The following is a 120,646-nucleotide window of genomic DNA, read 5'->3' as shown; positions in this document are numbered from 1 at the left end:
GTAAAACTTGAACAATAATTCAAATAATTGAAATAATTCAAAAACTATACACATAAAATAAAAGCAGAATAAAGAGTTGCTAAGAATTGAACATCCAAAAAGTTAACTTCAAGGTTTATTATGCATGCTAAGGTAAGGCAGAAGTGCAGCTGGCCATGCCAGTATATGCCTTTGGCAAAGAACTGAAAGGGCAGAGACAGGCCATTTTATAAATGGACAAAGTAAAGACACAGCACATCAACTTCTTATCAAATTAACTTTATTTAAAAATACAAATTTAGTTAAGGCATTAGTACAATGAAATGTGTCTCTAACAAACAAGGGGGTCACAGGCAGTAACAGCACCCCAAATAGGCTCGTCTGCCAAACAGAACTTTTCCTGATATCAATCGGCTGTGCAGCCCCTGTCACTGCTATGAGTACTGGGTCATAGCAGAACTGGAATGTGAAGTCCACTGGCAGCCAAACAGGGTTAAGGGCAATAAGCAACTGTACTAGAACAAGCCACAGGAGGAGACTTAGTGGTCATTAACCCATTATTCTCATTTGTGCTGGGGGACATTATAATACATTTCATGTATATCAGTGTCTACCAAAATGAATTTGTAGGGCATTTGTCAGAAACAGGACCAAGTGTTTCTATGAAGTCGGCCCATATTCCCCCATACAATATCTTTATGGACTGGACTGCAGTAGGGCTTCTCCAAATCAAAGAAATTTGTACAAGGCTGAACAAAGTTATACAAGCAGGTCAGTAAACCCCCCTGAGTAGCCAAAGCAACCCATAGCATCCCTCAACATTGGGATCAGTCCAACTGCTAAAGGGCTACATTGTGATGCTGCTTGACCTATGAAAACTAAACTTAAAAACTAATATTAGAGGGTTGTGAACCAGAGGTGATGCCATTCTGCCCAGCGGGCTCAGTGCAGGTATTGATAGTAACACACACAGCACGTATTGCCCTGTAGTACAATGAAAAGTCATACCACTCCAGAGTCAAAAGAATTTCCCAGCCTCTGCCCCTCACATCAGAGTCTGGGGGAAAAGGAAAATATTCCCTAAATATACTATTAAGGTATCATATAAAGAGTCAGGACATTATTTAATGTTGACTCAGAATATCCCTGCTCTGCATATTTGCTTTCACATAAGTAAGGGCAGTGGCACATGGGGAGATTAGTTGCCCGTGGTTAAATCTTGGCTACCGTGGCCGCCTCATCTCCACAAAATGACTTCATTTCCCGAATCACACAAAATTTCCTGCCCAGGAGACTTTGTGCAACTTTGCAAAACAAAGTGCCACATATGCCTTCCCACAAGCGATTCACTTTATTGCCAATGGGAAGGCATTTCGCCCATGGTAGCCAAGACTTACCTTTAATGTTCCAGCAGGGGGACCTGGGGTCCTCTAACTCCCATATGCAATAAAAAGACACCAAGTTTGCCCTGGTGTAGTAACCCATAGCAACCAATATCATATGCTTTACTTTTAAATAGGTGAACAGTAAATGCTGCCTGCTGATTGGTTGCTATGGGTTACTGCTCCTGGGCAAATGTACAGCCTTTTTTATTACATAACTCCCCTTTAAACAAGAACATGCAGCATTACAGTATCGGTGGGATTCTGGTAGCTGTAGTTGAATGACACCTGGAGGGACAAAGATTTCCATTTAATTGGAAGATGGTCCTTATATTTTCTATAGACGTAGTGAGGCTTCTTGTTAACCTGTAACTGCCATTTATTTCTGCCGAGGGCCAGGGTGGCAGATTCACAGCTGACCGACAAGGTGACAGGTTAACAGCAGAGAAATATCCGAGAAACACTTTACGCAGATTTCTTTCTTTTACATAAAAAATACATGGAAAGGTCGCTTTAGAGTCAGTGGTTTTTCTCTTTGGCAGAAAGGACAATCCCATCAAATTATTTAAAAAAAAACCAAAAAAAAAAAAAAACCCATAAAAATATACAAATCATTCAGACCAGGAGTTTAAAGCTGGCTCTCTTGCACTGAGGATTCTGTGAATCGTAGTTAAACCAAAGCTGGTGAAGTTTTCTTCCAGTCTCATACAGGCCCTGGTCACACACATGCAGCGACACACACACACGTCCTGACTTTTTCTTCTTCAGCTCGGCTGATTCGATCTGGCGGATCCTCTAAAAAGAGAATTTAAAAGAAGATTTTTAGAAAGTCAGAAGATGCATTCACTCTTTACTCACACAATATTTTCTGGCTGCCACACATGCCCAAAACATTATACATCTAGTCCGAGGTTAGGGCAGGTATTCTCCCTTTTTTTCTCCAATTGTACCTTTGGTGATAGAGCCAAAAGTGCACAAAAGTACAGCACATGGTTTCAGAATCTTAGGGTGACTTTTGTACAGGTATGGGATCCCCTATCCAGAAAGTTCTGAATTACGGAAAAGGCCATCTCCCATAGACTCCATTATAAGCAAATATTTCTAATTTTTAAAAAATGATTTCCTTTTCCTCTGTAATAATAAAACAGTACCTTGTACTTGATCCCAACTAAGATATAATTACCCCTTATTGGGGCAGAACAGTCCTATTGGGTTTATTTAATGGTTAAATGATTCCCTTTTCTCTGTAATAATATAACAGTACCTGTACTTGATCCCAACTAAGATATAATTACCCCTTATTGGGGCAGAACAGTCCTATTGGGTTTATTTCATGGTTAAATGATTCCATTTTCTCTGTAATAATAAAACAGTACCTGTACTTGATCCCAACTAAGATATAATTACCCCTTATTGGGGGCAAAACAGCCCTATTGGGTTTATTTAATGGTTAAATGATTCCCTTTTCTCTGTAATAATAAAACAGTACCTGTACTTGATCCCAACTAAGATATAATTACCCCTTATTGGGGGCAGAACAGCCCTATTGGGTTTATTTAATGGTTAAATGATTCCCTTTTCTCTGTAATAATATAACAGTACCTGTACTTGATCCCAACTAAGATATAATGAATCCTTATTGGAGGCAAAACAAGCCTATTGGGTTTATTAAATATTTAAATGATTTTTAGCAGACTTAAGTAATGGAGATCCAAATTACAGAAAGATCCCTTATCCAGAAAACCCCAGGTCCTGAGCATTCTAGATAATGGATCCCATACCTGTACAAACAACCGTAGCTAGGCCTGGACTTCCAAATAGGCATTTTCAGTACACAGAGGCCCAAACAGCCCCCCACCAGCCCAATAAGTAGTGACTGTCTATGGGATCTTACAACAGCCTCTCTGGCATTTGTCAGGATCCACTGAGAGTAAAGGTGCCCATACACATGAAGATCCGCTCGTTTTGCGAGGTCACCAAGAGAGCGAATCTTCACCCGATATCCCCACCTACATGTAGGTTAATTCAATCGTTGGCCCTGGGGCCAAACGATCGAATTATAATGGCAGCAATGGGGCAGTCGGCTTGGGGACTGCACCAACGAGCCGATACAGCCCCCGATCCGACTACATCTTTTAACCTGCCCGATCGATATCTGGCCAATTTGAGGCCAGATATCGGTCAGACATGGCCACCTTAACATCCAAGCTATCTTAAGGAGCCCGTGGCTTTTGAGTTAAAGACCAGAGGAGTAATATATTTTTCCTTGGTGCACAAGAGCACATCCTTGAGTGTTTATCTAACAAACACTTGCACCCCAGAAAAAACTGGTATGAGAGCAAAGTGCAGATCCAGAAGGCGCAAGCAAGCCCTATCCTTAATGTCTGCCATAAGGCATTGTGGCCTGCAGCTCCTAAAGCTTTATAATGCACAAGTTATGGGACAGGTACAGGGTGGACGCCTAATTTCCTCTCCCTGGCAGTCCCTATTGGATTGAGAGCTGCCTAACACAGGCCGTGCTCTATCCAATAGGCAAGCTACAAATCTGCAGCAAATTATGAACAGCAAAATGCAATGTGCCATGTGCAAAAGATTACATGTGCAAACACCTGGTAATAAATTCTACTCTCATTTTGATTAGAAAGTTGTTGTCTTAAAGGGCGAGAAAATTATGCCTGGAGTCTGGAGCCTTTGCACCATGCCACTTTCCAGGGATTTTAGAAATGGTTTCTCTACTTGCCCCACCTAGTGGCAGGTTGCAGAAATGCATTAGAATGGTGGATTGTTGGATTAGTGTACGTTGATGACAGGAAGGTCAGGATTTCTTTTTTCCTAGGTAGCAAGCATAATGTGCAAAACAGTAAGCCATTACCTTTGATAGGGCGGCGGCGGCGCGTCATATGTGCCCGATGCTTCCAATGCTTCTTCATAGCTAGGGAGCCCGGGAGCACTGGGGTCCGGTATGGGCAGCTGGGTGAGAGGTAAATCTTCTGATGCAGGTAAGTTACTTGTAAGATTCACAGGCGGCCTGGGAACCAAGAATTTCTTTTTATACAAACATATTTATAAATACATCTATCCATACATGCGTGAGAGCACTGTGTATATGTTATTAATTATTGGCCTCTGTGGGTAGCTAGAGGGACAGCTGACTCTAGGAGGGCAGGGCAACAAATAATCTTTATGGGGGGTTGAAGTAGGAGCATTATGGATTTTGGTCTGTTTCTCTTTTCTCCCATATTTCCTCCTAGACCCACCTTCTGATAAATAACTCATCAGTGACACAGACTTGGAGAGGGGTAAATGGCAAAAACGGCCGTAGGGAACCGTCAAACACATAGGCACAACCCAGCTCATTGTCTTTATTGCTTCAATGGCTGCCTACCTTCCTCTGGCGCTGGCTTTAGCTCTGAATCTCACACAGTACATGATCAATACTGCTATCATAATGAGGAGTATCAGCGCAGCTACCAGTCCCGCTATCAAGCCAGCCTTATCAAGCGAAGGTGAAGCTGTGGGCATAAAAAAAAAAAGGCTTAAAACGCACACTGTTGGCCCTGAATCTAAACCAACAAAAATGCCTGTTTGCACCATACTTACGGTCCCCTCCTGATCCATTGTGTTTATATGTTTTCCAGAAGGTTTGCTGCAAAAAAGATACAAAACAGAATTATTAAGAAGCTGCCATATGACAAAATATTGCCATTATTAAAGTAGAACTAAAGCTTAACTAAAGAAGTAGGCTAGAAATGTTGTACATTAAGTTTTGGGCTTCTGTACCAGCCCAGGGCAACCACAGCCCTTTAGCAGGGAAGGTCTGTGCCCCCAAAGATGCCCCAATAGCCCCCCATCTTCTTTTCTGCTGATTCCCTGCACATACTCTGTGCTGCGGTCACTTACTGAGCTTAGGGTTCAATTTACGATATACTATTTACAGAATATAAATGCAACAGTATAAGGCTGATTAGTAATAAATACTGATAATTACTACATGGCAGCTCAGAAACCAGTGCAATTAGTATCAGAATTTAATAATCAGCCCTGTAGCATCAGCAACAACCCCTAAGCTCAGCTTCTCAACAGCTATTTAGAGCCTGCTCGGCATGCGAGTCACAGACATTTCCAAGATGGTGACCCCCGTCACAAGTTTAAAGTCCTGGATCATTCCTGCTATTGAGATACTGAAACTTTAGGCTGGTGCAATAAGATCAGTATATAACATATGGCATTTTTAGCCATATTAATTTTTCGGAGTTTAGTTCTCCTTTAAAATACTATTATAGTTTTGTGAGAGCCTTAAGGCCTCAAGCGTTTGTCCGATTTAAATAACACACCGATCTTTCAAAACTGTTTAACATTACAACCAGCTAATAACAAGCACGCAAGCTCACAACTGGTTAACATGGTCTGCAGTAAGATTGGTATTCAATGAATGTGTAGCACAGTACAAATTGAACATGTTACTATATATCAAATGAAGAACAGATGGGACAGCCACAAGGTATCCCTGGGAGCTCAATAAGGACAGAGTGGCGCTCACTGGAGAATACAACCGGCCCGGTGCATTATTCAGCAAGAGGAGCACTGGCCTGGGGTCCAGCGGTTAGTCATTTTATTTACTGGGGGGCTGCCTCAAACCACCGTGATATGCACAAGGCAAGTGAGCAGGTTAGGGTGAGAACGTTTTGGCTGCAGCTAACTCACAGTCTTCTGATCGTCTTCAAAACATTCCCGCGCCTCCTCGTAGTTGCACACTTCCTCGTAACACTCCCTCTCCAGATTGCCCGGTGTAACCAACTCAAAGTCCCAGTTGTTGTACAGCAGCCTACGGACAAAGAAGGTGTTGGCTTCTGAACCCTCCAGGAAAACTGCAAAAAATCAGTGTTCGCATTAGCAAGGAGGCAGTGACAAGCATCTGAATGTACACTACCCTGAGATTGTAAGCTCTACGGGACAGGGGCCTTATTCCTTCTGGGTCTTGCAACACAGGACACCGCAAAAATGTGTGGTTAGAAAATGTAACTGTAAACACCTTTGTCAATACACATTTGAATGGTTTACAAGAGGTGATTTCCAAACATTATTGAAATTGAAAGTGGTATCTGTCCCTTGTGAACTGTTTGTTCTGCCTCTCAAAACAATGTATTAGAAGTCAGACTTGCAGGCTTCCAGGCCTCAATCATCTGGCTTCTGCTCCACAGTTTCAAAAGTCGGAACCACCAGGGCAGAGAATGGAAAGGCAGATACTGCAGGTATACTAACAAATAGTAGTGAAATAGTGCACTTAATGTCTATTGCAAATATTTTATTTTGGGTTTATGTCCCCTTTTACTGTTAAAGGGCTCTGAAACATGGGGTGCTTCATCGCCTGGCAGGAAATCTCCCCTTCCGCAGCCAATGACAAGCCAGCTCCCAAGTCTATATTTATGCAGATTTTTATACTGAATCTATAAACCTGGATCGATGAAATATATATCATAAAAAGAACAACTATACATTTATAAACAGATTCAGTTCATAATTGTGATTCATAATCTCATTTAAGATGATATTTATTGTTTTATAATCTTCTGTACATTAATTATATACTTTATTAGACAAAAAAAATGTAGACTAATGTGGGAAGGTATAGTATCATATATTATATAAAGAAATAATAATAATATAACTTTAATTATACACATTTATAAAGTGGCAATATATTCTGCAGCACCGTGCAATAAATAGGTGTATACATTAAACACACAGATTTATATACATAATTTATATTAGTGACCAATAACCAATACAAGATACATCCTAATATTTAGGAGCTCAAAACAGATCACCCCCAAAACTCATATTAAATGGCTCGAGGGTGGGTTTCTAACAGCAAATACACTGTCAAATCACATCTCTCCAACTAGTCTTCATGTAGTGGCCCCTAGGAGCCCAGCCCTACACTATGGAAAAACAACAGACTGGATATTCTCTGTAGCACTGTGCTATGTAGAAGGGAAAAGAAAGGGTGACAGGGAGATCAGAAAATGAACTCACCTCCTCTCTCTGGGTTTTGTACCGGTGCTACTTTCTGGCCTGGGAGGATAAAGCCGCTGGCAGTTACAATTGCTTGAAGAAACAAAAAGCATCCTCTCCACATCATGTCCTGCCCAATAGAAACAGAGGATTTCATATATACTTTGACTTCACCGATTCAGTAACCCATGGCAACCAATCAGGCATTTGCTTTCATTGCTTAAACTGCAGCTGGACAAAAAGGGCCCATAACTGATTGGGCAAATTTGCACCTGGGCAGTAACCTATAGCAACTGGTCAGCTTAGTGGGTGGTACCTTCTTCAACATATAATCAATAGTTAAAGCATGCTGGGAATTGCAGTCCGAATAACGTCTGGTGACACAAGAGTAAGAAAGAGGGCAGATGCTGAAGCAGAATGCATGTAAGCCTACAGCTCAGCCATAATGCCTGAATGAAACACTATTGGGCATTTAAAAAAAAAAAAAAAAAAAAAAAAGAAATTATCTTCCCCTTTTTTTTGGCTAGGAGAAAAATAAAATTCTATTTTCATTCTTTTTTTAGCATTCTCATTTTTCTAGCTGTGGTAGTTTCTTAAAGAAACTTTATACATTTTTCACTTCGGTTGGCTGAATTTGGAGTTTTTTCTTGCTGAAATCCAGATCATTTTATAGTGAAAAAATGAGTAATAGCTTTGCCAACTTAGCTGGATCGAACAAAATTCGACAAATAACAATTCTTCAGCCAAAAAGGGTCAGTTCATTAGATTCCTCAAAAGGACAGGTAAAACCAAAAATAACATAACTGGATTGGCCACCTCCCTTTTATTCTTGTACAGGTATTGGATCCCCTTATCCGGAAACCCGTCATCCAGAAAGTTCCGAACTACGGAAAGGCCATCTTCATTATAAGCAAATAATTCTAATTTTTAAAAATGATTTCCTTTTTCTCTGTAATAATAAAACAGTAACTTGTACTTGATCCCAACTAAGATATAATTACCCCTTATTGGGGGCAGAACAGCCCTATTGGGTTTATTTAATGGTTAAATGATTCCCTTTTCTCTGTAATAATAAAACAATACCTTGTACTTGATCCCAACTAAGATATAATTACCCCTTATTGGGGCAGAACAGCCCTATTGGGTTTATTTAATGGTTAAATGATTCCCTTTTCTCTGTAATAATAAAACAGTACCTGTACTTGATCCCAACTAAGATATAATTACCCCTTATTGGGGGCAGAACAGCCTTATTGGGTTTATTTCATGGTTAAATGATTCCCTTTTCTCTGTAATAATAAAACAATACCTTGTACTTGATCCCAACTAAGATATAATTACCCCTTATTGGGGCAGAACAGCCCTATTGGGTTTATTTAATGGTTAAATGATTCCCTTTTCTCTGTAATAATAAAACAGTACCTGTACTTGATCCCAACTAAGATATAATTACCCCTTATTGGGGGCAGAACAGCCCTATTGGGTTTATTTCATGGTTAAATGATTCCCTTTTCTCTGTAATAATAAAACAGTACCTGTACTTGATCCCAACTAAGATATAATTACCCCTTATTGGGGGCAGAACAGCCCTATTGGGTTTATTTAATGGTTAAATGATTCCCTTTTCTCTGTAATAATAAAACAGTACCTGTACTTGATCCCAACTAAGATATAATTAATCCTTATTGGGGGCAAAACAAGCCTATTGGGTTTATTCAATATTTAAATGATTTTTAGTAGATATAGAGATCCAAATTACAGAAAGATCCTTTATCCTGAAAACCCCAGGTCCCAAGCATTCTGGATAACAGGTCCCATACCCGTACAAGGAAAAAGGCTGAGATCTAATGTTATAGTGGCTTTAACCTACAATTTTAGTCTGAATGTTAGTTTTAGATCATTGCATTTAAACGTACAATCAATATTTTAACATTAGTCTTGATAGAAATAAAATCTGCATGTGTATGGCCAGCTTTACAGTTTAAAAATTGGGAGAGCTGCAGTAAACACCATTGAAGGCCTAGATCAGTACTGCTATAGAGCTGCTGAACCTCTGCACTGGCATTATTTCTAGCGTTAGACTGGGGGGTCCAGGGCTGCCACCCCAGGGTTCAGCTTTTTTTCTGGTGTCCCACCAACCCAGTCCAACAAATACAATCACACCTGTCTTTGTGGCCATTCATACTATACATGAATTTTATGCTGCCTAGTAATAGCTTTTCCACTAAGGGATGGTTCACCTTCAGGTTTACTTTTAGTATGTTATAGAATGGCACCTTTTTAATTGATCTTCCTTTTTTTTTTTTTGTCTTCCATTCCTGACTCTTTCCAGCTGTCAAATCTGGATCACTGACCAGAGCAGGCAAAAAAACATTGCTTTGTGAGGCTATTTTATTATCATTATTTTTTTATTACTTATGGTATCTTTCTATTTAGGCTCTCCTCTATTCATATTGTTGTCTCTTTCAAACCACTGCCTAGTTGCTAAGTTAAATTGGAACCTAGCAACCACAGAACAACTGAAATAGCAAACTGTAATACATTTTCTTGTGAATCCAGGTTCGTTCTCTAATGCTGGGGCCCCAGCATAAATGATGCAAGTGGAAGTAATATTGGTCTGGGGATGGGGGGGTGGAGGATCGAGTTGAGAGCAGGCCTGAACCTGCCCCCTAAAATGGTTGCTTCCTTTGTCCCAATGCTAACATTCTGCACAAGGAGTAACACCAAAGTGGAGAAGCACATTAAAAAGTCAGCGTCTCTCTTATGCACTATGGACTAACAGCAAACCTGCTGAAATTCCAAACTGGAGAGCTGCTGAACAAATAGCTGAATAATTAAAAAAAAAATGCAAATAAAATAAAATATGAAGACCAATTGCAAATTGTCTCAAAATAGCACATAATACATTATATTAAAAGTTAATTTAAAGGTGTACAACTCTAAGCAACTTATCAGCACCAACAGTCTTGCAGACTAAAAATAGGATTTATTATTTCCTATGAGGCATGCCACATGGACTACAAACTGCAGCTCACACCCTTTCCTTTAGAAAACCTCTGAAATGTGCACCAACATTCCAGTTATAAATATATATATTAAATGCTCCCCGGGTGTAGTCCTAACAGTTATGTTGCTATTGGACATGTTGCTGACAGAACATATAGCAGAGTTGAGCAAACAAAGGAAAAGTGAAAGCATTTGTCACTGTCACACCTTGTGTTGTCTCAGAGGAAAAGCAAACAGAGAGTGGACTTTACCAAGAGCTGATAACTTACACATTCTCCAACATGGAGAGTTTTAGGGTTATTATGGCACGAGTCCTACACCGATTAGAATGGGCCCAGCAGTAAGTCACTCATTGTAATATCTGGGCCTTTGCTATATGGAATACCCTCTACTGCTGAATATGAGGATATTAGGGGGTCACTGAGGAGCCTATAAAGGCAAGAGGATGAAGGTCAGGTGCTTTTATACAGGTCATGCAATCCGAGGTATCTACTAATATCCTCATATTCTACAACAGGGGGTACATTATTTTTATATACATGAGTTTCAGTGAGTCATGTGATGCAAATTACATCACTAAGCACCGATTATAACTGGTGCCATCACTAAACTTCTTTTATAAGGATACAATTTACAGGACATGGCTCATGTGTATTATATGGATATACTATAAACATTCGAGTTCTGGACAGATAGGGCATCATTTGCCTGTCCGAGCGTAGGTATATATTGATTGTAAGCTCTTTTTACCTTCAGAAGCAATCAGTATTGTTTGTGATTTGTATACACCCTTCCACTGGACAGTGCCTATAAATACATAGCGCCAAGATTGGAAAGGTCACGTTCCCCACAATTTTGGGGGGGGCCAAACACCCACCCCCCAACAAAAATGTTTGGCGTCTATAAGTCTTGCTTGCTTTATGCATTTTAGGGAAGGAAAGAGTTGATGCTAAAAGTAGTAAATTATATGAAAACTAATTTTAGCTCCCCCCCATAATAAAAAATAAAAGAACCTTTTCATAAATTTAAAGGGGAACTCCACCCAAACACAACTTAAGCTTTTTGAAAAGTAAACATAATTTCAAGTAACTTTGCAATATACATCAATTAATAATATGGTTTGGAACAGTTCCCGAAGCCCCGACCCCTGTTCCCTGCTGATCTGGCTGACTACTTTGAGACTCAAACAAAATGTCACAGTAGTTGACTCTTCTGCATCCTCCAAATCCCATAATTCCCTGCAAACGTGATGTCAAAAAGGAACATTGCAGTGCAATGCATTATTGGTTATGAGTTCCTGCATGCTGTCTGTAAGGTGTGGAGAAGTTACAATTTGTAACATCAATGTTTTAGTCCCTCCTCCCCTGCCAGGATTTCAAATGATGCAGAAAGCGAAGAACTGTTTTGCAGCTGGATTTCAGCATATAAAAATAGTATTTATTCATACTTTTTGAAACAACAGGTTGCAGTGATAGGTATATTAGGTGTTTCTATGTTGTGTGAGACTCTAACAAATTTTGGTTTGGAAGCTGGAGTTACCCTTTTAAAATCTGACCCCTTAATTAATGTTTATTAGAAGAAATAATAGAATTGTATGTTTGTTTATACAAAGGTAAGTTTTCCCTTAGGGCCTGGGCAGGGAAATCAACCTCTGGGAACGGTGTGATTTTAGTTAACCCATTGCATGCCCTGACCACACCCTTGCTCAGACCCCATGGGGGGGTAAAAATACCAGTGGCTCACAAAAAAAACAAAACAATATCAAAGGGGCTGACAGTTCTGCCTAGGCAGGTCCATACTTTCCCTTACTGACACTGCTGGATCACTGGGAGACGGCTCACTTCTAGCAACTTCTTGGTGGTAGAAATATAAGGGGCATATTCATAATACACCAAATATGTCACCACTTTAAGGTGGCCATACATGTGGCGATCTGACGATGTTTCGTGCGACCATCAGATCGGTCAGATGTGCCACACACCATTCAGGGCTGAATCGGCAGGTAAGGAGGTAGAAACAATAGGATTTCTACCTCCTTCTGCCGATTCAGCGCTGAAGGGAGATTTTGATCAGGCACCTTCTATGGCGCCCGATCAAAATTTTCCAACTGGTCCGATCGGCGAGTCGGCCGATATCAGCAGCTTCCTGCGATATCGGTCGACTCGCCGACATACCATACACGCACCGAATATCGTACGAAACGAGGTTTCGTACGATATTATCGGTGCGTGTATGGCCACCTTTAATGTCACTGACTGTTTGCAGTGTACAATCATTTGTATTTGTACAGCTGCACAATGATTTTATGTGAATCAGAGGGTAAAATTCCCAAGTAAAAAAAACAGCTCTATTTTATATGTATTTATATGTTATACAGGTTTGTAGAAAACTTTGAATGACATCCAACGCCTGTTAATCACCAGTTATATACTAAAGTCATAGTATTCAACAGTGGGAGCTGCTGCTTCATCCCCGCTAATGCGCTGGGGCACAGGGATTGCAATGCAGGAGGCTTCTGATTGGATACCCCTGGGAACTAATCCCCTCATCTGACACTTCTGCAGAGATCCTTAGGCTGATGCCACACGTGGCGTTTTTACGCTGCGTATTTTCTAATTCTCTCAGCGGCTGAAAAACGCCCGATATCATCCTCCATAGAAAGCAAACCACAAAAGGCGTAAATACGCTAGAAAACGCCTTAGCACGGATTTTTCAAGCGTGAGCTGAAATACGCCAGTATTTGCACAGCAAGCTATTCCTATGTATACGCAAAGGCAGCTGCCAGACCTAGCTGAAATACGCAGCGTTTTTTACTATTTTGCACTATTAGCACCATGGAAACGGGATTTGCTACGTCACCAGTACTAGGCTGAAAAACGCCATAGTCAGGGGCTGTGTGGCTTGTGCGGCGTTTTTAGGCTGAGAAAATACGCAGCGTAAAAACGCCACGTGTGGCATCAGCCTTAGAGATAAAACTTGCAAAAAGGCTTTTTATAGCTTCTCGTTCTCAAAACAACTCATTAAATTTGCAAAAGTACTCAGGTGAGAATTTCCTGCCTAGTTCATATCATGTCAGCTTTCAATGCCCCTAACTAAATATATACAAAACCCTTTTGTTTTATAGCATTACTGCTCCTATAATGCATACAATGCCTTTAATGCTGTGTCTGTTTCGTTTATTTGCCTTTTATTGCTTACACAAGATACAAAATCTATTGTTTAAAGGTGAAATGTTTTGTATTTCCTGCCCCTCCCCATTGTACAGAAATAGCCCCAATCCCTGGGTGACATGCTGCCCCAGGATACAAAGGGTTAACCAAAACCAAACCCTGTGACTGTTATTCTAGGTCTTAAAAAATGGCCAGAGGAGAGTAAAAACGACTTAAGGACAATTTATAGCAACCCCCTCACTGACTAAGTTCAGTTTAAAGGGCAACTTCGCCATGTCAACAAGCCTTCTTTTTGCCAAGTTATTTTTATGGCTGTGCCTTTTTCTCTCTCCTTTTTCATTCAAGGACATAGACTGTGTGGGAATCTTTGCAGGAAACGACACTTTTATAATAATAAGACTTAGGTGAGCTGCCAGCATGTGGATGACTAGAGTGGTAGTTCAGCTCTAGCTGGGGGTGGGGGAGGAATCAATACACACTGGGGACAGATACACACCCCTCTGCGTAAAGACACCTACAAATAAACAAGCGGTCGCTTACCGACCCAAGGCAATCACTCACCAGATCAGCAGCAGCCATCAATGTATAGAATCCCCCCCGGGGGCCGCGCTTCTTCTGCTTCCTGCTAATGGGAGGTAATACGGGTTATACGGGTGCCACTGGGTGTGTGCGATCGCCTATAGGTAACAGCTCATTCCTACTATATATGTCCATGCACAGGGCCGGCCGGCGCTTAGATCGCAGGCTGTTGCTCCATGGGGTACAGAATGAGCTGCTGGCAGAGATAGGCAGGGACTGGCTGATGATTGGTTCCCAGGGGCTGAACGCTCCGCTCTCTCTCCCAGGCGCCCCCAGCCGCTCTTTGATAAGGTGTCCAGCTGACTGTAGCGCAGGTAGCGGCGGGAGGGGGTGGGGCTGGGGGAAGGGTCATGTGACCGCCTGGGAAACAGGTAGAACGTCGTATAAAGGGCCGGGGGGCAGGTGCGTACATTCCAACTGGGACTCTCCCTCTGCAACGGCTCCCATAGCTCTGTCTATGCTGTAGTGCCACAGGCAGCCCCCCCCCCTCTGTGCCCATGCCAGGATTAGTGTAGGAACCCTGGGGCTGCAGCTGTGCCAGGAATAGATTTCCCAGGGGGTGAGGGGAGTTAGGCTACCAACTACAAACCTTTTTATTTTGAAATAAAATATCATTTCAAGGAACCACCTAATATACATGTAGCCCACTTTATGATTAGATGTGGCACTACCCGCTGAATTACTCTGGTTTGGCACTTCCAGGAGTCCTGAGCCCCACTTATTATGGGGAACAGCTATTACTTTGTACTTTGGCGTGCCTCCACCCAGGATGGGGATAGGATGAACTATAACTCCCCTCCTGAGACCTTGGTATTATGCTCCTATTCAGGGGATCCCAGCACCCCTGGTACCTTGCCCCTCCCTGGGGTAGTTGCTTACCAGGCAGGTGGATCCTCCAGGAGTGATACACACACACACTGATGTAATGCTGAATAAAGTGTTGTGTTTATTGGCAGAGTGGTAGACAGCTTTGGCACACAGGATACAGAGGATGTCAGGATACCTTCTCTAGGCTTTTGAAGTCCCCCTCTCTTGGGATACCGGCCACACTCCAGCCAAATGACCCTCCCTTTTGGGGTTCCCTCCGGTACTCACGCCGGGATACCCTCTCTAGGGCTACCCCCGGTACTCACGCCGAGCAGACACCCCCTGGAGACCTCACCCCGGAAATGTCAACCGGCTATCCCCCAGATTAGGCACACTCCTATTCCTAGCTCTTGTATCCCTGACTCCAGCTATCAGTGCTGGGAGATCTTAATCTCATCTGCCTCCTGGTGGGGCCAAGCTGCCCAGCTAAATACTCCTGTCTACCACTCCTAGAATGGTCTATAACACACATCTAACTCACTAGACCCAGCCTGTCACTATCCTCTAGCCAGAGGGGTCCCAGGCAGGAAGACCTGGCTGCACATGGCTGCACAACCTTATATACTGTGTGCACCCTGTGGCCTAACTATTGAACTGCAGGGGATCTAACTCCCTGTTAACCCTTATAGTGCCAACCACCCAAGGTGTCCCACTACTAAAGTACTACCCTCCCTTGGGGTCTATCCTGGGGGCAACCTTCCTAGGGGACCCAAATTTTGGGGAACCCTACATTCTCCCCCTTGACAAAAAAAATGTCACCTCCTGGCTGACATACCTTTAACCAAAACATATACATTTTACCCACACATGTTTTATACCAAATCACTTCTTCCACAGTTCCTCGCGGTGTCTGCGCAGAAACCTGTATTACTAAGGAAGGAAACAGTAAACACAATTTTACCTTTCCCACCACCCCAATGTCTTGGTATAAGTCCCAAAAGTCCTTGTTCCTGTAAGAAATTGCACACATAACTCAGAAATGCTCAGGACAATTATCTCTCAAAAGAAAAAGAAATTTTTATTAAACTGCTCCTGTACTCCCCCCTCCTCCTTGAGGGAGTCCTTACCCCCGGGTGATCAGCACCTCCTGGGGTCTTCCACCAACGGGTGGGGATATGCAACTCAAGTGGCAACTCCAGCCGGCAGCTGCTGAGCCCGTCCTGGGCCATAACCTGGGAGGGGATTTTCCCCCTTCAACTGAAGAACTGCTCCCCTTTTTGGGAGAAGTGGCAGGCAGTCCAGGCCTCCACTGAATAACCAGGTAAGATAAACTTGACTTCTCCAGAGCATCCACCTCACACGAGGTAAGTGAATCTGCTCTTCACATCTGCATATGGGATGTAATACCTGGGATGTAATACATGGGATGGGGCTTCTCCACCTTTCCACCTTCTGGCATGACATACTCAATGCTAAAAAAACGTGGGGTGGGGTTGTTCTTTCCACAGCTCTGGACAGCATGCTAAAGCACTGTGCGGCCCCACCACCATTCCTTTTCCCTGGAACGCACATGTTTCCATGCCTGTACTCTCTTGGCACGGTCAGGGGTTTTCAAGATATTGGGTGGCATTTTTTCTTTCCGTTGTATTTCATCCACTACCCACTCTTCCATCATATGTTCCAGCTTATCATAAACCCACAGGGGTGCGTACGGTAGGAAGTACCCCCACATCATATGCACTTTAAAGTTCAGCACTCTCTGTATCCTGGATACTGAGCGGAACACAGTGGGGTCAGCCTGGCCAGGCAAAACCCAGAAATACTTTTCTTCCTCTGGACTAACCCTAGGGGGGGCCAGAAAGCTAGTGGGGGAGCCCAACACCGCCCTCACACTGTCCCCAGCTTCCTCACCAGAATCCTCTGCCCCAGTGGTATACTCACTCTGTGAGCGGGCCCTTTCCGGACCATAGGGAGGTGGTGCCGGATCCGCTCTTAAAGCTTGCAGGTAGGAGGGGGGGGCCAGGACCTCATCCAGTCCAGATTCGGACGGTGCTGGTGATGGGGGCCCCATAGCCTCAGCCCATGCCTGGTCTCTCGGCCCTTGATAGGTGCCCCTCTTGGGCCCTCCCTTGCGTCTATGGGACCTGGGTAGAGTGGCCCGTTTAGCATCCCCTTCTATGGATGGGTCAGGGGCAGGGCGGGTATCACTTTGGGCCCCCTCAGCACTCACCTCTTCGGCCGCAGCTTCCACCGCCAGTGAAGTACAAGAAGCGGTATAGGCGGGAGCGCAGGCCCCATCCGGCTCAACCTCCCTTCCTGTGGGGTCCCCCTCCAGGGTTGGAACATCAGGCACTCCTTCCCGCTCCTCTAGTTCTTCCTCTTCGCTGAGGATAAGCCCCTCACAGGCATCGGTGACGTCCGCCACTTCGAGTACTTGCGCCCCCCGGGGGCCCACTCCGAGTGGTCCGCACCAGTAGGGTCGGTCGCAGGTGGGGCAGCTGGACTCCGGATGTTTTAAAGATCCAAACGACTCGGTCTCGCACCCGCCACACAGCGGTACCATCCAATGGAGTGAGTCGTTTACTCGCATCTCCGCAAAGCTGCCCGACCAGATGAATCTGCGGCCGGTGTCCTCCATCCGCACGGCTCCCTGTCCCGGCATCCTAGCAGGAGGTGAGGGTCCCCGCCCAGGTGGCAGTGGCTTGCTAAGGTTAGGCATTCCAATGCTTGTCGCTGCGTGCGCAGATAGCTCCTTCTCCCAGCTCAGACGCACACGCTCTGGCAAAATTCCAAAATGGCCACGGTGACGCCACCGCCGGTAGCCACACCCCTTCACCTTGGCGCACTTTCTCAGTTAGGCGGTTGGCTGATCTCTCCCAGGGGCGGCTCCAACACTCAGGAATGTTCTGCCTCCTCCCCCTCACGGGGCCTCCCACGGAATTTCCCGGGTCTGTTTGGCGCCACAGGCCTGCAATCTGATTGGCCCAGAGCAACTCCTCTGCTCTTTTGGCGCCAATTATCCCTCTCTGGATGCAGATTCAGGGTGCCCAAAATCTAATCCAGACGGAGGTCAGGCTTCTACAGTCACACTAGGCCCAAACACTGTTATGGCCTCTCTGCACTTCTTTTCTGTTCTTTTACTGCTGTCTCGGCAATCTCAGCAGTGCCTCCAAATGTAGCACACTTTATGATTAGATGTGGCACTACCCGCTGAATTACTCTGGTTTGGCGCTTCCAGGAGTCCTGAGCCCCGCTTATTATGGGGAACAGCTATTACTTTGTACTTTGGCGTGCCTCCACCCAGGATGGGGATAGGATGAACTATAACTCCCCTCCTGAGACCTTGGTATTATGCTCCTATTCAGGGGATCCCAGCACCCCTGGTACCTTGCCCCTCCCTGGGGTAGTTGCTTACCAGGCAGGTGGATCCTCCAGGAGTGATACACACACACTGATGTAATGCTGAACAAAGTGTTGTGTTTATTGGCAGAGTGGTAGACAGCTTTGGCACACAGGATACAGAGGATGTCAGGATACCTTCTCTAGGCTTCCCCCTCTCTTGGGATACCGGCCACACTCCAGCCAAATGACCCTCCCTTTTGGGGTTCCCTCCGGTACTCACGCCGGGATACCCTCTCTAGGGCTACCCCCGGTACTCACGCCGAGCAGACACCCCCTGGAGACCTCACCCCGGAAATGTCAACCGGCTATCCCCCAGATTAGGCACACTCCTATTCCTAGCTCTTGTATCCCTGACTCCAGCTATCAGTGCTGGGAGATCTTAATCTCATCTGCCTCCTGGTGGGGCCAAGCTGCCCAGCTAAATACTCCTGTCTACCACTCCTAGAATGGTCTATAACACACATCTAACTCACTAGACCCAGCCTGTCACTATCCTCTAGCCAGAGGGGTCCCAGGCAGGAAGACCTGGCTGCACATGGCTGCACAACCTTATATACTGTGTGCACCCTGTGGCCTAACTATTGAACTGCAGGGGATCTAACTCCCTGTTAACCCTTATAGTGCCAACCACCCAAGGTGTCCCACTACTAAAGTACTACCCTCCCTTGGGGTCTATCCTGGGGGCAACCTTCCTAGGGGACCCAAATTTTGGGGAACCCTACATACATTAAGTATTTCTTAATGGTTTTAATGTCGTTTGTGAATGTATTTGCTATATAAAAAATGCAGCTGATTAACAGACCTAGAGAAGGATGGACTTCTGCTACATAGATTCAAGAGTCAGAACCAGAGAACAGTAAGGGGTACTACTATATCAGTGATCCCCAACCAGTGGCTCGGGGGGTAACATGTTGCTCCCCAACCCCTTGGATGTTGCTCTCAGTGCCCCCAAACCAGGTAGTTATTTTTGAATTCCTGACTTGGGGGCAAGTTTTGGTTAAAAAAACAAGATATAATACCAAATAAAGCCCCCTGTAAGCTGATAGTGTGAATAGAGGCCCCTAATAGCCAATCTTAGCCCTTATTTGGCTCCTCCATGAACTTTTATGGTGCTTGTGTTGCTCTCCAAGACTTTTTACATTTGCCTGTGGCTCACGAGTAAGAAAGGTTGGGGACCCCTGTGCTATATATTGCCACTGTAAGGGCACATGCCATACATGTCGCTTCAGTTTTACAAATTCGTCAGAAGTTTTCTTGTGAGGCAACTACGGAAAAACCAAAGTGGTGCGTATGCCATCCCACCGGTGATTCACCTTGTTGCCAGTGGGAATGTATTTCAGGGTGATTAGTTGCCCTCAGTAGGGAGGATTTGCCACAGACGACTAATTGCCCCATCTGTCAGTGGCTTTAATAAGTGTGATCTGATGCACGTAAGGCCAGAGAGTTATTTCACTAGAAAGATAACAATCAGTCCTGCCCATATTCCCATTATGGAGAGAACTGCAGTAAACTGCCAGGCCAGAATAGGCCGGATCATGTTACTAATAAATTGGAATTAGTTGATGTCTCTGCTTTCAGTAGTTGTGACTGTTGCACCACGAACAGATTAGAGGTTAAGCAGCAAGTTCAGCAAAACATGTGTCATTCAGTCACCGCTTCCTGATCTTTCTTAGCACAGACTAATAATTCAGCCTCAGCCATGGAAAATATGAACCGGTGAATAATTCAGAGGACAGCCGATTTCCTTGGTTTGCAGTATGACCGCACCCACAATAGTGCTCAAATGAGACCTGGGAAATTTAACATTTAAAGGGTCACTATATATTTGCATTTGAGCTCATTAATGGGTACAGGTTATGACCATTCCTATAATATAACAGTTATATAGATGCCCAATTAAGGGGGCCCAAATCACTGTCTTGCCTGGAGCCCTTCAAAGTCTTATTACACTGCTGCTTATCGATATTTTAATTAGACTGCTACAAATGAGGAAAAATAATTAGGATGCAATGGATTTTTAAGAATTTGTGTAAAAAAAGATGTCAACTAACTCCATGTCATCAAGAAAAAAAGTACTCCATAAAGGCTCTATGTAATCTCCTTCTGCTGCCTATGTTATGGGTTGGATAAAGGTGTTGGGATATGAAGTTTAAAGGGGATGGGGGGGGGGGGCATTTAATTAAATTACTGATTCCTAATGTAATGTAGAGTGTGATTGTGCATAAGTCTCTGTCACTAGGTATGTGCAGGAAAAGAAAGTGAAAGGGAGTCATATTTATAAATGATTTATAAATACTGCTCTGATCATAAATGTCCTTGTTTTCCTTCCACTCAATGACAAGAAGGGGGAAGGGGGGGATAGAGGGGAGCTGGCCTGGGTCGGCTCCCTTGGTTGTCAATAGCAGTTTTGAGCAGGGGGGCAGAGGGGGCCTAGAATCTTTTTTTCATGGGTGGGAGGCTTGAAGTAATTCCCCTAATAAGAGGGTACTATTTGCAATTGGTCTTCATTTTTTATTATTTGTGGTTTTCTAATGATTTTACTTTTTGCTCAGTAACTCTCTGGTTTGTAATTTCAGCAGTTAGGGTTCAAATTACCTTAGCAAGCAGGGAGTGGTTTGAATGAGAGGCTGGTATATAAATAGGAGAGGACCTGAATAGAAACTTGAGTAATAAAAAGTAACAATAACAACAAAATTATAGCCTTGAAGAGCAATAGGTTTTTGGCTGCCATGGTTAGTGACCCCCATTTGAAAGTTGGAAAGAGGCAGAAGAGAAAGGCAAATAATTAAAAAACTATGAAAAATAAACAATGAAGACCAATTGAGAAGTCGCTTAGCACTGCTTGGCCATTCTTTAACATACTAAAAGTTAACTTAACATAGTTACATAGTTACATAGGGTTGAAAAAAGACCATTGTCCATCAAGTTCAACCCATCCGAGTAAACCCAGCACACAACCTATACTAACCAATCTATACACTCACATACATAAACTATATATACAACCAGTAATACTAACTGTAGATATTAGTATCACAATAGCCTTGGATATTCTGCTTGTTCAAAAACTCATCCAGGCCCCTCTTAAAGGCATTAACAGAGTCTGCCATTACCACATCACTAGGTGAATTACCCCTTTAATGTGTAATTCTAGCAGGGCCAGTTATAAAGTAAGGCACAGAGGGCATCTGCCTAGACCCCTGAGGGTTAAATGTGTAAAATTGTTTCAATTGTTACATATCTGTACTATACATACCAGCAATATCCAAGCTGTGGCGCTCCAGCTGCAGAATTCTCAGCATCCCAGGCAAAGGCTTTTAAACTGGAGAGTGACAGATTGGACATTCCTGAGCTGCATTGCCCTTCACCTTTAACTGTGGTCCTAAAAACCAGCCCTAACTGCCAGGTAAGCTCTGGTGGGGCCCAAGTAGAATCCTCACTACAATAGTAGCCACTACTTCTACATAGATCCTCTGTAAAGTGCCAGCACCCCCATTTGATTAATGGGAAAAGTATCTTGCAGTTGAACTGGACAACTTCATTTAGATAGTAAGGAGCCCACAGAACAACCTCATTTACCAAATGCACAATACAAATATTTGCAGTGTGTTTGATCTGGGCTTATTTGCCTTTGAGCCTATTAGAACCGGTCTGGGAACTCTGCAAAGAAAAGTGCTGATATTACTATTTTGCTTTCTTTTACCAAGTAAATATAGAATTCTGGAACTGTTGCTGCTAGCAAGGTCTCGTGCAGCCATTTTCATTTATAAAGACAACGTGGTGATGACTTGTATGACATGAAGTGTACAAACACACAGAACAACTCTCTCTATGTCTGAAAAGTAATTAAAGGGCAACTGAACTGCAGAGTTCTGCATTTATTTTGTTACTCATGCACATGGTGACTGTACTGATTCCAATAGACTTGAGCCCTCATTAAAGTAGTTAAAACCCTGCAATAGAGCTGGGCGGTATGACCAAAAATTTATATCACTGTATTTTTCAAAATTATATCGGTATCACGGTATTTGACGGTATATAAATAAAAAATAAATAATAAATATTGGTGGCCCCCCCAACTCCAACCCCCCCACACAACCCCAACCCCGACCCCCCACACAACCCCAACCCCGACCCCCCCACAACCCCGACCCCCCCACAACCCCAACACCCCAACACCCCACCCCCAACACCCCCCCCACAACTCCAACCACAACCCCCCCACAACTCCAACCACAACCCCCCAGCAGAACTTACCCAACTTGTGGTTCCTCCAGCGATGCGTCCTAGCGACGTCGCGTGCGCGCTGACGTCACATGCGCGCTGACGTCACATGCGCACGGGCGCAACCCGGATATAATTGAAGAAAAACAGCAGGAGGAGGCATACCGGTGTAGCGGTATGTTTAAAAACCATATCGGGTTTTTTTTAAAAACCGGTATACCGGTTAAACCGGTATACCGCCCAGCACTACCCTGCAAAGCTCCCAACTTATTTACCATCTGGGCATCAGCTAATGGATTCCCCCTCCTATGCTATGATGCCACGTACATGCCCCATTATTCCATGTGCGTAATTAATTACAGGCAAAAGCACTGCAATATACTTGCCCTTCAACCCCCCATAGTAGAGGAAGCAAGAACCTGTTAGGTAAGTTGGGGGAGGACATTATTTCTGCATTGATCTGTATCACTATGAGCCTTAACCCTGTAGGGTGAAGACACACGGAGCTACTAGTAGCAGCTACTTGCTGTGGCTACTAAAATAGACAATGCTGATCATTTACTGATAACTGCCTTTATGTGTGTTTAGCAGAGGCAATTCTCAGTATTGTCTATGGCAGGGTATTTTCTGGAGTTAATAGCCATGAAAAAGTAGCTGCTACTAGTAGCTCAGTGTGTCTTGCCCTCACCCTAGGGGCAGTGGCACACGTGGAGATTAGTCACCCGCAATAAATCTTGACTATTGTGGGCGACTGATCTCTCCGACATGCCATCCCATCGGCAAGAATGTAAATTGCCTCTGCTAAAACACACGTAGAGACAATTATCAGTAAATGATCAGCATTGTCTATTTTTGTAGCCATGACAAGTCGCTGCTACTAGTAGCTCTGTGTGTCTTGACCCTTATTCACCAATTTAATAGAATCTATTTTTCTGTGAATCAGATAAATAGCTGTCATTGTGTCACATGCAGATAATTTGTGTAGAGCAGTTGAGTATGGTACAGGCTACATAGGGAGGAGGAAGCCACTGAAGGGGAACACACATATAAACATGCCTACATAAGAGCCTGTGTAAGAATCCAAACTAAAACATAGAGTTTATTTTTCTAAATTTCTGTGGATTCCCTAATGCAGTGCTGTCCAACTGGCGGCCCGCAACCCCCCTCTGTGTGGCCCCCCACCTGTCTGGCTGCTTTGATGGCTTACCTTTGAGTAAGCTTTAAATGGTATCAGTACTGAGATTAACTGCCCCCCCCTGCATGGTTCTCACCTCAGATTCAGGCTGTAATCCCCCTGTATTGTTTAAAAATGTAATTCCCTGTGTTGTTCACACCTTTTAAACCTTGCATTGTTCAACCCCTGCAGTGTTCACACCTCAGGCTCAGGCTGTTATCACCCCCATTGTTCACACCTCAGACATTGTAGATACTGCCTGGACTATGCTGCCTGTGTGTATGGCACACAGAGGGAGCATAGGGTATGCAGATTATGGCACATTGGCAGCAAAGGGCAGGGAGGGTATGGCACACACAGGCAACATAGGGCAGGGAGGGTATGGCACACACAGGCAGCACAGGGCATTTAGAGTATGGCACACACAGGCAGCATAGGGCAGGTAAAGTATGGCACACCCAGGCAGGGTAGGGCAAGCAGAGTATGGCACACACAGGCAGCATAGGGCAGGTAAAGTATGGCACACACAGGCAGGGTAGGGCAGGCAGAGTATGGCACACACAGGCAGGGTAGGGCGGGCAGAGTGCTGCCTGTGTGTGCCATACTCTGCCTGCCCTATGCTGCTTGTGGGAGGTGAACATGGCAGGGGTTTGTTCTGGGAGTTTGTTAGCAGTTGGAAATAGCCATTAAATGGTCCCTAAGGTGTGTAATTATATGCTGGGGGTTGCTGTGCTATCCACAGGAGAGGAGGAGGCATATGGATTTAAGGGTATATCTTAATATGACATAATATAATTCTTTCACATATGAATGATGGTTGATATCCCCACAGTAAGGACCAAGGATTTGGGTTTTTGCTGCACTACCACCATTGTGATAAAATAGGTGTGGTTTGAAGTGGGTGTGGTTTAAAAAGGGGAGTGGTCAAAAGTGGCTTCCATTAGCGGCCCTCCACCATGTATGCGAGAGAAATTCCGGCCCTCGGCACCGCAGAAGTTGGACAGCACTGCTCTAATGGATCTAGTGCATTCTCAATATTCACGTTGGAGTTCACATGGGTCAGTAAGTGAATTAGCAGCAGGTCTGGACTGAGATTTAAAATATGCCCTGGCATTTTAGTTACACAGAGGCCCAAACAGCCCCCCTCCAGCACAATAAATAGTGACTGTGGGCATCTTACAGAAGCCCCTCTTGCACGTGCCAGAACCCACAGATTGCCAGTTCGGGCCTGTTTAGAATTGTATTTCCTAGAGCAGACATTTGTACAGGGGCTTCTGCCTCAGGGGCCCCTACTTCCCCAATGGCGCCCGCCAGGGCCTTCACACACCTCCCTGCAGGCCCCCCCCACCCGTAAACAAAACCTACCTGCAGCGCATTGGGGGAGGGGGGCCGGAGTATTGGTGGAGTGCCCTGCGGGGATCGGGTCTGGGCCACAAGAGCCGGGGCCCACTGGGTTTTTTCCCGGTGCCCGGGCGGCCTAGTCTGACCCTGGTGGAACGCAAGGTGAAGGGCCCTTAGAAAGGCCTTCTGTGACATTTGTTTTTATGTATGTAAATGGTTAGTGAATTGGTGTGTGAGGAATGTGCCCTTGTATGTAATTACTTACAGGAACAAACATTTAAGCCCTATTTTTAAAATTCAGGAGGAGTTTGAATCCTACAGGATTCCCATGCATTTGGTCAGTGCAGGAATGTTTCAGTGGTCAATCAAAGGATCCACTGAATGGATTGATCGGACTAGCACATTTGATTGACTTTTCAGTTGATTTGTTCAGTATCAATATTGATCTCTACTGATCAACCTGAAGCCCAAACAAACTTTCCTAGGTGATTGATCAGAATTAAAATACATTGAAACTAAGTCATTGTTATTGCTTATAAATCTAATCTAATTCTGTTGGATTCGTTATGGATCATTATTTAATTTCATAAATGCACCTGAAAGTCAAGCTTGAAGTTCAGTAAGTTTAAGATTTGGGGTGAATATATATTTGCAGACCCAGATATTCTTGGAACTATACCTGAATGGCTGACACACCAAATTTTCTATATCTATACCCATTTAATAACTTAAATTGGGCGGATTAGGCCCAAGAAGGTGAGTCCAGGGGCAGGTCAAACTTTAAGCAGGGCCCTTCCCCTTTGATGCAATAGTGCCGGCCCTTCTTTTATGGTGGTTGATCCCACCCATATATGAGTTATCACAAGGGAGTCGGGTTGGATACAGGCAGGTCTGTACTGGGATTTAAAATAGGCCCTGGCATTTCAAGTACACAGAGGCCCAAACAGCCCAATAAATAGTGACTGGCTATGACATCTTACAGCAGCCCCTCTGGAATTTGCCAGAACCCACAGATTGCCAGTCCGGATCTGGGTGCAGGTTATAAAAGTAAAAGACGACTTCGGGCTGGTGTAGGAAAGTAGCAGGTTTGGGTTGGTTAAAAAATGTCTGATCCTTTTATCACTATTGTCCACTTAAAGGAGAAGGAAAGGCTAATAAAGAGTTAATCCCAAGCTGCAGGCATATCTTCAGTTCTCTCAATAGTGCCCTTAAGTCTCCCCATATTTCTCCCGTTCAGATGATCAGAAGCCTCATAGGAAAAAAAAAAACTGAGCTCTGTAAAAAAAGTTCCCATAATGCCTCGTTTCTGCACCGAGACCAAGACCAGTGTACATGCTCAGTTAATAAGACTATGAGGAAGCTTCCTGCTGATTGGCTCAGATCCACATTCCTAAGGGGGGGGGGGAGTGAGTTCTTAGCATTCTTGAGGGAGGGGGGAGCAGGAGAGGGGAGACACAAATCTTTTGACAGAGAACTCAGTGCAGCGTTTCTGTGAGTGCTTATGGCTGTATTTACATAGACCTTTCTGATAAAGCTTACTTAGTTTTTACCTTTCCTTCTCCTTTAAACTGGAATTTCTTCTCAATGTACTGATCCTTGTTCTGTTTGCATTGGGACAAGATTCTAGTTGTATAGATTCCAAGTTGTTAGGCACACCCCGTCATTTTAGTTACTTATTTCATCCCCCAGTCCAACATTCCGTTTCTTCAAAAACTGCACCACCATTTTATTGCAGTGTCCCAGGCATACACCTGTTAAAACTGGACACACATGCTGTACAGAAATCGCCAAAGTTAATGGCAGTTACTTGAAAGACCAAAGAGCTGTCCAAGGATGTCAGAGACAAAATTGTAGACCTGCACAAGGCTGGAATGGGCTACAAAACCATTAGCAAGAAGCTGGGAGAGAAGGTGACAACTGTTGGTGCGATTGTTCGAAAATGGAAGGAGCACAAAATGACCATCAATCGACCTCGCTCTGGGGCTCCACGCAAGATCTCACCTCGTGGGGTGTCAATGATTCTGAGAAAGGTGAAAAAGCATCCTAGAACTACACGGGAGGAGTTAGTTAATGACCTCAAATTAGCAGGGACTACAGTCACCAAGAAAACCATTGGAAACACATTACACCGCAATGGATTAAAATCCTGCAGGGCTCGCAAAGTCTCCCTGCTCAAGAAGGCACATGTGCAGGCCCGTCTGAAGTTTGCCAATGAACACCTGAATGATTCTGTGAGTGACTGGGAGAAGGTGCTGTGGTCTGATGAGACCAAAATAGAGCTCTTTGGCATTAACTCAACTCGCTGTGTTTGGAGGAAGAAAAATGCTGCCTATGACCCCCAAAACACCGTCCCCACCGTCAAGCATGGGGGTGGAAACATTTTGCTTTGGGGGTGTTTTTCTGCTAAGGGCACAGGACAACTTATTCGCATTAACGGGAAAATGGACGGAGCCATGTATCGTGAAATCCTGAACGACAACCTCCTTCCCTCTGCCAGGAAACTGAAAATGGGTCGTGGATGGGTGTTCCAGCACGACAATGACCCAAAACATACAGCAAAGGCAACAAAGGAGTGGCTCAAGAAGAAGCACATTAAGGTCATGGAGTGGCCTAGTCAGTCTCCGGACCTTAATCCAATAGAAAACCTATGGAGGGAGCTCAAGCTCAGAGTTGCACAGAGACAGCCTCGAAACCGTAGGGATTTAGAGATGATCTGCAAAGAGGAGTGGACCAACATTCCTCCTAAAATGTGCGCAAACTTGGTCATCAATTACAAGAAACGTTTGACCTCTGTGCTTGCAAACAAGGGTTTTTCCACTAAGTATTAAGTCTTTTTTTGTTAGAGGGTTCAAAAACTTATTTCACTCAATGAAATGCAAATCAGTTGCTATCTTTTATTTAAAGTTATTTTTTCGATTTTCCTTTTGATGTGCTATCTGCCACTGTTAAAATAAACCTACCATTGAAATGATACTGTTCTGAGACTTTTCATTTCTTTGTCACTGGACAAACTTACAAAATCAGTGAGGGGTCAAATAATTATTTCCTCCACTGTAGTAGAAATGGCAGGATCAGACGCAAATGTGCTATACCCTCATACTGTACTACCTAAGGGAAACAATATAGCAACTCCTACATATAAAATACAAATATAGAGAGAAGGCAGTGAGTTATTAGTGAGTTATAACTATACCAGTTTGCCCCCCCATACACAGTGCCCCCAATAGCCTAAAAGACAGTACTACCCATACACAGTGCCCCCATACACAATGCCCCCCATAGAAAGTGCCCCCCATACACAGTGCCCCCAATTGAGACAGTGCCCCCCATACACAGTGCCCCCAATTGAGACAGTCCCACCCCATACACAGTGCCCCCAATAGAGACAGCCCCCCCCATACACAGCGCCCCCAATAGAGACAGCCCCCCCATACACAGTGCCCCCAATAGAGACAGCCCCCCCATACACAGTGCCCCCAATAGAGACAGCCCCCCCCATATACAGCGCTCCCTTCTTCTTCGTCCCCAGCGGCTCCTCGGTGTATGCGGCTCCTTCTGCGGCGGTCCCAGGCCCTTTTATAAGGTTGCGCCTGTGCGTAATGACGTCACTCGTGCATAAGGGCGCAACCTTATAAAAGTACCTGGGACCGCCGGAGACGGAGCTCCATACACTGAGGAGCCGCTGGGGAAGAAGGAGCGCCAATGCATCGCGCTGTCCTGGGTAAGTCAATGAATGTTCCGCATTTCCGTAATTTATTACGGAAATGCGGGACATTCATGGAACTATCCGGGACAGCGGGATGCGCTCTAAAAACCGGGACTGTCCCGCGGAAAGCGGGACAGTTGGGAGGTATGCTCTAGGGGTGTCCAAGCTAAAGGCCAATTAGGGTGATTAGTGTCTGAATAATTATTTTCTGTTTTGGTTATCTCTGGAATTATAGTTATTATTTAACTAAGGGGGGGACCCAACCAAATGCTGGACTGCAAAGATCTGCCATGTGTGTCCTCCCTTAAAGGAGAAGGAAAGGCTAAGTCACTTGGGGGTGCTTGTTCAGCTTTTCATTCTACCGTGCATGCGCGCGCGAGCGAGCAGGAAGGAGGAAGCCGATCACTGCTACCCCGGGCTGGTGCTGTTCTCTCCTAACAGGGGCACCAGCCCGGGGTAAAAGGTAAGCGATTTAAGTCACTTGGGGGTGCCTAACATTTTGGCACCCCCAAGTGACTTAGCCTTTCCTTCTCCTTTAAGGGGCAGATTTATCAAAATGTGAGATTAAAACTCACCACAGAGAAATACACCCCTTTCTATTTATTACTATGGGAAGCATTTTAATCAATGGGTGAAATTTAGAGTTCACTATTTGATAAAAACTCTTCTAAAAATCCCACAGAAATAAATAAAGGGGGTGATTTTTTTCTGTGGTGGGCTTTAATGTCACATTTTTTATAAATCTGTGTTGCCATCTTTTCTCAACGGAAATACCATCCTTACTATATTTTTATGTTACTTTCCTATTAATAATATTGGCATCGAGAATATTTTTTACTGGGCTGGGCCACCAAAATACCGGCCAGGTGACAACCCAAAGGACACAGCCCCACATTTTGGGGCCACAGTTCTAAAGGCTTCAGCATTTGGCAACTGGATGTATCACATCATATGAGTCTTCAAAGGATACAGTATTTCATTTTTCAGGATATTTAAGGTAACGCAGCCCTCCTTTTTTAGGGCAGGAACTAGGTGGAGGCAAAAGTGGCAGCTGCCTAGGGTGCAATAGGGTGAGGCTCAGGGGGCAGATTGAGTAAGCGCCAGCAGGGGGAAGGCGATTGAACGACCATTATGGAGGGAGGTGAGCTACAATCGTGGGAAGAGGTGAGTAATTGTTGGTGGAAAGGTGGTTTGGATAGCTGGGTATCATGCCTTGGGCACCAAAACAACCTAGCCTAGTACTGCCCATTTTAAATAACAAATCTTTCCAAACTGCCTCTCATTTCCAGGGACAGTGGATTTTTAATGCTGACCTACTTCACAGAGGTCATATGTCAGGTACACATTGACATTACCCAGTGGCTACATACAGTATAATATACATCTTGTGCCTATAAGGAAAGATCAGGAGAACAGAGCATATTGTGCATTCACAGGAGCATTTTCCGTGCCCGGACAGACAGGATTGTCACGCCATCCTGCACAGAAATAGTACAATATCCACCCCTAACAACAACAGCAACATTCCACTTGGCCCGGTCACGTCACATGTTCACATTACGGCTAAACCTTTCAGGTCATTTTTCCGCGCTGCTTCCCTTCTCTAATAAGGGTAACTCCTGGCATGTGGAAGAAATGCAGAAAAACAAAGAGATTGTCCAAACTGGTCAATAAAGGCAGGGCTATAGTAATGCTGAACAAGAATTATTACATTAAAAACATCAATAGACAATTAGAAGACAATAGTTCATATAAAGAACTTTAAATAATGATCCCACAACTTAAAAAAATAAAATAACTATCCCACAACTGAGATTTTTAAGGGGGACAGAGCTTTTGCACAAGGGATCCTAAATAAAAAGTAAAGGGATTTTATATATATATATATATATATATACTATGCACACCACACCACAACTTTTACTGACAGTGGATGTATGTTCACCTGGGGGGTGTGGGGCCCTGGGGTATGCAGCCCCGTGGGCCCTGCACCCCCGAGTCCGACCCTGTTCACTGTACAATATTGCACAACAAAATATAGGCTTGGAGGAGGTTTCCCACTTTCTAAAAAATATATAGGGACACCAGAAGCCCACAATCACGTTATACAGCAAAGTATGGAATTTACACTATTAAATAATTATTTTTAGGTTGAAGATTCTTTTTATCTCCAACTGATGGGTACTGCCATGTGAATTTAAGTAGCACCCAATTATACCAATTTATTTATGGAGTTATGGAAAGAGACATATATTAACCATCTGTTGGAAACCCTGGGGGTTTATTAATATGGAAGAGATATATTGATGACTGTCTCTTCATTGGGGGTGGGTCCATGGAAGGCCTAAATGACCTCATATCTCATATGGAAGAGTTTACCTTTATTACTCAATGCAGTGCTTATCATAAATCATTGGAATGCATAATTCATAAACATGGCATGTTCTGAAGCTAGATAAAAATATAGAACTTATAATTAGTGTAACCCTTTCTTGTAGAAGTAGATTACACTCACTCCCTTCTTGGCCGTTACCTGTAAATCTGGAATCCAGTAGACTGGTCCCCGTTGCATGAAGGGTACTGGGAATTACAGCGCAGTGTGAGGAGCATGCCTCGGGGGGGTCCCACTAGGACAGGGGTCTGCAACCTGCGGCTCGCGAGCCACATGCGGCTCTTTAGTTCCATACATAAATATTATTTATTTTATAAAAAAAAAAACATTTAAAAATCGTTCTGAATTGATTAACGAGGATTAGGCACCGACTCTATCTCTCAGCCACTTGTACTCGCTTTTCACCCTCCCCCGTGACACGCGTCGTCACTGTCGTCAGTCCATCGGAAGATTCGTAGCTTCCGACGCCGTTGGCTGGCCAATTTAAGGGAGCGCTCAGGCTCTGCACACGGAATGCAAGTGAGGGGGTGGGCGTTGGTACGGACCATGCACAGTTGGTAGTGGCGGCGCGGTATTAGGAGCGCTGATTTGTGAGTAAGCGCCTCTATAGTAATATTGACACACTTGATGTATGGTATATACTTGATGTTAAGAGTGCCGCTGAGGACGCTGTGACCAGATCGCTACACGTAACCCTCGATTTACCTTGCTAAAATGATTAATTGATTTTGCCTGGTTTGCAATATTATCTGGCAGAGAACACAGGATAATTTGAGAGCTTAAGTCAGTGTATTTATCATAAATAATACACAGCGCATCCACACTAAGGAATTTGATTCCCATGAATGACCGAATAAAGGTGATAGTTGGATTATTGATGTATGGTCATTAATAGTCCTTGTTCCCCTGATTGCTGTTCTCTCTCCTTCCCCCTCTCTCCCCTCTACATGTCCACCAATTTTACTATTTTTTAAGCTGTCTCTTTGAATTGAGACATGTGTAATGATTGGTTCCACTATGCCCGTGTGTGGACAAGTGGTTTTTAAGTAATATATTGATCATTGATCAAGAAAAAATTTTGTGGCTCTTTAAAAATTTGAAATTTAGTAAAATGTAATTTTTGGCTCTTCCGACCCAAAAGGTTGCAGACCCCTGCACTAGGAAATAAATCACAGACTTTTGCAGCAAAGATTAACTCTAAAAGAAAAAAAAAAAAAAATAGAAAAATGCAATGAGCATCTAATACAGAAACAATCCTGCACTGGGGACACTGGGGGACCTATCTGTCTCTCTAGCGGGTAATTCACACTGACTGTCTAGCTAGCACAGTTCCTTTTTAAACACAGTCCCTCAACTCTGGATGGGATCAATAATGCACAGTTCAGTTAAATGCAGAATGTCTCTTCCCAAGAGCTCTTATACCCCAGGTAGCGCTACCTGCCCTATAGTACCACCGCTTGGATTTAGTAGCTCCACCCGCATACCAGGTAAATGAACAAAACCTGTCCTCACACAGGGGCCCCACACTTGTAGCCTTGCCAATATCCTCCTGTTGGTGGGTCTCTCATGGGGGGCTCTGAGGCAGACACACTGGAGTTCACATGCAGCTCTGCCAGTCACCTCCTGGATCTCTATCAGCCTGGCAGGGAACAGGATGGGCTCTCTCTGTACAGCTTTGGCTCTAGGCCTTTCCTCCTGGCTGAGCTCCACACTGGATGAAGATGGAGCCTGTCTGATTTCCTGTGCAGTCTCTATCACACTGGTTCTTGCTGGAGCTGGAGCCCTCTTACAGCCTGCTGGCCCCGCCCTTGGTTGCGGCTCCAAAGCCAGGTACTCCCTGGATCCTCCTTTTCTCCCAGAAGTGCACTGGGGCTCCCGCCAATCGGATTATTCCTCTGACTGTAACCGGGGGAAGGGTTCTCTGACCCCTACATTGGTAACAAGCCATAGATAACTGTAAGGACCCATAGGGTTAATAGCCTTAATGGCTTTAAATCCTACAGGTTCAGTTACTAGGCAAAAGGGCCTGTAGCAAAGTTAGTTCATTTCCATATGTATGCTATTGGCTAGCAGGTAGGGGGGCAACTTCCTGTCTCACTTTGATATAATGCTGGGAAAGGGGTGGCACTTCCTCTATGGCTTCACTTGAAGAACAAGATGGATGTGGCTGGGAGCCTGAGAAGGGAAGGCCCCAAGGGTATGGAGGCCCATGGTGAAGTTGGGGAACAGGGCCCAATAAATAAGGCATTAGTTGCAGGTGTAGCTCCCATACCAGTAACTGTAGGAGTGTAATTGAGGGTGTAGCTAGAAAGGGAAGTCCTGGTAGATTGGAGGAATGTTTCCCAAGCAATATTGCCTTAGTGTAGGGATCCCAGTGGGTATGGAATCAGGATAGGGAATTTCTTGCAGTGATCCAAGCCACTACAGGGTGTCACGGTGGCGAAGTGAGATTTCTGCCAAGTGTGTCCTCAGTGGGGTGTCAGTCTGTATTACGTTCTGCACATGCCTGTAACACTTTCCTCAGAGAAACTGTACCGCGAGTAAAACCTATAGATGTTCAATAAACCAGTTTTGTTTTGTTTGCAAGAACCTCTGGCGCCCTCTGTCTGTGTTTTTCTGTATAGCAGCAAGAGAGGTGTAATTGCTCTTAAACAAGGCAGTTATTGAGCTGATAAAGAGGTTACATAATCTATAAAAGGGAAGATGACATAAAACGGAAATTGGTTCCTTACCTAAGGACTAATGTACAGGAAGGAAAATGGCTGAAAGTGCACCCATCAACATAAAAATGGTTCCGGAGTGCCGGCTCTATTAACCCGTACCTCTGGTCGGGAATGGTGATAGGTGCCATAACCATTTTCCTTCATGTACATTAGTAGTAGAATGTAGAAACAACTATTGACTAGTAATATGAGAAATGTAGTTTTTCTCTTACAATGTCCTTGTGAAACACAATATGTGGGGAGAACCACAAGCCAGTTAAAGACTAGAGCATATGCAAAATATAAAAATAGGTTGACCACAGTGGTCTTATTTTCATGTGTATTAGCCATATGAAACCCATTTGCAGAGGAGGAGACTTAATAAGGAGCCTCTCCCAGGAAGAAACAAAATGTATACACAAGCTGGGAACACTTGGTACCTCAGGGGTTAAATATCAGATTTGAGCTGACACGCTTTTTATGAGCATTTATTCTTTTAATGCTGTTATTTTAAACTTTGGATACGGTATTTACATGTTTTTAATTATATTTGTAAGAAATATCTTATTATTTATATGGTTTTCAATATCACCTCTATGCTCTGTCTGCTGTCTCTATTTGGATGTCCCTATGCTACCTACAATTAAACTTCTTTAAAACTGATGGCCCATGGAGCGATAGCCATAGGGGCTGTTCAAATTTGAGTTAACTTTTAGTATGATGTAAAACAGTGATATACCAGTAGCTCAGGGGCAACATGTTGCTCACCAACCCCTTGGATGTTGCTCTCAGTGCCCCCAAACCAGGTAGTTATTTTTGAATTCCTGACTTGGGGGCAAGTTTTGGTTGAATAAAAACAAGATTTCCTACCAAATAAAGCCCCTGTAAGCTGATAGTGTGCATAGAGGCTGCCTAATAGCCAATCTTGGCCCTTATTTGGCTCCTCCATGTACTTTAATGGTGCTTGTGTTGCTCTCCAAGTCTTTTTACATTTGACTGTGGCTCACGGGTAAGAAGGTTGGGGACCCCTGATGTAGAGATAGTTTGTAATTGGTCTTCATTTTTTTATTATTTGTAGTTTTTTTCAGTACAGGTATTTCAAGTTTTGTTTAGCAGCTTTCCAGTTTGGAGTTTCAGCAGCTATCTGGTTGCTAGGGTCCAAATTACCTTAGCGACAAGGGAGTGGTTTGAATGAGAGACAGATATAAATAGACAAGGACCCGAATAGAAAAATAAGTTATGAAAAGTAACAATAACTAAAAGGTGAACTACGCCTTTAAGATTCACTCATTAGGTGAGGTTGCTAAATCAAATCTTCCCATATGCCCATCTGAGGTGGGCAATATTGGGCTAATTTGATTGCTGGCCTAGGGCCAAACCATTGAATTACAATGGAAGGCGTAGGCACTGTCGGACTGAGGACCACATCAATGAGCTGATGCAGTCCCTGATCTGACAGAAAAATCCAACCTGCCTGATCAACACCTGCCCGTTGTTCAGCCAGATATGGATCAGGAGGGCCAGACGGGGGGCCCCATACATGGGAGGATAAGCTGCCGAATCAGTCTAAAAAACTCGAATTGGCAGCTTAAATCTGCCTGTGTATGGCCACCTTAACTTTCTATTAATTGGCCTTCCCAGTCCATAATGAATACTGCTGCTAGGCTCATACACCTCAAAAATCGATTATCCTCTGCCATGTCCCTCTGCCAATCCCTGTATTGGCTTCCGCTACCATGACCCTCACATTCAAAGCACTTTATATCTCTGCCCCACATCTCTAAAATCATCTATAGATACCAACCAAACTGGTGGTTACACTTCTCTACTAACCTTATCTCTCATTCCCATCTCATATTTATTTAGAGAAGCTTCCCCTCATTTAGTATAGCAGAACTTACTGAGTGCTACTGAATACCCTATGCTACATCTCTCATCTTGCTGACTTCTGATCTTGCCCATTCCCACACCTTGATCTTGCCCATTCCCACACCTTGATCTTGTCCATTCCCACACCTTGATCTTGCCCATTCCCACACCTTGATCTTGCCCATTCCCACACCTTGATCTTGCCCATTCCCACACCTTGATATTGCCCATTCCCACACCTTGATCTTGCCCATTCCCATACTTTGATCTTGCCCATTCCCACACCTTGATCTTGACCATTCCCACACCTTGATCTTTCCCATTCCCACACCTTGATCTTGCCCATTCCCACACCTTGATCTTGCCCATTCCCACACTTTGATCTTGCCCATTCCCACACCTTGATCTTTCCCATTCCCACACCTTGATCTTGCCCATTCCCACACTTTGATCTTGCCCATTCCCACACTTTGATCTTGCCCATTCCCACACCTTGATCTTGCCCATTCCCACACCTTGATCTTGTCCATTCCCACACCTTGATCTTGCCCATTCCCACACTTTGATCTTTCCAATTCCCACACCTTGATCTTGCCCATTCCCACACCTTGATCTTGACCATTCCCACACCTTGATCTTTCCCATTCCCACACCTTGATCTTGCCCATTCCCACACCTTGATCTTGCCCATTCCCACAACTTGATGTTGCCCATTCCCACACCTTGATCTTGCCCATTCCCACAACTTGATGTTGCCCATTCCCACAACCCTTTCTTCTTTTAAATTGGAAGCTCTTTTGGGCAGGGCCCTCTTCACCTCTTGTATCGGTTATTGGTTGCTTTGTATGTAAGTCTGTATGCCCAATGTATTGTACAGCGCTGCGGAATATGTTGGCGCTTTATACATATAAGTTAATAATTATAATCTAATTTATTCCTTTTATTTAGACAATCTAATGTGATATTTGGATCCTTTACATATAAATACCATTAGAGGGTGCTAAAGGTACAAAGGACTCCTGTGAGGAAGCCAGGAGAGCTGTGAGTGGCGAGGCTAGAGGTGAGCATTAGGACCCAGCAGGCACCTGGAGGAAAGTCACATGGGCGGAAGTGAAGCAAAATAGTGAATCAAAGAGGGACTGAGGAAGAGTAAAACAACAACACAGGACACTTCCCTACTCCAAGTAAGTTGTGTAAATGCATGTGGGGGTGAATTTACACTATGGGCTGTGTGTGATTTTGTTTTAGAGGGAGCACAAGTGGCGGAACAGAACTTGTTATACCCCCCTGCCCTTAGTCTCTGGCTCATCCAGACGTCTGTGTGTCACGTATAAATGGAACGAGTTCCTTCAGAACTGTAAACATGACAAAACTCGCCATCATGCAATTCTGCCTTATTGAATAGGTGACTAGTGGTTTAAAGGACGTCAATTCAAAAAAAGAATTCTATGGGGGGGTTTAGGGCCCACCGGGGCTACCACCCCAGGGGCCCCACACCCCCAAGGTGCTCTTCCAGCTGCGCCCCCCCTAACCCCACGCAGGGGCCCCGCCACCTGCCTGACATCCTCCCCTGAATGTGTGTAAGTGAAATGCGTCAGGGGAGGACACCGGCGGCCGGGGGAGCGGTAACAGGCAGGGTCAGACTGGGCCGCCGGGACACCGGGAAAAATCCCGGTGGGCCCCGGCCCTAGAGGGCCCCAGCGGCCCAGTCCGACCTTTGCCAGCGCTCCCCCTACTGACTGTTCCTCCCCGACGCGTTCAATTTATATGCGCTCTCGGAGGACATCAGGCGGGGGCCCTGCGGGGGGGGTTAGGGGGGCCCCTGGGGGGGGGTTAGGGGACACGGCTGGGGCACCTGCAGGGCCCCTGGGTAACAGGGATTGGGTCTGGGCCGCTGGAGCCCACCGGGTTTTTTCCTGGGAATCCCATTCCGACCCTGATTCTTTGCCTAATAAGCGAAGACATAATTCTAAGCAACTTCACAATATACATTCATACAAATTTGTATATATTATTGCTGTTAAAACAATGTGTTACATTAATAGTGTTACATTGTTTTGATGCAATATAACACAAGCCAGCTGACTGTGCAACATTGAGTCTAGGAAGGTTTTTAAACAGGAGTTAAGCAAATGCAAACCCTAAAAACATTCATTTTTAGGCTTTAGTTCTCCTTTAAAGCACTACAATTATTAAATAAATTTATATTGAAAAGTTAGCAAAATTTCATTTTTTTTGGTTGACTTTTAAAGGGGTTAAATGGATTTGGGTAACTGAGTTCAGAGTACAGGTATCAGACCCCTTATCTGGAAACCCATTACCCAGAAAGTTCCGAATTACGGAAAGGCCATCTCCCATAGACTCCATTGTATTCCTTTTTCTCTGTAGTAATAACAGTACCTGTACTTGATCCCAACTAAGATATAATTACCCCTTATTGGGGGCAGAACAGCCCTATTGGGTTTATTTAATGGTTAAATGATTCCCTTTTCTCTGTAATAATAAAACAGTACCTGTACTTGATCCCAACTAAGATATAATTACCCCTTATTGGGGGCAGAACAGCCCTATTGGGTTTATTTAATGGTTAAATGATTCCCTTTTCTCTGTAATAATAAAACAGTACCTGTACTTGATCCCAACTAAGATATAATTACCCCTTATTGGGGGCAGAACAGCCCTATTGGGTTTATTTAATGGTTAAATGATTCCCTTTTCTCTGTAATAATAAAACAGTAGCTGTACTTGATCCCAACTAAGATATAATTAATCCTTATTGGGGGCAAAACAATCCTATTGGGTTTAATTACTGTTTAAATAATTTTTTTTAGTAGACTTAAGGTAGGAGATCCATATTAAGGAATGACCCCTTATCCGGAAAACCCCAGGTCCTGAGCATTCTGGAATGTATAGTATGCAGTGCATTCTAGCCTGCTCCAAAATGGTTGTTGGCATGAAATGAGGCACCATAATGGGCATCCTAGCAATTAAGCCTTTTATATATGTGTAAATATAGTAACAGTGGTGTCCAAGAGGTTAAATGATTTGAGCCAGGCTGTATGCTATGCAGGGCATCCCTGCCTGTCAATCTATACTTTGATATCTGGGACACAATTATCAAAGTATAGATTGACAGGCAGGGATGCCCTGCATAGCATACATCTTATTTCAGCCTGGCTCAAACTGCGGCATAGAGGCGGGGCAGGCAATATATGATTGACAGCTCAGATTTTTAAATATATTTATAACGGGTATGAATGATTTATTTTAAAAAAAGGGTTGGGTTTCATGTTTAATTTTGAAAGAACTTTTATTATACAGCTTTTTATGACTGGGTGACAGGTCCCCTTTAAAACACAAGTTACTAGTATAAACAGGCAAAATATCCATACTCCCCACCTAAATGCCACTTTTCATTCCCAAAACCATTCCAGGTTGAAAAGATATGAATATAATGCAGGTCATCCCTGTCTGTGCATATACATTGAAATCAGTGGGCCAAAGTCATTTAACCCTTTAAATCATTAGTTATTCATCGGACCATATTAGAAACTAATGCCACTTTTCCTGCACAGAACTGTTACAGGCAAGGGTAGAACAAGATACATAGTATGTGGGGGATCCCTGCCTGCCAATCTACCTGTGGCCCAAGGTCATTTAACCTTTTCAACCAGCCCATTACTTATTCAGAAAGCCAGAATTGCAAAGATGCCCACTTTGGAGCCACTTATCCTTTCCAGAATCCTTTCGGGCCAGGCCAGAACAGGGTGAATACAATATGAGGAATCACTGCCTGAAAATAGTTTTAAATCAGCAGCCCAAAGGCATTAAACACCCTCAGCACCCCTGTTACTTATTCAAATCGGCATATCTTGGGCCAGGCTGGAAAGTGGTGCATACAATGCACCCTGCCTGCAAATATATAGGTTTATAGCAGTAGCTCAAACTTATTTAACCCCTTTAGCACATGTTACTTATTCAAATAGGCAGGATTGCAATGATGGCCAGATTAATGCCATGTTTCTTACCCAAAACACTTTCGGGCCAGACCGGAACTAGGTGCATACAATGGGGCGAATCCCTGCCTGCAAATATATATTTTTAAATCAGTGGCCCAAAGTCATTTAACTCTTTAAATCATTAGACACTAATGCCACTTTGGGGCCACTTTTCCTGCCCAGAACTATTTTGGGCCAGGCTGGAACAAGCTGTACATTATGTACGGAACCCTGTCTATGAATGTATACTTTTAAAACTGTCGCCCAAGGTCATTTCTTTTAAACACTAGTTACTTATTCACTGACTGAATTAGAAACCAACTTCAAGGCACAAATAAGAAACTGGCAGAATAAGAAACCAAATTCAACGCTGTCCAGTCTCGGACTGGCCCACCTGGATACCAGGAAAACTCCCAGTGGGCCCAGGCTTTCAATGGGCCCTCCTGCTCACTCAACCATTTGCCTTGTATGCCTATACCATGGCCATTACTCAATTCTATATGAGAAGAAACAAAAGAAATAGAGGAAAGGATAGATAATACTATGTAAAAAGATGTATTTAAGAAATTAAAGAAAGTGAGTAAACAGTGAAGGAAAAGGGGTCTGGAGAGTGGGCCTTAGGTCTAAAGGTTTTCAGATAGGCCCTTGGCACCCCAGTCCAACACTGACTGTCCCTTACTTATAGATCAGGCTGGAGTTATTTCCTATTACCACTAAAATCTCTATTGTTTTCTGTAAATTGGTTACATTGCAACTTCTGCATACATATCCTTATGCAATAACCTAGGAATGAGACACAAACAAAACTATTTTATTACAACTTCAGTTAATGTAAGGAGGCCATAGATGCTACAATTACAATCTTTCCCACTACTGTTGGTCTTTTTCTCCAATTGGGAAGTGCAATATCCTGTCTCTTAAAGAGTAGGCCCCCTTATGTAGGGAAATGTTAACCACTTGGATGAATGTACTGTAAATCTGGAGTATGGAACTTGGGTGGTTGCAGACTTTTTTTAATTCTGTTGTTGTGACAGGTGACCAGAAGCATCTGCAAAACTGAAGAGAAAGGAAGAACGCTGTGGTTATGGAGAAGCCCCCAGTCCAACATGGAGCTGTTTGTGGGCCATGGGACATGAAAGACCGCCTAGGAACAGGAGGTTTTGGAAATGTTTGCTTGTACCAGAATCGGGTGCGTAAGAAGGAAGCTTGATAAATGCATGGGGGCAAGCATTAAATATAATTTTTCTATACAGGTATTAAAAATCCGTTATCCTGAAACCTGTTATCCAGGAAGCTCTGAATTACAGAAAGGCCATCTCCCATAGATTCTATTATAATAAAATAATGAAAATTTTTAAAAATGATTTCCCTTATCTCTGTAATTATAAAACAGTACATTGTATTTGATCCCAACTAATATAGAATTAAAATTATTATTAGTAGATGTAAAGCAATACTGTCATAGGAAAACATTTTTTTTCAAAACACATCAGTTAATAGAGCTTCTCCAGCAGAATCCTGCATTGTAATCTTTTTTCAAAAACACAAACAGATTTTTTAATATTTAATTTTCACATGGGGCTAGCCATATTCTTCATTTCCCGGGGTGCCATAGCCATGTGACCTGTGCTCTGATAAACTCCCCCCCCCCCTTCCCCACCAGCAGCCAATTGGCTACCTGTCACCTAGATATCAATAGTAAGAAATCCAAGTCCGGCTTGGGACTTCTCCTGTTACATGGGAGTAGGAGAGACAATAGGTTACCTGAAATGTGTAGCGCTGGCTCCTTCTGAAAGCTCAAACTCAGGCCTACACACCAATATTACAATTAAGAAAAAATAACATTTGTTGGGTCAAAAATAAAAATTTTTATTATTTGCTACGTAAACAGTGTAATTTAGAAGTAAGTACAATAAGTACAGAAAATCATGACAGAATATCACAACTAAAATTTACATTTATTATTTAAGAATAAAATTTTAAATGGTAGAATGAATGATTGAAGATGAAGGAAAACTGCACAAGTGCTTAGAATAGCACTCTCATCAATTTTACATTCACTTACTTTAAACGATTACCTATCCTTTAAGATTAAGCTGTAGTGCATACAAGTATTTAGACAGAGGATCTGGGGCAAAAAAAATGCAATAATAAATACAATTTGTGGAAATAAATGTGAGAAAATGCACTTATTGTTTTTCCTACCTCTGCAGGAAACAGGAGAGCTGAAAGCCATCAAATCCTGTAGGTTGGAACTGAGTATGAAAAACAAAGAGAGATGGTGTCAAGAAATTCAGATTATGAAGAGGTTTGTTTTTAAGCACATTTTCTTCCATGTTTATATTTTACTGACGTAATTCAAGGGATATTGGGCCTGATTCACTAAAGTCCGAAATAAGGAGTGCTATTTATAGCATGCGTTAAAAATCTTATCACTTTTTCGCTCGATTCACTAAAAGGACACTTGTCATAATTAAGAAGCGATGTTCTTGGCGTTATTTATCTTACGATGACATATTTTAATGAAAAAAACTATGCGATAAGCGTTATAGGGGCCGATTCACTAAAGGTCAATAACGCTTATCGCATAGTTTTTTTTATTAAAAAGCATGCGATAATTAAGTACCGATTCATCAAAGTCATTTCGCATGTGTTAATCCGCATATCGCATGCACAAAAAAAACGCATTGCGTTAATTAGCGAATAGAAATAGTACTAACGCATGATTCACAAACACATATAGGGCCCGATTCACTAAAGTCCGAAATAAGGAGTGCTATTTATAGCATGTGTTAAAAATCTTATCACTTCTTATTTTTCACTCGATTCACTAAAAGGACACTTGTCATAATTAAGAAGCGATGTTCTTGGCGTTATTTATCTTACGATGACATATTTTCAAGAAATATATTACGCAGTGCACAAGATATTACGCAGCGCGCGATATTTTACGCAGAGCGCAATATATTACGCACGTAACCATTACTTTCTGAAAACCACCAATTCCCTGAAAACTGGAGGCTGCATCACTCTAGGGCCAACATATACTTGAAAAAATACGACTGCAAACTCCATGTTGTGTTGCCAATAGCTCACGAACCGCAATTTTCTTTAAGTACCGCCTGCCCCAAGTAGGGTTAATATTCACACAGATTAACACAATATTTTGCACGTTTAACGCTTCATATGTGTTTGTGAATCATGCGTTAGTACTATTTCTATTCGCTAATTAACGCAATGCGGTTTTTTTGTGCATGCGATATGCGGATTAACACATGCGAAATGACTTTGATGAATCGGTACTTAATTATCGCATGCTTTTTAATGAAAAAACTATGCGATAAGCGTTATTGACCTTTAGTGAATCGGCCCCTATAACGCTTATCGCATAGTTTTTTTCATTAAAATATGTCATCATAAGATAAATAACGCCAAGAACATCACTTCTTAATTATCACAAGTGTCCTTTTAGTGAATCGAGCGAAAAATAAGAAGTGATAAGATTTTTAACGCATGCTATAAATAGCACTCCTTATTTCGGACTTTAGTGAATCGGGCCCATTATGTTTGTTTATGTCCTACAGTAGTAATTTAGTAAATTTAAGGCCCCCTGTATACCCCATTAATTTCCCCACTGAGACTGAGAGCAGAAGTACAATGTGGGAGCTTGACACAGTTTGATTTTAGAAGGTGCTCTCTCAATGCAGCGTAATAACAATTATTCAGAATTGTTTGTGAATTTATATTATCGTCACATATATAGTTATATAAAGGATCTCCTCAGTACAAACCCTGGCCATCCAAAACTATGGCTAGTGAGGCTACAATTTTATTGCTATTTGTTACTTTTTATTACTTATCTTTCTATTCAGTCTATGTGATGCAGCAGTTATAACTTTGAAGGTTTCCTATTTTTACTGTTATATATATATGAATAGCACTCAATAGTAAGAAATCCAAGTCCGGCTTGAGACTCCTCCAGTTACATGGGAGTAGGAGAAACAATAGGTTAGCTGAAAGCAGTTCTAATGTGTAGCGCTGGCTCCTTCTGAAAGCTCAGACTCAGGCACAATGCACTGAGATGGTGCCTACACACCAATATTACAGCCAAAAAAATACATTTGTTGGTTCAAGAATAAAATATTAAATGGTAGAATTAATTATTTGTTATGTAAAATCATGACAGAATCCCATTAAACCTCTTTCTTTCTAATTAGGTTAAATCATCCAAATGTTGTGAAAGCTTGTGAAGTTCCACCGGAGATGGATTTCCTTGTTAATGACGTCCCTCACCTAGCCATGGAATACTGTGCTGGAGGGGATTTGCGAAAGGTGAGCCATGTCACAATATAGTCATTTATCTCTAGCACTTACAATACTGATGCCCATATTAATTCTAAATGTAAGAGCTACATTTTTTTCATTGTTGGTTCAGTTTTTAAGACATATATTTACAGCATATTGGGGTGGTCCGCAGGTACCTGAGTGCATGCTCGTATTCCCCCCACCTCCTGAACTTAAAAGTAATTTTTTTCCCCTGACATGGGTGATCTGCCTCCCGAGTAATGTCACTTCTGCCTACTGGTAATGTCTTGGTGGTTCTGACTCTTGAAACAATGTAACACAAGGCAGCAGACTGACAGACCTCTCTTGCTGGAGGAGACTGACCTTTGCAACATTGTTAAGAAAAACTAGGAGTAAAGCAAATGCTGCTTTCAATAGCAATTACATTTACAAACAACTTTTAAAGCATTACAAATTTTCAATAAATTCATACTGAAAAGTAGAATTATATTTTCTTTTAGTGCAGGGAGTTGTTGTAATGAGAGACTGAATGAAATATATATACAAGATGGGACGCATTAGCTGCATTTATTGGCAGGTCACTACTATTTTAACCCATAACAATTGGCTTGTATGTTAGAATTTGTACCAGGTGTAGAATGTGGCATAACCCACTTTGCTGTATGTTAGTTGTTAAAATTAGTGTCACTATAGAATTTTCTACAATTAACATGCGGTAAGTGTTCCTAAGTATTGTATCTTTTTCAGCTTCTAAATAAACCAGAAAACTGCTGTGGTTTGAAGGAAAGTCAAGTGCTAAATTTAATGAGTGACATAGGTGAGTAAAGCAACGTATTCTAAAATGTGTGATGTCCAATCAAATAAAACAACGGCATCAAATTCTGCTGTTGTCTTTTCTTCCTATCACATTTGATTTCTCTGACCTTATTTTGTTTTTAGCCATTATTTTGCACTATTGTGATCTCTACACTGCTGTCGATTGCTTGTTTGTGCTAATCACTTTCCTTACCCAGCATGACTAGTGGCACTGGCATTTCTATCTCTGATCTTACAGTTTTTCTACATAAAATTGTATGTACAAAATGTTCAATTTAGGTCTGCTACATGCACCATAGATAGCTGAAGTGCATGCAACATACTATGGTTATCCCATACATTTTGGTAATTTAACTATTCAGGAGACCCCTAGCATTCATATTTAGTATGTATAATGTTAGTACCATATAACATATGGGAGATAAGATGCAAACATTTCTGAAATTTCATGTTATTATTATTAATATAACTTTATAAAGCATCAACATATTCTGCAGCACTGTAGAATAAGTCAGGTATAGATGCTATTACCCAGAATGCTTAAGGGATCTTTCTGTAATTTGGATCCATATTTCACGTCTGCTAAAAAAACATTTAGGGAATAAACACACTGGGGTACTTGTCACGGCTACTAAGCGCCAGAAAATACCCTGCCATACTGAGAATTGCCTCTGATAAGACAATTATCAGTAAATGATCATTGAGCATTGTCTATTTTTGTAGCCGTGACAAGTAGCTGCTACTACAGTAGTAGCTCTGTGTGTCTTCACCCTTTCATATTAAATAAACCCTGTAGGATTTTTTGTTAGCAATATGGAGTCATGCAGTTTAGTTACCCTCAGGTACAAGATACCTTTTTATCCAACGAGATTTTCAAACCTTGAAGCACAATTTTATATTGAGATTTTCAAACCTGCCAGACGACAGCTAGCTGGGTGATGGAAGGGGCCCATCAGAGGGACCCATACATGGACAGATAAGCTGCCACTTTTAGTTTGAGCAACTTGAAGTTCCTAAGTAAACTAATAGTACAGGTATGGGACCTGTTATCCAGAATGCTTGGACCTGGTGTTCCGGATAAGGGGTCTTTTTGTAATATGGATCACTATTTTAAAAAATTATTTAAACATTAAATAAACCCAATAGGATTGTTTTGTCTAATTTGTCTACCCTGACTGTTATTTGTTTTATATGGCATTTTCTTTGGATATATACAAATATATGGACTTTGGACCGATTATGTTAAATGTTACAGTCCTCCTGCCTTCTACTCCTACAATATAAGCTATTTTTACACAATTCTCATTAGAAAATCCAGCTTGGGACATGCCAGGCAGACTGCAGCAGCTAACCTTTAAGGGCAGGCTGAGATATAGATCGGTACAGCCAATAGCTTTGGGGATTACAACAGTGGGGATGTTGGTTAAAATTGAAGCCCTGTTGTACTACTTTTTGGGTTATTAACATTTGTGCCCCCACAAGCGCCTGTGGCAATCTTGCAACCAATGTTCTCTCTAATATATTGTCGTCTGTTATTGTTTCTTACTTGATCTTTTCTTTTGTTTTCGACTTGGGGGGGATCTGGGGGCAGAATGTATTCCAGTTCAGTTTGAATGCCTTAGTAACTGGGCTAAAGGACCCACACACAGTAACTTAAACAGGGTAAAATAAAACCTTAAAAATATGTTAAATACTGGTAAGTGATAAGAAAATGCAACTTACCACTTTTGTTGTATTCAACTCTGCTTAATATCCATTTAACAGTGCATCTCCTGTTTAAGTATATCCTTCATCCTGTTTCTTTAGCCTACAACAATTCTTGCAGAGAATCAACTGATTTAGGTTTATTATTATCATAGGTTCTGGAATACAATATCTGCATGAGAAGAGGATCATACACAGAGACCTCAAACCAGAAAACATAGTGCTGCAAGAATGTAATGGGAAGGTAGGTTTTTGTGTATAGGTGAAAGCTGCTGAGCTTTGTTCTTTGTGAAAAAATATATATAAATAATAACTATTTGTAATATTTTGTGCTTTTTGTAGACTGTTCACAAAATCATCGACTTGGGATATGCCAAAGACTTAGATCAGGGAAGTCTTTGTACATCCTTTGTAGGAACACTGCAGTACCTGGTATGTTGTTTGCCAAGATTTCAATTTCTATTTTAAAAGCTTCTTAAAGTGATTCTGTCCTGGAAAAACATGATTTTTACAAAATGCATCAGTTAATAGAATTCCTCCTGCAGAATCCTGCATTGAAAACTGTTTTTCAAAAGAACAGATTTAATTTTGAAATTTGACATGGGATTAGACATATTCTTAGTTTTCCAGGTGCTGTCATGCATGTGACTTCAGTCACACTTTACTGCTGTACTGCAAGTTGGAGTGATATCACCTCCCTGCCTTCCCCCCCAGAAGCCAATCAGCAGAACAATGGGAAAATGGCAAGATAACAGCTACCTGACTGCTGCATTACTAAAAAATGCTCCCATAGTGGTACATATGAGAACAGCACTCAATAGTAAATTACCAAAGTATGACCATGACTTCTCCAGTTGCGATGAGTAGGAAAATAAATAGTTTATCCCTGCCCACACATAACAACTTAATATATCTGAGGGTCATTTTTTAGTTAAATCTTTGTCATTTTATCTAGATTAAAATTCAGCTCTATGATCTTATTTTACTCCCCTGCTGAACATCCTAGCTCATTATTCTCTTTGTCTGAGTGAAAATGAATCTGCAGTGCAGTCCTGGGATGCATCATAATCCATAAGTGCTAGTTAGGAGCGCTGCAACTTTTTTTTCTCCTGACAACTTCCTTGACAACATCATGGTTGGAAACTGACCAGTAGGTGGCACTGTTGTAACAAAATGTATTCATATTGACAGCACTTTATCCCTTGATATCTTAGAATAAAAAAAAGTTTATCTTTAATAAGTTTACAGTTTTATAATATTTAGCATACCCTTTAAATTTCCTCCTATATCTTCTTTTTTTCTGTTAATTGTAATCTGTAGATAATTGTTAAACTTTTGGGCATTGTGTTGAATTCCATAATTGTACCATTATTCATTTACTTGAATGGTATGAATTATGTGTGACACACCTCCTGGAAGGTGTGGCTATAAATTCACCACATTTACATTTATGTGAAAAGTCATACTGGTGACCAAAATCCCCATGAATCGTAACCAGTGAATGCAGTCTAACTAATGATGTCATTGATACTAGTGATGCCACAAGTACTTATAGACCCCCATTTAACACTTATTTTATTGTGTGCTTTTTATGGAGATGTTGAAAGTAGATGAAAATCATATGTACATTTTTTAATTTTGTGCTTTATTAATAAACCTAAGGCTCCTGAACTCTTTGAGAACAAACCTTACAGCGTTACAGTTGACTATTGGAGTTTCGGCACCATGGTTTTTGAGTGCATAGCAGGCTTCAGACCATTTCTGCACAACATGCAGCCATTCACCTGGTAAGAACCTTAACATTACCTTCCTCCCATTTCCAAGTCCGGACTCACTTATTTTCTGTAAGTGTTTTTACTTGAGAAAAGTAAACTGCAATTTTTTATAATAAACTACAACCATAGACATATTAACTTTTTTTGGATTTGTCAGAATCCATTCTTTCCAAGAATGTATGATTTGCTAGGGAAAGCCTACTGTTAGTGGCATTTCTGGTATTTTGTGATGTGTTTTTATTGATTTTTACAGTTCTGCAAAGCTGTTGATTGCCTGATTGTGCAAGTTAAATATTGCTATTGCTATTCCCAGAATCTAGCATAAATTGGATGTTAAAATCTTTGGTGTTTGGTATGTTTGTGGCTTGGTTGCATTCATTTGGCTTGGTAATTGGATTTTTATCTGTAAACCATTCGGGTGCAGTATTCATTTTGTGGTCTCCACATGCCACATAGTAGGTAATCAGGTAAATTGTTCAGAAAACTACAGGCAGAAAACAACTGGTATTTATATTTATAATGGCTTTATTTGTTTTACAGGTGCACAGCTCCAGTTGTTTGATGTTATTGGAAGTGTATTGTTTATTCATTTTGTGTGTTTTTATTCGTAATTTACTTTTGCTCTTCCAAAATGTTTCTTGAATTACAGATCTATGTTTAAGTACATGATGTCTGAAATGCTCAGAATGTAATAAAAATAAATTGAATGTTCTTACTTCTAGGCATGAGAAGATTAAGAAGAAAGATCACAAACATATCTATGCTTATGAAGAGATGTCTGGAGAAATTAGATTCAGCTCATATCTTCCACAACCCAACAATCTTTGCAGGTATTTGTCACATTTATTTAGTTATACATATAACCCTAATTATTTTGCTTTAAAGGGGAGGAATACTGTGATGGGAAAACATGTTTTTTCAAAACGCATAAATTAATAGCACACCTCCAGCAGAATTCTGCACTGAAAGAGCAAACAGATTTTTTTGTATTTCATTTTGAAATTCAACATGGGGCTAGACACATTCTTAGTTTCCCAGGTATCCTCAGTCATGTGACCTGTGCTCTGTAAGACTAAAGTTACACTTTACTGCTCAGCTGCAAGTTGGAGTGACTACAGGTGTGGACCTTTGTTTCCAATTGCTTACAATTAATGGACAGAGTTCTGTCTTTTTCTTCCACACAACTTCCGGTTGTTGTTAGAGCTGCATTATTCCTGGTCCGGTGATTTGTGCAAAGTATATGTGCATGTTTGTGTGTAGTGACATGGAGGAATTCTTCAGAAAAATTTGACTTAAAGAATTATTCCATGATAAAGAGGAATGTGACCTGCAAGAACCAGCACCTACCCCACTAAAAATTAATAGGGACACAGGGACCAGGAAATAACCCCGCATTGGACAAGTATATAAACCATTTCCCCCACAAAGTCACAAACTAAATGCTATATTAAAAAACAGAAACCGAAGGCAAACATTTCTAAACAAGAACAAAACAAAAACTGTGGTACTGTGTTAGCCACTGGCAAAAATAACACATTTAAAACAAACAAACACAAAAATATTGTAGAAGTGATACCTACATTGGCTAACAATAAAAATTGCAAGCTTTTGGAGCACCAAGGCCCCTTCGTCGGGTTAAATAACTCTATACATTTGAAATCATAGATCTTTCTTGTTCTCCTTTCTCTTTCTCGTTCAATTAAAGTTCCCTTTTACAATTAAAGGAACAGTAACACCAAAAAATGTATTTATTTTAAAGAAATTAAACTATAATGTACTGCTGCCCTGCACTGGTAAAAGTTTTGTGTTTGCTTCAGAAACATTACTAGAGTTTATATAAACCCTGGTGTGTAGCCATGGGGGCAGCCATTCAAAGGAAGAAAAGGCACAGGTTATATAGCAGCTAACAAATAAACCCTGTAGAATACAATGGTGTCTTATCTGTTATCTGCTATGTAACCTGTGCCTTTTCTTCCTTGAATGGCTGCCCCCATGGCTACACAGCAGCTTATTATATAAACTATAGTAGTGTTCCTGAAGCAAATACCCCAGTTTTACCAGTGCATGGCCACAGTACATTATATTTCCATTACTTTAAAACACTTTAATTTTTTGGTATTACTGTTCCTTTAAGACCATGGTTGCCTCCCTGGTTTATCACATATTTTGGTCTTGATCTTATGTCAGTGATGGTTCATCCTTGTGCATAGTTTTTTGCACTGTTTCTCCAATGTATATGCCTCCTGTACAGAGCTTAGTACATATAATCATGTACACCACATTGGAGGAAGCACAAAAATAATAATGGTGTAGACTTTTTGTGTATTTAGTATTGCACAGGATGTATTTGCAAGTTTCTCATTAGTTGCTGCTGCAGGAAAATGCTTAAGTTGTCCTTTAAGATGCAGAAAGGGTTTTGTGGAATTCTCTACCAGAGCTAATATGCTGGCAGATACATTCAGTAGTTTCAAAAAAGGGTTGGATGCCTTTTTAGAAAGTGATAATATACAAAGTTACTGAAATGTAAGTAAATTAAATTGTTTACTTGACATCAGGAAGAAATTGCCCCTGAGGCAAATTATAGAGGTTTTTTCATCTTCCTTTTGTTCATCTTGCAGTTAAGCAGGTTTCAGGTGGGCAAACGTGTTGAAGGGCTTGTCTTTTTTTCTCCCCTCAGCATAATTGTAGACAAGATAGAGACATGGTTGCAGCTTTTGTTAAACTGGGACCCTATACAACGGGGAGGAGGAATGGACTGCGGTCGTCCACAATGTTTTGTGCTAATGGACCAGATCCTCAACTTGAAGGTAAAAACAATATCAGAAGTTCTTTGAAAAATATGTGATTCATGCTTGTGTTGCTCATCAACACTTTTTACATTTGAGTGTGGCTCACAAGTAAAAAGGTTGGGGATCCTTGTGCTGTTGGATAATAACAAGAACGTAACTGTTGTTCTGTGACACTTGGAGGCCCACCTAGTTGAAACTGATATAAAAAAGGTTACCAAGGCCAATGGAGCAGCTCCTTTGTAGCATTAAATATGTTATTATTATAGTGTATATAACCCTATTTTTCCTTCCTGTTTCTTAGATAGTTCACATTTTGAATATGACATCTGCCAAGATTCATTCTTTTCACCTGCAACCTGAGGAGAGCCTACACACCCTGCAGTCTCGCATTGAGACAGAGACTGGCATTAGCACATGTAATCAAGAGTTACTTCTAGAGATGGGGGTATCCCTTGATCCAAGAAAACCAGCATCCCAATGTGTTATAGATGGAGTGGTAAGGTTTTTATGGAAGAATATCAGAATGACCAAATCAAACGCTAGGTTTTAAATTAAAGTTATAAATTAAACGCTTACCAGCCTGAGATCATATAATATGCAGCTCTGTCCATCAAGTGCCTGACTGCCAGTGCCACAGATTTTATGTTTTTTTTGTTTATTCTATGATCTGTGCTTCACATCAGAGCAAATGCATTACATCATATGCTTAAAATGTGAGGGAGGGGGGAAAAACAATTTAAGGCTTCTTCGGAAATGTTTCCAGGTTGGTTTTCTAAAGCCATCTATGTTTTTGATACAAATGATCAAAATAATGAAATATTTCTATTGGTCAGGACAGCAAGATTCCTTTAACCCTATCAGTACCAGTAGATTTTCACATTTTATTTGCACTTCTACGTCCCTCCACCCAGCTGCAAGAATGAACAAGAATGCTGCCAACCACAGATAGCGCTGTATTCATGGGGCCAAATCAAAAAACGGAGACCCTGAGCAAATATTCTTTATATAGGGCAGGTTGCAAAGTAAACAAAGTATGAGTGATTGTGTCAGTTTTTGCACCCTGCCTTGCACATAGTAAATAACCTTCATAGCACCCCCCCCCAATTAAAATATGTACATTTTTGGCTTTTTTTGTTTAGTCAAATAAAACACTGTGAAAGATATGAGTAGAGGCCACAAAATCATGTGAACAATCATGCCATTTCAGCTGTTGCAAAATAGCTTTAAAGCCACAGGTAAGGCCACAAAAAAGTTAATATTTCTCCCACGCGTCATATTATGCCAAGGTAAACATCCTGAATATGAATGTCAGGGGTCTTTGGACCAGTTTGATGACCAATATGCATAGAATTAAACAACTATTTCACATGTAGAGATGGCAAAAAGTAACATGTATATACAAATTTCAAGGCTTGTATTTTTAGCTATGCTAAACTTTGTGGTTTTTATGAAATTTCTAAAAATAACAATTAGGGAACAAACCCCATGGCTCTGGCCGGCCCTGATAAGGGAGGATCAGCCCATACCTGAAAAGCCAGGTGTTTGTGCACAGGGGGATTCTGGGTCCCACAAGTGATGGAAGGAGAGCCCAGAAATAATGTTTGCTAAGAGGGCCTAAAGAGGACTACTGCTATTTTTCTAGGGCTTTTTGCTTTTTTTTTCTTGGTTAATAAAATGTAAAATGTGTAAATGTGAAACATGCATTTTAAGAATTAGAGGAGAACCAAATAGTAGTTGTTGTACACTGGTAAGTAAATACAGTTCTTGCCCTAGCCTAGATGATTCAACTAATCATAAGTGTTTTATCTCAAACTATATAATCCCTTTTGTCTTTCCCTGCAGAAAGGATGGGATAGCTATATGGTTTATTTGTTTGATAAAAGCAAGACTGTTTATGAAGGACCATTTCAGTCAAGAAGCCTCTCGGAATGCCTTAATTACATAGGTAAGTACAGATATCGGCAGAGATGCTACATTTACACATAGACTGACATTCATGAAGGCCATCCACAGGAACAGAAATTTTGATTGAGTGTTTAGATACCGGGTAATCTTGTTACCTAAACAGTGTACAAGTTCCAGTGATGTGAAAAAATAAAAGGAATACAAATGTATATAACCCTTAAATGCCATGTTCTGTGGATATATGACACAGAATGTAGATTCTACGGCCTGCAGCACTTCCTGTTATCCCCCTGTTGCTCCCCAGCCCCGAGACATCAAGCTGTGGTGGGGAACAATTGGCCCCTGGGGTGTGATAAGGCTAGGGGCCTTAGATGACAGCAGACACATGGACACCACTTTACTGCTTTTGTCTTCATGGGGTAATTAACATTAGTGATTTTTATTATTTAACATCAATAAAAATGCTAATAAAATGTAGGCTAAATCATTAAGCCTTCTAATGTACAGAAGTGAAATTACACCATTCAGGCAGATGTAGAAAGATTAGGTTGCCCTGATGAAAAAAGCATATAGAGTTTTCCTAGGTAAAAACAAGCACTCTGCCTGGGTGTTTACTTTAGTAAAGGACATTATATTGCATTTCCTACCTGTGGTGGAAAGACAATCATTGCTAAAGTTATGTCTGATGTAGTTTAGCTCAAGAAATAAAAAACATTTTTCATGATTAAAACATTAGACAAAACATATCTGAGGCAAACCCTATTGATTGAAGTCATGTTGAACTCATGTTAGAAATAGTTTATAAATGTAAATTGGAAACTTACCTCTTTTTGAATTGAGATTTTCCATTTTACTTTGATAACTTAGTTGTCCTTCTCTGGATTCTTTCTAGTTTTGTCACTGGTTTTCATAACTGTGTACTGTAAACTAAAAGTTTACTACATTCTCTAGGTGGGTCTTACCAGCAGGGTTGTACTTATATGTAGGCCCCCAAGGGCCTGTGCCTAGGGTGGCAGCTTTGGGGGACTTTCTGCCTAAATCCAGCAGCATTGGATTTAGCGCATGATGTCACTTCCATAAGGCCCTGCATTATCTTTAAATGGTGGGTTGCAACAAGTAGTGCTGTCATGCTTCTTGGACTTTAGAGGGTGATTTTTTTTCTCTATTCAATTTTTTTTGTGCTTAAAAAAACTCGAGTTCAAGTTATGGTTTGGAAACTTGAGTGTCTCATCTTTATTAAGTGCAGAAAAACAGAAGACTCCAATGTAAAACTTAAAGCCATCTAAAAGCCAATAAGAGTAGTCCTAGACAAAGTCAAGCCATATGTTCAATTTAAGTTTACAAGTTTTAAACTCAAAAGAGTATTCAAGTTTTTTAATTTGCATGAGTTTACCACATTAATAAATAAGTGAGCATTCGAAATGCAAGTTTAATTGATTTAGAAAATTTAGAATGATGTTTTCCTTTACTATGCAATCATGCTTTCATTATTTGATTTGACTTCGCTTTAGCAAGCTGTCCAAGATCCCTTTCTGTCTCTGACACTGGGGCTGACAGGAACAAGTGTTAAAATGTTTACTTTTGTTACTACAAATGTCCTTCTTTAATATAACATTTTTTCCTCTTTCAGTACAGGACAGTAAAGTCCAACTCCCCATTCCACAACTGCGTAAAGTGTGGGCTGAGGCTGTCCATTATGTTTCTGGCTTGAAGGAAGATTACAGCCGCCTTTTCCAGGGCCAGAGGGCCGCTATGTAAGTGTGTGTGTGTTTTTGTGTTACAAGTATAGCTTTTTGAAGTCATATTGAAGGAGAAACTTGCTCTAATGGCAGATTAACAATATTGGAATGGCTCCAGTGGCACATAATATATTTATTGTTGATGTTCTATTGGAGCCATTAGTTCAGTTTTTTCCATATTATGACATGCAGGCAGATAGATTTTTGTCTTTACTACAGTTTAGGACGCCATTTTACTGTAATACATAGATGTCGAATTACCTAGATTGTCTTAAAAACCTTGTTTTGTACTATCTTTCACATCACAAGCCTAATCTCAATCAGACAGGTTTGATTTTTTGTCGGATCGGGGACCGCACTGACTTGATGATGCGGTCCCTGACCCGATGGAGCCTTTATCCACCATTCTAATTTGATCATTTGGCCCCAGGGCCAACAAGATACTGGTTTAGATTCATGGGGGGGAGAGAAATTCTTCACCTTTACAAAGCACTGGTAGAATATGCAGTACATTTTGACCTGCAGTGCTTAAACATAGAGGCTAAGTAACAAATGAATATGTCTCTTAAAGAGGTAAGATATTCTGTCCTGCAGTTGTGTTTGTTGACTGAGGGTACATTTTTGTTTTGTTTTTAAATAACATATTATTGATTGTGTGTAAACACAAAGCAAGAGAAAGCTTTGGTGAAGAGAATATGGCAGAATGTAATTTGTCTTGAATTTAAGTGCACCTTGTATGGTTGAAAGGCTTTTAATATCTGTAGAACAGTTACAGCTTTCCTGCTAGCAGCTAAGACTGATGTTCATGTCTTTTAAGCATATTAGATGTTTCTCCTCTTGCCTCAACCAGTCCTACCTGTTGGCTAAAGCAAAACAAAGATATATCATAGAAGGAGAGTTAATAAATTCCCCTGGTGTATGGTTTCATATTTATTAGAGTACACTCAAATACATTGCAGTTTTCATAAAATGAAATTCTACCAATCCGTTAAGTAAGAATGTCAAGTCATACCCTTAACACAAGTACTGCACAAGAAATTCATTATAAGGAACGTTTCCTTCTAGGTGCTGTAACCTTTGAGTTCCAATGTAACATAATTATGCACAATATAACTTTTATTTATTATAATAACTTTTTATATTATAATATTATAATGTGATTCTCTCTGGTTAATGGAAACTCCAGTGCTGTCCTGTCTGCAGTCACTGGGCAAAAACTTATTGGTCATTGTGGCTCTTAAAGCCTGACAGTAACTGCACAAAGACAACATATTTATAAAATCTTTTGTAATCCTAAAACTTCAGGCTCAGCCTTCTGCGCTTTAATACGAATCTCACCAAGATGAAGAACACCATGGTGTCTGCCTCACAGCAGCTAGGAGCAAAGTTACAGTTCTTCAAGCGAAGCATTGAGATAGACTTGGAACGCTATAGTGATCAAATGGCCTATGGAATTTGTGAGTACAGCCTGGCAAAAAGAGTGTTCTATTAATATATTATTAATAGATAATATAATATTCAATCTATGTGTGTGTGTATGTATATATATAAATAATATAAATAAAACAAAATTCAACAATAAATAAAGTTGAAAAGGCAGGTTATATGTAAGAAGAACTACTTTACTAAGGAATCTATTCATGGTTGTAATGAGGAACAGCTATGGAATCTATTAACCAAAATGCTTAGTACCTGGGGGTTTTCCAGATAAGAGATGCTTCTCCAAGACAGAAATTTAAAAATGGCACCTACTTTGAGGCCACTGGGAGCAACATAAAAGGGGGTGGTGAGCAACATGTTGCTTACAAGCCACTGGTTGGGGATCACTGCTATACAGTATCCAAAAACAAGATGGCAGAGAATAGCAGGTGGATCAGGACTGTCCTTGAAAAGATAATTGGACAACCCTCCTATCATGTTAATATTATGACCAGGTCAGCAAAAGATCAAGAAAGTGAAATAGAAAATCACCTTTGGTGACATTGTTTTTTGATCCTATAATATACAGCTGTTTATGATTTTTTTTTTCTTTTCCTTTAGCTTCAGAGAAAATGCTGAGAGCTTGGAAGGAAATGGAAGACAAAGCGGTTTGCTTTGGGAAGGTACGATAAATTAACAAGCAAAGCCAAAACTCGAGTGCAGTCGGGTGTTCCAGTAAAGCTTGCCTAATGAAGTAGAACAGTAAAAGTTGTTCCCAGTCATTAGATGTAGCATACAAACTTTGCCAGACCTATTCTGCTCTCACCCAAAAACAAACTCTGCTTACTGTTGTGTATTATATGCAAAGCACAAAACTTGCTTTCTTGCTTTTAACTTTCTTCTCTGTGCAACACCTCAGTTTGTCTCCTCAGTTGTACTTCCTAATGTCACAAACATCAGAGCAGCACTCCAGATATCACATGGACTGGCAATAGCCAAATCTGGTGCAGGGGAGTAAATACGAACAGCTTTTATAGATTGCAGACAGATCCTGAGTGTCACTCTAGACCCAGGTCCACCTCATGCTCCTGCCCCAAATCTCAGAAGGGTTGCTTCGAGTCCTGCTCAGACAGAAGCGGGGAGTCCTTCAGCACAGAGTTGATAGTACACACAGCAGAGGCAGAGGTGGCGCTAGTGCTGACCCACAGCAGAGGAGGTGGCTTAGGTCAGCCATTGTCTCTGTCTGCTAGGGTGCTATGGGTCACCCGTTTGTTGAAGCAAAATACTCTGGCACAGTCCTGAAATCAATGTGTGAACATGTCCAAACATTGGGGAGCTGCTCTAATTCCAAGCTGTGAGTGCTTCTAAACTCTTAACAGCCACAAGGGTTGCACACACACACACAGACACACATAGCCCTTAAAAGGGTTTTTGGGCCTCAAAATAGAAAACAGACAAGCAGAATTGGAAGAACAGTGGAAACTTGCACTGCCTCAATTTGTTCTAACACAAAAATAGCTAAAAGCACATAGAAATTTGCCTCCTCCTCTCCTTCTCTATCCACTGACTACAATGTCTCAGAGCAATGGCCACCCAGATATAAGTTGCACACAGCTTAAAGAAAATACTGTATATGATAGCAAGGTGAGTCAAATATTGTGCACATGTAAATGTTCTTTATTTTTTTGTTCCTCCTGACAGGCTGGAAAGATCCATTTCTTAGATGAGACTATAATGGGACTTCATACAGAGATAGTAGAACTGCAGAAAAGTCCTTGTGCCCGTAGACAAGGAGATGTGATGGAGCACCTGTAAGTCAAGCAAAGAGATATTCATTAATGTAAAATAATATTAAAAGAACAGTAATTGGTAAAGCTCTTCCATTTAAATGTAGGGATCTGCCACTTCTGTAAGGAATTTTATCTATTCAGAAATTCTTTCTCATAGTTGTTTACATATCAGTATCTTATGGCACTGTTAAAAACAGTTTTTTTTTTACAACATTGTATTTGCATGCCCTTATCCTATCCTTATACATGGTGCAGTTGTACTCCCAACATGCTGACATTGGTGATAAATCATTTTGATAGGAATTTTGAGCGGTGAACAGCTAAATATGAATTCTTTTTTTTTACCTGCTCTTTTCTTTTGATGTTAGCGGCTAAACCTCCCTTTCCATTTTGATATATGTTTTATAAATGATGAAATAAACTCAATTGTTGATGGACGCAGACTGTTGAACCTTGCTGTATGTCATAAGTGGACTGTTTTTTTTTTCATTTCTTTATAGAGAACAGAGAGCAATGGAATTGTACAAGCAACTGAAGCCTCGCTCTCCAGGTATGTAGGTTTGATGATAGTCTATATAACAGCGTGATCATTATAGAAAACTTCACCTGGATTTCTGTAATACATGGGCATCCTTCCTGTTGCAGATAAAGCTTATAGTGACAGTACTGAAATGGTGAAAATTCTTGTACAGACGGTGCAAGGACAAGACCGAGTGCTAAAGGAACTATTTGGCCACTTAAGGTAATCTCCACAGTGACTCTCATTTGAGATTTTGCTGCTAATATCTGGCAGACTGAAATGTTGGTAATGCAAGGTTGGTTATTATTGTTTGTATTCTTTATTGTTTGTATTTGTTATGTTTTGTTATTGTTTGTATCTTTTATGAATGTGGAGATCTCACAAAAGATGTATAATTAAGCCTTGCTTATCTCTATAGTAATCTGTCTGCTTTTTCCATTCAGCAAGCTTCTAGGTTGCAAGCAGAAAATCATTGATCTACTTCCTCAGATTGAGATGACTGTGAATAATATCAAGGAAGCAGACAGTTCTCTCATGCAGATGCAAGCCAAGCGTCAAAGGGAGATATGGCATTTACTAAAAATTGCATGTGTAAGTCATTTTAAATTGAATTCAAGATACACCAGACTGAATTAATACCATTTAACTGGTCTGTTATGGTTAGGGAGTACTGTTTATTTTATGGAAGAATCCAGGCGCTTACGCTCCACCTGTACCTACTTGTTCCCCATTGCCCAGGCTGAAATATGATGCACGGGACATTGGGGTTGATACTTTGAGTCATAGATACTTTCAAGTGAAGCTCCCCTGCAGTGCTTTAAGTTTTTTGGGATAAAGCCGGCCAATTGGGTGGTTGAGCAGTTTGAGATTGGGTTTGATGTGGTTTCTACAGTTGTATTGAATGTATGCTTCGTGTTTACATAATTGCTTTCCCCCATTTTCTATTCTTTTCTCTGTCTCCTCCATCTGTTTACCTTCCTATAGGCTTGCTGTGGTGCTATCTGTCTCTAGCAGTGCCTGGGACTGGATGATTGGGTATATATTGCTCATTGTTATCTGCTATTGCACACTGGGCCTCTAAACTTTGGGAACAAGACATTTTCCACAGGGTCCCCCAGCAATTGTAGGGTTTGTTTCTCCTATAGTGACACTCCTGCTTTTCAGTAAAATGACTTGTGAGTTTGTATCATAGCAGCAATCCATCAAGGTCAACTTTTTTTCCTAACAAAAGCTACATACTGGTTAGTTGATTGTGTGGCGCAGACAAGAGGAATGGCCAAAAAGTTTGCTACTACGTGCATGTGTTCATGGTGGGCCCCAAAAGTTGTGTGGGAAGTGTCCATAGCTTTTTTAGAGGGCCCTGTATAGCTTCCATAGCACAATTTAGACAGCAGTTAAATTAAAAGAGGAGCTTAAGGTGGCAAGGGGGACTTTGCAGATGATCAATTCCCCCCAAAACTTTTACAAGGTAGCACAGGTCAGGCCAGGCACTCTAACTGGTTAAAAAAAGCATTTGACTACGTGAATGGTGTTACTTGTTGGAGGCAATGGTATGATGGTATGGTTGTTCATTTGTATGAACAACCCATGGCCAGGATTTGTACAAATAGATGTCTAATAGAATAGTGTCTAAGCCAATTACACTAATTAAAGGGACTAGACAGGGATGACCACTCTCCCCCTATGTTTTGCCCTTGCATTTGCATCTCTGGCAACATTACTAGGCACCATGAATTGCTGGAATTTGCTTCAGTGGGGTGGATGACAGGTTAGCCCCATGTGCTGATGATGCTCTTATATACCTGGCAGACGCTGAGTAATCCCTTACTGAACTCCTTAGCATAGTAAATCTATTTGGGGAATTCTCAGGGCTAAGGGTCGACTGGCATAAATCTATTATGCCCATAGGGAGTCAGGCTCTGCATTGTTTAGAATCATTTATCATTGGCCAGCTATCATTTTGACAGTTTTAAATACAGTACCAACATTATTTCCAGGACACCAGAGTAATAAAAACAATCATTCCCCATTGCCCTAAAGTAATGTCAGATACAGGCATTTTATTTATGTGAAAATGTAAAAGTCTAAAAAGTGTTAAAGTTGATAAAAGGTTGTTAAAGGCCAGCTAAAACCCAAGATAACGTTTAGATATAAATAATAGTCAGTAGTCAATTAATATAATGACTTTATTTCCTTCAGACTCAGAGCTCCGCCCGCTCATTGGGACCTGCAAGTGTGGAAACACCAATTACCCCTCGCACATCAGCCTGGCCTGATCAAAGCTCTTCGCAGGCACTTTTCTCCATGCTAACAACTAAAGACAAGAGCAGGTAAAAAATATACTCTTCCTTATACTGGCATTGGTTGGGTTTGGAAATTTATGGCATAACTATTTATTTTACTAAATTGCAATAGATATGTATGACAAAAGCACATTGTTATCTTATATTTCTGTATACTATGGGGCCCATTTACTTACTCACGAACCGGCCGAATGCGTCCGATTGCGTTTTTTTTGTAATGATCGGTATTTGGCGATTTTTTCGTAAAATTATCGCGACTTTTTCGTTGCCATCCGAATGTTGCGCAAAATCTGGCGATTTTTTCGTAGCGTTAAAACTTGCGCGAAAAATCGTGCCTTTTTCGTAGCCATTCCGAAAGTTGCGCAAAATTTGGCGATTTTTTTCGTAGCGTTCGGATTCATTCAAGCTTCAGTATGGTGACTTTTCTTGGGCTAGGTTGGAGCTGCAGAGTGCCATTGAGCCCAATGGGAGACTTTCCTTGGGCCGGGTTGGAGCTGCAGAGTGCCATTGAGCCCAATGGGAGACTTTCCTTGGGCCAGGTTGGAGCTGCAGGGTGCCATTGAGCCCTATGGGAGACTTTCCTTGGGCCGGGTTGGAGCTGCAGAGTGCCATTGAGCCCTATGGGAGACTTTCCTTGGGTCGGGTTGGAGCTGCAGGGTGCCATTGAGCCCTATGGGAGACTTTCCTTGGGCCGGGTTGGAGCTGCAGAGTGCCATTGAGCCCTATGGGAGACTTTCCTTGGGCCGGGTTGGTGCTGCAGAGTGCCATTGAGCCCTATGGGAGACTTTCCTTGGGCCAGGTTGGAGCTGCAGAGTGCCATTGAGCCCTATGGGAGGCTTTCCTTGGGCCGGGTTGGAGCTGCAGAGTGCCATTGAGCCCTATGGGAGGCTTTCCTTGGGCCGGGTTGGAGCTGCAGAGTGCCATTGAGCCCTATGGGAGACTTTCCTTGGGCCGGGTTGGAGCTGCAGGGTGCCATTGAGTCCTATGGGAGGCTTCCAAAATCATGCTAAGTCTGAAAGTTTCGGCCGCCGCTTACGAGCGCTCAATCCAAAAAAGTCGCGACAAGATATGAGCGAATCGTAATGGCTACGAAAAACTTGCGTTTTTTCGCGAAAATCGTATTGGTAACGAAAAAGTCGCAACAATTTCCGAAAAGTCGTAAAGGCGCCAAAAAAATCGCCAAAAATATGAAAAAGTCACAAAATGTTTGTTTTCCAATCAGAATTTTTCCAATTCAGATTCGAATTCGTGTCTTAGTAAATCAGCCCCTATATGTAGGGGGTGATTTATTCAAGTTTAGCTGCAATTCAAACTTTTTTGCACAAAAACTCACAAATTTGAAACTCAGGCAGGAAGTACAGGCAGCAGTTGACACATAGTTTTCACGTGCCTGCTGCTGCTGCCCCAGGGCCCCTGGGTGATCGCCCACCAGGGACCACTCGTTCGCCCCCTCTGCTTGTTGCCTAGGGGCTGGGAAACAAGTGAGAGATGAAGGAGAAGCTTTAAAAGCCGTTCTTCTGCTCCCCTGCCTGGAAGTGCTGCAGAACATAGAATCAAATCTGTGGCACTTTTTATCCACCCATCATAGATTCTACCTGCTTAAAATGTCAAGTGCATCAGGGGGTGTAGGTCAGGCCTGGTCTTACCACCTTTGCACTATAGTCCTGTGCGGGTCTGGTTCGATACCCAACCTGATGCAGGACTCTACTTTGCACATTGCTTTCTTAAAGGGAAAAGAAAGTCAAAGTCACTTGGGGGTGCCAAAATGTTAGGCACCCCCAAGTGACTTTGACCACCTACCTTTTACCCCGGGCTGGTGCCCCTGTGAGGAGGGAACAGCACCAGCCCGGGGTAGCTGCCGGCGCTTCCTTCCTCTTGTTTCGCTGCGCGCGCATGCGCAGTAGAGAGAAAAGCCGAACTTAAACATTAAAGTCGGCTTTTCACTCTACTGCGCATGCGCCCACCGCTGGCATTCAGGAAGAGGAAGCCAGAACACGGAAGCGCTGCGCTCCAGGTGCCCCGGGCTGGTGCTGTTTTCTCCCAACAGGGGCACCAGCCCGGGGTACGAGGTAAGCGGTTAAAGTCACTTGGGGGTGCCTAACATTTTGGCACCCCCAAGTGACTTTACCTTTCGTTTCCCTTTAAAGAAGACATATTGGATAAATGGGAAAAACGCTAATTTTGTAGGCAATTATGAATAATATACAGTGCTGGTTTCCTCTCTGTAAAAATGGCCCCTTTATTGGAGCTCCCTATAGATCCTATCACTTCTCCGTCCAGTGTAAAATGAAGAGTGGGCTTGTCCTAACGGTCCCTGCAAGAAGCACAGTAGGGATAGCCAATCACAGCCCTGCACTCACACAAGCAAAGACAGGCTTCAGTTCCCTATCAGGTCAGCCTAGGTGCTGATTGGTTCCTATCCTACAGTGCAGGGTATGGAGGGCCGCCGGCTCCCCAGCTCATCCAGAGAATTCAGCCAGCAGGAAGTGGAACAGATGGGCGGGACTAGTGGGGTTTTTGTGGAATTTCTCAATAAATCAGTCAGAAACACAACTTTTTAAAGCACAATCCTTCTATATCTAGAGGAGTATAATTCACTGGTACATTCATAATTTTTATAGGATATGTCTCCTTTAAAGTAAATAACCCTACTGGCTATAATCCTGTTAATATATTCATTTTTTTTCCACACTGCAGAGAAATATTAAGGCATACTATTGACAAGAACTCAGATTATCAGAAACTGCTGAGCAGCTTAATACTGCAGACACAGACAACAATGGAGCAAAACAGTCTAATGGTGAGAGAACTGATCATTGGTAACAAAGAAATAAAACACATAAAATGTTTTTTCACTCCTTTTACAGTGGTGTGAAAAACTATTTGCCCCCTTCCTGATTTCTTATTCTTTTGCATGTTTGTCACACTTAAATGTTTCTGCTCATCAAAAACCGTTAACTATTAGTCAAAGATAACATAATTGAACACAAAATGCAGTTTTTAAATGAAGGTTTACATTATTAAGGGAGAAAAAAAACTCCAAATCTACATGGCCCTGTGTGAAAAAGTGATTGCCCCCCTTGTTAAAAAATAACTTAACTGTGGTTTATCAATTTCAATTTTCAATTTCAATATGAATTTCTGTAGTCACCCCCAGGCCTGATTACTGCCACACCTGTTTCAATCAAGAAATCACTTAAATAGAAGCTACCTGACACAGAGAAGTAGACCAAAAGCACCTCAAAAGCTACACATCATGCCAAGATCCAAAGAAATTGAGGAACAAATGAGAACAAAAGTAATTGAGATCTATCAGTCTGGTAAAGGTTATAAAGCCATTTCTAAATCTTTGGGACTCCAGCGAACCACAGTGAGAGCCATTATCCACAAATGGCAAAAACATGGAACAGTGGTGAACCTTCCCAGGAGTGGCCGGCCGACCAAAATTACCCCAAGAGCGCAGAGACAACTCATCCGAGAGGCCACAAAAGACCCCAGGACAACATCTAAAGAACTGCAGGCCTCACTTGCCTCAATTAAGGTCAGTGTTCACGACTCCACCATAAGAAAGAGACTGGGCAAAAACGCCTGCATGGCAGATTTCCAAGGCGCAAACCACTTTTAAGCAAAAAGAACATTATGGCTCGTCTCAATTTTGCTAAAAAACATCTCAATGATTGCCAAGACTTTTGGGAAAATATCTTGTGGACCGACGAGACAAAAGTTGAACTTTTTGGAAGGTGCGTGTCCCGTTACATCTGGCGTAAAAGTAACACAGCATTTCAGAAAAAGAACATCATACCAACAGTAAAATATGGTGGTGGTAGTGTGATGGTCTGGGGTTGTTTTGCTGCTTCAGGACCTGGAAGGCTTGCTGTGATAGATGGAACCATGAATTCTACTGTCTACCAAAAAATCCTGAAGGAGAATGTCCGGCCATCTGTTCGTCAACTCAAGCTGAAGCGATCTTGGGTGCTGCAGCAGGACAATGACCCAAAACACACCAGCAAATCCACCTCTGAATGGCTGAAGAAAAACAAAATGAAGACTTTGGAGTGGCCTAGTCAAAGTCCTGACCTGAATCCTATTGAGATGTTGTGGCATGACCTTAAAAAGGCGGTTCATGCTAGAAAACCCTCAAATAAAGCTGAATTACAACAATTCTGCAAAGATGAGTGGGCCAAAATTCCTCCAGAGCGCTGTAAAAGACTCGTTGCAAGTTATCGCAAATGCTTGATTGCAGTTATTGCTGCTAAGGGTGGCCCAACCAGTTATTAGGTTCTGGGGGCAATTACTTTTTCACACAGGGCCATGTAGGTTTGGATTTTTTTTCTCCCTAAATAATAAAAACCCTCATTTAAAAACTGCATTTTGTGTTTACTTGTGTTATCTTTGACTAATAGTTACATGTGTTTGATGATCAGAAACATTTTGTGTGACAAACATGCAAAAGAATAAGAAATCAGGAAGGGGGCAAATAGTTTTTCACACCACTGTATGTTTTTGCAAGACTTAAGGCCCAACTTCAGCAAAACTAGCAGGCTAGCTAGCAAGGGTTTCCCTTCCCATAGAATCATTAGGCACAGGGTCGGACTGGGGGGGTGCAAGGCCCACCGGGGCTGCCACCCCAGTGGCCCCACACCCCCCAAGGTGCCCCCACCAGCTGTGTCCCCCACACCCCGTGCAAGTGGTCCCTGCCACCCGCACAACATATAGGTATTAAATGTAGTTATTGAGTTACCCTTTGTATAATGAACTCCATTTATAAGTGATTTGGGGATGGGAATTGCTCATACATATAGGGCAGGGGTCAGGAGCAGCTGAAGTCCAATGGATGCCATTCTAGTGGATCTTCTTGTGCATGCCTAATCAGTGTCAGACTGAGCTGCCAGGATACCGGGAAAAAAACAGTGGGCCCCGGCGGCCCAGACCCGATCCATACCGCACCCTCGCCAATGTCCTCCCCTGACACGCTTTATTTACACGTGTTCGGGCAAGGACACTGGCAGCCAAAGGTGTGGAAACAGGGACTGGGTCTGGGCGGCCAGGGCCCACTGTTTTTTTTCCTGGTATCCCGGCAGCTCAGTCTGACCCTGATTAGGCATGCACAAGAAGATCCACTAGAATGGCATCCATTGGACTCCAGCTGCTCTTGACCCCTGCCCTATATGTATGAGCAATTCCCATCCCCAAATCACTTAGAGATGGAGTTCATTATACAAAGGGTAACTCAATAACTACATTATTTAATGTAATAATGTAGCAAAAAATGATTGGCTAGTCAAATAAGTTCAACTTTATAAAGAATATAAAAAAATAAATAAAGGTTTAAAGAGTATTGTGCAAACGTTGATCAAGAAGAGAGAAATGATGGTTTTTAATACAAACCTACAGTCGGGTAAGCCAAGAAATATTTCAGACACTATGCCAGGATAAAACCCATTGCTGCACCAGAGCCTGCTTTTCTCTGTAATAATAAAACAGTACCTGTATTTGATCCCAACTAAGATATAATTACCCCTTATTGGGGGCAGAACAGCCCTATTGGGTTTATTTAATGTTTAAATGATTCCCTTTTCTTTGTAATAATAAAACAGTACCTGTACTTGGTCCCAACTAAGATATAATTACCCCTTATTGGGGGCAGAACAGCCCTATTGGGTTTATTTAATGTTTAAATGATTCCCTTTTCTCTGTAATAATAAAACAGTACCTGTACTTGATCCCAACTAAGATATAATTACCCCTTATTGGGGGCAGAACAGCCCTATTGGGTTTATTTAATGGTTAAATGATTCCCTTTTCTCTGTAATAATAGAACAGTACCTGTACTTGATCCCAACTAAGATATAATTACCCCTTATTGGGGGCAGAACAGCCCTATTGGGTTTATTTAATGGTTAAATGATTCCCTTTTCTCTGTAATAATAGAACAGTACCTGTACTTGATCCCAACTAAGATATAATTAATCCTTATTGGGGGCAGAACAGTCCTATTGGGTTCATTCAATATTTAGACTAAACATATAGTATCCAAATTACAGAAAGATCCCATACCTGTATATGCATTTATGGTATATTTATTGCTTTTTTGTTTTGTTTTATTGCATGGTATAAATTTTTATATTTTATAAGAAAAAAACTAGGATCTATATTTTGTTGGGCTAAAATGGGTAAAGGTAACATTTCTCTAGAGCCATTTTCTGACCATTTATTTGAGAGACTCAATTAATTTTTTGCTTTTTTTTCAATTCACAGAGTCTGGATTTCAGCTGGCTAAACAAATGAATTGTGAATCATTTTTACATCTCCACCTTTATATATATATATATCGTGCTACTGAACTGAGAAACTCTAAGAGATGGCAGGGGGTAATTGTAGCCTTCTTGTGACCAGTGTTCCCTCTAATTCCTTCTCAGTTATGTGCGCAAAAAAATTATTTTGTGCGCACATTTTAAACTTGTGTGTGCATTTTTAAAAACAGTGTGCTCAGGTCAGAATAGATACAAAATGTGTTTTCACACAAGATTCTTTGTGAGCACCACAAGTAGTAGTGCTCTGGCCTCAAAATTAGTGTATGGGTGCACACCTTAGAGCAGTGATCCACAACCAGTGGCTCGGGGGCAACATGTCGCTCACCAACCCCTTGGATATTTCTCCTGTAGGCCCCAAAGTGGGTGCCATTTTTGAATTTCTGGCTTGGAGACAAGTTTTGGAAGCCCAGAGACACAGTTTTACCCCAAGCAGAGCCTCCTGCAGCCAGCAGTCCTTATGGGGCTACTAAATTGTAAATCACAGCCCTTGTGCGGCTCACCAACACTTTTTTCATCTGAGTGTGGCTCACAAGTGAAAAAGGTTGGGGAACCCTGCCATTGCTTGTGACTTGTAAGTATTTAATATTTGATATCATTAACATCATTTTTATCAAGAGAGTGTGTTTTATGTAGAATCGTGCTGTTAATATTTCTACAGTAGTATTTAAAGGGTAAAATTATTTCAGATTATCAATTCTGTATTTTAATATAACTTATGATATGCCTCCCTTTCCCAGGAGGGCAAAATTAAAAGATAAATTACCACTTTGAGACCAATATCAATAAAAAAAACCAAACCAATAAATGGAACAGAAATAAATAATTCTATAAATGATGTTTTAAGACTCAAATATTCTTTATATAGCCATCTTATAGATGTAATGGTTAACTAATTTTGACCTGCAACCAACCCTAACCCACCCGCTCCAACCTGACCCGGGGTTCTACTTCTATTTATAGACCTGTGCCCAACACACTCACCTCTGATGTCGCAGAAGGGGTTGGGAAGGTGTGTGCCAACCTCTGTAGGCAGAAGTGGGGCTTAGTTAGGTTGCGGGCAGGGTGGGCAGCAGGAGGAGCTTGGTCCGAACCCACCTGTGGCCAATGTCTGTTGTGTATACTGCCCCTTTAATGGAGAACTAATGTGGCTACAAGAGCCATATTTATATATTGAATAAAGGTTCAGCATCTCTTTAGTAGTAATGACTCAGGCCTTCGGCGTTATCATAGGGGATCACCATACTGGTGACTGTAACACTCACATGCACAGTGAGCTCTCAGCAGCTGTTAAGAAATCGAGCTTAGGGGTCACCGCAAATTATCAAGCAGAAAATGAGGTTTGTCTGCCATAGAGATGTAGTGATGCTACAGGGCTGATTCTGGTGTTAATTGCTCTAGTTTCAGAGCTGCCATGCAGTAATAATCTGTATTATTTACTAATCAGCCTTATATTGCGATATTAATATTCTATATATATATACAGTATAGTGTGAGTAGGTCCCTAAGCTCAGGTAAGTGACAGCAGCACAGAGTATGGGCAGGGAATCAGCAGAAAAGAAGATGGGGGGCTACTGGGGGCATCTGTGGGGGCACAGACCTTCCCTGCTAAAGTGCTGTGGCTGACTTGTGTTGTTACAGAAGCCCACAACCTAATGTGCAGCATTTCTAGCCTACTTCTTTATTTAAGCTTTAATTCTACTTTAATGCAATTGTACAGTAGGGGATATAGCTCAATAATTCTGAAATATTCAAGCAATATACACACAGTGCTAAACCATACAAAATGCTAAAATGATACAATCCTGTGAGCCTTGCCTCAATGGCCACCTTCAGCAATGGTTACTTGTCCCAACACATGCAGGTGAGAGTTCTCTTTCACATTCATGTTAGAGGTGGGATTATCCAGAACAATCCTGTGCAAGCTCTTTTCTACTACATCTCTGCACCAGTCAAACATACTAATCACTCCACCTGTACCCGAGGACCCATATCCTGTATGTCCATAAAGTTTCTTCATGGAAATGTAGGGACCCATAGGGTTAACATGCCCCTATGGCTTTAAACCCTACAACTTTCTTAGTTTATGCTGTTACTTGGCAAAGACCCAAGTATCCAGTTCATAGTTATACCTTATTGGTTTATAGGTTGACTCCACCCATAGCTCTCCAATATAGTGTATATAGCAAAGGGGTGGGTCTTCCTCTTTGGCTGTCTCTGTGTCTCAGGTAAAGGTCTACTGAGCCTGGGATCAACAGGGCCATACTTTACCCTAGAGTCAGCATCTTATACTCTAGTGAATTCGGGGACAGGGACCCTGTGAATGAAGACCAGTTATATAGTTACTCTTGTGGAGCACTTTCTAGGAAAGTGAGATAGAGAGGGAAGGAAGCAAGAGCAGTTTCGGCTCCACCAAGGAAAGTAGCTGGAAGTACCCTTCCATACAGGCACTGTTGCCTCAGCATAGGGCCACGGTTAAGACATAGAAGACAGGCAGTATCTCAACCCTGATCCACAGTCGGCTTTAGGACTTTTAAATCTAGAGGTATTCAACCTGAGGACTGAGGTATCTATCCAGACTGCTTCCATAGGGGTGCCAGGCTGACCGGGTGAATTTACCCTGCCCAGTCTCCCAAAGAGGTGGGATAAACCGGTGTACATCTTTTCTTGTTGTCCTCAGAGAGTACTACTATAACATTTGCATTGTGAGTATATGCGATAACCCTGCATCTTGATTTAATTGTCTCTGACAGTAAACCCAGTTCTATTGTTTCAACTGCCAAGAACCTTCGGGCGTCCATTATTTGCTAAATTGCACTGCACACAGCTATAGTGAGTTGTAGTTGTACTACACCCTTGGTTCCGTTAGTTGCTTCCATATAGCGAAGGCCCATCCTGAAGGATTGAGTCGCAACTACAATATCAAATGGCTTCCACCAGTCAGTATAATACATATGGTTGGGTAAGGCTTTCTTTGAATATGATAAACAGGTTCTGTAAAGACATACAAGTTTCTTTGTTGAATGAAGAAGATTTAGGTTTGCCACCTGCAACCATTGGTAGATGGGCTGCCTGGTTCAAAACTGCCTGGCCGGTTTTATATGTCTGAAAACGAGGCAGGTCTATCCCAATTGATGTGAAATGTGGCCAATCACAGGCCGACATGTCATAGCCCAACTCTGAAAAGTGAACTAATGGCTCTTAGAGGGAACCATTTGGGCAACCTTCTATTGGGCTGATAAAAACCAATTAGAGGATCCTGGCATACAGACTTTTTAAACACATTTTGATATAGATTTAGCGGATAAATTTATTTTTTATAATACATGTGAAACACCCCCACATATTATGACCCGCTATGCAGGCGTATGCCTGATATCAGTAGAACAACAACAGTGGCACGCAGGCTGAGGAGGAGGAAAGCTGGTATAACAAGATGGTGGGGACCCCAGGGATGAAAGAAAGGCACAGACTAAACTTCTACCTCATTAATGCCTTTTAGGCTACAGCGCCATTTTTTTACATTTGTGGTGTAAGCAGAATAAATGGGGTAACATGTTGCTCCCCAACCCCTTGGATGTTGCTCTCAGTGCCCCCAAACCAGGTAGTTATTTTTGAATTCCTGACTTGGGGGCAAGTTTTGGTTGAATAAAAACAAGATTTCCTACCAAATAAAGCCCCCTGTAAGCTGATAGTGTGCATAGAGGCTGCCTAATAGCCAATCTTAGCCCTTATTTGGCACCTCCATGAACTTTTATGGTGCTTGTGTTGCTTTTACATTTGACTGTGGCTCATGAGTAAGAAAGGTTGGGGACCCCTGGTATAGAATGTCCTATTCCTAGCAACTCTGCAATTGGTCATTTCTTAAAGGAGAAGGAAAAGCTAAGTCACTTGGGGGTGCCAAAATGTTAGGCACCCCCAAGTGACTTGAATCGCTTACCTTCTACCCCGGGCTGGTGCCCCTGTATGGAGAAAACAGCACCAGCCCGGGGTAGCAGCGATCGCTTCCTCCTTCCTCCCTCGCTGGGCGCATGCGCAGTAGAGTGAATAGTGGAACTTTAACAGAGAAGTCGGCTTTTTCACTCTACTGCGCATGCGTCGGACTTGGAGTCTCAGCGAAAGGAAGGAGGAAGCGTATCGCCCCAGGTGCCCCGGACTGGTGCTGTTTTCTCCTAACAGGGGCACCAGCCCGGGGTACGAGGTAAGCGATTCAAGTCACTTGGGGGTGCCTAACATTTTAGCACCCCAAGTGACTTAGCCTTTGCTTCCCCTTTAAATATAGTTTTTGATTACTTTGCCTTCTCACCTTTCTAGCTTCCAAATGGGATCACTGACCCCAAAAGCCAAAAATCTATTGCTCTGTTAACTTTTTTTTATTACTGTTACTTTCTATTCCTTCTCTTTATATTCAAAGCTGCTCATCTTCCAGTCTCTCATACAAACCACAGCCTGGTTGCTAAGGTAAGCAAGACCCTGGTAACGAGATAGCTGTTGACATTTCTAAACTGGACAGCTGCTGAACAAAAAGCTAAACAACTATAAACCCCCCACAAATAATTAAAAAATGAAAACCAATTACAAATTGTCTCATGTTATTGTCTACTCTACATCATACTAAAGAGTTAATGTAATGGTTAATGACCGACCCATAAGGATGTGCGTATATAACCAGCACAGAGCAGCATCTTATGGAATTAAAATAACCCAGTTGTCTGATTATAGGGTTAAAATGCAGCAAGAAACAGAAGCGAGGGGAGTGTGTTCAGAAACGCGATACCTACTTACAAGTGCTTTACCGGTAACAAAAGTAATTTTAAAAGAAAAGCAGGCCCCGCCCATTTACTCGCTAAATAACTGCTTTATAAAATCTGCAAAAGAAATGACTTCTAATTCATAATTGGAACTGGGCGTGCAAAGAATTCTGGGATACAGCCTTCTCTCGCGATATTTCCCTTTCCGCCTCAGGAGTGCGAGAACTGAGAACCGGAAGGAGACAGAGCGGAACAGAGAACCGGAAGGAGAGAGCGGAACTCAGAGGAGCTTTCTGTCCCTCAGGAGTGTGTAAGATCGGAGGAACGGACCTGGGAAAGCTGCTACTCTCTGCTCTTTCTTAGGAAGGTATTTGGTTAATAGATTCCATTTTCTCCACTTTCCCTATTGTTACTGCATTTAACCCTATGTTCCGACAAGTTCTTCAACAATGATATTTTTATGGAAGTTACCTAAGATTGTGGCACCTATGTTTTGTTTCTTAAACGGGAATACACCCCAAAGTCATTCTAAGCAACCTTCCAACATACGGTCATTTTGCAGTGTCAGTTGTTTGTAAATGTAATTACTGTTAAAATGGGTATCTGTCCCTTTCTGCTCTTTGGTTCTGACTCAGTATGGTGTAACAGACATTTTTTGCTCTCCAGGTATAATAATTAGCTGCTCTGCTGCATTTAGGCCTGGACTGGCAATCTGTGGGTTCTGGCAAATGCCAGAGGGGCTGCTGTAAGATGCCATAGACAGTCACTATTTATTGGGCTGGTGGGGGGGCTGTTTGGGCATCTGTGTACTTTTTTTTAATTTTAAATCCCAGTCCAGGCCTGCCTGCATTGTTTCAGAAGTCAAAACCAGAGATGCAACAAGTTACTGCTTTCTAAGCTGGCCATACACGCAGGGCCAGATTTATAAGCCGGGCGCCCTGAGGCCGCCCCCTGTCGGCGTCCCCGCGCATGCGCAACCGGCGTACGCACCCCCGCGCATGCGCACACTCGCAATCGTGCAGTCTTTTCAGTCGCATACGTAGCAGTGGGGGAGAGGTCCCCATTGCTCCATATACAACAAAAAACTTTAATATTTCGGCGGGGCGGCATGCCGCCCCCCAATTTGTGCCGCCCTAGGCCCAGGCCTTTGTGGCCTTTCCACAAATTCGGGCCTGCATACACGCACCAATGATATCGTGCGAAAAAGCAGAAGGCTGCGGATATCGATCGACTTGCCAGTCGGCTGGGTTAAATGGCGCTTGAGCAAAATCTACACGCAGAGCTGAATCGGCAGGTGGAGGTAGAATTTCTATTGTTTATACCTCCATATCTGACGATTCAGTCCTGAAAATCAGTGGAGGGTGGGAAATTGCTACGTGTATGGCCACCTTTACTCTCCACTGCTTCAAATGTCCAACATAGTTTCTCATAGGTTTCACTCATATGTGCATCCATAAGCTACATCATTCATAGTCGCAGATTGTGTGTAGTTTAATCACGATTTAGGTTACTTGTACCACTATTCTTGGAATTTAGTTATACTGTATATACCTAATGTAAGTCAGTGCTATTGCAAAAGTTTGGGTTACTGCTTTGTTGATTTTAGTGGCAATACAATGTCTACATTTGCACAAAGATCTATTAGAATTGTAGATTTTCATTTATTTGTTTCCCTGTTGTTGTTTTAATTCTTCTGTGATGTGTTATAAAAAAAAAAAAAGCTTATTCGCCCCTCATCATTTACAGGAAGTCTGGCCAGTTTCCTCTGGTCCCTAGGAGAAGATGACAAGGCATGGGAAAAACTGTACTGCCGGGGCTGTGTATACTTATTATGAGAAGAAAAAGGATACAGGTTTGTTTGTATTTCTGAATAATTAATTGGTTTTGACACATTAGATATTGCAACTAATGGTTTTCCAGAGGAAATATAAATAAGCACATTTGCAGTTTATATTTTCTAGTTTTTGCGGTATTTGTGGTAGTTTTGTAGTTTTTAAACAACTAATGTTGAGAATTTGAAACAATGGCACTTCCTGCTGGTCATGTAGTCCAACTCGCTACAATTGGCTAAAAATTAAGTTTGCGATTAAAGGAACATCTTCTGATTAGAAAATGAAGTTATTGAGCAGAGAAGATTCATCTGACTTTTCTCTGGTCAGTTCCAAGTAGAGCACAAACTTAATTTTCAGCCAACTGTAGCCAGTGGGCCAAAATAACAGTGGATGGTGCTGTTGTAAATCCATTATAATAATGTAAAATCAGCTGGTATCTTAAAAACCAGATGTAAATTGCAAAAGAGCTTAGAGGAGCAATTTTACTTTAATATGTTTTACGTTTTCTCTGATCAATGTTTTATGTTTTTATATTCTCAGCTGCCTCAGGCTATGGGACCCAGACTGTTCGTCTTAGCAAAGATGCAGTAAAAGATTTTGATTGTTGTTGTCTGTCTCTACAACCGTGTAAAGACCCCGTGGTGACGTACGTATCATTTCTGCTGAACTTATTCTCCAAATAGAGAGAGAATTAGTTAAGTTTTCCAGTGCGATATTGTTAGGAGTTACAGATCATGCATTTATATGAACATATAAACATGGATCATTTGTTCCCTTTAAAGCAAGCTATACACAGAAGTTACCCAAGCATCTTTAAATATCATTTAATTGGGGCTGTTTGCATTGTTTTAGGCCACTATAATTAAAGGAACAGTAACACTAAAAAATAAAAATGTTTTAAAATAATTAAAATATAATGTACTGTTGCCCTGCACTGGTAAAAGTTGTGTGTTTGCTTCAGAAAGACTACTGTAGTTAATAGAAATAGCTGTTGTGTAGCCATGGGGGCAGCCATTTAAATTGAAAAAAGGAGAAAAGGCACAGGTTACATAAGAAGATAACTGTGTAGAATACAATGGGAATCTGCTACTTATCTGTTATCTGCTTAGTAACCTGTGCCTTTTCTCCTTTTTTCAATTTAAATGGCTGCCCCCATGGCTACACAGCAGGGTATTTATATAAACTGTAGTACTGTTTAAGAAGCAAACACACAACTTTTACCAGTGCAGGCCAATAGTACATAATATATTAATTATTTTTATACACTTTCATTTTTTGGTGTTACTGTTCCTTTAAGAGCTAGGTGTTTGGGTTGGGGAGTGAAGGGCAGGCTGATTGTAAGGGTAGAATTCATCTTCCTCCCTGTCAATTAATCAAAGCACCATGTTGTTGTTAGGGTTAAAGATTTGGCCTGCTGAACAGTAGCTTAGATGTTAAAGTAGAAAGATGCAGGACAAGAATGGGTTAAAGGAGCAATCCGTTTAATTGGGCAGAGAGAGAGGCAGTACCTTCAGTTACATAGGTACTGTCACTTTGTATACACTGCACTTCATGCAAGGTTTTGAATTTTAGTGCAGCGCATCTAATATATAACTTATTTTCCAGCCGTAAAATATCACATTGGGTTTCAGTTCTTTACATGAAAAGCCTGTGTCAGTGAAATCTGATTTTTGCTTCTAGGTCAGATGGTTACATTTATGAAAAAGAGGCAATTCTGGAATACATCTTGCATCAAAAGAAGGAAATTGCTCGGCAGATGAAGGTATGAATTTAGCAATATGGGGCTGCTAATGATTTTATGATTTATTTATCATTTTCTAAGGAATAAGAAATTGAGGGCATGCAAATCAATGGTAAAACTGGCAATCAATGTACAAGGAAACGCTTTACAGAAAAAAAAAATCTTTGTTGCATAGCATAACTTGACTAATCTGCAGCCATCTTTAGGTTGGCTTTAAATGGCCCGACATTGGTTGCTGGCTCTTAACTATGTAAGCAGCCTGCTGTTTTCTGCTTGGAACCAAAGAAATTGCTATACAGTTGGAAGACCAGTATTTGTTGGAAAATATGTAATTTTCCAAAATTACATTGGGTCTTAGAAGTGCACGGAGCCTTTTAGTCTTCTCCCCATATATCTGCATGGAAACATGTTGATCTATATGTAGGCAGGGCTAAATATATTTTTGGGCTAATGGCAAAGGGATCATTTTCTCAGCAGGCGCATAAACACTAGCAGAGAAAAACTGATTCGCTGCTCTCCACTTCTAAATGTGTGTTTGTGCTGGAAGGCATGGGTTTGACCTGTCCGCACACATTCAGCAAATTTTGGCATACTTACAGTTTTCAACAGCGAAAAAATCCAGTAGCACACTGAAGATGCAAGCCGTGAAAAAATTGTATTTTATTTGCCCAAGTACATATAAACAAGCAAAGAGCTTGTTTATATGTATGCATGTTGTTTGCTTGTTTATATGTACTTGGGCAAATAAAATACAATTTTTTCACGGCTTGTATCTTCAGTGTGCTACTGGATTTTTTTGCTGTTGAATATTGACCCCCATGCAAGGTGAGGTTCTTCCAGTATTTGCACCTGATACCCGCTTGGGTAAGTTAACAGAGGGTTGAGCTCCCCAATACTGCTATTGCTATACTTACGGTTTTCATCTGCTCTGCTCAGGCTGATCCCTTACCTGTTGGCAGCATATCAACTTTCGACCACCTGTCTGCCATTAAAATCTTAGTGCTGACAGACAGGGCAGAATTATGTTGAGGTTTTTTTTTTTTTTTTTTTTCAGCCTGCTAATTTCATGCATAGTATATTATAAAGTAATTATGTATCCTTATAATACAGGCATACGATAAGCAGAAAAATGCAAAGAAAGCAGAAATGGATGAATTAAACAAAGCTGCAAAAGAATCTCAGATGAAAGCGTTCCTGGATAAGGAAATGACCATAGTCAGCAAGCCACTGAACCCCTTCACCCGGAAATCAGGTAATGGCTAGATGTATTATTTTTACTGCAGGGGCAACTTATAATCATATTTTCTTGAAGATTCGTTCTCTATAAGGACTATCACAATAGCTGTCCATGCTATGGGGAGTTCCATTTAAGCCTCGTTTGTCTGGCTGTGCCAGTGGTGCCAGCCCATACTCCATCGATTGCAAGTCTACACCTTCAGAAGGAAAACACAGAAGGATTCTGATGTTGCTGATGGGAAAAGGGCATCAGAGGCCTCTGATCTCTTTCCTGAGCAGAGCAACATTAGAAACCTTCTCTGTTTTTCTGCTGAAGGTAAATCTCTTTGACAGTACAGTTACAGGAACTGACCAGCAGGTTGTAGCGTTGTTACAAAATTCATTATATTGGCAGTTAAAAAAAAATGTCTAATTATTTTTTTCAGTTTAAGAGCTATAGTGCTAAGTGTGTCGAAAAGCATCCTGAGCAGTTTTACATTACATTTTTTGTAAAGGTTTCCTTATCCTTCAAATTAGAGAAGTATAACAATAGCAGGGCTATAGTAGCTGACAAGGAAATTTATGCCCAGCAAGCTTGGGGTTTATGTACCTATATTGGGCATTTGCACCTAAACAGTAACCCATAGCAACTCATAAGGGATTAGCATTTTGATCAGCTTCAGATAATTAAACCAAAAATGTAATTTGGTTACTAAAGGGGCCTTACCGACTGGTTAGACCTGAAAGCAGTGTCAGTAAAGGCATCATAGAGGCAAGGGGGGAGGGGTGGAATAATACTTTTGCCCTTTCCTTTAGACAAATTTGAAGTGAAAAAATGAAAGTTGTGTGACCCTTTTGGCTTGTTTCCTGTTACTTGGTCCTGTGTGTGTTCCAGAAGGGTCCGCTGGCCTTTTACTAATCTACTGCTGGCATTGAGGGTTTCTTTGCATCATCTTCTGCATTTATCTTTTATGCACAGATAGTGGTGCAGACACTGCTGAGCCCAGTGGCAGTCAGCAAAGCAGTGAGGAGAAGGGCAAGCAGCTTCCAAGCTTTTGGATCCCATCACTGACCCCAGAAGCAAAAACCTCTCTTGTGAAAAAGCCAGTAAGTGATAGTGAGTGTGTGTGTGTCTGTGTACAAGACATTCAGTGACTACAGTAACACTGTAAGATCTGTCGTATAATGAAAGGAAGCTTATTTAAAGGTACAGTAAATGCCTATATAAACCTACTTTTACAAAATAAGTAGAACTATGCCTAAAATGTATTCTCCCTGTTCTTTATAAAAAAAAATATTTTCATAGTATTATTTTATAAATTATGAACAGATTATTGTTGTTTTTATATTTCATCCCCTCACTCTACATGGTTGCTAGGGTAAATTGGACCCTGGTAACCAGATAGCTGCTGAATTTTCAAACTGGAAAGCCACTGAACAAAAAAGTTAAAATGATGCAGAGACTGCAAAAAAAATAAAAAATTAAGACCAACTGTACATTTTCTCAGCATTTTACTGTCTACACCAGGGATCCCCAACCTTTTATACCCGTGAGCCACATTCAAATGGAAAAAGTGTAGGGGAGCAACACAAGCATGGAAAAAGTTCCTGGGGGTGCAATAAAGAGCTATAATTGGCTATTTGGTAGCCCTTATGTGGATTGGCAGCCTGTAGAAGGCTCTGTTTGGCTTTACATTGGGCTTTATACAATCAGCACTTGTCTATAAGACAGAAATTCAAAAATGAGCATCTGCTTTGAGGCCATCCAAGGGGTTGGGGAGCAACATGTTGCTCACGAACCAGTGGTTGGGGATCACTTGTCTAGACCATACTAAAAGTAATTTAAACACAAACTACCCCATTTAAAAGGAAATTTTAAAAATTCAATGTGTTAAAGCTTATTTGTCACTGGCTCCAGTGCCTTTGTGTGGCTGCAGTATTGAACCACAAAACATCACATACTGCTTTCTGCCACTAATAAAAAAAAAAAATGCATTTATTTATTCACTCTCCAATTCCAGGACAAGACTGTTTACTGCCCCATGAGTGGGAAGCCTCTCAAGATGAAAGACCTTATCCCGGTGCACTTCACCGCTGTGGATGAGAAGGTGGATCGCGTGGGTCTGATAAACCGACAGGACAGATACGTTTGTGCTGTTACACGAGACATGTTGGGCAACTCTGTCCCATGTGCTGTGCTGCGACCTTCGTAAGTTTAATAGGAAACTCATTCTTGTTAGTTCAGGAAACCTTATGTACTGGCACAGCAAGGGGAGCAGCCATACAGGTTGCTAAGTGTTTAATGTGAAACAGCGACCACTAGTGGCCAAATTGTTGGGCTCCTTTCTTACTTTTATTACTAAACGAGAACTGTGAATGAAACATCACACACGAATGCCCTTGTACTATTCAGAGGGAAGAGACAATTAAAAAGTTTGCTGCATTCTAAGCTCATAAGTGGTCAGTATAACTTAAAGGGAAAGTTTACCTTCCAAACAATTTTTTTTTTTTCAGCAACAAACCTGTGGAGAAGCATCTGATTCTTATGCAAAAATACACTGCGATAACTGCAATGCCATTGTCTAATAATAGAAAATATAGTTCTATAGTTATTTGAAAGACTTTTAAAGGGGATGTAAACCCAAAAATAAAGCTTTGAAAATTGGTAAGAATATAAAATGGAGAACTACCATTTTAAGGCTGAGTTTTTCTCTGGCCTCAAGGGATGTTTCTGTGCCTTTGTGTAGCCTTTAAACCAGGACTAATATGTGATCTGATTCATGATCTACAGCTCCCAGAATGCCCAACAGCCTTTATAGTTATCTCTGGCTGACAATAGGTGCTGGGAATGTCATTCATTATCCAGAAACTCTGCTCCTCCTTTGCTTATCTGCACAATGTATTATGTATGTATATATTTAATATGACAAAAACAGCTTAGGCGCATAGCAACCCTATATAGGAGCGCAGTTCTATAACAGTTCTGCTAGAGGAAATATTTTCTTCTCACGGATGCAGCCAAACTAAACATTATGTCCTGTATCTGTAGGGCAGGGGCAGTTAGCGCGGGGCTCTCCAGCTGTTCCTGTGCCTGATTTATAGCAAGCTACATTCATGTCTTGGGTCTAAGGCAGCCACTGAGTTATCTGGCTAGTTGTGCTGTGACTGCTAATGCTGCAATCACTGTATTCATACAGCGTGCTTCATGCCGACTGCTGCTCATTACTGAAATCTGGGGCACTGCCATTGCTGCTGTCATATTGAAGAGCTAAGATCTTGACTATGACCGGACCCCTTCCTTTCAAACCATAAGAATATGGCAGCTTTAAATGGTGCTTTTATGTTTTTTTGTGTCTTGTTGCAAATTAGCTCAAAGATTTAATTCTTTTTGAATGGCAGTTAATGTGTATTTTTCTTACTTCATCGCTTCAATCAGCAAGCCTCCATGTTCTTTAGTCAATCTTTAGTGATAAGATGGCCATACACGTACCAGTAACGATCTTTCCTGTGACCATGTCAGATGTCGCTTGTTCTCTCCATTGATGTTTAGGGCTGAATCGTCAGATATGGAGGTAGAAACAATAGGGATTCTACCTCCACATGACGATTCAACCATAAACGCAGATTTTGCTCGGGTGCCTTCAACGGAGATGGCCAAGATCAGGGTCTCATCAATCCACCATACATGACGTTTCGTACGATACTATTGGTGCGTGTATGCTCAGCTTTAAACATCTGCCCCCCCCCCTGTTCTTACAGTGTACGTGACCAGTATCTCTGGCTTGCAGCAGCTCTTTACTGACCTCTGCTGGTGTTGATCTATGTAGTTCTTTGGATTTTCTATCATTTATTTTGCATGTAATTGTTTATTGATATAGCAATATATTTTTAAATATAATATATAGTATACTACATATGGTTACTAATAATTTTATAATCACCATGGGTCTTAAAATTAAATTAGTATATGCAGCAGCACTGAGAGTGAAGCTATCCAAGTCCCTATAATATACACATACAGTAGAGTTAACTTATTCAGGATCCAATTTACCTCCTGTCGGTGGGAGTGTTGAAGGAAAATGGGGTACTGTGAAGAAACCAACTTTCTTCAATCCTGTGGTTTGCTAACCTACAGACTAGATATTGCAATATAGCCACCCTATCAACAAACCCTTAACAATTTTTAGAGAAGACCCATTCAAGTTAAACATAAAAAATATGTTTATACCATGTAAGTGACTTCTTTTAACTAAAAGACAAGCATTTTTTTGTCCCCCACAGAGGTGCAGTTGTCACAATGGAGTGTGTAGAGAAACTGATCAAGAAGGACATGATTGATCCTATCAGCGGGGACAAGCTGCACGAGAGAGACATTATCATGCTGCAGAGGGTAGGTCCATGTGTGGAGATAGGGCTCTCCGATCAGATGTCCAGTAGATGTTGGACACATTCTGTCTTCACACACGTTACTATTCAGTTACTGAATTATTCTTGACCCTGAGAGCTCCAGGCTGCAGATCCAGTCCTTAAAGAGATACTGACACCAGAAATTAAACCTTTTTTACATCTATCATAACATTGCCTTTGCATGAGCTTTATAATTTTGCCAAAAAAGTATTTCCTGATGCTTTTCCATTCCTTATCTGATCCCCCATGTTCTTCTGTGAGGGGGCAGCCATGTTTGTGCAGCAGGAGGCCGTTCACATTAGAAACCGTAACTGACAGGCTGAGAGGGGACAGTCAGGTGTAGGAACTTCAAGCAACAATTACATACAAAACCAACCCTAATAGTGAAAAAAGATCAACATGACCTATAGGTGACTTTTTATGTAGATTCATAATTTGAAAAGTCATTTTTTTGTGTCAGTATCACTTTAATGGATCCTTGAGATTGATCTGTGTTGGTGATATGTGTAAAGGGGCTGTTCACCTTCAATGTTCAAATCTTATTCAACCACCAACACTGCTCTCAGCATGTCAGAAAATCCAGGATCAGCCAGGTTGTCTACTTCCATGGGCTTTCAAAGGATGCTGAGAGTTATAGTTTATTTCTTGCTAGAGAAGCACAGGTTAGGGATATCTGCAGTAGGCAACCCCCCAAGAACTCTAGTTACAACTTACTAATTTACTTTTTTTGTCCTCTGCAGGGTGGAACTGGATTCTCTGGCTCTGGAGTCCTATTGCAGGCTAAAGAGGCCCGGCCAGTAATGCAGGCATGAACAGCGAGCAGACTCCACCCTTCTCTGTGCTGTACGTCTTTCTGTAGGCTCTTGTCAACTGCCCTTTTTATGACATTTATTCCATCATGTGAGGACAGTGCCAATGAGGGCAAAATTATCTTGCATAGAAAAGAAAGTGGAGAGGACCCTTACCTGCTTTATCACCCCATATGCATACACCAAACGGGCAGTGACTCAGGCCTATCTCTTTAACATAGAAAAGAATGAAACAGGGCACCCTTGTTTTAAAGGGCCTCTTCTTATTTAAAGGGATACTGTTGTAGGGAATAAAACATTCTTGTTTGGCTCCATTTAATACATGTAAGTTGTGGATGGGAGCGGTGTGGTGTATGCTCTGTTGCATTCATTTATGGATGGGTGAGGATCTGAGCCCAGCGGTGAGTGATGGCTGCGCTACTGCATTTATTTAAGGTGGGGGGAGCGCTGAGCTCAGCACTTAGTGCTTGTTTCTCATGTATATGCAGCAACAGAGTAAATCCACGTATGGATTGTTTCCCATTATAGCGAATAAGAGTTCCCACCTGTATGGTACGTGGGCCTGGCACTGTTTCAGGTTACATTTGTGCCCTACTTGCCTGCAGCTGGCAAAGTAAAGTGCTTTAACCTATGTCAATGGGCAACTTCACCCAGCCACACTCAGTAGATACCCCCCAGCTGCACAGCACAAGGCTCCTCAGTTGTAGGGGCAGGCGTCCCAGGCACTGTCAGCGTTTGTGTAGGCGTTTAAAGGACAAGTAATGGTAATACACAAGACTGTCATATGTGCACAATAGTAAAATTTTTTAAGATTTTACTAAACTTTGCATGTTTAGCCGCAAGGGATTATTGAAAAATGTTATTAAAATGTTTTTGTGGCCCTAAAAAGATCCCAGAATCTGAAAACAGGAGCAGCAGCCCAGGAAAATGTAATTAAATACACTGGGGGAAGGGAGGGGTGCCTGACATATTGTTACCCCTTGTGTTTCCATTTACTTGTCCTTCAAATGAAAGTCAGACCTTCCTTATAGTTCTATATTTGTGTTTTTCTTAAAGGTGTTCGTTCCCAAGGAATGGGGTAAATGCTGCCGTGTATATAGAGATGTTCTTTTACAATAAAGGATTTGAATCTAATCTAGTTTGCAGTGATTGCTATGGATGTCAGACCCATAGGAACTAAGCTTGTGCCACTCATTTTCAGTTAGCTGGGACTGTGGGGTTACAGCAAATAAGTTTTACTTACTGGCTAAAGTCTTGAAATCTAGAAAAAAAAAGTTAATTGCAAAGGACTTTACTTTTAATGAGAATCGCTTACCATATTGTCAGCTTGTGGACCCTGCAGGCATCACTAGCCTCTTGCATATGTGCCATAGTACTGTATTTAATAGGGGTCTCCATGCAGGGGCCGCTGCTCTTATTCTGCTGCACAGGGGCCCCCGCACAAGAACCACTCTGCTATAAATACTGTGACCTAATCATTGGGGAGGACTCTGGGCAATTAATTAACAACCCTCAGATTTATTTCCTCCATTAAACCCCTCCCTTAGATTTATCCTGCCCCCTTCCTTCTCCTGTATAAACCTCACTGGCTCATTTCACTATTTGTCCAGTTCTGCTCTGGGTCTTGCAAATTTAAAGTTCCATTTCAGTGAGTGCCATAGGGTGCAGGTAGCTAAAGTGCACAATCCCTAGCTGCACCACTAGCCTCTAAAATATGGTGGGATGCACTCTCCCTAGTCCCATTTAATTTCTGGGATGACATGTGCCATATCTGTGTTTCTGTGTCTGACATGGAGAACTGCTGTATTTGGCTGTGTACCTGCGCTACACACCATGAGGGGCTTCTACGTGTTTTTAAACCCCTTTCTGTTAATGTCATACTGTGTAAGTCCCTGGCACCTTTCAAAAGCCAGAGGAATTTACCTAAATTATGTATAACCCCTGTGGGGCAAGGTACATGGATGCCTTTAGTTGCCAACCCACCTGTGTGCCCTCCATAAACACAACCCTGCTGAATGCAGGCAACAGTGTGTGCTTTGGGGCAGTCGCCCTAGATGCTGCAATTATGCAAAAAAATGGGTGCATTGTAGCTGTTTTTTCCTTTCTGCTTACTGGGGTAGAGGTAGTTACTGACCCCTCCTACTTAGTTCAGCTTTTGGTTCTTTCCCATAACTTGTCAGAGAATAGATCTTTGCTTTACATTACAAATTGCCCTATTCTGCCCCATCCGTGCCTTCCTTGTTTCTGGTGCTCTTACGCTGAATCATTCTTTGCTTTTTCCACTTATAATTGGTACCTCTTTGGGGTATATTCATTGAAAGCTAAAATGATGTGGCCATATACTTCATGCACCCTAGTTTGCTAACCAAAGTAAATACAGATTTTGCCCCCACACTCCCCACAGCCACAAGGGATCGTTACAAGCTTCCCACAACTAATATTTCAATCAATGTATAACCGCGTTCCCTTTAACGATCTCCCCAGAAGCAGTAACCCAATGCCCACGATATATCAGACCAATCAGTGCCACCCCCAGTAACCTCATTGCTGTCTATTCCAAACCCAACAGTATGTTCAGCTGGGGGGGGCAAGACCTCTCTTTTGCAGGATACGGGACAGGTGGTTTGGCCAAGTGAATAATAACAACAACAAATCTTGCCTGTTCTTTTTACATTTTTATTGGATGTTTGTATACAAAAGCACCAAACACACAGAATTACAAATGGCTAAAAGTGCAGTGGTGTGACCTAGAGAGAGACTCGGCTACAATGGTGTTCCTATGGTTGCTACTGACTGTGCTTGTGCCAGGCGGGTTGGTGATTGGAGCAGGAAGGTCTCTCAGTGGAGACGGCACAGGGCCACAGCCAGCCTAAGGGGACACACCAGTGTAGCAGAGCCCTCCGTGTTTTTTTATTTTATTTTGAATAATTGGGCCTTTTGTTTAGTGGCCCCAACTGTTAACATCAGGGCTCAATTTTACCATGGTGTAAATATAGAAGACAAAAATCACATCCACTGCAGTTGATAGAAGGGGGCACTGTTGTGAATAAATGACAGTTGCAGCCTTTTGCCCCCTACAGCTTCCATTAGACTGAATATGCCCCTACATTTTAAATTGGTAGTTTACCATGATGTACACAGTGATACTCGGGCACAATCAGCATTCATTTCTTTATGGAATTTGAGTGATTTCACTTTTTATTCAGCTTTCGCTTTTCCAGATTTACCTGCTTGCCACCAGATGGCGCTCCTATCACCCCATTACAACTCTCTGTTCAGGATAGTGTGCGGCCAGTAACAGATCTCTGCATTCTTACGATGTTACTCTCATCCCCCCCACCCATTTTATGTGTAATGAGGTACTGCAGCTTTAAACTCTCATACCTCTTCAGCATCCAGCTAGTGAAAGGAGAGCCTATGGGTGGCCTACTAAATGCTAGTGGCCGACAGATTTCCTGTAAAATCATTAGGGTTCTCAAACAAACTCCTTTATAACTTATAAGGGACATTACCATAGAAATGTAACCCAAGCTCCCACCTGATTATGGGGCCATAGTGTTGCTATGGAGCTAGGAATGGCATAAATAGGGAGTTGCTCTGCCCAGAAGTGGTCTGTTTTGCCCTTAGAAATAAAGAGATATATACACGCTGTTTGACCACACCCACCCCACTTCCATACTCATTAGATTCCTGAGCCTTTCACATTAATTGTTTCTAGGTGAAAAAATTTGCATATAAAAAAAAAAGAAAAAAAAAACCCTCAAGACAAACAAATAAATATGGCGGCAGAGACCCTAGGCTTCTGCCACCATAAGACAAGGTAAAGAAGGCCAGCAATATGCTGACATGTAGGAACTAGGGAACAAGTCCATCAAAATTCATCATGTCGCCGCGTTAGATCTTCGCCGTAGTTTGTCGCCTGGCTACCAACGAACATGTTCCAGTTGTCCAAGATTTCCTTTTTGGTCAGTTTCCCATCCTGTAAAGGAAGAAATAACCATTGTTTAAAGCATAATGCAGCCAGGTTTCCTTTTTAATACAGAAAGAACATACAATATTGCATTGGACGCCGCGGTCACAAATCTGATTCACAAATGATCCATAATATATTGCCAAACCCTGGTCACTTTAGCACCCACTCTCACCTTGTCTTTGTCAGATTCATAGACCAGGTGCTTGGCTTCCAGGTCAGCATGGTCGTAGTCATGGGGGAGGATCCACTGGCTGATTTCTGTTCGGTCCATCTTCCCGTCCTTGTTTATGTCGCGGAAATCTGTGAACTGCTGACGCTCGGTCTTCACCCAATCTGGTTCTGGCTCATCTTCATTAGGGGTGTACATGTCAGCTAAATGCAAAGAAAGAGCAGATTGAGGCACCAAAGGGTAACTTATTGTGTCTGTCTGCTTGCAACTTGAGAAAGGGACCTTGTTCCAATTTGGTACTGGCGTGCCAGGGGCCCTTTAGATCACCAACCCACTCCCCACACTACATTTCCTAGTCTCTTCTATCTACATATTACTATCACATAAAAAATATATAAGAAATAGCCATGGATTAGCCACACAAGGCCTAATGGTTGGGTCAGCAGAAGGGCTCAATGACACCTGGGCCCACTTATTATTATCCTGGTGGGCCAGTCCAATACTGTACTGTGGGAAACATTATAGTAACATTATGGGGGTGATTTATCAACAGTCGAGTTTGGTTTTTTATTTCGATTGGAGTTTTTTTGCACTTAAACTCAAATTTGAGTGCAAACAATGAAGTGAATGCTACCTGCCCATTGATTGCTATGGGTTAGGGCTCTGGTACACGGGGAGATTAGTCGCCCGCGAGCAGGGAGTTTTGCCGCGGGCGACTAATCTCCCCGTGTACCAGAGCCCTTACTGCTCCTGGGCAAACATAGTACTTTTTATTACATAACCCCATTTGTGTATTAGGCCTATAAGCACTTTCTGTTATGGCAGCCGAGCTGTTCACATGCCCCATTTATATATCAGATGTAAACACTACAACAATGGAGACAAAGCAGCTTTTAGGATTTTGTTCTTACCTATGTACTCATGCACATCCACAATGCCGTCGTCATTCTTATCAATGTCCTCGATGGTTTCCTGAAGGTGAGAAACCAAAAAAGCTCATTAAAAGCTAAAATGAAAGCTGGTAACCCACTCACTGGGTGGGGGCCCTCTGGACAACAGCACTGTGGACCATAGTCATTAACCAAAAAATAGACCAGGCTGGGGCCAAACTCCTGCCTAGTAATCGGACCTACTCTTGTAGCCATGGGCTGAATGGTTGGATGAGTGCAATGAGCCCATTCATGGGCAACAGTGTGCCACAAAGCCACGTGAGGCCACTCACCGTTATCACAATATCCTGCATGTAGCCATATTCCTCTGGGTGCAGGAATGCAGTAAACTCTTCCCGAGTGGCAATCAGATCACCATCCTTATCTGCCACCTTGAACCGCCGCTCATCCCGCATCATCATCTTCCTGTAGCGCTCCTTATCCTTATCTGCCACGTCATAGAATTCTTCCCCTGGAACACCCCAGCACTAACAGTAAATACTTGATAGCAGTTTCTCCTGTTCAGTTTCAGGCCAGATGTTGCTGAACTGGAGCTCCCAGAACACCCTGGCAGCCTTCAGCCTATCTCTCTTGGAAGGGGATAAAGCTGAGCAATTACAACAGAACTGGTCCCCAAATGGGAGGAATCAAGGTGGCTTCATCTAAATGTGTATAATTGGACTGGTTGGTAGGAATTGGTAGGAATTATATATCTTGCATAATCGGCCTATCAGCAGGCCCTAGGTCTGATGTAAAACACTAAAGACATCCAAGCCAAGACAAGTATTACACTGCAGTGAGGCGCTACTACAAAACAAGCAAATAAAAAAGGTTAGTACTCAGTAATAAATAAGGTAATTAATGGAAAGTGAAATCCTCCCCCAAAACCGAGGGTTGTACTCAATGCACGGAAAGCTTCCCCATGGACAGACCCTTTGCAGTTCATAGGTGAGGATCATGTGTTAGGTGTGAGTTGTAGTCAAACAACAAGCGAGTGTCACACAGCCTCTGTGTAATAGAAAGCACAGGAATGTGAGCCGCAGAGCAGAAAGGGATGGGGTTTTATCCATACAGAACTGAGCAGTGAATAGCAGGTTAAGAGAATAGAAGCCAAAACTGTGAGAGCGTGGTAAGAACAACATGCAATGGGCCATAACAGCACCGCAGTAAAGCAAGGCCTGAATCATACTGCCCACATCACAAAATCAGCACTCTGGGTTTGGTCTTAAGGGTATTATAGTTTTTAAACAGATGGAAGGTCACAGAGCTGACAGTCTATAAGCAGTGCAGCAGTCTCCCTTTACTGAACAATTTCCAGTGGCCTTACCCTCGCAGCGTTATATGACAAATGCATTAAACGATAAGTGAACTTTTAAAATAAGTGAATGTAAAACTGATGAGAGCATTATTCCTAGCACTTTTGCAACTTACATTTATTAATTTCTTTTTCATTCCAAGATATCAAGGGATACATGTACAATTAATATAAATTGAACTGTTAATAATTAGTTTTGTCACAACAGCGCCACCTGCTGGTCTGATGTTCTTCTGGTAGGAAAACATTAGAAACCTCAGATAACTTTTCTCACATCTTCCCTAACCAGAAGAACATCAGACCAGCCCTCCTTTCTCCTTACAACTTCCTCTACTGAATAATGGTCAGAACCAAAACAGCAGGTGGCGCTGTTGCAACAAAATTCACTCCTATTGACAGCACATATTTCGCTTATTATCTTTAAATTAAAAAAATAAAGAATAAATGTAAATTTCAAAAGTACATAGAATAGTACTCTCATCAATCTTACATTTGCTTATTTAGGTTTACTTATCCTTTAACTGGTATAGAAACTGAGCAAGAAGCTAAAGCTGACCAAACCCATAAAGATCTGCTTGTTTGGTAAGGTCACGTTTAAGCTTATAATTCAGGTAACTGATGGACGGACCTATAAAGCGCACTTGAATAAACATAAATGTGCCCCCAACTAACAGGTGAGACAAACATAACCGGTGATGTTGCCCATAGCAAGCAATCAGCTATTAGATTTGAACAGTCGCCTTCAACTTAGAAAACAAAAGCAAAGATCTGATTGGTTGCTATGGGCAACATCACTGGCGATGTCTGTCTCCAATATTAATTTATACCCCCAATGGCCAGACATTCCCCTGTGGCAGCAGTCAGGCAGGCAAACATTAGCCAAGGCAGCTGCCAGCCAATGCTAAAGGATGTATTTCCTATAGAATCATGGTTGCAATTGAGGGGTACAGGGGCCCTGTGACAGAGAGTGGCAAAGGTCTAATTTTGTAACTGGGAGTGGAGTCTTGTGGAAGAATTTAGCTAACTGGGGATGTATTTTGGGCATAATGGGGCATGGACAGGCAAGTGGTTTAGTTAGGTAGCAGAGCTAAAAAAACCCATGTCCAACTAAGTAATATTGGCCCCCATAATTTCTGATGGCATACAACACCATAGGTCACACAATGAGCAGCAAGTGCTGGTGTCCAATGCTTGAACCATCTTCCCTGCCCCCCCCTTAGCAGTCAAACAGTGCTCTAGCTCTGCCAATAGGTAGCCAGCGAATACCCAGAGCTACCTGCATAGGACTCCAAACAAACAACAGTAACTTATAGCAGTACAACTACCAGACAGCCTGTGTGCAGCAGCCATGACATACACACTCTGCAATACAACTCTGCATGCGAGGTGTGCAAGGCGCCATCATGGCATACAGCCTATGGGGGCACCTATCAGGAGTTAGGCAACCAGATAAAAGACTTTGCCATGCGGGTTAGTATGTTTCAGTGGCCATGCAGTGCATTTTATGTACAGCTACAAACATTGCCATAAAACAAGGACAGGTACCCCTTGGGTCTCTGGTTCTTGTGTGACTGGCCAGACACCAGAGTGCCCAGAATCCCTGTCCTTGCCATAGGAGAAAGTCTCCTCTTGTCTCCCAGGCTTTGGCCTCATTCTCTTACCTGGGAGGTAGCCGTATGTTGTGTTCTTGTACTCCTCCCAGGAGATCATGTCGTCTTTATTTTTATCATAATCTGCCCAGTGCTTGTTGACGTTCTCATAGATATAGCGGTTCTGGGAGTGCTTCATCCATTCCTTCAGCTCAATGTCGGTGACAAAGCCATCCTTATCTTTGTCTATTTTATCTACTATTTTCCTGAAGGGATAATGGGAGGACAGAAAAAAGACAAAAGGTAGATTAGGACACTAAGTGCAGAATTAAGTAATCTCTCACCTTTGCCTAGCAGGTGTCCATACACCCCCTTAGCATACTCGTCCCAAGAGATCATCCCATCCTTGTTGGTATCGTACTTCTTCCCCTGTTTCTCTGAATCTTCTAGATTCCAACGCCTACTCACATGTTTTATCCAGGCAAACAGTTCACCCGATGTGATATATTTGTCATTGTCTTTGTCCATTTGGTCAATTATCTTCCTGAAATAAATCAAAATGGTTCTGTAGGCTGAACGTTCTACACTGGCTGGTTGGACTCCAGCTCTTTCACTGAGCAGTGGGAAAGAGAATGTGGATAAAGAAACATTCTCTGGGAAAGGCCCAAGACACGACTGGAAAAGCCCAAGAGTCAGACTCATATGGCTACTATTGCCAGTTGCTATCATCTTAATGTTTTCATATATATGTACCCTAGCTATGAGCTAAAAGCTAAAGGGCAAGTGATCACATTTTATTACCACCTTCTACTTAATAGTTGATCTAGTTTTATCTCCCATGTGCTACTGCAAGGCAAGTGCCGAAAGGGAGTCAAAATAGATCCTATCTAGTATAAATAAATTTAAAGCAACTGGACTTGTTTAGTAATCATTGAAGACGTTTCACTACTCATCCGAGCAGCTTCTTCAGTTCAACTGACTGGTATTGGAAGTCCTCAGCATATATACTCTTCCACTAATCCAATCACAATGGCTCTCACATCTCTCAGTAAGGACCCGAACATCACCATCCTGCCAGCAGATAAAGGGCGATGCACAGTTGTGCTAAACACAACTGACTATCACTGCAAAATGACCTCGCTACTCAGTGATAGCAATACATATGAACCTTTAAGGAGAGACCCAAGCAGCAGTTACAAGAAAAAGGTGATAGATTGCCTACAACAACTTGAAAAGGAGGAAGCCATTGATCGAGCTTTATACCACCGCCTGTACCCCAGAGAAGCTACACCATGCTTATATGGACTCCCCAAGATACATAAAGATGGAGCACCACTCAGGCCTATTGTCAGCAGCATCAATTCAGTGACTTACAGCATTGCAAAATACTTGGCCAACATCTTAGCCCCATTGGTAGGTAAAACAGTGCATCATATCCAAAATGCCAAAGAGTTTGTCACCAAGATTCAAGGAGTCAAACTAGAGGCAGAAGAAACTATGGTATCATATGATGTCACTTCACTGTTCACATGTATACCTACCACAGAGGCTACTGAGACTGTAAGAAATCGACTGCAGAAAGATAACACCCTCAGCAGCAGAACGAAACTCAGTCCCAACCAAGTATGTTTATTGTTAGATTTGTGCCTGAACACCACATACTTCAAATACAAGGACCAATTTTACAGGCAAAAACATGGCTGTGCAATGGGTTCACCAGTTTCTCCCATTGTAGCAAACTTGTATATGGAAGAAGTGGAAAGGAAGGCCCTACTCACATTCAATGGAACTACACCAAGTCACTGGTTCAGGTATGTAGATGACACGTGGGTTAAAATCAGATCCAATGAAGTGGCGGCCTTTTCAGAACACATTAACTCAGTGGACAACAACATCAAGTTCACAAGGGAGGATGTCCATGAGAACAAACTTGCTTTTTTGGACTGTTTGATATCCATTCAAGAGGGGGGTATCTTGAAAACAGAAGTATACAGGAAACCCACTCACACGGATCAATATCTGTTGTTCGATTCCCACCATCCGCTGGAACACAAACTGGGTGTCATTAGAACTCTACACCACAGGGCGGAAAGTGTAACAACTGATACAGAGTCCAAGGACAAGGAATGTAAACATCTCAGAGGAGCACTGAAAGCTTGTGGCTACCCAGACTGGGCCTTTGTCAAAACAAGAGCAACTGAGCCCAACAGGAACACCAAAAGGAATAACCGTCCTGAGGCAGAGAGAAGGCGCAATATAGTCATCCCCTATGTAGCAGGAGTGTCGGAGAAACTCAGGAGAATTTTCAACAAACACCACATCCCTGTGTTTTTCAAACCTAGCAACACACTGAGACAAAAACTTGTACACCCAAAGGATCCAACACCAAAGGAAAAACAAAGCAATGTTGTATACGCAGTCCAGTGTAGCGAGGAGTGCACAGACCTTTACATTGGTGAGACAAAGCAACTGCTCTCCAAGCGAATGGCTCAGCATAGGAGGGCGAACACTACAGGCCAGGACTCTGCTGTATTTCTACACCTAAAAGACAAGGGACACTCCTTTGAAAATAGCAATGTCCAAATTTTGGACAAAGAAGACCGCTGGTTTGAAAGAGGTGTAAAAGAGGCCATTCATGTCAAAGTGGAGAAACCATCCCTTAACAGAGGCGGGGGACTTCGACACCATCTGTCTGCTACATACAATGCTGTTCTAACATCTGTACCCCGGCAGTTTCAGAACTCTTCACACATCCATTCATGCAACTCTAACAAGTAACACCTGTTTGAAGAGTTGCATGATACTTGGGTAATCCTTTCAAAGTAACTCCACAGCATTCACACCTCTGCGAGTTTCAGATGTCACCTTCCTGAAGAGTTACATAGTGCCATTGTGATTGGATTAGTGGAAGAGTATATATGCTGAGGACTTCCAATACCAGTCAGTTGAACTGAAGAAGCTGCTCGGATGAGTAGTGAAACGTCTTCAATGATTACTAAACAAGTCCAGTTGCTTTAAATTTATTTATACTAGATATACCATGACCTGGATGAATGAAAATCTTCATAGACAAAATAGATCCTAGCATTTCAAGAACACAGAAGCCCAAACAGCCCAATAAATAGTAACTGTCTACTATAGACTCTATGGCATCTAACAGCAGCCCCACTGGAATTTGCCAGAAACCACAGATTGCCAGTTTGGGCCTGGAGAGACTCCCTTCTTCCTGTTTCTCTATCATAAAAGTCATTAATAAAGGTAAGTTATGGGGGGCTGTTTAAATCAAGACAATATCTGAAAGAATCTTAGATGGAACTGCTAATAGACTTGTGGGGTAGTAAGCAAAGGAAACTCCTTCTATCATTACAAATGATCAGCAGAAAGGTTTAGTCATGGGAATGGTGGTGCAACACGTCACTGGCAATCTGTGGGTTAAAGCAAATGAGGGGATGCTCTAAGATGCCATAGACAGTCACTATTTATTGGGCTGGAGGGGGGCAGTTTTGGCCCCCACCACAGATTGCCAGTCCGGGCCTGCTTTGGTCCTCCTGGCAGAGTTCTACCACAGACTATGGAATACACTGATGCCAACAACGGCTGAGAGCTGTGAATCATGCAGAGATCCCGTGCCGGAGCTAGTTCTGCACCACTGAAAACTTGTCAGCGTAGCGCTTCCCTCTCCCTACACCCGGAGCTCAGGATTACAGACCAAAAACACACAGGACATGCTCATAATGTTATTTAGAGAGCCTGCTTTTACTAAAAAGCAATATGGCAGCACCCATTCATGTCAGCATTATATAGGGCATAATAATAAATCTATAAATGTGCATTCTCTGCCTGGGCAGTTCTGACTTCTGAACAATGTAGCAGAAGCCAACTGCAGAGAAAGGGACAAACAGTGCATTTTAATTGGAACTACTTTTGCAAACAACTTCAAAACAAAAGCATAAGTTGCTTAGAATAACATTTTAATAGGTAACATTTTTGCCTCCCCCTTTAAATATAAGAGTGCACATACACCAAAAAAGGTAACAAAGGGATAACGAAGAACATTATCAGTTAAACTGGGCGGACAGACCGAAAGCCCCAAATATAGGCAACGACAACTTGAACGTGCCCCTTTTCATGCTGCTTTTCCTTTGTTTCCCACCCACCAAGAAAGGGAAGAAAAAAAAAAAGTGCCGACACTGCCACGTTAGCAATCTAGAATCTTCAGAGCTCCCCCCAGGCCCTTCCTAGGGTGGGAAAAGTACACAGACCCACCCAGCAGGGCTGTACTAAGTTTGCTGCTGCCGGAGAGAAGTGACAGGGATGCTGCTGGGGGTGGGAGTACTGACTGGGCATTGTGGCTCCTGTTACACCCCAGTGCACCGTATTAGGATAACTGCACTGCTGTCTGCCCAAGGGTGGCTACTCCCTATTGTACGTGTGGCCACAATACCTTTACGCACAGATGTGAACAAAGGGTGCCAAGCAGCAAAAGGCATTAATCCTGACATCAGCATTTGTTTATACATTCAAAATCCCAATGCAGAATGATTCTAAAAATGAATTTATCTCTACATAATGTAAGAGCTTGGATGGGTGGGCGACTAGCACTTGCCCACCCCAGCACAGATACTTATGTACAGCTCAGCAAAGCAGAAGCAATGACAAGCAAATTCCTCTGGTCACCGCTGTTCCTATGTCTACTCCACCGGTATGTTACCCTCCCCGCCTGTGGAATTTACCCTTTTTGCTAAAATGTCATATGTTCCACTGAATTAATAGGGAAGACAGACGAGTAGGGCAATATTATTTTGCCAGGTGGGCAGGAGCTGAAGGTGGATTATTAAAAGAGGTGCAGTGTTGGACTTTCTAAACTCATGCCCCTGCTTGCCTCCATTCTGCATGCCTAGGGGCATCATTTAACTGCTATTTTACTGGGAAGAGATCCCTCTTCTTAGTTCTGGGGCAAACTCTTATTGAACACCATTGGCGGCCTGTGGGATGGAGGCAACAAGGGCACAAGGTTTTTGGGAGAAGCAAGAGGGGCCAAGGGGACAAGATCATGTAGGTCTGGCCCTGGGCAACCCTATAGCCTGCAACTGTCCAATACTTGTTGAACTACCCTTGTTAGAGGGCATTATAAGCACCTGCTGGGGGTATGGGGTAGCAGAGAAGCACAGAGAGACTTATGGTTAAATGACTAGTATGGAACCCAGTTGGCCAGGGCAAGCAAAGGCGGGGCATACCCATGGGTGTTTAAACTTGGCAAGCATACAATGCATTGTGTACATGCCCCTATACAGTAACTCCACACCTGTTGCTGCTCATTATTCCCTATAGGCACATCACTTGCTGCAGTGCAGACTGTAGTGATTTTTGGAACGAAGCGCCATTAATGCCACTTCTGCCCTATATAGAAATTCAATAACATGGTGCCAGTAATGGATTTCATTTGTCCTATACCCACATGAAAGGACACTACCCAAGTCTGTGGGTACTTTCCCTTAGGAACACAGAGGGCATTTATGGCTTTAGAATTTACAGGTACTTACACTTCTTGGGGGATAGACATAAAAATACTCTAGATACCAATAGAAATGTAGCTGCCAGGAGGCACATGTCTTTATTTAACAATACTATGGAGCCAATGTCCTGAAAGCCACAGATCCCCAACTGGATTCTGATCAGGGCTTGGATTTGGCCGGACATTTTGGCTTAGCCTTGGGTTTAGGATCATTGTGCTGCTGAAAGATAACATTCTCCCTAGATTCAGCTGTTTAGCAGCCTAACGCAGGCTCCCACATCCCATGTTAGTCATTGAATTGGTGAGGGGACCTACTGTATATACCTATGCAAGGCAATGTATGTACATAAGTAGGTGGAGCTCTGAACACTGCACCCTCCCACTGCGAAAGCCAGAAACCCTATTAGTGCATCCCTGGAAAGAAATCATTTAGGCCACAGTTCTTTACCCCAGTCTGTGTTGGCTCTCTTCTGGGGTGAGCTGATCAAAGGTCCTGGCTTCTTCCTTGCCTAGAAAGGCCTCGTGGTCGTACTGGAAACCCTTCTGGTCATCATGTTCGTGATCACTCAGGTCCTTACTGTGATGAACACGGTCTTTCTTCTCCTTGGTCGGTACCCCCATAACCCAGGAGACACAGAGGGTCACAAGCAGGAACACAGGCAGAGATCTCATTGTGGCGCTCTGCAGGAAACACATTGGAGGCGGCCAATTAGAAAGAAGCTCTATCTCACAGCATATTGTGCATAGTTTCCATCACAGGGAGCCCAGACCTGATGCTTTTACACCCACATAACGGCAACTGCCTCACCCAGTCCTTGTAGGTTGGGGCTTTTGGCTAAAGGATGGATACTGGGAAATGTAGTTCATCTACCAAAGCTAAATAGTAGAGCCATGGCTCCCCTGTAGCTCAGCTCCCACCAACCTGCACCAACAGCAAGAATGCCCTGAGTGCCTCACTGCTCCCCTGTACAGACCTCATTTATATAACTGCCAAGCTGTAGTACATGGGCCATTAAGTTCCACAGGGGAGTCAGTATGGCAGCTCCTACATATGTAAATGAATGTTTTTATTCAATAAAATCCCTACATATGTAAATGTGCAACCTCTATTTATAATGATACATTTCCCCTTAGAAAACCACTGCCCTATACTTGGAAAATGGCTTTAATTACCAATTACATACATTACTAGATTGCCCAGCATGCCTGAGCCTGCCAACTGGGCTATTAAACCCCCAACAGGCAGCCCACAGCCCACAGCCCACAGCCCATCAGCCATGTACCACTCACCTTCAGCTGTCGCTTCACCAACCAAGCCCAAAGTTACACTTCTGTTTGCCGCACTGATCCTTTAAAAAAAAAGCACATTCCAGGGGCGCGGCCTGAAAGTTTGCCCAGCCAATCATAAAAGTGTACGGTCTACATGGGGCGTGGCCACAGAACTTTCTGGACAGACTCGGCCAAGCTGATTGGCTGCCGCTCGCCACGTTGACACGGGTACGCGCAGGAAGCTTGTGTGTAAATGTTACAGGGCTGGGGGCGCGCCTGAGAGGGAGATGCTGAGGGAAAGCTGATTCACTAAATTGTCTTAATGCTCATACTGCCCGGGTTATTAGTGTAAGGTTGCCCTGAAATTGTCTGGAGTAGGAACAAGTGCCGCATTGCAGGATGGGAGTAGTAAATGGGGCAATGGGCCCTGAAGGCACAAGTGAGCTGCTCACTAGAGGCGGCAATGAGAGGCAATATTACGTGATTTAACACACAGAACCTTGTGCACAAATGCATAAAGCGTCCCTTGGGCTGTACTCTATAAACCAGAGGTTACCAGATGCTGGACTCAGTCGGTACACAATTACTGCTGAGTTACAAACTGTCTGGAAGCAGTGTAACAGCAAGAACCATAAGGGTGAAAACACACAGAGCTACTAGTAGCAGCTACTTGTCGTGGCTACTAAAACAGACAATGCTGATCATTTACTGATAATTGTCTCTACGTGTGTTTTAGCAGGGGCAATTCTCAGTATTGTCTATGGCAGGGGATTTTCTGAAATTTAGTAGCCACGACAAGTAGCTCCTACTGAGTAACTGTGTGTCTTCTGCCTAAGGGCAGTGACAGACGGGGAGATTAGTTGCCCTGTGACAAATCTTTATTGCCGTGGGTGACCAATCTCCCTGCAATGCCATCCCACCGTCAAGAATGTAAATCGCCGGCGAATGGCATTCGCATTACTACGATTTCCGGAAGTTGCCTTGAGAGGAAACTTTGGGCGACTTCGGCAAATTGCAGCGATGCGAATGCCATTCCGCCGGCGATTTACATTCTAGCTGGTGGGATGGCATTACGGGGAGATTAGTCGCTCGCAATGACAAAGATTTGTCGCGCGGCAACTAATCACCCTGTGTGTCACTGCCCTAAGTAGGGAGCAGGCAAGTTACCTAGTACTTAGTAAAAAATGGCTGAAATTTTTACAAATATCAGACATTCCTAATAATTTGTAGAAGTACAATAGGGAGAACAGTTGCATATAAGCAAAAAAATCACAATAATAACCCTATTTACATGGCTCACAGATATTCCAACACTAACCATAGGGCCTCTTTTCTTTTTGCTGTGTGTACATCACTATGCCACGGGCGCTTTCCCAGAGCTTAGTCCATTTTGTGTCTCCCAGTGCTGCATGTAATTATGCTTGGGGAAGGGATCCTCTGGGAGAGTTATCATCAACCTGTACAATTGGGAAATCAAACCTTGGGCTGTGGGTTTTTAAGGATTCTCTCAAATGGAGTTTTACGGATTCTCTCAAATGGAGTCAGGATGTTTGTCATACTTTTGTCCGACCTAGTACCTATAAAATGCTTGACCTGAAGGTATTCCATGAGCTTACATGAGCTCCATTTGTATTTATCTGTCAACTTAGTGTAGGGGTAGAACTTAATTCTCAAGGGATCAATAAAATCAGTTATTTTAGCCTTATTGATAGGTTCTAGAAAACACTAGAAGCCTCAATTTACTTTTCTCACGTCTTTCCTAGAATCCTCAGACCCACCCTCTTTCTCCTGACCAGCAACAAGAACCCTCCCGCTGTTATGGGGCTGCTTATCTTCATTTCTCCTGCAGGGTAACAGGGTCTGATGCACAGCTCATTAAATGCTTATTGTAATGTTTATTTGCTCTCTGGCTTCCCTTAATCCCAATTTTTGGACAGTTCTGGATATGAGGGTACCAAATAACAGGTCTAATACCTTATGATTGCAGTTGGCTAGGTGTAAAATCCAATGTGTAAATGAGTGCAACATGGCCCATCTTATTATTTGTGCTTCTAACATTCTGATTCCAGAATGTTAAGCACCTTTTATTCTCTCTATGCATTTCAGCCCTGTTTATGCTATTTTATTTCAGCTCTACTGTTCCAGGGCCTCTGGAGCTATTACAACCCTGTAACCCTGCAGATTCATTCTTGCTTTGTGACTCTGCAGCGCCACCTAGTGACAGGTCTGTGCAGTGGGTGAAGGGTTCTCCCTTGTGCGCTGTAAGGGAAATGCTTCCTCTGCTATATTGTATAATACTATTCTTGGAAAGCTTGCAAAGACTATTTATTAAAGTCATAGAATACCGAGTTTCAAAATGTGTTAATATGGGGGACAGAGCTGCCATTTATTTATTTAGTACTTTTATTTATTATTTATTACTAGGGGCCATTTATTTATGTCCTGGAGCTATAAATCAAGGGGTGTAACCCATCGGCGGGATGAAAAAAACATAGGTATAAGTGACCAGGGGAAATTCTCTCAAACTTGCTACAAAGGAAAAAACTACTGTTTTTGACGATTTTGTTCTTTGCATAATGAAAAAAAAAATATTTCTATGCAACTTTTAATATTCTTTATTTATAAACAAGAATGTTATGTTTACGGAATCGAAAAAAAGTAATGTTAGCAAACATATATTGCATAAATTATAACAGGCATTATAGGCACTTATACAGCAGAGGCAGAAATGGGGTGCAATCATCTCATTAGTTTGAGTCATTTTACAATACAGTCATGTCCAACTTAAGGGCTCTGGCACAGGGGGCAATTAGTAGCCGCGACAAGGGAGATTTGTCGCGGGCCACTAATCTCCCCATGTGCCAGAGCCCTAAAGGAGAACTACACCCCCCAGGTATAAAAATGCCCCTTAACTGGCCTGCATTCCAGACCAGGAAATGCTTTCACATCAATGAGCTCCCCTCTTTGGGTATTACTTGAGCCCTGAGCTATTCACTAGGTTCCCTTGACACTACGCCCAGTAATTCCATGAGGTAATAACCTCTCTGCTTTCCTCGTAGGGGCCTGGAGCTGCCAAACTAAATAACCTTATTATCTTTTCACTCCTAGGGGCACATTTACTAATCCACGAATCCGAATCACGAATGGGAAAAAATCGTATTTGAAACGAAAATTTCGTAAGATCGCAAATATCATGAAAATGCTTACGAAAAAATCGTATTAGTCACAATAATATTGTATTGGCGATCCGAAAGTCACGAAATTTTCGTACCGAACAATTGTAAACAGCGGTAAAACCTTTCCGATTTTTTCGTGCAAACGTCCGAAAAAGTCGTGTGCCGTACGAAAAAGTCGTGCGGACGCCCGAAAAAATCGGCGAAAATACGCTCGCCCGTTCGTGCTTTTGTAAATGTGCCCCTTAGAGTGACTATAACAGTTCTAGCTACATTAACTAAACTCACTCCTGCAGATACCTCTTAAAGGAACAGTAACACCAAAAAATGAAAGAGCTTTAAAGTAATAAAAATATAATGCACTGTTGCCCTGCACTGGTAAAACTGGTGTGTTTGCTACAGTAACACTGCTATAATTTATATAATAAGCTGCTGTGTAGCCACGGGGGCAACCATTCAAGCTGGAAAAAATGAGAAAAGGCACAGGTTACATAGCAGATAACAGATAAGTTCTGTAGAATACAATAGTGTTTATCCGTTATCTGCTATGTGCCTGTGCCTTTTCTCCTTTGAATAGCTGCCTCCATGGCTACACAGCAGATTATTTATATAAATTATAGTAGACTTTCTGAAGTAAACACACAACATTTACCAGTGCAGGGCAGCAGCACATTATATTTAAGTTACTTTTATACACTTTCATTTTTTGGTGTTACTGTTCCTTTAATGAGGTGAAGTCCCAGAAAAAAGAACTCATAAACATGTGAGTCATTCCCTTTTATACTAGGGAACACCTCCACCTAGTGGACATTCCTGAACTATAAAGGAAACTCTCTTTTAACCTGGAAAGAATAGTTATAGCAAGCACATTATTAGGACCACCTTTAGGTGTCCACATCTAAATAAAGGTCACTTACTGGCATGCCTGCCTAAAGGGGAACCTAGGTAAAGGGACTTAAATCTTAGGGTCCCTACATAGGCTGTAAGCCTATCAGTTAGAATTCTAGCACATGGTTTTATGTCAATGTTTAATAAAGAAATAGGTCTATAACTAGAATAGGTCAGAGGGTCCTTTTCTGTTTTATGCAAGTGAAATATGTGCATCTAATATTGTCGGGGGTGTGCAAGGGTTTGTATCCAAACTATTTAAGGCCTGTAGCATTACATCTGACGTCTCCTTTTGTAAAGTTTTATAAAAAGAAAATGTATCCATCAGGACCAGGGACCTAGCCAGATGGTGTATTTTTAGGGCAGCTGTTAATTCAGTAAAGCTGGCCACACAACCCTCCACTGACATTCAGGGCTGAATCGTCAGATATGGAGGTAGAAACAATAGGATTTCTACCTCCTTATGTCGATTCAGCCCTGAAGGCAGATTTTGCTCAGGCGCCTTCAATGGCACCCGATCAAAATCTTTTGACCTGGCCGATCGGCGAGTCGACCGATATCAGCAACCTTCTGCGATATCAGTCGCCTTGCCTCACTGCCATACACGCACCGAATATCGTATGAAATGAGGTTTCCTATGATATTATCGGTGCGTGTATGGCCATCTTAAGAGATTAGATTCCTCAAGAAGGTCCTATTTAAGATGAGAAAGGGCTGTCAGGTTAATGTACTTTTTTTCAGTTTGTTCAGTTTTTGAAGGACCTTTTCATTGGTTTTCTCTGGTGGTGTAGTAATATTATATAACCCTGTATACAGTATCTACGCATGGTATTTTCTATCCCGTGTCTTATATACTGTTTTATCATTATAGGTTTTGATTGCTGAAATAAAGGAAGCTCTTTGCTTTTGTTTTACAACTTTTACTAATAATTTGCCTGGTTAATTTCTGTGTTCATAAAACGATTTTTTATTGAGCTCTAATTTCAGCAACTCAGGTGTTGCAGTGAGTTCTTTTAAGATACCTTCCACTAATGAATTTTTATGTCTTTGTTCCAGAGATGATATCTTTTGGAATAAATCTGAGATGTGCTGTTAGTGGGCCTTTTTAAGCCTGGTGCCATGTTTAAAGAACTTCTTTTAAGACTTCCTGCTTTATTATAGGGTGAGCGTAATCTTGCATATATATTTCTTTAAAACTGTATTTCAGTCTTTAGTTTGGTTAAACAGTCTACGTCTCTAAAGCTGGCCATACACACACCAATAATATCGTACAAAACCTTGTTTCGTACGATATTCGGTGCGTGTATGGCAAGTCGACGAGTCGACCGATATCGCAGGAACCTGCTGATATCGGTCGACTCGCCGATCGGCCCAGTTAAAAGATTTTGATCGGGCGCCATAGAAGGCGCCTGATCAAAATCTGCCTTCAGCACTGAATCGGCAGAAGGAGGTAGAAATCCTGTTGTTTCTACCTCCTAATCTGCCTGTTTCAGCCCTGAAGGTTAGTGGATCGCCACGTGTATGGCCACCTTAAGTAGGGACTCAGTAAGCCTCCATGTCCACACCTTGAATTGTGTTGTGGGGGAGCAACTCTAAGAAAAATGGGAGCATGATCTGATAACAATTGTATTCCGATTTTGCATATCCTCAGGCTATCCATTAATTGATTATTATGGAATAGCAGTTTAACCTGTTTTAACAGCTTATATGATATGTTTGATTTTCCTGAGGAGGTGTCTGATCTATTGCTAAATTAAAATCTCCCCCAAGTATGACAACTCCTTCACAGAAACCTTTATGTTGGGTCAGTACAGTTTCCAGAAATTCTTGTTGGTTTTGGTTACAATGTGCCCTGATATATTTAGCTTAAGGAAGATAAACCTAAGCCCTTTTGCTTGTGTCCAGGAGGGAATATACAACTCATTTATGAAATGCAATTGCTGCTCCTTTGCTTTTAGAGTCAGCATTGTCATTAAAATACCAGTTATGATAATATTTATTTTTACACTGTGGCCTATGACCCAACATGAAGTGCGTTTCCTGTAAAAATATAATCATTGCTTTCTGTATATGCAAACCTGATAAGATGTGAGATCTCTTCATCAGCATATTGAATCTCTGGACACTGCAGAAGCCGATTATGTATTGCATCGATACATTGAGGGATTGACTGAGCAACAGAAGGAAAAGAAAGAGGATTAACATTATGGGGCCAATTCACTAAGCTACGAATCCGAATCACGAAATCCGATCATTTCTGATGATCAAAAATGTCACGAAAATTCTTCTCGTATAAAAATTTCATACTTAAAATCTGAAAGTCTCTAAGTCCTAAAACTTAGAAAAAATACAATTTTTTTTGTATTCGGACTAAATCGTACTTTAATGAATGGGCCCCTAAGAGTAATGTAATCTTAAGAAACAGCAACTCTGGAGAGATAAACTCCAAAACTTCAACAGCAACTTTAGTGATATGACATGGTAACATTAGGGTGTTCCAGCCCTGATTTATAAAGCCTATGTGGGGGCACAGGATGAGCTAAAGCCATCTTCCAAGGAAAGATTTAATATACCAAGTCTAAGGCTCAGTCTATATATCAGAGAATATGCTATATCTTAGTTTGGACCCAGAACAAATTATTTCCAGATTGTCCTGATTCACTCCCAGATGCAATGATGAAATAAGCTGGAATCAAAGATATCCGTTATTCTCAGTCAGATATAATTTGCTTCTTTATTTGAGTATTGTGGCCATGTCTGGGATGTCCGTTGTTTACAAAAATTAGAGCTTTTTTGGGGGGTTGGCAGTGCTGCTAATCCAATCCCATGACTCCCAGTCTGGGACTTCTATGTTAGGCAAATGCAAGCATTCCAAGAATTGAGGGACATCTCTTGGGAATCTTATAGTTATTATTGGTTAACCATTTTTCAAAATGATAAAAGCAAAAAAGAATCCCTATTTGTATTGGATAGAACGTTCCTTAAGGAGATCCAGTATAGGTTTCAGCTCCCTATATATGTAGTGTATGTCTGGATAAATCCTTAAAAAGTTTGAGTTTAGTGTTAGCAAAGTCAGTTGTCACCTTTGTCCCTGGCTTTCAGCATGATTGCCTCTTTGACTTTATAAAAGTGTATTCTGCATAGCACATCCCTAGGTACCTCCAAGGGTCTGTAGGTCTCAATTCTCCGTGGGCCCAGCCCAGTATCCTATTGAATAGATTCATTAAGGTTAATGCAAACTCTTGTTGGCTAACTGAGTCAGGGAGTCATTTAATGCATCTAGGAGATTTTGTAAATGCAGTTGGTGAGAGTTATACTGGGTAACAGTTTTTTCCATAAGATCCAAATTTATTGGCATTGATAGACTTTTCCAATTGTAGGTATTTCTCACCTATTTGTTGTAAACCAGAGTGCAGCAATATTAAAGTTGTTTCTGTGTTATGCACATGCATTTCAATGTTATGGAGTGAGGGCAGAGAAAGAATGTGAGCTCTCAGTTCTGTATCTAGCACTTCGGCGTGTCCACTCACTATACGAGTGTGGCGGGACTCCTGTATCCTCAAGTTTCTTTAAGCCTTGGGTGGGCACCCTATTTATTATGAAAAGATGGGCCCAGATCAGTGTCCTGTAAAAGTCTATGTTCCCCAGCAGGTGAGGCCTGTGTGTATGTGTGCCAGCTGTGGGACTTCTATCAATGGACTCAGCTGTACTCGCCTTTATATCCTGATCAGCCATCTGTCTGCTTTTTCTTTCTCCTCATACATCTGATTCCAGTTGCCACTTTCTATCTGAGAAGCTTTCCAAGATGGCGCTTGCATTTCTGCCTGCACATCTAATCAGGAAGCTGAGCGGCATTGAACAAACTTTGAAAGATGTGTTTTTTTGTGGTGCGAGTTGTGGTTCTGGGCTTTTCCGACCTTTTTTTGGTCTTACCCATCTCAATACCACTGTGTTTGGGTCCAAATGTAGTGTAAAATATGGCTCTATATGTGGAGCTCTCAGTATGCACATCTGCTCCTGGCCTTGACCAGACCACGCCCCCCCCACCATATGACTATTTGTAATGATTTATACACTTGACAGTCCAGTTAACACTACAGGGCACTTTTGTCCTTTTTATGCCAGAAAGCCTTTAAATTCGCCAGTAACTCCATAAGGTGAAGATTATTTATTCTTATTTAAAGGTTATATCTGTATATCCAGCACCTGTAAATAAAATATTTCTATTATTGTTTGCTTATCTTTGCTTAGTTGGACAAGTCAGGTGATTAGATCATATGGTCTTGGGGCATTGATGAGATCACAAAAGATGACTGAAATATTGGCATCTACGGAACCTTTTGGAACTTTAAAGTTCATTTGAATGAAAATATTCAACATCAACCATTTCCCTTTAGCTTCTCCAACATTTATAAAGATCTATAACATCCTTTTTGATAGAAAATGTTTTCTCTAGCTTAATGAAACGCAGTTAAAAATACAGTTAAAAAACCAGGTACAGACTGGGATATAAAATAGGCCCTGGCATTTCAAGTACACAGAGGCCCAAACATTTGCCAGAACACACAGGTTGCCCAGAACCCCCTCATCTCTTGCCCCAAATACACTGCAGTGAGTCAGCCCCCGACAGACATACTAACCCAGCACAGACCCGCATTGGCAGAGATACCCTAACAGAAGCAACGGCACATACCCAGGGGCCATTCAAGCCTTTCTAGACTGCACTTTCTTATGGAATTGGGAAGAGCAGAGACCAATAGCGTGTGTGACAGGGAGAGGACAGAGCTTTGTGCTTCAGCGCACTCCACATTTTGTCCTTTTTGGGCCAGTGGAGATGGAAGTGACACCCATTAGGTTTCGGTGGCTGAAGCCTGTGATAAGTTGTGAAATTATGCCGCCTCTCGTTGGCCAGCGCATACAGGAGCACTCATGAGGAGGATATCCTAACTGATTGGCGCGATCTTAATTTCACAGCATATTTTCTGCAATAATTAGTAGAAATGAGGTGACAGATCGGGAGGGTGAGAGAGGCAGAGGGACTGGCACAAACAAACAAGGAAGGAATAGGTTGGGCGTGTTTAAGGGAGATGTTCTATAATGGCATTCAAAGCAAAGACTTAGCCCAGAGATGATTCTGTGGCTCATACACTGTTACTGAACTATAACTTCCAGATGGCCACAGCTCTGCTAGGATTTTACAGCCACCATAGTTTCTTTTTGTCAGCAAATAAGCCCATAGGTTAATGGCAATAACGCTACACATGTATATATATATATATATTATCCTGTTGCCAGTGACCGGCATGATGTTTGGGAGACTTGCACTCATATTGACTAGCAGGTGTCTCTGTTGATACTCTCACGTGTGGCTACTGATCCAGGAGGCAATACATTTTGTTTTGAGTGACTTTTGCATTTCATAATTTAGTAAAAATGGTACTGGCGTTCTCATTGGGGTTTTTCTGGCTCAAGTAGTTATTATTATTATTCACACTTGAGTATCCGGATTCCATAGACACTTATAAAACAGTGCCCTCACAGGAAGACATGTTTCAGACATGGTAGATTTTTATGAAAATAACAATTGATTGGCATTGACAGAACCTTATTTTACTTGTTTTTTCCAGAATCCTTAATAATGGACTCCAGTGCCTGTGGGGCTGCCGGGTATGCAGGAACAGCAGAAAAGCTCTCTATAGTGCTTAGTTGGTAGGGCCCCATTTACTGGGGGGGGGGGGCAAACAATGGCAAATAACATGATGCTTGCTAAGCCATTACCCTTGGGAGGTGCATGTTTAGTAAGTCACCTGCAGAGGCAGGAAGCAATACTAAAGAAGAGTCTCAGACCAGACCAATATAACTCACAGCCGTCTGGGGCAGCACTGAGCTCCATTCACACACAGGACTGGGCTAGAAGTACAATTCCATGGAGTGATTCTAGGTGTCAGGCAAGTCGTTCGTCTGGAAACTCAATTAGCCCAATCAGGGGCCTGTCAGCAATGTAACCTAATGCAATATGAAAGTGCTGGTGTGAGGAAACTCATTTAGAGACAACAATGAAAAATACAGGCAGTGTTGTATTAAGGTTATATGTATCCGAAGGCTAGAAGCAGTGCCGGCCCATTACACAAAGCACATATTAGGTTGGCGCAGAGAAAGTCAGATTTGTGTTCTTTCTCTGCCAGGGGAACCTGTGTGCATAACCTTAAGTCTTTCTCTTTATCTCTGCCCCCTATACTCGATGAATGCAGAACTGAAGCAAGAACTAAGCAGCGATTTCCTAACAGGTACAGAAAGTACTAGAACCACAACGAGCTGCTCAGTAGCCTTGGAGTTAGACAAAGAAATAAAGTGAACTTTGGCATCTTGTGCACAGTTTTGTCTTATTTTTGGACTTTGCAAACAGCTGATCACTGGCAGAACAACTAGGTCCACATCTGACAGTAGTGGCCAGGGAGTTACTGGCAATAGTCACTTTGCTCAGATTAGATTGGGATCACTCTGCATTCCAGTAGGGCCCATAGATGGAGTCTGCCATTCAGTTTGGAGTCAATTGGTTTTTTTGGGCCATTACATGGATTGGGCAGGGAGGGCATCCCAAATTTAGGCCTCTTTAGTCTGCACTCACTGGAGAATGATAGATGGTGCAGGGGGCCTGAAGCAAGAGGCCACAGTAAGGACCAAAGCGCCTCAGAGGAGAGGGGACCCTGTGAATGATATGTGGATAAGCCTCTATGATAGCTAGCTTTAGGAGTTATTATTATTAACATTTATTTATAAAGCGCCAACATATTCTGCAGCGCAGTACAATAAGTGGGTTTCATACATTGGACATACAGAGTAACATATAAAGCAACCAATAACCAATACAAGAGGTGAAGAGGGCCCTGCCCAAAAGAGCTTACAATCTACAAGGAGAAGGGTTGAGACACAAGGTGTGGGAATGGGCATGACCAGAGTTGTGAGAGGAGTGGCACAGGGTATTGCGGCACAGGGTATTGCTAAACTAGATTAGGGTAAGCTTCTCTAAATAAATGTGTTTTTAGAGATCTCATGAAGGCAGAGAGATTGGGAGAAAGTCTGACAGTTTGTGGGAGCGAATTCCAGAGAAGGGGGGCAGCCTTTGCAAAGTCTTGAATGTGAGCGTGTGAGGAGGGAATGAGAGAGGAGTTGGGGAGCAGGTCAGTAGAGGAGCGTAACAAGCGGGTTGGATGGTACCTAGAGATGAGTTCAGAGATGTAGGGTGGGGCAGAGCTATATAGGTATATATAGAGTTATAGGTAAACCTGTTTCTAATAGTCGTACATAATTCACATGCTTTGTTAGGATTTGGGTGTCTGCAGTGCACATTTTGATAAGATGTATAGTGTCAAACTGATGGGTGCAATACTGCAGAAGGAGCATAGTGGAAAAAGATGGTGGCAGCAGACTCCAAATGACCTAAGCCAGGCATTGGCTACAGCTGGAGGGCTGTAGAATGGGGAGCGTTAGTATATATATATACAGTATATATATTTTAATTAATGTAGTGTTGTTTGTATACGCAGCACTGTATATTAATAGAACAGATGGGGAACAATACAATAGCAGAACATAAATAAATACAAAAAGACAATTACAAACAGGGAAAGGCTTAATGGAAACAATACACAATGCGAGTGAAATAATGTAATAATTATTATAATACCAGAACCGTTAATATACTGTACAATATCAACTTGCTGACAATCAGGCTTGTGTGGCATTAACCTTGTATTTGCTTTACATTGCTTAGTAATATAGAATCATGTTTACAGAGCAGTATCAGAGGCCACTTTCTATTTCATGTTGATAATCCATATTCCAGGTCAAAGCACTGCCCCACTCATAATCTTGCTCTCTATCTCTCTCTCTATCTCTCCCTCTGCTGACACTAAAGGGGACCAGGGCAAAAATGTAAAAAAAGGCATTTTTGGGCTTATCCAAGCTCGGCTGTACTTCATGTAGCCTAGCAGAATCGGAAGCTGTACTTGTCAGTGCAGTTTTACTTAAGGGCACGGATCTGCTTTGCTCAGCCTGTAGAAAAAATGCAGGCTAGACCAGCGGAGCAAACACTTCCTTTTCCCCTCAGCCTAAGCACACAGGATTGATAGGTGAAGCAATGACCACCAGGAGGCAGTGCAGGACAATGAAGGCTTTAGACAGAAAATGATTTGTAAATAATCATTGATAATAATAGTTCAGCTATCCTTGCAGAGCTGCTGGTTGCCCATGCTGTATGCAGCCCACAAAATCAGCCAAATGCATCCCTGTACTTTGTTTGTCCAGGACCCCTATCATACAGACTGATCTAATGAGCACTTGTTATTTGCCACCTATAGTGTCCCAATGGGCATGGAAATCAGGCTGGCAACTCAAGGCAACAATAAACCCGGGAGAATGTTCAAAGTGCTGTGCAGTTGCACTACCTGCAGATATTAACATCAGTGTTGTATCCATGTGTATCAGCTTCTTTTATGTCTTAATTCTAAATGTCTTCTGAATAATAATAATAATCTTCTGAATGTCATTTGTATTGGATAAAATGGGACCTGTAACCAAATACAAAGGATAGGTGAGTTTAATTAAATGGACATAAATTAGTGATTATCCTGAAGTGTTGATTCTCACTAAATATGAGATCAGAGGCAGAGTGATGGAAAATGGAAATTATATCATGTTATTGGTGTTGTTATTCAGGCAACACATGTCCCTTGAAGGGGAACTCTGGCTTCCGAACCAAAATGTGTTAAAGAGCCCCACACAACACAGAGACCCCTAATATACCTCTCACTGTAATCTGTTCCTTCAAAAAGTATGAATAAATACCATTTTTATATGCTGAAATCCAGCTGCAAAACAGCTCTTCTCTTTCTGCATCATTTGCAATCCTGGCAGGGGAGGAGGGACTAAAACACTGACGTTACAAACTGTAACAATGTATCCACAGCTTACAGACAGCATGCAAGAACTACATAACCCACAATGCATTGCACTCTTATGTTCCTTTCCTTAGTGACATCATATGTGCAGGGAATTGTGGGATTGAGAGGATGCAGGCTGAAGGCAGGCTGAGGACAGGCGACTACTGTTACAATTTATTTGAGTCTTAAAGTAGTCAGTCAGATCAGCAGGGAAACTGTTCCAAAACATATTATTGCATTAAAAACCATGAAAGTCTTAATATATTTTAATTGATGTATATTGCAAAGTTGCTTGAAATTTTTTTTTTTTTTTCCAAAAAGCTCAAGTTGTGTTTGGGTAGAGTTCCCCTTTAACTGGTTATCAATAGTCGCATTACAATGAATACGTTTGGGCTTCACGCCATACATGTCACATTATTTAAGTTGGGAGTAAGTGACAAATAATATGTATGTATATCTTTATTTATAAAGCGCTACTTATGTACGCATGGCTGTACAGTAGAATTCATTAATACAAACAGGGGGTTAAAGATAATGGATAAATACAAAGTACAACAAATAATACAAATAAATACAAGGTGCAGTTGCAATAAGAGTCAGAAACACAAGATGAAGGAGGTTCCTGCCCCGTAGAGCTTACAATCTATATGGGAGGGGTAACTAACAGACACAAATGGGCAATATGACAATGATATAACTCTAATCTGCTCTTTTCTAACCTGCTCACCCCCTGCTTGGGCATTGTACTTGATACCGAATGTTAGGGGGGTGGCAGGGGAGTGTGTAAGGATTGCACGGCTGACAATAAGCCTACTATGTTCAGTACCTGCAATATGTTTGCGTCATTTATAGATTTGAGAGAGAAGCTGTTGGACTTCTTTGCCTTTCTCATTATTTCTCCAGCGGTGGGACTGTAGGGTACAGTGTGTTGGGAGTGCCAACAATGGCAGCAACAAATTGCCATAACTCAAAGGGACACAATGAGAGTAAGGAGATAGGGAGGGTGGTCGGCTCTGTCTGGGCTGTCATCCCTACTCATGGCTTCCGCTTGCTCACACAGGCTTACGGAGATAAGTAGATTCCTTTGTACTGAAGAAGGCATCAATTAAAAATGCAAAGCAGATTGACTCATGTGTGAAAGGGTCCTGGGGGGGATCAGGACATCATGTCGCGCTTAATACATCCGCCAGCTTCATGTAAAGGCTTAAGAGATTGTATGTACATTGCTTGCAGGGCCTTGCTGCAGCCATTTATATTCAGTATTCTGTGCCCACAAGGTACATATGATGGAGTATAAAGCAATACTAACTCAAAAACTTCATTTTGGGGGTGTTAAGTCTTTCACTGCAGAAAATGTTACTGTTAGAAGCAAAATGAAATGTGTATATCCTCTTGGGACATGTTATTCTGTATATGTTTAATAAATAGATAGTAATATCCTACCCTGAGCAAATGGCATGGACCCACTTATGTCAGAAAGGGATTTCTTTATAACAAGTGGCATTTTGGCACCAAGGTTGACTTAAAACTAAATCTACACATTGGGCCTTTAGGTGGCAGCATATTCCTACAGATAGTGGCTGCCAGTATTCTTTCCTACAAATATGAATGTACAGTAGATGGGGAATGAAACCCCCCAAAACTGTCTGAGATAGCCTAAATGAAATATACTGCCTTCCTTGTTCTGCACAATGTATAACAATTTACGACTTAAAGAAAAACCACAAGGCTATTGGCATTAATGCCCATTTGGGGTATAAGTGCAAAGCTGACCCTAGGACTGCTACAGCATTCTGGAATCTTCATGTCCCAGATTCTTTGATAAGGTGTCTGCAGCGATCTGTCTGTACGGAACTCATTCTGGCTCTGATATCTTCGGATCTACTGCTATGGGGCTTAAGGTTGGGCAAGATGGAAACACAGAGCAAGATTGCAACAGTAATGCTATATGCCAGTGTTACATACCTTACAGCTTTGTGAAATTCCAACATGTGAAGGGTTATGGGGCTTCTGGTAAATCAACAGCTACAGAGTCATACATTGGTAAGCCTTACTTTAGTAAAATAATGGCCCCTGTTTTCCCCTGGGCCCTGCCATAACTAATTAAACCCTGGGCCCTGCCGTAACTAAAGAAACCCCGGGCCCTGCCGTAACTAAAGAAACCCCGGGCCCTGCCGTAACTAAAGAAACCCTGGGCCCTGCCATAACTAAAGAAACCCCAGGCCCTGTCATAACTAAAGAAACCCCGGGCCCTGCCATAACTAAAGAAACCCCGGGCCCTGCCATAACTAAAGAAACCCCGGGCCCTGCCATAACTAAAGAAACCCTGGGCCCTGTTATAACTAAAGAAACCCCGGGCCCTGCCATAACTAAAGAAACCCTGGGCCCTGCCATAACTAAAGAAACCCCGGGCCCTGCCATAACTAAATAAACCCCGGGCCCTGCCATAACTAAAGAAACCCCGGGCCCTGCCATAACTAAAGAAACCCCGGGCCCTGCCATAAGTAAAGAAACTCTGGGTCCTGCCATAACTAAAGAAACCCCGGGCCCTGCCGTAACTAAAGAAACCCCGGGCCCTGCCGTAACTAAAGAAACCCTGGGCCCTGCCATAACTAAAGAAACCCTGGGCCCTGCCATAACTAAAGAAACCCTGGGCCCTGCCATAAGTAAAGAAACCCTGGGCCCTGCCATAACTAAAGAAACCCTGGGCCCTGCCATAACTAAAGAAACCCCGGGCCCTGCCGTAACTAAAGAAACCCTGGGCCCTGCCATAACTAAAGAAACCCTGGGCCCTGCCGTAACTAAAGAAACCCCGGGTCCTGCCATAACTAAAGAAACCCCAGGCCCTGCCGTAACTAAAGAAACCCCCGGGCCCTGCCGTAACTAAAGAAACCCCGGGCCCTGCCGTAACTAAAGAAACCCCGGGCCCTGCCGTAACTAAAGAAACCCTGGGTCCTGCCATAACTAAAGAAACTCTGGGTCCTGCCATAACTAAAGAAACCCTGGGCCCTGCCATAACTAAAGAAACCCTGGGCCCTGCCATAACTAAAGAAACCCTGGGCCCTGCCATAACTAAAAAAGCCATGGAAATGTGCATAATATACCGTAGATCTGAATTTCCGCCCAGCACAGTACCAATAGCATTTACAGAAGAGCAACCTTTGTCCCAGACTACGTAGATTTGGAGACCCCTGGACAGAGCTCCAGGCAGAGTTGTATCAGATCCCCTCAGTGACTTGGTTCAGATTCTGGGACCCTCACACAGTTCTTGATGGCTGCCTTTAAAGTGACGCAGATCGCTGGGCCCTCCCATCACAGAATCCAGGACTGAGATGTCTGCGGAGAGCAGGAGGGCCTGTCACAAGCGATCTGGTGTCAGCACATGAGATAGAGCCAAAGGCGCACATTGTGCATGAATTAAACATTTACACGTTGTACAGGGAAGAGGGAGATGGGTGCTGGCAGGGGGGGTAGTATAACAGGCAGCAAAACAAAAAGTATGGAAGTAGAATTAATATTTTTGCCTTGATACTGTCTGTCTGTAAAGGAAATAGTTTAGAGATTTTGTACAAGAGACTCAACAGCTGTTTAAAAGTGGCCGATTACACCATTTCAGATGCCGATATCTGTCCTTTATCTTATCCCACCTGTATTGCCACCACCTAGGGGCCTCCCTGAAATTGGCCTGAAATTGTCCAGATCTCGATCGGGCAGGTTTGATTTTTCTGTCGTATCAGGGACCACATTGGCTTGTCTCAATTTGATCGTTTGGCAATAGGGCCAAAATTAGCCCGATATCACCCACCCATAGATGGGCATATCGGGAGAAGATCCGCTCACTTGGTGACTCCGCCAAACGAGCAGATCTTACAGTGTATGGCCAACTTTATTGTCAGTCACAATGTAATTGTACGATCATATATATATATAAATACATTAACTGCCTTATATAGATATGAATGCAAAGAGAACAGTGCTAATCTGTTCAACTTGATTTGCTTAAATGGATTCTCTAGATTACTGATTGGTTGCACACGTTAGAGATTATATAGAAGGTGCAAATGTCTTTTTATATAACTATAGGGGAGCAGGCCCTGTGGCTCCTTGTCCAATGATTGCCTCTTGTCATACATTTACTGAATTCTATCACTCTTCTCCCTATTTAATGACACTATTTGCCTTACTATACACACTATCTTGCCGTTATTGCTATTTCCCATGACAAGTATTAATTATTAAAATAATAAGATACGTGTGCCTATGGCAAATACAATCTGTGTGTAAAGTAATTGATTGCCTTGCAATAAAACCCGCCCTTAAATCCAAATTATGTAGATTAAAATATCTTGATACCCACAGTAGAGGGTTATTGTGTCCTTAAGGGACTCTTAAATAGATGGCAGTAGAGAGCCTAATTATGCTCATTGGCCATTTCTGCAGTGATCTTACTGGCATGTCTAGAGTTATTGTGCTTATAATTCACTTTCTGCAGTGTCTTTATAATGATGGGTTAAGGATGTAGCAGAGGACCTTACAAGGTTGCAGTAAGCGCAGTGCATTTCTTTGGGTCCTCAAGACTCCCTCACCTAACCTTGAGACAGCCCTGTCCATCTGTGTAGCAGGGGGTGGGTGGTCACAGTAACGAGTGTGCTTATGTGTTTGCTGGGCCCCAGGTAACACAGCCTGAAACTGTCTCTGCTTAAAGGGCCACACTTGGACTTTCCTGGACAAGCTTGGAAGGTGCTATCTGATGACAGCATTATATAGGGAATAATGGACTTATGTTGTAAAATATAAGGATATTACAAGTTACCAAGGTGTTCCATGGCCACATATTGGCACAACATCACAAGCTGAGTGCATCTGTACAGGGCATGGAACACCACACTGACTGCAAATATCCAAAACAAATTTAGTTCTGATGTCATCTCTAAGCTCCATTTATACAGATATACAGAGCAGGTTAATCAAAGTAAGGGTTATGTTAGAGACTAAGTTGCTATAGGTCTTTCTCTTGGTGACATTTCATAGGTGACCCCTTTCAGTCTTCCTGTTATGGAAATTGCCTAGCATGGATCACTGAGGGAAATAGTTAGCGCCTCCGGGCACATAAATAAAGCTGATTTGTCCCCAGGCTTGTCACGAGGCACTTGCTTTGCTTGTGTGTCCCTCCCTGGTTAATATTTAACATCCTATCTCAGAAGCGCTATTAGCTATTGCGTCTTTGGTGGGCCTCCCAGGTGGCTTGCAGAATGAGGCCTCACGTCACATCCCCTTGAATAGGAGACCAGATTTGTGCTGACAGAGATTGTGCCTATCCAGCTGGAACCCAAGTGCTGAGTGCTCTGTGCATTATAAACCAGGGCCGTACTCAGGCACTGACCGAACGCCTGCGCTGTGTATCCGCCAAGCTGAGTGCCGCCTGCAGTCACAATGAGTCTGTGTCAGTAGGAGGATGCAGCGGGTATGGAGAGAGGGGACAGGAAGCAGCTACAAATATCAGGGCAACTTCCACATTTATTAATACATGTGTTTCCCATCAGTGCTACGTGTGTAGTTGCTTACAAACCAATGGTTTACTAGCCAAGGTAACAGAAGAATATTACTGACAACCTGTTATTTGCCCCATTCCTTGAATTAACACCCCTCTTTAAATAACTGTCCCATCTTTCAATCAGGTGGAAAAGTTTAAGGACAAGGAAAATGTAATTCAGTTGTGGGTGCCAATTTGTTAGTGAATATAGTGGATACAAATGCCAACCTTAGGCCCTGGGCTAGTGCTCCTCTGCCCTTAAAAATAATGCATCAGCCTTGGGTGTATTCCTATCAGCACCATGCTGCCATTTTCTGCTGCTTCCTTATTGGCACCCCTCGATTTAAAAACCTTGTTGATTTCAGTTGAGCAACATACCGCAGATATTTCCTTCAAAATGTATTCTGTTTGAAATGTTCAGTTTGTTATCTTCTGCACATATCACTCAGTGGCGCTGTTCCATTGCAGCCCTATTGCTGGATGTGGTGAGAATGGGGTACTGCAACTAACATCATTTTGCTAAAAGAGGGGAAATAAAATGGAGGTGCAGGATAAGAGCAGGTGAGGTGAGAGGTGGGTACCACCTTTATATAAATGTACTGTACATCTTTGAAGGTTTTTTCTGGGGTACCCAGCAATGTACCTGATGTGTGACCTAGGTGCCATTGCACAAATGCAGAAACACAGAGGTGTGTGCCCTTACTGCAGTAATTATTAGATTAAACTGCAATGAATTGGGGGTTTGGTGGCTGGCATGGTGTCTCTAATGGAAATGACAACATACATAAAGAAAAGTCATCACTTTATAGGCTAATCAAAGAAAATGGAAAACGTTAACACAAACCATTCCTTGAAAAATAATGATATTGAACACAGCGATTTATAGGCCAAAACTGCACAAAAATACTGGTCTCAGGAGTCACTGAGATGACTTTCATTTGGATTCACAGTTTGTCTATTGTTATCATCCTCAGCCCTTTGCTCAGTCATAGGGGTTCATTTAGTTTAATTTGTGCCAGTTGCACAGTGTATCTGGTGGGCACAGTTCAGTAGTTTACACCTGTCACTGACGGGATGTAGGGGTTCCTTGGCACATTGCACCCAAATAAATGTGAGGCATGAAAGTCTAGGTCCATAGCCCACCTACGCTATGTGTTAAAGGTAAAACAATTTTCAAATGCATTTTATCGGCATGTGGTTTACTCTAGTCGGTGGAAAGCTCCAAATTACAGGAAGGCCATCTCCCATAGACTGCATTTTAATCAAACAATGCAAAAATTCAAAAAAATGATTCCCAACTAAGACAATACTATTGGGGTTAGTTAACACATAATCTGGCCATACACGCACCAATATTATCCTACAAAAGGAGGTTTCCTTCAATATTCGGTGCTTATATGGTGGATTAACAAGGTGACTGATATCACAAAAGCCTTGGATATTGGTCGTCTTGCCGATCGGCCGGGACAGAAAAATTTGATCTGCCGCCTTGAAGTTACCCGAGCAAAGGCAAGCGTTTAGGTCTGAATTGTCAGATAGGGGTAGAATTCCTTTTGTTCATATGTGACAATTCAGCTCTGAACATTGGTGGAGAGTATGAGCGAACTTTCCTGCAACCAAGATCGTAATTGTAACATGTATGGCCACCTCTAAATGATTTTTTAGTCAACTTAAGGTATGGAGATCCGAATAATAAAAAGACCCCTAATCCAGAAAACCACAGGTCACAAGCATGCTGGATAACAGGTCCCGTACCAGTGTTGGCATTTGGAAGGCTAAGACAGGGATTTTAGCATGCTGTTTGGAAGGAAGCTTGCACCTTTATAGCTGAGCAGACAGGCAGAAAGGTAACAGTTACCCTATTTCAATGCAGAAAATGGTTATAATTATTGAACCATTATTAAAAGGGCTGCTGAGCCACATCGAGGTTATAAAAGCCATCCTCCTTCTTCACCTTCTGTTCCGGACAGTCTTGTACCCCTGCTTCCATTGATTGCACCTTGTATTTCCCAACAGACAATATGAATCTGTGGGAAAAGGCTTTATCTGAATCATGATGCAAAGAATTGTTCATTTCTGTTCATCATCATTCAGAAGCCCAGCAATAACAACACAGCCCCATAATCCTGGAGCTGAGAATATCCAGAAATCACCTTATTTTCTGCCATAACATGAAGTGAGCACATGGTGTCAGTGTGCAGCCAGCATTGGGGCCAAAGAGTAAGTGTGACCCTGGCCAATGATGAGGCTGATTTGCTAGCAATGTTTATAATATTATAGGATGGGATTTAGGGCCGTTACTAGGCGTAGGCAGAAAAGGCACGTGCCTAGGGCATAGCACTTGGCAAAGTCCAAAAAGATGAAACCATTTCTCATATAAAAAAAACCTGTTGCTGACAATTCAAATATTTCATTTGTAGTTGCTGAAGACAGATGTAATCTTTAGATGTACATTAAGTACTTCATGTTTTCATTGTTACTGGTCCTTTAAAATTATGATTTCATACACAGAACTGCATCCTGTCTGCAGGCCTTCAATCCAATAGCCCTTAGCCATACCAGTTTATCCACTAGCCCAGTCAAACAGTAACACGTTTTGGAAAATGGATCCTGATGAATGGGTAGGACAAATAATTCCCCTATTGACCATAGCTCCTGAACTGTAAAGCATTGTTACATTGCAACCCTTTCTCTCAGCTGAGCCCTCGCTGGAAATATCTGGAAAGGTGTTGTAGCTGAACTGTAATGATAGTACTGGTCTAGTAGAAATAATAGAAGAAAAGGTCACCAGTGATGCTGACCCTTCAGTGGCATAACTTGGTTGCGCCGGGCCCCCCTGCAAAGAAATTTTTTGAGGGAGCCTGGCGCTAACAGTCCCTCCTCCCCTGCCCCCCTCCAGGCCTGCACCTCCATGCCAAACCTCCCGGCCCACGCCGCTCTTTTAAAAAAAAGGTAGGAGAAGGGTCAAGGAGGAGGGACTACAATACAGCAGACCCCGCGATCCGGGCCCCTCCGTGGGGTCTACTGTATAGGTACTTACATCACTGTTACCCATGGAGATTTAAAAAAACATAAACCCTAACAATTAATATTGCTAGAAATGCCATATTTTATATTCTGAACTCACCGTACCATCCTAAAGGTTTAGCATATCTAGTAGAAATGGTAGCAATAGTAGTAATAATCCAAGGCCATCACAGTTGTCATGGGAGATCCCCATCTTGAATTTTGATAGGAGTGTCAGTGACACTGCACATGCTCAGTGCACTCTGGGGAGCTGTTAAGAAGAAGAAGAACTTAAGGGGAGTTGCAAATTATCAAGGAGAAAATAGGGCTTACATGTAATATAATCTGATGCTACAGGGCTGATTATTAAATTCTGATCCTAATCACAGTGATTTCAGAGCTGCCATGTACTAATAATCTACATTAATTACCAATCAGTATTATATCAGTATATTGTGAGTGTGCCCCTAAGCTCAGGTAAGTGACAGCAGCACAGAGTATGGACAGGGAATCAGCAGAAAAGAAGATGGGGGGCTACTGGGGCATCTTTGGGGGCACAGATCGTCCCTGCTAAACGGCTGTGGTTGCCCTGGGCTGGTACAGAAGCCCAAACATAACATACAACATTTTTAGCCTACTTCTTTATTTAAGCTTCAGTTCTCTTTTAATGAGCAGAAAAAAGTACTCCCTGAAATAAACTACACTGTAATGGTGAGGCAATAAATCCAGCATGTCAATGTGATATGATGGAAGCCTCGCTTACACGTATGACACCTCTGTGCACTGGTCACACGCATGAACAAATATAGCCTAGGCCCCCCGCCACTTCTGGCCCTATAGTGGTAGTGTTGCCGGAGGATTACTAACCCCACGCTGTTTCCCTTTGGTGGAGCTCAGAAGTGCTCTTACTAACTATTGTCTTGCTAGCAATCCTAAAGTGTTCTGTAACAGGAGCTAATCTACCACTTTCTGAGCCTCATTCATGGGGCCCCAGTTCCTAAACTTCACTATAGAATGGTCTCTTATACTAAGGCTTAAGCTTCCACTGTGGGGTGCAGGAAGCTCTACCTCAAACCCTATAGCACTCCCACCTCTGTACTAAAATGGCATGTAGAAAGAAAGCGCGCATATACCATAGGAAACTAAGAAATACGAAACTACCCCCCCCCCCCAGTCCAATGGTAACACCTCCATTCCACAGGGTATAGAATATTACCTGGGACTTCCTAAACAGCAGAGGCAGGTTAACCTTTAGGCCCCCTACAGAAATAGAAGGCATCTTTCCTCTTTAAGCCACCTAAACCCAACAGCCCTATGTCTTAATAGGAAAAATATCACAAAAAATGAATGCACTCAGTGTTTCAGTTCCCCTACTGTAGTTTCTATCAGGGGAATATTTATGATACCAGGGGGCAGAAACCTTGTGCAAATAAATCTTTTTTGAGCAGTAAAATTATGTCAGTGTTTTTTCCTGCTTTCTTCCTACTGTAACAGGGTCTGCTATTATGTTCTTGCGCCTAACACGTGTGTGAGTAAATGAGCCCCGTGAAGTATTTGTTCCTATCACAGAATGACAAACTTTATGATTGGATGAATTGGATGAACCTACACCTGATCTTTTATATATGCCGCAAATCAGACTTGTCAAATTGGCAATAAGCATTGATGCACGAAATGTATTTGTCTTTCTGAAACTGTTACAATGCTTTATATTAACACAGTGAATATTCCCAATAGCCCTTGCTTATTGGAATCAAAAACCTATATCCTCTATACAAATTGCCACTCTTTCCATTGAATTGATTTGAGAATCTCTCAACACTGAACGTAATAATTTACGTAGTAAGATTTACGTAATAAGGAGATCAACTGTATCACAACATTCAGACCACAGCTGGCCAATCATGTACAGGTATCATATGGTATCTGGGTATGTGGGCTGACCAGTTGCATAAAGTCAGCCAGTGTAGGGCACCTTAATAAAAGAGATACTGACACAAGTTAAATCCATTTCAATGTTTCCACATTAGCAACTCCTGGAACCTATATCCTGGGGGTGGAACTACAGCAGCTCAAACTTGAAGGCGACGGTCAACCCACCATTGACTGACTTATGATTGTAAGCTCTTGTGAGCAGGACTCTATGGTCCCTTATAGCTTGACCACCTAAGACCTTCTAAGATCTCTTTAAAATTGCATAATAAAAACACTCAATAAGAAAAATTATTTCCCAGGTGGATTTTTCACCTATTTTTTGCCTGTTAAAATTGAATTTTGTCCACTTTTATGGTGAATATGAAATTGCCAACCAATTAGGATCAACAGGCAAATTAAAAGACTGTGTGCCGGATAACATTTTAGCAACACAAAGGAGGCAGTTATTATGGGCATTGACTTACCCTGACGCACCCGCTCCTATGACACCACTGAGAAGCAGTGCCTAATTCTGGTCTGCCCAACAATTATAC

At 42.1% G+C, this 120,646-nt stretch overlaps 4 protein-coding genes and 1 long non-coding RNA gene across 8 annotated transcripts; 2 read left to right on the top strand and 3 right to left on the bottom strand.

Moving 5' to 3' along the window:
• Positions 1-242: 242 nt before the first annotated feature.
• On the bottom strand, positions 243-14,543 carry prrg2 (proline rich Gla (G-carboxyglutamic acid) 2 (transmembrane)). Of its 2 annotated transcripts, NM_001006770.1 has the most exon segments (8): positions 243-1,460; positions 1,956-2,156; positions 4,234-4,389; positions 4,747-4,873; positions 4,962-5,007; positions 6,066-6,229; positions 7,398-7,506; positions 14,114-14,423. In NM_001006770.1, coding segments are annotated over 7 exon segments (651 nt in total). In that variant the 5' UTR covers positions 14,132-14,423; the 3' UTR covers positions 243-1,460; positions 1,956-2,125.
• A 14,919-nt stretch (positions 14,544-29,462) lies between these two features.
• Positions 29,463-33,187, bottom strand: LOC116412433. The gene is made up of 3 exons (XR_004223693.1): positions 32,690-33,187; positions 31,319-32,374; positions 29,463-30,404 (listed from the first exon to the last, which is right to left on the bottom strand). It is a non-coding gene; the product is annotated as an uncharacterized LOC116412433 (long non-coding RNA).
• Positions 33,188-36,893: 3,706 nt separating this feature from the next.
• chuk (component of inhibitor of nuclear factor kappa B kinase complex) lies at positions 36,894-67,926 on the top strand. The gene is given in 22 exon segments (NM_001016900.2): positions 36,894-36,932; positions 40,781-40,935; positions 41,960-42,054; positions 43,964-44,078; positions 44,799-44,868; positions 46,727-46,815; positions 46,914-47,003; positions 48,234-48,358; positions 49,069-49,176; positions 51,024-51,153; positions 51,437-51,631; positions 52,978-53,080; positions 54,671-54,794; positions 56,085-56,236; positions 56,820-56,881; positions 57,900-58,009; positions 58,489-58,538; positions 58,634-58,730; positions 58,952-59,099; positions 60,708-60,838; positions 63,509-63,611; positions 67,070-67,926. Coding segments are annotated over 21 exon segments (2,232 nt in total). The 5' UTR covers positions 36,894-36,932; positions 40,781-40,830; the 3' UTR covers positions 67,100-67,926.
• A 4,104-nt stretch (positions 67,927-72,030) lies between these two features.
• On the top strand, positions 72,031-83,011 carry nosip (nitric oxide synthase interacting protein). Of its 2 annotated transcripts, XM_012956642.3 has the most exons (10): positions 72,031-72,240; positions 73,620-73,725; positions 74,246-74,351; positions 75,386-75,467; positions 76,557-76,698; positions 77,641-77,768; positions 78,683-78,870; positions 80,943-81,051; positions 81,809-81,911; positions 82,934-83,011. In XM_012956642.3, exons 2-9 carry the CDS (start codon positions 73,656-73,658, stop codon positions 81,878-81,880), a joined length of 897 nt encoding a protein of 298 aa, XP_012812096.1. In that variant the 5' UTR covers positions 72,031-72,240; positions 73,620-73,655; the 3' UTR covers positions 81,881-81,911; positions 82,934-83,011. The 2 variants fall into 2 exon arrangements, with proteins under 2 accessions (XP_012812096.1, NP_989029.1); NM_203698.1 differs by having other exon boundaries at positions 72,177-72,240; positions 81,809-83,011.
• Positions 83,012-84,534: 1,523 nt separating this feature from the next.
• Positions 84,535-96,765, bottom strand: rcn3 (reticulocalbin 3). Of its 2 annotated transcripts, none has more exons than XM_012956681.3 (7): positions 96,658-96,765; positions 95,816-96,048; positions 89,925-90,118; positions 87,242-87,420; positions 86,931-86,991; positions 86,023-86,222; positions 84,535-85,856 (listed from the first exon to the last, which is right to left on the bottom strand). In XM_012956681.3, the coding sequence occupies exons 2-7, from the start codon at positions 96,037-96,039 to the stop codon at positions 85,749-85,751; spliced, it is 966 nt and encodes a 321-aa protein (XP_012812135.1). In that variant the 5' UTR covers positions 96,040-96,048; positions 96,658-96,765; the 3' UTR covers positions 84,535-85,748. The 2 variants fall into 2 exon arrangements, with proteins under 2 accessions (XP_012812135.1, NP_989389.1); NM_204058.1 differs by lacking the exon at positions 89,925-90,118 and adding an exon at positions 90,197-90,396 and having other exon boundaries at positions 84,540-85,856; positions 96,658-96,675.
• Positions 96,766-120,646: the final 23,881 nt, after the last annotated feature.

The sequence above is a fragment of the Xenopus tropicalis genome, chromosome 7, assembly GCF_000004195.4.
Source record: "Xenopus tropicalis strain Nigerian chromosome 7, UCB_Xtro_10.0, whole genome shotgun sequence".
Taxonomy (NCBI): Eukaryota; Metazoa; Chordata; class Amphibia; order Anura; family Pipidae; genus Xenopus; species Xenopus tropicalis.
Note: the sequence above shows the minus strand (reverse complement) of the source record. Positions and strands in the feature narration are given on the sequence as shown.

Coding starts and splice junctions, on each gene's coding strand:
- prrg2 (XM_031904997.1), bottom strand. Junction 6,230..7,397: donor ACAAAACCCAGAGAGAGGAG/GTGAGTTCATTT, acceptor GATTTTTTGCAG/TTTTCCTGGAGGGTTCAGAA. Junction 4,390..4,746: donor AAAGCCAGCGCCAGAGGAAG/GTAGGCAGCCAT, acceptor CTTGGTTCCCAG/GCCGCCTGTGAATCTTACAA.
- nosip (XM_012956642.3), top strand. CDS start 73,656: ATGACAAGGCATGGGAAAAACTGTACTGCCGGGGCTGTGTATACTTAT. Junction 73,726..74,245: donor TGAGAAGAAAAAGGATACAG/GTTTGTTTGTAT, acceptor TTATATTCTCAG/CTGCCTCAGGCTATGGGACC. Junction 76,699..77,640: donor CCCCTTCACCCGGAAATCAG/GTAATGGCTAGA, acceptor TTTTATGCACAG/ATAGTGGTGCAGACACTGCT.
- rcn3 (NM_204058.1), bottom strand. CDS start 96,039: ATGAGATCTCTGCCTGTGTTCCTGCTTGTGACCCTCTGTGTCTCCTGG. Junction 86,223..86,930: donor GGATGTGCATGAGTACATAG/GTAAGAACAAAA, acceptor CTTTGCATTTAG/CTGACATGTACACCCCTAAT. Junction 85,857..86,022: donor ATGAATCTGACAAAGACAAG/GTGAGAGTGGGT, acceptor CTTCCTTTACAG/GATGGGAAACTGACCAAAAA.